At 43.3% G+C, this 144,179-nt stretch overlaps 1 protein-coding gene across 1 annotated transcript; it reads left to right on the top strand.

Moving 5' to 3' along the window:
• Window positions 1-24,346: 24,346 nt before the first annotated feature.
• On the top strand, window positions 24,347-94,906 carry JAG2 (jagged canonical Notch ligand 2). The gene is made up of 26 exons (XM_064659370.1): window positions 24,347-24,727; window positions 25,000-25,323; window positions 50,792-50,846; window positions 57,859-58,113; window positions 59,047-59,107; window positions 69,843-69,973; window positions 70,360-70,479; window positions 72,562-72,675; window positions 73,514-73,627; window positions 74,166-74,279; window positions 74,798-74,844; window positions 75,108-75,281; window positions 77,626-77,776; window positions 78,068-78,232; window positions 78,822-78,935; window positions 79,935-80,048; window positions 80,434-80,547; window positions 81,491-81,607; window positions 82,276-82,303; window positions 83,299-83,384; window positions 85,648-85,761; window positions 85,959-86,074; window positions 87,719-87,964; window positions 88,406-88,537; window positions 89,543-89,699; window positions 92,585-94,906. Exons 1-26 carry the CDS (start codon window positions 24,362-24,364, stop codon window positions 93,055-93,057), a joined length of 4,002 nt encoding a protein of 1,333 aa, XP_064515440.1. The 5' UTR covers window positions 24,347-24,361; the 3' UTR covers window positions 93,058-94,906.
• Window positions 94,907-144,179: the final 49,273 nt, after the last annotated feature.

Genomic DNA, 144,179 nt, shown 5'->3' with positions numbered 1-144,179 from the left:
TTGATTTCATGACATCCAATAAAAAGTTAAGCCATAGGACAAGGAAGAGTCCCTGCATGATGAAATAATTTTTTCTGTCTCTACAAAATGCTTCAATAAATGTTTGGCACAGTGCAAGAAGTCCTGATAAGAGATATTTTCAATAAATTCCCAGCTGCATTAGAATGTAAACATAAAAACCAAGAATTTCCAAAAAAAAAAAAGGAAAAAGAAAAAGAGCAACAATTTATGTTAAGACCATTCAAGATGAAAAAAAAGTGGTTGCTGTAAACAAAGCTAGAGGTTTGAATTATATCTGTAGTTTGGTTAGTCCACCTACTTCAATCTGGCTCGGGAACTGAAGGCAGAATCTGGCTTTTCCAGTGTACATCTACCATTTGATTATCAGGTCTATGAAAATGTGCTATCAAACTTAAATTGTTACTTCTCATCTGTTGCCTGAACCCAAACCCTTTGCACAAAGAAGTAAGACTATATGGCTACATTTTCCTTACAGTAAAACAAATGGGAACAAGGAGGGAATAAAAGCCACCAGCAAAACCCACTCCTTCTGTTTAAAATTATAGATGTAAGCAAAGAGCCCAGGGAGCAGCCCATATTAGGCAAAGTGCACTCTTTTCTTGTAAAAAGTTTGAAGAATTGAAGGTCTGCTCTCCCCACTTACGATCGTCAGCACGCTTGTGTACTGGGAATGAAAACAAGAGGAGATGTGAGGATACGGGAGCAAAGGGAGGGGCTTTCAGAGAGGAGGATGGGGAGATGAGACCTGCACAGAGGAAAATCAAAGGGCCACTCCAGCTTTGGCATGGTACCCATGGTATCACTGCTGTACCCGCCCTGCAACCAAGGGGGCACCTTTTGGCCAGGCTTCCCTGGAGAAGGGGCAGCTGCAGGGACAGCCCCATCCCAGGGGCTTGTCCAGGTTGCCCAGCTCCGTGCTGCAGGTAGCACTGATGGGCCATGCTCAGCCCCACGCCCAATGGGGCTCTGCTTGGTATCCCAGCAAAGAGCACCCTGAGCTCCCAAAGCACCATCACACGGACTGTGCACACCCAAGACACATCACCCTGCCTGTGATGACAAAATCAAAGCTTATTCTATCTCTGAGAGCCTCACCATGTGTGACAGCACTGGATAACCCAGTGAGGACATGGTGAGCAATCAAACCTGCTCGAAGCACCGTGTAATGCTACACCTGGGTCAGGATCCCAGGTATGATTTCTGCCAGGTCTGCAGCTGAAAATGTGCTTTCTGGTATCTGGTCTCTATCAAGCTTTAGGGCTCAGATTGGTTTATGAGCCTGCTTATATTAAGAGCAAACAATTTATCACTGCAGATTTTCTGTGGAGTTGCCTTGCTGTTGTTCCTCTGGTTCCACAACTACCTGCCCCCAAGAGCTCAAACCTCGACCAACAGGAGCTGTGCAGCCTGGGGTGACTCCATGGCTACCTCTCCCTCCTTCTGCCTCCAAAGCACATCTCAGACTGGCATTTTTAATCTTTTTTTTTTAATTTTCCTGTCATGCAAGGTGTTTTCAATCACAAACATCGCATAAAGGGTTCTGGTATGTAATATGAGTGAGAATGGTGCACTCTCTACCCTTTACACACAGTTTCCTTCTTCACATGCCATGGCTTTTGGGTTGGTTACACCATGATCAATAAGGTGTGGGGGTTTTTTCCAGATAGATTCCACATACCATGCAGTATGTTTAAAATTGCTGCATCAACAAATCAAAGTAAACAACCTTCTCTCCTCTCTGAGATGATGAAAAACATAAATTATGTAGTCTTTAAACAAATGGTAAAGAGTTTCCTTATTAGGCTTCAGGGTCCTGTGTGTGTATATGCCCATTGTAAAATCCTTGTCATTCCTGGGTCTGTAGGTCTGTATAATGTTCCTCACAGGTTCAATCGAGTGATCAGCATACCAGGCTTGGGCTGGGAGATTTGACATAGACACACACACGTATCCATGGAGATAGATAGATAGATAGATAGATAGATAGATAGATAGATAGATAGATAGATAGATAGATAGATAGATAGATGTATATGTTCATAAATTACAGTGAAAAAGTTAAAATCTCTGCTGATTCTTTTGCAACAATTTTCTTGAGAGTGAAAGCTTGCCTTGATTTCAGGAGATTTTCTCTTCCATTCCCCTTCTGTAGTATTTTATCCATGTCTTGCCTTGCATAGAATTACCTCCTATGTTCAATCTTTTGTTTTACCAGGTAAGAAAAATACATCATCCCTGGCTGGGAAAACAACCTTGTCCTTCCCATCCACATGAGCTCTACTCCACCTCAGTGTCCCTCAGATGATGGACCCAGTCACACCCTCACCCACCACCTTCTCCTGGCCACAGCCACCAAGGCACCTGGAAACCAGGGGAGACCTTGGTTGAAAACTGAAAAAAGACACAGAAAACACTGACTAAAATTGTAACAACACATTTGCTCAGTCTCTCTGTGGCAAGCTGGTCTGTGGCAGACATCTGGGTGAGCTTCCCAGGGGCAGCGGGTGAGAAGAGCCACGAGGCGCTGTGGTCACTGCCCCAGCCTGGCCATCACCTGTCCAAGAGTGCCTGTGACTGTGAGAGTCATGGCACAGCCATTCCCTTCATAAATAATTTTGCTTGAATAAATAGCACCTAGTTCGTTGTACTCGTTATGGGAATTATCTCGAATAAGGCAAATACTGAGGTTATCAGAGAGATATGTCTTATCTAAGGCAAGTGGCCATTTTTAGGGGGGTCATCACTGTTGGCTGATTAAACACGATCCTGATGGGATGTCTGGCATGTACTTATCCATAGAAATGCCTCACTTTTTCTGGATAGCCTTTGAGAACTAAAGCCCGAGCTGGTCTCTTGCCCAGCTTCTGTTTCCTATGCAATTACCTGTTATCTCAAAGCAAATGTACAAAAGAGAAGGAGAACCAACAAGAACTCTGCAAAAGGGGGTGCTGAACCACAGCTAGGCCTCCAAGTACTACAGCAACACAAGTAAGAAGTGTACATAGCCAAATGGACTCAATATCTCAACATCCTGGCCATTCTCCACCTCCTTTCTACAGAAGCTTTAACCCCACAGTGTTGTTGTGTCTCCTCTGAGATGTAGCTCACATTAAAGATAGAAAATCTTTCAAGTTACTTTAATTGAGTCAATGAACAACCATTTCAGGATGAAGCCATGAAACTGCAGCCTGAGGATGATCTTCCCAACCCCCCCCCCCCTTACTTCTCATGGGCTGGTAAGTTGCTGTTTATACATTTAAAACTATAAATAGGACCAGAAAACCAAGTACTGCACAGGTAAATCAGCAGCATTAAGGATGTCTTTAACTACATCATTACCTCAATTTTCATGCCTCATTCATAACAATTGCTCTTTGCAGTAGCTGAGCAGGCTGCCAGCATTGAGGAGTCAATCAGCATGACTCCCTGAGAGACCTGGTGGCATTACCTCTTTTGGAAACCTGGAAAAAGGGGAAATTAGGACATTAAGATCAAAATTGCTACTTTCCCTATTACTGAGAGTGCTCAGCTTGAGTTTTTTCTGAATGCTCCATGTTTTATAGCACCAAGCAGACTTTGTGGTTTGAACATAAAGACTTTGCACTGCCTGTGATCACTCAGCCATCTGGAAATCTTAAGTCAAGTATTGATGCAGTGCTTGTGCCCTTACATCCCTACTGAAACACAGCCAAGTCAATGGATATCTCCCCTCTTCCCTCTCTTCCCTCCCCAGGTGCATGTGTACGTGCCTGTTCAGCGGACTCACAAAGGGACAGGAGAGACATGAGAGAAAAAACATGACGATCAGTGATGTCCAGGGACTTCACCTTGGCTCTCCATGTGGCACTCAGGTGCTATAAAGTGTGGTGGCAATGTATCACAGTGAAATAAATGAGCGTCCCATGCTGGGCACAGAAAAAATGAGGAATACACTGAGAAAATTGCATGCGAGTAATTTGCCATGTACTTTGTACAACTTGGGAGGTGCAGGGAAGAACCAATTTCTCCAGCCTGGTTTTCAAACACCCTCCTCAGACCATCTGTTCTCCCTCATCTAACCCACCATCTGCTTTCTTCAGCAGTCAGTGGAAGAGCCCCCCAGATCCCTGTGCGCTCCCAGTGAGCCCCTCCTGGAGCAGAAAGACCAAGAGGCTGGTGGGAAGCAGCACAGAGCTCAGGAAGCGAGTCTCCCACCTTCTCTTACAACCTCCAGCCAGGTGGATGCACCTCATATCCAGGAGTAAAGCAGAAGGAAATCACTTCTGCCACTGCCACGGAGCAGGGTTTGCCCTTTGCACCCCGTTTGGCTGCCTATCCACAGGTTGTGGGAGAAACCAGGGAACACCAAGTTGTTCACGGTGTCATGGGTATACTGGCCATGTGGGAGACATCACAGCTGTGTGCTCAGCTTAGTTTTGGCCAGATGGCACAAAGTCTCGGTGGAAACCAGTCTATGAGTTTAGTTAAGGACATAGTTTTCAACTAAATGGGCATTTTCTAAGGTGATGAGTAATTTGAAGGTGATTTTTGGGTTTGATTTCTTAGACATACTGCAGTTGGCTCCTTGAAATCACTGCTCTTTAAGCACACCAAGGTAAGAATATACATAGTTTCTTCACTGCTTTTGGCACTATCAGTCTTTCATGGTGCCACATTATTTTTATCTGATTACTTCTAATCAGATGTCCCTGCCCATGGCAGGGGGATTGGAACTAGATGATCTTTAAGGTTCCTTCCAACCCAAACCATTCTGTGATTCTATGATTCTAATTTTACTTGTCCCCCTTTGTGAGAATCCCCTGAAGTATGAGCCCTCCCATCCACACCCTTGGCTCTGAAACAGAAAGGTTAATTATCCGGAAAAGTGAGCAAAAATTTATTTACTGGAAGAAAAAAAACCAACCAAACAAAACAGCTCATGCAAGGAAAGTGAGAGATTAGCATTGAAAAATCTTAAATACCTGACATTTTACCTGAGTTGAAATTTTTCTGCCATGGCTGATTCAATGCAGTTTAACATAACATTGGGGACCTGAATCCTGTTCCATTTATCTCACTGAAAAAAACCCCAGAATAAATCCATTCTATTCTGAGGAACTAAACCATTTTGAAAGGGACTGGAGGTCAGCAGTAGGCGTATGAAATCTAGGCAAATTTACATGATGTAGGAGTCCCCAGCTTTTCAGCCACAGTGTAGCTATTAAGTGCAGGATCAGAGGTTCATTATATTAATGTTGGCACATGGCACAAGGTAGCAGATGACTGGGTAACACACTTTAAGCAATCCCTGTGAGTCAGATTTAGCTTTCATTGAGGGCTGCTCACCATTATCTCCTGCAGAGACCTTTTCAGGCACCAGCGTCGGGGGGAACATGCACAGAAATGCTCTCTCCTCTTGGAGAGATGGAGAGAGAGATGGAGCAGGAGACTGATCCCTGCACACCCACACCCAGTGGGACCAGGCTGAGCTCTGTGGGATGCAGCCCCTCCATGGACCAGCAGGGTTTCAAAGCCCCATTGCAGCATCTCCTGCTCAGGGTGGAAAGTGCTGCCCATCCCTGCCCTCCCAGGACAGCCCCAAGAGCAGGACCAGTAAATAAATGATGTTCACATCTCCAAATGATGTTCACATCTCCATTTCCTCAGTCTAAATCTCTGGAGGGTTATGGGGTGTATTTTGCTTTCATGTGAAGTGTTCTTGAGATGCATCCCACATTTCCCGCTCTCAGTTTTGCCCATGCATGCACTGACTGTGTGGATACTGCCTTATCTTTATCCCAGCTAAGCTTTTTTATCTGGGCTCTGCCGTTTATTGCTTAATACATCCCCATATAGTCACTTGGCGGCTGAACACACGCCTTGTGAAAGGAAGAAAAGAAGTGGAAGGGCACTTAAAGCAGATTTAAAGACTTATTACAGTAACCAGCAGTTAGTTCGTGCCAGACACTGTATAGCTGCAACATTTAATACGATTTCAAAACCTACCAAAACCTAGAGATTTTTAGGCTGATTTTTCTGTTATTTCTCTATCCCCCATTACTGGCTCAAAATAGTGCTCTTCAGTGTATAGACCTCTACCAGTGCTACTTCTGCACGTGGGTTAAAAGAAAGACCCCAAGCACAAGCACACAGGTCTCCAGTGGAGATAAGAATTCACAGTTTTTGCTTCCAAGCAGGTCCCCGGCAGTGCTGGTGGCTGGATGAAATGCTCTCCTGAGCGCTCAGGGAGGAGGAGCAGCGCCCATGACCCAGCAATCTGCCACGGAGAAGAGCTGCTAATGGCATTTCTTATCTCCTGGCAAAAGCTGCTGATGACTGTAATTTCCATTTCCACCCATTCCCACCTCCTATTAGGCCATTTTGTCTCCTGCAGCAAAGCGGAATAAAATATTTGTTGTGCTGGTACACAGTCACCTCAGTGGCTGCTAAACCCAGCCCTGCAATGCAGCTTATTTAGGAAGTCATTGCCGTGATTTAGAGATATTCTGGTGTTTTCTTTGCTTCTCCCTCACTCCTCCTTCTTCACCCCTCTGTTTTTTGCCAGCAGGTCTGCTGTCTTAGTTTCTGGCTTCCACCACAGGCAGAAACACCTGCAGTGACCAGCTCTGCCTGGTGTCTGGCTCAGCCTGAGCCAATACCTACCCAGCTCCTGGAGAAACAACCCACTCCATCAGGTCACAGTGTTTCCTGCACAGTCATGGGAAGACTTGAAAATAACATAAATGCTGCTGTGTCCAGTATTCAGATCCAGGAATAGGGCTTTCAATCCCAAAGCAGGCACCTGACCTCTTCAAAGTGCTTTCTGAGCCATTCCAGTTTGCAGATCCTCCCTTCCCAAGGAGATCCCTGGAGGGAAGCCAAGGGTTTGCACTGCTTATGCTACAGATCCATGTCCATGTTGTTTGGTGGTGAAGTCAGTTGTGTCAGCTCAGTGGATGAATGGGATGGTGAGAGCGTTAGGGAAGCCTCTGGGGTCACGATGACTCATTATGGTCAACCCTTTATGTTGTCATTTCTTCTGCACTGGGTGAGTCCCAGATGTGAATCTGGCCATGTACCATGTCTTCTTTATCTTCCAAAAGGTGGATGCAAAGGACAGCTCTCCTGATGCAGCAGCACTGCTCCTTGCTTTTGTTTCCCTGGACAGAGGGCAGGCAGCCAGGGATCAGGCACTCCGAGGTGAGTCCTGCTGCAGAGCCAGGGCTTGGAGCCCCTCAGAGGGGAGCAGTGTTTGGATGTGGAAGCTTCATTCACTCTGCAGAGAAGGCAGAGCCTGTTTGCAAATCTGGATTTCACCAAGGCTCAAAAATCCCAAAGTAAAGACATCCTGTAATTTAAATAGGGCGTATCTGACTTAAACGTTCACTAGAGAAAGAGTTTAGCTTTTAATCCTTCCTTCTCAAGCCAGAAGGCAAGGATCAGTCCCCTCCATTTTCCTCCTATTGTTTAGCACTCTCTGAAAGATCATTAGACTCTTAGTGATGTTTAGATACACCGGTGACAGGCACATCATGAACTCCTTAGAAAAATAAATTTGCTCTGACTGTTTCAAGGTAATTGGGGATTTATTTTCTTTAAAGCCCAAAGCCCCACCTCTTCAGTGTCTGGGTTGGTTTGAATAGGACTGGGAGGCCCAGTGTTCAACCTGGGCTTTGAATAGGTTCCCACAAAGCATTTGCTTCGATCAGACCCTGAACATGATGGCAAGTGCCCAACAAGTGAGTCAGTGAGGTTCTGTGAATCTGTTTATCAGACAGCAACAATCATTTGTGGAAATGTCTTTTGTAGCAACAGAAGAGTCTATTTGATGGTAGCACTGACTAATGTAAATGAGGATTAATTAATGTTTTCCTGCAGTGATGTTGGCACTGATAGTGCCTTATTCATGTAATTTAATTTCTATTGACAGGCTGCTAATGGAAATGGATAGCAATGGGTGTCTCTTCCATCAGGCATGCTCTGCCACAAAAATAATTCTCCAAACTGGCAGTTGGGCTCATTCTTCACTGGAAACGTGAGGCAGTAAAAGAGGATGAGTCAGAAATGGGAAACAAAGGGACTTATTGTCTATTTCACATCAGTTGTCTCCCAGGTATTTGAACCAGGATAAATTGGGGGGGTTCAGGTCTGGTTTGGGCTTAGTTGCCCTTGAAGACCAGCTTCAATTCAGCCCCAAAGCATGGATGTGCAGCTTCACAGTGGGAAGGGGCATAGTTAAAGTAGGTGCATGTGCAGGCAGTCCCAAGCCTTGGGAGAGCAAAGGCTCAGCTCCTGACCTCTGTCTCCCTGGCAGCCCAGCCCAGCACAGGGAGGAAGGGTCCAGCAGGGTTAATGTGCACCAAGTCATGTCCTTCCCTCCCCACAGAGAAATCCAAAGCAGCCCGTGCTTTGAACAGGGCCCCAGGAAAGCCAATGCTGTTATTCTAAAGCAGGAATGAGAAACAACTGCTAGTGTGCAAGGACAGTTTGAGTCCAGCAAAAGACTCAGGTTGGGACCCCGCTATGAACTGAGAAAAACCGGCCAGTTTTCTTCTGGTGTTCAGCTGCACATTGTTCACAATTGCTCCCCTCAATGTTTTGAAGTGCAGTTGGGGAATTGCAGATCATTAGAAATCATGGAAGTGGAGAGCAGAAAGAAACACTCTGGAGAAAAAAAGTATATTCCCCCTTACCTAACTAATTCATGTACGAAATCCACATTATCCTGGGTTAAACTGCAACACACATGCAAACATTTTTTCCTGCTTTATGTAATTCATTTTGCACATTGTTTACTTCTGGGGCAAAGATACACTTTCTAAGTCTCCTTTTGTCCATGAAAACTCATGATGAATTTCTAAGGGACCACGATTTTATCCTGTTTGAGGAAGCCCCACACAAGGATGACTGAAAGGTCCCCCATGAGACTGGGGAATTGCCACCCCATCAGTGCCTGGTACATGCCAGCACCCCTCTCCTTGCAGAACTAAATGGCAGACAACCACCTTTCAACATCTCTGTACCTTCAAACTCCAGTAAATGTCTGACACCGAAGAAATTTTAGCTGTTGAAGGTCTTCCTCTGATCACTGTGAAATATTCAAGGCCGCATTTTGGGTCATACTGTTGCTTATAGGAGAGTCAGTAGAAAAATACCTTGAAATGTGGAATGTGCCTGGTCATAATAAGTGGTAAGGCTGGAACAAGAGCAACATACCAACCTGCCACAAGCAGCCTGGAAACAAGGCACAGCAGCACCTCTCTGAGAGCAGCTTCAAGAAGAGCCCCATGGCCCATAGCTGCCCCATAGTTCTGCTTGTCCCCACATGTAAGGGCCTGCAGCTCTCCCTCTAATCTGATCACCCATTTACCTGCTCAGCATTAGCATTTGCTTAATCCTCATACCTTCACTGAACTCCATCCCTGTCCTTTCAAAGGAGAGCAATAACCTCTCCCCTCCAGGCATGCTGCTGCTGCCCCCATTCTCTGTCCAAACTGGAGGCTCAGTTTGATGCTTCTGCTGTGCTCTGATTGCAGCAGGAATGAGGAGAGTCTGACATCTCAAAAAATGAAACCTATGCCATCTAAAGTCGAGCATCCAGAAGCAGAGGATACTGAAGTTGTGAGGAACTGTGATGTCCAAGTGAACCTCAAGATCTGGGTCTAGGTGAGATCAGCTGGGCTCAGAGCTGTGCCCTGGCTGGTGGCAGCAAAGCTGTGGTGGCCCAGACTGCACAAAGCCTTCCCAAGCCCTGGTAGCTGAAATCACTGCTGCAGTAACAATTTACTCCCCGCTGCCCTCTGGGGTCTCTCCTTCTTGCTGGGAGCAGGGAGGATCCAGCTGTGGGGACCAGGCTCCCTGGTTCCCACCACAGGCACACTCAGATGAGGAGCCAAACCCACTGAAAGTCCCCAGGAGGGCATCCACACCTGGCTGGGATGCAGCAGGGTTCTCCATCCCTCCTCCCATCAATGGTTAAACAAACATAATTGTACCAGGAGTTGGGGAGTGGAAACATGTCCCCAACCTCACGCTCAAGGCACCCCTAAGGAAAGCCCCATGCTTTTAAAATTGAACAGATGCTGAAAGAATTGGGGACACGGGTACAAGAGAACAGGGCTTTCCCCTCCCTGCCATTAAGCAAGATCAGGGTTGTATGGAGATATAGTGACCCTCATCAGACAAGCTCACACGGTTAGAGAAAACAGGCAGGTTTAAAGTTCTAAAATCCCATCTTTGGGTTTGAAAGAGAAGAAGCAGTTCCAGTCTGAGCACAAGTCACTGAGTTTAATTTTGTTCATTACTCTAGGTAAGTGAAAAGAAGGGTTAGCACCTGCAAAGAAGGGAGGACTATTAACAAGGTGATAAGGTTAGGGAAAAAAAGCAAAAATTACTGCCTAGGGAAGGGAGAAAGGTTAATTCAAGGTAGGACCTGAGGAAAAGTGTTAATAAAAGCCTGCAGAATTCTTGGGCTTTTGCAGTCAGCAGAGCTATGGAGGCTGCTTTCCAGGCTCACCCTTGTCACAGAGGTATTTATCCCCTTTGCCCTCCCTTCATGCAAGCCCCTGCCTGCACAGAGTCCTAAGCATGCCACCTGTGACTGAACACCTATTGTGCTCCCCAAAAGGCAAAGGGGATGGTGCTTGGACCTGTCCTTCTTACTGAAATGCTAAATTAGGTGATGGTATGGAAAATGACTTTGGTCCACCTCCTGTCCCCTCCCTGCCTGGGGCAGCAGCCCTGCCCCGTTTTAATGGGAATGCCAGCTGGGGGATATGCACTGTGACTTCTCTTTCCTCTTTCAGTGTTTTACAGCTGCCGACTGAGGCTGCTGTCTGGATCGGGCCCCTCACTGCCGACAACCTCCTAAATCTCAGTGGTGCTGAGGCAGCAGACAGGAAGGGGCAAGCAGGAATTCCCACCCAGATCGGAGACTTGTAAGGGAGGTGTGGAGCAGTGGTCAGTGTAATTCAGGTGCTGGACAGAAACTGCAGCTGTGTGCCACGGGATGCTTGATGTTCAGTGCTCAACACTCCCAGTCTGTGCTCTGGTCATGCCCACACGTGCTCCTTCTCCGTGGATTTGGCTGTGCTGGGGACTCACTGGCTGATTTTACAGGGCTGCCTCAAGGCTTTGCTGACAGGGTGCAGCAGGGGCAGTTGTACCCACTGCAGAGCACCCATGGGACAGACAGCACAGCTCACAGGTCTTATGTCAAGGCTGATCATCGACCTGCTCCCATCCATGCAGTGGTGGGTGCCCTGCAGCACCCCTGTGCAGTCTTTGAAAGACATTGCCCTGACAGAGGCACTGCTAAGGAGGTTGGGCAGCTCTGGGGTATGCCAAAGAGATTCAGCTGTGGTGCTGCCTCTTATTTTCAGCACCTGTGTCCTTTGCTGGACAGAGCTGACAGCAGACCCGCTCCAAGTTATGTCCCACTGGAAGAACAGGGTTGCTCAGAGGCTGGCTGATGCCACATTGTTGGTTGTGGCAATGGATGATGGGAGATGTTTTCTGTAAATCACTTTTGCACAGTAAGGTGATTCTGCATTTTGGGCACAGACAACCATCTTAAAAACCACTCCCATACATTTGACCCCTGAGAGGCTGAGCACTGAGCTTCTGTCCGCAAGGTTCAGTATTTTCTGCTGGGGTACCGATAATTTATTCCTTCCTCCCCTTCCCGCCCCGTGCATTTGCTGCTTCCTAAGTCCATGAACTGACCTCCGTGAATGCATCCATTTAGATCAAGGGGGTGTGACCAGAAGGACTCGCTTTCTGCTGGATCCATCGAGAGCACCTCGCAGCATCTGACGAACGTGCTCGCTGATCTTCTGATAATAATACCATGTCACCCTACATCTTCAACACTCCCACCCCACGCAGGCTTTCTGTATCTGTTTCACTTACGGAACACAGTAATTATCTGTTTCACACGTGAAGTTTCTAGTGGCAGCCCAGCATTGTTCAGCTGGCGGCGTTTCAGCGCAGGTTGTAGTCTGCTCTCGCAGCCCGAGAGGTAAACAAACAGCCTATTTAATGAGTACCAAATTCTGTCAACGCCGGTAGTTGCTATGGTGAGAATTCCCGGCGCGACGCCGCAGCCCTTGGTCACTCCGGGCAGACAAACGTGGGCGTTTCGGATCACAACACTCTGTTTACCAAGGTGGGTCCGAAATGCATCGGAGGGCAGGGGCGGAGGTTGCCTGGACGGGGAGCCTGCTAAGGAAACTGCCAGAAACAAACATGGATGGGAAGATTTCGGAATAATCAAAAAACCAGCTCAGGTCAGCAGCGCCGGATCCAGCGCTGGCCGAGAGCTGTTCTGTTGCTGTTGCATTGGTATTTTTCAGGGCAACCGTGAGGGTGCAGGGATCCAGAGCAAAAAAATCCCTGGGCGCTGCAGCCAGCAAAGGCACCAACCAGCAGCTGCAGATGGAGAAATATCTGCGCTTTCAGCCCTCGGGGAAGGCTGTGCAGAAGAGATGAGAGAGCTGATAGCACGTTGCTTGATCTGCCTGCTGCATCCTCGCTGCTCCAGGAAGATTGCAGGCTCCAGGGCTGTCAAACCGTCAACTTTCACTTGGTTTGACAACAAACTCACTTCACATATATGGTTACATTTAAAGAAAATAAGAGTAAGAAAAAAAGAAAGCTGTTGGAGCACGCGATGCCCACAGATGCTTCCTAGAAGTAGAACGTTATTTTGCGATCTGGCACCAACATTTTAGCAGCCTATAAAAGGTAAAGTTGGTACTACAGCCAGCCATTTGTACTGTACAAATAAGAGCTGTGAATATATTCTGGAAGTAATGTCAAAGAGGACCAGATGGGAAATGAGCAGCATTCATTCTAATTTAACAAAGACAGCTAACCCAGAATATGCATTAACATGTAGCATTTTTCATCTGCCTCCATTCAGAACAGATTCTCAGTATCATTTCCAAGGAAAGGAAATTGAAGGAATACTTGCTCCTTGGTGAATTACTATTCTCTCATAATTGGAAAAGTTTGGCATCTGAAGCTAGGTGTAATATGCTTTCCCTGGAAATGTATGCAAGGACACAATACACCCACAAACCCCTGCGTTTGGGCGTGCAGCCAGCTCTGTGTGTTTTGGTCCATGCTGGATGGATCCAGGGTTTCAGAGGCCTTGGGCACGTTGCTGGCCTGCAGAGAGAGATTTCATAAGGCAGGGCAGTGAGGGGAGGCTGTGCCAGCTGTACAAAGGGTCTGACGGTGGAGCTGAGGGGTCTCTCCCCAGCCCCAGGTCAGTTTGCACATTACAGTAACAGCAGGTCTGATTCCCTGTTTCTTTGCATGCTCTCATCACAGCTCGTGTGTGACACATGCTTTGGACACACACGCTTTGAGGGCTGAAACCAAATTTGGAAGCTACTAAATCCCAGACATACATTTTAAAAATGCAAACTCATTTTTGGCTCTTCCAGGATGCATCGAGTAGGGTGAACATGTTTGAGGGGAGGGATCCCAGGGTACAGCAAGCTGAAATATTTCTTCATGTGTTTAGTAGAACCTCTGATCCTATTTTGAAACAAACCACTATTTCCATTCCCTCTTTTTATTCTTTTCCCCTAAATATTTAGAAGGGATTAACTACAGAAAACAAGCCACATCCTGAACCTTTTTTTTTGCAGCATAAATTTAAAGTTGTTCATTACTGGAACCCCTCTCAACTTCCAAGCTCCTTTGTATAAAATTCCTTTTTTTGAAGTCCAAAACTGCTGCAGTTCTCCCAACCCCCCCATCCTGACACATCACAAAGCCAAAGTTTTATAGCATTCCGCTCTGCATTTAAAACATCCATTAATTTATGACAACAGTGCAACTTTGACACACAATGAATGAACAGGTATCAGCTCCATTCCAGAGCACTCTTCTGTTGTCTTGGAGAAATGGACAAACACAACCTGTGCTGGGTCCCAGAGCTTTCTGCTGCTCAGCAGTGTTTTTCCAATATTTTAGGCATCCCCTGGGCCAAATTCTGCCTTGTGAGTGGCCCATCCTGGGAGCCCTGGTGCAGAGCCTCTCTTTTAATAAAAGCAAACAGAGCAAAAGTCTGAAAACCAGTTGAGGTCAAACCAGATCACCACCAAGGTTCCGTCTGACCTTGAGAACCTGATCAAAATGCACAGCTCTGGCTGCAGGTTGACACTGTACACAAAATGCTTTTTGTACAACTGAAGTATCTGGTTAAATGGATGCCTTTGGTGCCTTAGCTTTCCCTATGGAGAATCCCATTTGGAGAGACTACATGTAACTCCAGACCAGTGACCTGTGTCTGCAGGGCACAATTCCTCTTCCTATCTCTCTCAATAATACCTGTGGTACATCCAGTTGGTATCTGAAGAAGCCACATTCAGAAGCAGAATAGGGTCTCAGACTTTCCAGGGTAAGGTTCTGCCCTCAATCCCAGGGACAGCTGTGCTGGCCTGGCTTGGTGAGAAACCCAGTGGACTGGGGCAGACCCAATCCAGGAGCAGCACCCGGCTAAGGTCTTCAGCCAGGTCCAGATCAGTCCCCACAGAATCACCCAAATCCCTGCTCCCGAAGCTCTGGGATTCTCCCTCTGCCCCCCCTCGTACAAGGTCACTGTGCTGACATGTGTGTGCCGTGTAATTTACTGTGAACAAGGCACAGAGGAGCCTGCTGGAAGTGGTGGCAGCCTGTTTCAGTACCTGCTTCATTGCTGCTTTCTGTGCTGAGCAGGTGCAAACCCGGTTATCGGTGAGTGAAGCGAGGCACACTCTTTGAGACTCACTTGTTCGTGGCTTTGAGAGTTTATAAAGCCACTGAACAATGTGAGACTGCTGCTGTGTGAGTATTCTGGGGCTCGTCACTGTCAGGAACAAAAGCACAGGCTGGAAAAAAATCCTAACCTGCAATTATGTGCAGTACAGTGTACCAAATCCTTTACGTCCCACAAACTTTTTTTCCCATGATTTCAGGCCCTGCAAAGCTAAGGTGCAGGTTGTCCCCTATTCATTAGGGCTGGCCTAATGACTTACAAAGGCTTCTGAAATCACTTTGCTGGCTAGGACAAGGGAGGCAGCATGAATCTTTACAGGCAAGAAAGACTAATAATCTCTCTCCCTTCTCCTTTCCTCTAAAATCCTCCATCACCCCTCCTCTCCCGGAACAAACACACTTTTTAAAAGGCTTTTAAATAATCTCATGTTCCTTAACAAAATTACAGCAGCAGTTTCCTCCTTTAATAGCACTCTTCTTTTTAGTAATCTTGTTTTAGCTACAGTTTTTGATGAAGAGTGCTTGTAGATGAATCATCTGTCGCCCCACTTGGTTATTTTGCCTGGCTCCAGGAAGAAGGAATTCTGTTTCAGAGCAAGGCCTCTTGTTCAGAAGAGGAAACTCTCATTTATGTCTGCTTTTAACTAGGAGTGATAAAAAATTTTATTTGAATGGTTAATCGGGGCGTAAACAGATGAATTGTGAACATGACTCTGATCCAGCACAGTGGATGGCATGGTCCTGGCTCCCAGTCACTTATCTCAAATGAATTGAGCTGTCTTCTGCAAGCTGGAGGTCTGTTCCTGCACAGTGCCTTCTGACAGAAAGTGCTGGAAGGCACTGGATGAAAGAAAAGTCAAAGACTGACCAAGATCCAAGTGTTAATAGAGGCAGGAGCACAAGTATTTTAGTTCAAGAGCTATGATGTGGACAATCACTTCTCTGACAACCTCAGCCATACAGAATCCCAGAGAGAGAACCTTTTAGAAAGATATCTGACTTTATTTATCAAAATATGGTGTCAGTGAGAAGGAAGAAAGATTGCATGAACAGGCACATCAGATCAAAATGTGCATCAAACAACAATTAAAATAAATGCATTAGTAACTGGAAAGAATCTATAGGAATGTTATCGCTATTGCCTTTTTTTTTTTTCCTTCTTTTAATCTGTGTCACTGTGTAAGTGCAATACCAGGTCTTTGCCCTGGAAGAGCTTTCTCTTGTGCCTCCTTGCTGCTGAGGCTGGACTGGTGTGATGCTCATGCTGGGACATCACCACGTTGTGTTCAGCAGTGCCAGGTACAGGTCTGCACTTCCTTAGGTCTGGCTGCTTTACAGCAAAGCACATCATGTTACAGCAGTCTCTGCATGACAGAGGAGCCTAACAAAAAGCAATCTCTACGCCTCCAATGCTGGGTATCAGAAACATATTTCCAGGTCATCAGAAATAATGGATAATATCAGCTGAGGATGCTGCTGTGCAAGAGTGTAATATCAGTGGGGAGTGCATGAACCCTACGCTGCTGACAGTGAGGAGGTTGCTTTCAAATAAAGAAGGTGGAATAATAATTTTAAATACCTCATATTTTGTCTTCTTTTTTTTCTACCACACTCTCCATCTTACTCCCATTTAAGTTTAAGAAGCTGTGATTTGGTCAAGGCCAGCCACATGGCTATCATGGTGAAAGGAGTGAAAAGTACCATTATATCTATGTGCATACACCTGATACCTCAATACATTGCACCACAGGAATTTATTGCATAGACAGATCTCTGCTTTCCTCCCTACTCATTGACTCCCTTTCCACAGACATGGATATTTTATTGCATTTTCCTGAATTCTGCCACCTCCACTTAGCAGGAAAAAAGTAGCTCCTGGTCAGCAACAGCTCCTGCTCTGCCAAGTGGTTCAGATGCAGGAGAGACATGTCAGGCCTCCCTCCTCTCACAGCAGATTATCAAAGATGTCAGTGGCTTAGTATGAATCTAGATTGGGTTTCAATTAGATAGAGTGCTAATTGCATCTTGGGTAATTTCCCTATGAATTTTCCATGGGAATTAGAGATCTGATGTGTTGGCATTTGGCTGGATTCAACATATTCTGAGTGGGTTTTTGTAGCATTGGTCAGGCCAACTGATGTATGAAAGGAGGAAGGGAAAATTCCTTCCATGAATAAAGCACTAGCTATTTTGGTCACGAGTGGCATCAGCTACTTATAACTCTGTTCCTGGAAATGAATGCAGGGCTGTGCAGGTGGTACCAACAGGAAGGTTTTGACTTGCTTGATCCTGGATGGACATTCCAAGAAAAAGAACCGGTGATCAAAGCTAGCATTCAACTTAAGACAGAAAGAGCATCTCTGTGCCCTGACCTGCTAAATTAATTTAATTAGGATCCACAAGGACTGATTTCAAAAGTGAACAGGTAAATACAAACATCAAATATTTGGGCAGAGATATTATAAATGAGGGGCAATACCATTACTCATTAGAAAATCACTGGAAGGATGCTGAAGAGGATAAGGCATCACCTCCTGAAATCATGGAAACAGTATAAGGAATAAATAAGAAGAAATTAAAACCTCTCTACATAACACAAATGAGAACTGAGTCTGACTCTAACTAAAGAGAAGGAATCACTTATAACACACAAGAGGCATGCAGCTTGGGTGAGAATGACCATGAAACAACAGAGTTCACATGTCATAGGAAAGGAACGAAGGAAAACAGCAAAATAAACACAATGGACTTCCAGAATCCATATTTCAAAGACCTCATAGAACTGATAATCCTGAGAAACAAGTCTCAGAGAAAATAGAATTCAGAAAAATTTGCAGCACATTAAAGAAACAATGGTAAGGACATCAATTCAAACAATCCCAGCAGAGCAGGGAAAACAACTGTCCTAAGAGACAGACTATTTGCATAAATCATGACCACTTCATTGACTTCTAACACTAGAAACAGTGTATTCAAAAAATGGAAAAGAGATTCACCTGCATGGGAATGTAAATGCATAGGCTGAAGATATAGGGACCAAGAAGGAAAAATCAAGATGCAAAAAGAAATATAACCAACAGGACCAACAGCGCATGAAGAAAGCATAAACTACATTATCAGTGACATAAAGGCCATGGAAGAACTATCCAACAGGGAAGAAAAACTAGCAATGAGTGATGTAAAGAGAGTGGAAGCACTTGCCTTCTTCACCACAGCTTTGAGTAAAGAGATCACTTGTACCCAAATGGTTAACACAATTAGTGCCACGGATGACAGGGAAAGACCTCAGTCTAGAAAGAAGAAAGAATAAGTAAAGAATACTTGCCTGGATTACATATAATGTGCTTAGACTGCTTGTTAAAGCAATCTCACGGCTGTTACCAGCTCTCTGGGATCCCACAGAGAACCAGCAAGGTGTCAGAATACTGGAGAAGTGAGACATAACTCCTTTTTGGGAAAGGGAGGAGCTGAAGAATAAAGCACAAGGCAATGTCACTGGAATTTATAGAGAAAATCAGAACGAATAAAGGAATGTTCTATAAACATCTGAAGTCAACAACATTATGCTGTTGCAAGAAAGAAAAGAGTAGGGAAAAAAATAAAAATATTTAAGCAAGCATCATGTTGTGTGCATAGCCAAGAGTGACTTCTGCCTGGTCTGTGATGTGTTTCTCTCATCCAGTGCTGCTAAGATCTCACTGGAACTCTGTGTCCAATTTGGGGCACCAGATTTTAATTGAGGAACAAGGGCAGAGGGACTACAGGAGGACCACACAAATGATAAAGGGTCTAGAAAATATGGTCTGTGATCACGTAAGACCAGAAAGATTTTTTTTTTCCCCCCAATGTAAAGAAAAGACATCAGAGGGAGGCAAACAGTAGTCTTCAAATACACAAAGGGTAGCAGCAGAGAGGAAGGGAATTTGCTGTGCTCCACATTCATGGCAAGCAGGTCAAGAAGCAGGATCAAAGTGCAGTAATGCAGTAGTGTACATGTTCTGATGGTTAATCACCAGCACAGGTTATTACAGCTAGGAAATTTCTATCTGGGGATATTTTTAAAAAGAGGTCGGATACTCACCTGTCATGAAGGAAGCAGGCACTGTTTGTCCTTCCTTGTGGAATGGGATAAACTAGACAATCTCTGGATCTGACCTTGTTTTCCGTGATTCATGCACCAGGGAGGTCATAGGCAGAGGTTTCTTTGAGGCTGACTGCAATGAACCTGAGGAGGAAAGGCTGGTTGTGGACAGCAGACACAGCATGGTTCAGTCAGTTTTGAGAAGGCTTTTCTGATGGGTTGTTTTTTGAAAACCCACAAAGAAGATAAGCCACTAGGAGAGCAAGAACTCCACTTTTAAGGAAGCAAATTGAGTCTCAGAAGTGAGATCAGTTGAGCTGGTTTCCTAATTTTTTTTTCCCCAAAGTGACCAGTTAACATTTCTACCCTCACCCCAAGTGTTCGCATTTTAGGCAGGGCTCAAACACAGGAGGTGATGAGTTGGGAGGAGCTCTCAAAGGCTGTGTTCAGTGGTTCTCCTTCACTTTATCAATATTGCTGGCCTTTAGTACCCAACTGTACAAACTGAGTCCAACTGTCTTCTCAGGCCAGACTCAACATATGCTTCTGCTGGCAGAAGACCAGGCCCCACAAGAAGAAAGCATGCCAGGCTGCAAAGCTGAAATGATAGGAAACCACCTTTTTTTTTTTTTTTTTTTTTGCTTTAAAGCCCACAGAGACTGGTGCCAGATCAGAGCTGGGCAACCACTGAAATAGGAAAGGGTAGTGCCAAGATCTTAGCTCCTTTCCTGGCACAGCTTCCATCAAGCATAACTTTACTTTCCTAGTAGTAGTTGGGAAGGAAGACAAATATATAAGCACTACCTTATGCTTTCTCCACCTGGTCTTCTCTTGGGCTGTACCAGTAGCTCAATCCTAACTAAGAGAGAACACTCCCCAGTCTTATACTGGAAGACATTTTAAAACAACATCTTTGCAGTTCAAGTCTGCTTTGCTGCCATGAAGAGCAAGCACATGCATGTACACACTTGTTAAAGACATTACACGAGCCATACAAATCCAACAGGACTTCAGTCAAAGTCAAGGGACAAGACATGTCTTTGTCCTGCCAAGTCCACAGCAAAGCTCAAAATACCTTGCTCCAGCCAAGTTCCACAAACAAGAGAGAAAGAAAAATCCTTCTCCTCTGGTTACCCTCTAGTTCTGTTCCTGAGCAGTATTCTCCATCCATACTCTTAGCCCTGACCCATAGGGCTTCTCCTGGAGGAGAAAGGAGAGAAATTAATTCCTCACAGCTGGGTCTGTCCTGAAATGCCTTGATCTCAGGACAGGCAGCTGTAGTCTTTCTGGCCAGAAAGGGAGGGTTAACTCCTACCCTGCCAAAGTTCACATGGACAACATCCAAAGTGATCTTCTTGCCTTTAGCTTTCCCAAGTGGACACATTCCAGCCTGGGTGAGATGTATATCCATATCCATATGTATACACATAAATGACATCCCTATACCTCTGCCTTCCCTAGGGCACATGGATGAACCCAGCCACTTCCTAGGTGCTATGATCCTCCAGGGATATTTTATGCAAATGGTTTAACGAGCATAATTGCAAAGGGTTTGCATACAGGCATAAACTTAGCGCAAGTGCACAGCCAGAGCTCAAAAGCAAAAAATCCTGGCCCAGAGGGCTGGGAATGAGGAGGTGTGGGATGCCGGCACTCCACCCTGCCTGAGACTGGCGGTGAGCGCATCCCTCCCCTGCCAGAGGGACCGATGTTCTCCAGTCGTGTCCCCTGTGCAGGATGAGTAACTGCTGGCTGCAAGCTCAAACCCCAGTTAAAGTCAAGCATGAGCTTTCTCAGCCCTATTTCCACCCCTCTTTCATGCACAGCCCCTGATTCCCACTTGCTACCATCAGCTGGGGTCGCCAGAGAAAGGAGAAGGAGCAGCAGCAGGAGGAAGCGAGGGAGCAGCAATGGGAAGATATTTACGTTTTTTTTTAATCTGGATCTCAACAGCTATTGTTTTGGTAGGGAGGGAGCAAAAGAGCAGCACCTCAAAGCTTGTGCTCGCATAGGGAAATTTATATCAACGCCCCCTGAGCAGCAGGCAGGTGCCTGCCCGCACGGGACTGCATGGACATCCCCGCGACCCGCAAAGGCACGGGGACCATTTTCTGGGGAAGGTGAGGGGAGGATGACCCTGCAGTGGGGAAGGAAAGGTCTTGGCCTCACCAGTGGAAAAAGGATGGCTGCTGGCGCAGGGTGCAGCCAGATGCAGGCCGGCCGGGAGAGGCGGCGGGTTGGGTGACAGCAGGCTGGGCTGCAGGTGTGGCTGTAAGAGGAGACACGTTACACTTGGCAGCCGGGGCCTCGAGCAGGCCTTGGAGCGTGCAGCTGATTGGGAATGAGTTATGGAGCCAGCCGCCTCCAGCGTGCTTGCTCAGAGTGGGGGAAGCCCAGTCCTGCGAGCTGTCCTGTGTCAGGGGTCCAGAGCCTGGGAAATGTTGCAGGAAGAAGGGAGCAAATCCTGCCACTGCACTCCTGGATGCAGAAGTTTGGCGTCCTGTTGGAAGTGACTGAGGCACCCAAAGGCTGCACAGGATATTTTGCTTTTCATCTTACCCAACTTCATCTCCCTCCAGATGCTAGAGGGAGGCAGCCCTAGTAGGAAGGGGAGGCTGTGACAGAGGCTGTGACTGTCCTCCTTCTGGGCTGATCTGATGCAGATTGTCCAAGCTGTGAGTGATGGCTCCTCTTAGCCTTGCTGGGCATTCACCTCCAGATCTGGCCACCAGGCTTTTTTAAAAGCTCAACAGTCATTTGTTAAGAAATACTTTTGCTGCATTACCTGAAAACCATTACTATATCTGTGCTTAACTGTAATGAAACAACTTTCCATACCCAAAGAAGAATAGAGTGAAATTCCACAGCACTTGAAAAATAATAACCACGGCGAGAGAACTAAGGAGTTCAGGCTGAAAATGGGGCTGCAGCACCGAGAAGAATAAAATGAAAATTTCCCCAAGCAGAGAGAATTCCTGGAAATAGCTGCACCTCCCCTCTCTGCTCCTGTGAAGTCAGGTTACAGCGAGAAAAGGCATTTTAAAATAGCACCAGAGTTTTTGAGTACTGTAGAATATTTACAAAGGCGAAACCAAAGCACAAAAAGAGCACGCACTGTGCTCAAGGTAACAAAGAAATTCTGTGATGCAGCAGGTAACCGAGCTTGGCTCTGTAGAGACCAAGCATATGCAGTAACTACTGGATCATCTTTCTTCTGTATTACATTTACTTAGCTTGGTGATAAAAATATATGTCTTCCTCCACAGGCATATTGACCGCATAATGCTGAAGGTAGATTGTGAGGTTTTATGTTTGTTTATGATGATACATGAAAACAAAATACCTGTCTTGCAAAATATTTTGGCTGCCATCCACCACAAAATAATCTTCAGGCAGAAAGCTTGTCTAAGAAACTCCTTCCCTTCAGCCACCAGAAAAAGCAGTTAAAAACTAAAGAGAATTTGTCTGTCCATTTAGAAGCCAGCAAGCAGCTCAAAGAGTATGGGCTCAGCAGAGTGTCTGATCAGCAAAAGGTAGCAGCTTCAAAATAACACCTCAACCCACTGTGACAGCCCTCCCTCAGCTCCCCCCTCTTTCCCTCTGCCGCCTTCTAAAGGTGGTTATCCCAGAGGTTATCTTAACCAAAAAAATGCTTGAGTGCAGTTATGTTGGGAGGCACAGTTTCAAAGAGAGGACACATAAAATAATTAAAAGCAATATTCACTGCTCCACTTCAGAGAGCTCCTGTTTGAGCTCCGGAGGGATGAGAGGGAAAGTAAGGGATGCTTCCTGGAGAGCAAGTAAGGTGAACCAGGACAGCAGAGGGGTAGGCTTAGGACAGTGGGGAGACAGGAAACTGGAGCAGATTGTGGCAAGTGGGAGACATGGTGGGGAAGGAGAAGCAGGTCTGTAGGTGGGGAAGCAGGAAAGCAAGGGGAGCGGGGCGGACAAGAGGATTTTGGAGAGCGGCTGGCCAGCTGGCACACATATAGCAGCTGCTGCTGTGTCAGCCTAGGAGAGTAGCTGCAGCTGCACGCTGGCCATGAATAGCAGAGGAGCAGCGTGCCGGCTGGCTGCTGGAGGGACGGGGGGCAGCCGGGGTGCTGAAAAGGCAGGGGGAGGCTCTGTGAAAGGTTTTCTGCGCAGGGGAACGTGACAGCCCTTTGATTTCTGAGCTGTTTGTTCTCCAATTGTCCCCTCCGGTGGATGATCAGTAGTAAGGAGTTAAATGGGGAAGGGGGGGAGGGAGAGAAACAGAAGGAAAACTTAGGTCCTAAATGCAGATCTGGGCTTTGATAGTGTATCCATAGTATGCAGTTGTCTGCATGTATAGCTTTCATAGTTGTCAGCAGGGATCAAAATCACAGGGTGCTTAAACTAAAGGAGAAATCTCTGCTCAGTTACTCTCATACTTGTTTGAGCCACCACTGGAGGAGGACATGATCCCACCACTTGGCCATCTGCTCTGTGCAGCACACATGTCACTGGGAGCACTCTAAAAGCCATCCTGTGTGAACTCTTCCCGCGCCGTGGGTTCACGCACCCTTTGTGCCTTTACATGAGTGTGGGTGTGCACACCCCGTGCACTGCTCCACAGCCGTGTGTGCACGCACCATGGGTGGTCCTACACAGCTGTGGGTGTGTGCACCCCACACGCTCCTCTGGGGCCGTGGGTGCTCCAACCCTCAGTGTTCCTCTACAATCACAGGTGCACCCACCCCATACGCTCCTCCACAGCTGCAAGACCATGCACTATGCATGCTCTTCCACTGCTGTGGATGATCCTATACCATGTTCTCTTCCACACCTACATCTGCACACACCATGCATCTACATGACTGCAGGCACAGCCAACCAGTGCAGTCCTCCATGACTGTGGGTGCATAGTGTTCCTCCACGGCTGTCGGCCATCCCATCCTGAGCACTCCTCCACAGCTGTAAGTAATCCCACCCTGAACACTCCACAGCTGTAAGTGACCGCACCCTGAGCACTCCTCTAGGTGATCCTATCTAAAGCGCTTCTTGACAGTTGTAGGTGATCCCACACTCTTCCACAGCTGTGCCAACTCCTGCATTGCCGGGGTGCTCCCACCCCAAGCATTCCTTGGTTGTGTGTACTCTTCCATGCCCATCTGTGCATACGCCCTGGGCAGTTCCACACGAGCGTGGGCGCACGCACCGCGTGCTCCCCTGCAACCAGAGGTACATCCACCCTACGCCCTCCTCCACGCCGCGGGCACACACCCCCATCCCAGGGCTATCCCTCTAACACCGTGGGTGCGCGCACCCCGCATCCACCGACACGCGGAGAGCGCGTACCCCTCCCGCAGGCATCCCGCATCCCTCATCATCCCCCTCCACCACCTGGGGCCGGCGGGGCAGGGCAGGGCGGAGCGAGGGCCGCCCGCCGCCCTTTAAGAGCCGCGGCGGGAGCGGCGCTGGCCCCACCCGCTCGGCCGCGGGGCCGGGCCGTCCCCCTCATTAATATGAAGGCGGCGGCCGCGGCGGCGAATGGGTAATGAAGCTGTCACTCCGGCACCTACTTGTTGGGTGTCCGCGGAGCCGAGGCGCACAGAGGGCGAGCGGAGCCCGCGGGAGGGGAGCGGCGGCGGTGGTGGAGCGCTCCGGGCGGCCCCGCCGGCAGCCCATGCCCTGCGCCCCCCGGCGCGCTGCGGGCGGCTCCCCCGCCGCCCATGCCGCGAGCGGCCGCCGGTCCGTGGCCGGTGGGCTCGGCGGGCTCCTCTGAGGCGGCGGCGCGGAGCGGCAGCGGCAGGAGAAGGAGGAGGAGGAGGAGGCATGCGGGGCGCCGGCCGGCCGAGCCGGGCCCCCCGCGCCGCCGCGCTCGGCCTGGCGCTGCTCCTCGCCTCCTGCGTGCAGGTAGGGACGGGGCGCGGGGGGCTCCGCTCCGGCCGCGGGGCGTCCGCGGGTCCCTTCTGCGTTCTCCCCGCTCCGTTTCCACCTTGCTCATTTCTTATTTATGTATATATAATATTATATCTATCCATCTATCTGTCTGTCTCTCTGTTGAGCCCGCAGCCGGCGAAAGTTATCGCGGGGAGCCGGGGACCCGCAAGCCCCGCGCTGCCGGCGCTGCACCCCCGGCCGCGGTAGTAACGAGGCTGTCTCTCCCCTTCGGCTTTTATTTTTAGGTGTCCCGCTCCACGGGCTATTTCGAGCTGCAGCTTAACTCGGTGCGGAATGTAAACGGCGAGTTGCTCAATGGGGAATGCTGCGATGGCATGAAAAGCCCCCAGAACCAGGACTGCTCCCGGGACGAGTGCGACACTTACGTGAAAGTCTGCCTCAAGGAATATCAGGCCAAGATCACGCCGGTCGGACCCTGCAACTACGGATTCGGATCTACCCCCGTTCTCGGTGGAAATATTTTCTATTTGAACAGCAACAAATACTCCCACCAAGGCAGAACCCCCGAGACGGGCAGGATTGTTATTCCCTTCCAGTTCGCGTGGCCGGTAGGTTGATGATCGCGCTGTCGCTATCACCCTTTTTTTTGTGTGTGTGTGGTTCCCCCCCCGCCCGCTCCCGTCGGTGCCGCTCCCGCGTTAAGAGAGCGGGGCGAGCCGCCGGTGCGCAGCCTGGGCGCGGCCGCCGCCTCCCGGGGCTGCGGGGCACGGCCGGCGGAGCGGGATGCGGGGGTGGGGGGGGTGCGCAGCCCTCGCCCCTCCGAGAGGGGTGCGCGGGAGGGGGGGGATGCTGTGCAGACGCTCCGGGTAGCGGCCCGGCGGGTTGGCGGCGTGAGGGGGCTGCCGCTGCCGGAACGCGAGAGGCTAAACGAAGGGAAATTATAATAACGAGGAGTGAAAATCACCCCACCCCCGGGGGGAGCGGTGGTGGCGCGCCCGGGCCCGCGGGTGCGCGCAGCGCGGGGCTGCCCCCGGCAGGGGGCGCTGCCGCCGGGCGGGTCGCGGCGCGTGCCGCGGCTCGCGGAGGGCGCGAGCGGCCCCGGGGCGCGGGCGGGGCCGCGCGTGGCGGCGGCGGGGGGGGGGGGGGGCGGGGAGGGGTCTGTGTGGGGAGGTGTCCCCGCACCTGAGGGACCCTCACACCTGAGCTGCGAGGGGACACTCCGCACCCAGGGGACACCCCGCGCCCGGGCGAGCCCGGCGCTCCCCGTCTCCCCAGGTGGCGCGGGTTGTGGGAGCGGGGGTTGCAGCAGCCGCCGCCTCCTCCCGAAGCGCAGCCCTGCTCAGACCCCGCAAACGCCGGCTCCGTGTGTGTGTGTGGAACCCCGCGGCTGCTCTGCCCTTCCCTGCCCTCCCCTCCGTGTCTCCCGGGGGGCTCTCGGGTGCGTTGCCTCAGCCCCCGCCGCCCCGTGCGCCGCCTGACCCGCGGGGCGCATGGAATGATTTGGGTTGGAAGGGACCGTGTAGATCGTCCGGGTCTGCCACTGCCCCCCTCCATGGTCAGGGACAGTTTTCGCTGCACCGCGTTGCTCAAAGCCCCGTCCAGCCTGGCTTTGAACGCTTCCAGGGATGGGGCATCCGCAGGGGCCAGCGCTGGTCCCCGTCCTTGCAGGCTGGCGTATCCCTCCTGCTGTTTGGGGGTGCTGGGTGTGGAGAGCGGAGGGAGGGAAGGCCGGGCTCCCTGCCCGGCTGCAGGCAGGTAGGATCCTGCAGGGAGTTTCACAGCTGTTGCCCTCGGCCCTTCCAAGTGGGCCACGGGGTGGGAGCTGGCAAGTTGCGAGGCGCTGAGGAATGGGGGTGGTGCGGTGCCCGAGCGCAGAGATGCGTATCGGGAGCCGCGGTACCTGCGGGCTGCGTTTGGCACCTGGTGACTAAACAGATGAAATGGCCCTTGCTGACCTCTCTGAAACACACGTAGCTCGCGGGATCTTTGCTACTTGGAAAACGCCAGCTAGGAGCGATCAGGGGCAAAAATGCTTCACTTGCATTTCGAGCTAAAGGAAACCCACTCCACGTAAATCAGTTAACTTTCTGTGCTGCTAGGGACCTGATGCTCGTGCCTTAAGAACTGACTGTTATTTGGAGATAGGGGTTTTGCAGCAGTTACATGGTTAAAAAAATTCAGTACAACCGATAATTTTTTCTGCGCAGAGGCACTTAAGCTCTGGTTGCCAGGTTGGGGTGTTTTGATGGCCTTTGTTGGTCCTGTGGCCTGTTGAACTTGGAAACGTTCCTATTAATGTGTATAATCAATACCGTAAAAACAGGGCATTTAGAACTGTGCTCTTAAGTTGTAAGATCAAAGGGAAAATTAATATTCTTTCTTCTCTTTATTGACCATTTAATAGAGGCTTGATGAAATCGTAGACTCTTCAGTAGGAGATTGCAGTAACATTAGCACCTCAAACTTTATATGTTTTCTGCCTGAGGAAGTAAAGGTAACTTAACTCACGCTTTTATTTTGCCAGTTTCTAGTATTGCTACTTGAAACACGAGGAGAGTTTGATAATCCTTGTGGTGCAGGTCCCTAAGCCCAGCCTTCTTTGGATTTTTCTCTGTTGGAATAAGCACATTCTTACCTTGCAGCTGCCGGATATTGTTGTTCTATGCTCACCTGGTCCTAAGTAAGGCCTGTTTGACCTGCCTCTTGCAGGTGAATTAAAGCAGTGTCTCCAGTACAGGGCCCTGTCTGCTGCTATTTCTTGAGTTGTTGCCTCCAGCATTTTAAGGGAATTGAAATACTCGGGGTTTTTTCCACCATTTTTTTCTTGCAGCTGTTGCAAAGCAGCCTGTAATTTATCTAAACAGTGCCACTGCAGTCTAGTGGGTGGCTAGCTGATTTTTGGAAGGTTTACTGAATACTCTTCCAGCCTACCCATGGTTCTAAAAATAGGTTTTGGAGTAGTTGTACTTCTTAAAACAGTCTGTGGATGCACCTATGGAAAAGAAGTCCCTCCTGTATATTGTAGTTAGATCTTAACTCTTGATGTTCAGTCTGTTGATGGGGAACACAGCATCTTTGTCAGAGCTGTACATAAGCTGTGTAGACTCTGCAAGGACAGGCTTAATTGTAATGCTAGTTTAACACAAGGGGCTTTTGAAGTAGATTGAGTTCCTGGGTTAGGTTTCAACTCCCTGGGGTAATTTCAAAATTATTCTCCAGTAATATTCTCTCTCTATTCAAGTTTGCAAACAAGAAACAACAAAATGGGCATAGCCTTTTCATATGATTTTTATTTTTGCTATACAACAGTAATGAAACTATTGCTTATATAAAATGCTGGGAAGGAGCAAAAGTAAAGAGAATTGGAAATTGTGTCCTTCTGAAACAAATTTGCTTTGGTGTTGGCAGGGAGAAAAGGACTTTTTTCAGTAGTTGTAGTTTGGATTTTTAAGACTAAAAAAAATCCAACCCTAATGAAAGCCAGCATTGGTATATGTTCACTTCTTACTGAACCTCATCTGAACAATAACTCCCTCATTTAGAGACTAATGTAGTAATGTTTAAATTGCTTGAGGGAGGTTTTCTTGAAGTCTGTTTGATATTGCCGTGTCCTGAGTTAGCAGTAGCTGTAAAGCAAGTAGTTTCATGAAAAGTGATTTGTTTTGGTTTACTGATTTTCTTTTTTAATTTTACAAGGTAAAATTTTATTCCAAAATTTGGACAAGTGTCTCCTCTGTAACTCTGCAGTACCAGAGTTCAGTGACTTCTGGTGTTTGTTACAGTGTCAGTTATCCAGTTTATTCCTATTTCCTGTCTCTCTTTTTTAATATCATTAGTCTGATCTCTGATTTGCAGGAGGGAGCTTGGGACATTGCCAAAAAGTTCTTAAAATTGCTACCTTGGGATACATCATCCCCAGAAATCTGGCAGTGGGAGAGACTGAGGAACGGCTAGAACAATACAGCTGTCTTCTTCACCCACCTACCTCACATTTATTTCTTTGCCTCCTGCTGTAAAACTTGAAGCTTAATGATTGTTTGAGATTGTTAACAAACAAATGATGCAATTAAAATTTATGTGCAACTTTAAAACAAAAAAGACAGAAGAATTCCAAGTAGCTTTGAAGAATGGATTCTAATCAGTTACACAGTTTAAGTTCATTAGTCTTAGTGTTTTTTTTTTCCTAGCACAAAGCTGTTTGTTCAGACACTGAAGCTTCAGAAATACCTGGCACAGCAATATTTATCAATAGCAATTAGGTTATTGGCAGACTTTTAGATTTGGGGTTAATTGAAGGTTAGTGCTGAAAATGATGCTCTGAACTATAGACATTCTGCTGGATGGGTGGAACCATTTTTTTGTACTCCTTTGCAAGATGGCATGAAATGGAGTTGTGTGTGTGGTTTTTCCCTCCACCCTGTTCTTTCCCTCAGGGGATTCACAGCTTTTCCTGTACCATAAATATTGGTATGGCATCCATTACTTCAGTTAATTAGTCATATAGAGGAATTGTTCTGACTAGTTGTGGATGTTGAAATCATGTATTACAGTATGCATCATTAGCTCCTCTCAGCCCCTCTGTTTTCAAGATCCTACTGTGATTGACAGTCAGTGGAGTGCACATATGAGTGCTGTGTACTCTGCACTCCCCAAGTGAACCTCAGAGTTCAGGGCTTTGGAGATAAGTAGCAGAAAGAAGCATTTTCATCTCTTTTTTCCCTTAGTACTTAGCCAGGACTCTGTGTACTTATCTGAAGGAGAGGTAGTAGAGGTTCAGGCAGCCCTCACAAATTGCTTGAGTAAAGGGTGCCTTCCCCGCTAGAATTGTGCAACTAATTATTTTTGTGAGCACTATACTAAGGCTTTTTCCTATTTAGAGTGTGATTGTAGCAACACTTTCTAAACTTCTGATGTACTGTTAACTTTCAGGTAGATTAAAAATGCTTATATTTTTCATATCCAGGCTCCGTGTGAGTTTCATCCATATTCAGTCCACATGAGAGTCTCATCCAAATGCCTGGAGGGGCTCAGTCTTGATCTAAAGCATATACAGGAGCATGAACCATCAAATATGTAAAACTGCTGAGAGGATAACTTGGCTGCAGCAGTAAGTGATAAAATTCTTAGAAAGCAACCCATCTCCTCCCCTGCCAAAACCTGAGCAGGAATACTTGACCTTACAGCTTTTATTGCTTAATGGGTACAGCTTTGTGTTTGGCACTTCCACGTGTTGTCTGCTTAAGTTTAGGATTCTTCATCAAGCTCTCTCAATCCTTCTAATTTGAAAAACGAAGGTGTTCAGGCCCTGGAAGGCATCTAGCCTTGAAGCTCACTATCTGGGATCCTTGGTGCCTGTAGGGAACTAGATATAGCCTGACTGTAGGAAATGCTCTTGTCTATTTTTGTTTGGCTGGTAGATCCACAGTTGGTCTACCTCCTGTCTCAACACAGCCATCACTGCTCTCTGATCAGGATCTTGAGGCTTTGTAATGAAAATATCCTGGATTAGATTACTCGCTGCTCCCTGATGGAGTAAACATGCATCCTGTCAGCTTGGATGACAACCCTTCGGCTTAAAAATTAGGCAGGTTAAAGTTTAGCACTGGAAAAGGTCCTTCTACACAGCTGTACCAGAGGAACAGTAGGTATGTTTTTTCATAAAAAGGATTACAATTAGACAAATGAAGCATCAAGTGAGACACAGCAAGCTTTACCTGTAATTAATTGTTCTTTGCTCCATTGATGCTCTCCTTTATTAAAGTGCATGCAAAAGCACAGTTCCAAGCAAGACCTTAGGGCGGGGAATAAGAAGGAATTAAGAGCAAGACCTTCTGCCAAAATGTGAAATTCACCTGGTGTGGTGATGGGTTATAATGTACACACATCACACCCCGTTAGCAGAGGAAATCAGCGTGGAAAAATATTGTAGTTAGTAGCTGTATATTGACTATTTAACATAAATGTTTAATGTCTTCTTCGCTAGCAGCCTAAGTTTTTTTCCCCCCAGGTGGAAGGCTTTGCTGACAGCACAGAGCTTCCTTTTTTTTACTTGACTGTTTATTTATTTTGTCTCCTCCCCTGAACTTGGTGCATGATTACTGACTGCCTGATGGACTTGTCAGCAGACTCTAGGACTCCCGTGGAACTGCCATGCCAAACTGTTTCATAGTTTGCCAAAACACCTGCAGTCCTTTTACTTGTAGAGCCCTTCCCTGCTTGTTGCAGTTTATGGACAAATATATTGTGGATCTGCTGGATCCATAACATGGATCTATGTTTCCTCAGTTCTGGGGAGCTATATTAGGGAATTTGTATGCTTCCATCTGCTCGGTACTGTTTTTGATCAGAAATGAGAGATTGAGGGAATGGTTTTATTATATAAACGATATCCCTTTGGTTTCAAGTTACATAAATGCAAAGAGTAGTTCTCAGGTTTTGTTATGCTCTTTCTTAAAAGAAGATAATCAGGTGATGTTTTAGAGAGCGACTTCAGCAGTGCTGGGTAGTGACAACTCCAGTTGATTTCAATAGCAGCTGCAGGTGTCACCTCTAAAAAAGAATCAAGGCCTTAATGGTAACCACTTCAGAACCACTCTTTGAAAAAGGGATTTATTATTGGCATGCTGTGTGTGCCAGCAACTATTTGCAGCTTGCCCAGAATAGAAAGTCTAAAGACTTAAGTTTCATGTAACTATAGGAAATCTGTCTTCTAATTTTAAGCAGAAATGCTCTTTGCACTCTTAATCTTTCATGCATTGATGTCACTAAATCTAGAATTTCTTATGTCTTTGAAATAAATATGCCTCAAAGGACAGTATTCTCCTAACTATTTAAACTTTATACCTCAAAGTTCTGGAGGGGTTTTTGAATGTCACAGAGATGGTCAGATAGTAAAGAACACTTCTATTTATACTCCTTGAAAGCTTCCTTAAATAAACACCTGCTTATTTATTGGAAACATTGAGGCTGAAGTTAAAACTTGCAGACAAACTCCCTCACCTCCCAGCCACTGAGAGTGGGTATTCTTGTATACCTCTAGTTGACTTTCTAATCTTTATTCCAGAAGGTGCTCCAGCCAGCCTATCTGTGAAATGCTACACTCCTAGCCACACAGCTGGTGTGGGCATTAAATCTTTGACTGAAAATGGAATAGGTATTAAAGTAGTCAGGATTACTCTTACAGTAGAGGATATGAGCTGGAGAAGAGGGTGAAGTAGAAGCAGAGCATGTTTGAGTCACTGCAGGGCAGCGGAGGCTTTATAGCACTTTCTCTGGACTGTTTGAAGATGTTTCAAATCCTGTTTTCTCAAAAAAAAAAGTTTGCATATGAAAGGTTTGCTGAAAACATGACTACTTGTAGCTTTAATCTTAAACTTTATCTAGAGCATAGTTGTTTGGGGTAAGACCGTAATTGGTTGTGTTATATCAGACTTGTGATATTTGGCCTAACTGGGCTGCATTCCCACTGTATTGTAGGCAGCCTGAGTGATCCTGTGAAGTTCAAGTGTTAGTGTAGATGTTGGGGAACTTTGTGTGGCCAAAGCTACATTCTGTGTTTGATGCTATTGCTTGTGTTCCTGGTAAAAGTCCAGCTCACTTTGAATTACTACTGGAGTTCATTGGATGTCAGCACAAAAGCTGCAAAAATTAAGCTTCTGCCAAACAGTAAATTATGGGAAACAAGTACGTTTTCTGGATGTAAAAAATGCCAAAACAGTGTAGTGAGTGAGTTTTTAATCTATTTGTTGTTAATCTGTACTGTTGCCACAAAATTTTTCTTGCATGAGATGGATTGTATTTGAGACAGATATGTAGGGTAAATTGTGATTTTGTTTTTTAACCTTTAAAGTTACTTTTGTGCTGTCCCTGTGGGCCAGTGACTGTCTGACCCCTCTGTTGAGCGATGCCATTGAGTCACTGTGTGTAAGTGAGATGAGTGGAATTCATCCTTTTTGTGTAGTCTGACTCCTCTTGTTTTTCCTCTAGGTGTTGATTTGTGTGAGTGTTGGCTCTGGAGTACATGCTATGAACATACTTTAAAAACTACTCTAAGTTCATAAAGCAGCTATGATCACACCGTATTCTTAGTCATCTGCAGACACTTTACGTTATTGTGTGCCAGAAAGCTTCCCTCCCCTCTCTTCTGAAAACAAGCCCAATGTTTTGTCAACTCTGTGTGGGTCCTGTTTGCATTGCCTGCTCTAGTTCAGAGCTGCTTAGCCTGCTGAGGAGACTAGAAAGTGACCCTCTCTTTTCTGCCAGCACACACATTTACTTTCCCTCCTTCCTTTCCAGTTCTAGCTACTAATAATCCTCTGATCTGGAAGGAGCTTGAGAGCATCAATTTGGAAGGAGAGGCTCTGCCTCAAGGAGTGAGGAATAAGGGTATAATGGCATTGCTTCTGGCTCCTTAATGCTTAGCCATTTGCTTACCTGAAGGATAGTTGCTACTGTTCCTTGGCAGTAACTCCAGCCCTCCCTTCCTCTTCTGCACTGTGATAAACCTTTGATGGTCATCCTCTGGTCTGGCTTCTGATTAGTGGGTGTCTAAAACAGGTCAGTCTTTGGTCAGAGGTGACTGTTGGCAGTGGTGTCTGCCAAGTTCATTCAGTGTTTCTGAGCTGCACATTCAGGTCTCACGTGAGAGCTGAACACCCACATCAGGTGGGGCCTGAACACCCCCACCCCACCACTGCCCCCAGGGGGTGGGAAGTGAACCAGTGTGGGTACCTAAGAGCATCTCTGCTAGTTCATGTTGGGCAGGACTGAACTTCTGCCTCCTGTGGGGTGAGGGGGCTCTGAGAGCTGCTCCTTCCCCTCTGTACACCCAGGAAGACCTGTTGGGATGGAGAGAGCTGAAGAGAGTGCTGTGATGGCTCTTGTGTAGAACCACCTTGTGTCAGGGAGGGGTGACCATCCTTGATTTAACCACAGACTTGTGGTGTCTTTGCTTACTGTACAAGAAAAAATACTGTATATAAAACTTAATGGTTAAAGGTGCTCTCTTAAGTGGAGACTCTGTCCATTGATAATACAGACAAGCAGTGATGTAGACTAGGACTAAACAGATGAGTTTATTTTTTTTAATTACTCCAATGCCTTGGGCTTTTTCTTCTGGTCTGATGGCCAGATTTTGCTTAAAGGTGTTTAAATTTAGAAATCTGATGTGTGCAACATGGTAGATACACTTCACCATCACCAAAGATTTAAATACCATCTGGCTCTGAGAGAAATGCTTGCTATTTACCTGAAATGTCTCTACTGCTGCTTTTGATATTAAGCATTTTTTTTTTGTAATCATATTTGTGGAATGTTTTACAGTTATAAAATCTTGTTTTTCAAGAGTTGAGCTATACCTTATGCTCATTTATTAAACTTTATTTTCAAGGGTTTTCTTTAGAGTCATAGTAGTTAGCCTTTAATTTGTATATAAGGGAGAAAAGTTAAATGTTTATTTTATTAGTTGCTGTTTCAGATGCTAAATAAAATGTATAAAGCATATTTAACATGAAGATCTTCTGATAACAAGAACTCTGAGCTGAAACACATAGCAAGCCTTGATTTTTATCTGTGGTTGAAATGACTGTTTGCTTCTCAAGAGCAGTTAGAATGCTATATTAGATGGAAGGGGCAAGGCATTTCAAGGCTAAATGACAATCTTAGTCTTACTTGATTAGAGCTTGCTGAGGTTGCTAAGAAACAGCCTAATAGTCCTTGAGTAAGCAATTATATGCCCCTTGGACAGATGCACAGGTGCTCATTCTCTGAAGTTGTTTTTTTTTTTTTTTTTTTTTTTTAAATCTGAGATAAGACTGGAGTATTAGTACATAAACTGCAATCTGTTTACATCCTGCTTCGGGCTTGAAAGTCCTGATTTTATATATTTGTTGTTCCCAGCAGGATGTGTTCTGGTGGGTTTTGTTTAGTATGTTACTAATTGATTATTATTATTATTATGCTTAAATTGTTCTTGCAATGCCTCATCTAGTTCCAGACAGTCCACTAGGTCTTTAGTCTCTCCAGTACTTTTCTAGTACTGTGAACACACCAGCTTAAGTAACTCTAGGCATCTAAAGTTCAGATTGGATAGTTTTTACATTTTTAAAACTTAGTGAGTAGGCAATAGTAATATTGATGCTGTAGAGCTGAAATGTCTACCTTAAAACCCAATCTATGTTTTTAATGTAAAAGGTCCTGGATTGCAGTTGAAAAACTTTAAGTTCTAATTAGGGAACTTCTTCATACTTGGAAGACTTGATTGACATGTGCTTTGAGCAGTAAGTTGAGAAATACTTAAATAGCTTAATTATTGATCTACTCCAGTCAAGACTGAAGTATAAGTCTTCTGGAGTGTTCAGTTTTTGGTACCACTTACTGTTCTTACTATTGATTGAGGACAATTCTAACAGCACTGCTTTGGTAACCTATGCTGCTGCTTAATAGGTTTTAGTGGCAGTTTCTTTCTCTTACACCATGTAGAAAAAAAAACACAACCAAAAAAACCCCCAAAAAACCCCAAACCAACCAACCAAAAATCCACAAACAAAAAACCAAAAAAAATTGTGCTTTTTATGGTTTTGATTCCCTTATGTTACAATAACATGATTTTCCTTGTATCACAACATGGAATTTTTACTGTAACTGGCTACATGCAATCTGCAAAGTCTAGAAGTCTGACCATGCTTACTTGAACTGTTAAGAGCAAGTATAGCTGTCTGTTGCCCCTCAGTAATGACTAGATTTTGTACACAACAATGACCTGATAGCACCCTTGTGTTGGTTATAAACTGTTGTTTAAATCATATGTTTATATATAGGCCCCAAATATTTTAGTATTGTATTTGGCCATTGGAGACCTTTGTAGAACAGAGTGTTGTTTCCGTGCTTCATCCCCACGTATTGGTGCTTTCTCCTACCAGAAAGTGAAGAAGGGAAGGAAGTAGGGAAACTGAAATGTTTAGACTTGGATGCACACCTAAGGTGTTGGTTGTCAAATATTTAGTGCTCCTGCAGTGCCTTCTGATGTTTGCTGTTAAGTAACCCTGATAACTTCAGGGCTGTATGGTTTATATCTTGTAGTCTCTTCACATCCCTCTTGTTCTGTAAGAGGTGAGGGGTAAGGTGGTTGCCCCTTGATTGTCACAGGGCTTAGACAGAAGTACAAACTGTTGCATATTAACTGATCTCAAGCTGTTCATATTTACTCCTAGATCACTGCAAACATGAGGTAAACAAGATAAGCTTTAGCTGGCATGAAGCAATAGTCTTGACTTGTGGTAGCTTGCTATCAGCAATAATGTCTGTCCCTGAGCCTTTAGGATGGATTTTCAAGATTTGGTAGCCTGTGAAACTTCAGCTTGACAAGGAGTCTGGAGAAGTCAGAACAGCAGAGTGAGTGGTAAATGAAGTACTGAAACTGTAAAATAGTCACTAGTACCTACTTTTGAGATACAAGTCCAGCTTTGGACTAGCAAAACTAGTCTCCAGGTTTTGCTAATATTAGCTTACTTTAGATGGCTTCCTTCTGTTCTCCATTGATACTCATCCTTATGAGGAAAGAGTGTAACATTGTTACCCACCAGAGGAGTAACTAGGGGTCAACAGTGAAATTAATTTGAAGACTTGGTGAGATAATATGCCTTTCATAGCTTCCAGATCCATGTCAATGGGAGGAGAAGGGTGGAAAGAAATAGAGAAGCATTCTGAATTTACATGCTTAGAGTAAATTTACAGGGCAAGTGCTTACTTTCAAAGGCTGTTTCATGTGCTTTGCTACACTTGTTACACTTTCCTTCCAAAGGTGTGTCCGTTTGTGAGGTTTGTCTGAGTTGTAGTAGTAAAAAGCTGTATCAGATTCCCCTCCAGCTTACGTGAATATGAAAGATATGATTGGTTATTAAAGTTCTGATGCTGCTTTGTTATGGTGGGATTGATCATGGCTGTTGTCATATATTCAAATAGATGCCGTGGAATTGTGGGCTACCTATGCTATTGCTGTAAGCAACTAATTTTTAAGAGTAATTAAATACAATGTAGTGGTTGGTGCTGCAAGCATGTGATAAAGATTTACTGTAGCCATAAAGTATTGTTCAGAAGATTCAGTCTTGCTGCTGGAATATGATACAAGATTTTGTTTCAGGAACATATTTATAGACTTATTTTTTCCCAACTAAACTTTGCCTCTACCATGTGTATTTAAATGTGTGCATAGTCCCTGTTTAATCCTTTATTCAAGTTTCTTGCATGAGTTGGATCTGCATGAAAGAACTTGCACCCACTCTTAGAGTGGTGACTCCTACTTTTCTGCTCAACTTCTTCCTGCAAATGTACAGAGAACTAAAATAAGGTGTTTTCTATCTGTTGACTTCTCTGCCAGCCTCTTTACCATTTGCAGAATTTGAAAACTGAGCTGGTGTTTCACTCAGGGCTGAAATGAAGGACAGATTATGTGTGTTATTCCTTTTCTCTGGATTAATGACACTCCTGTTACTAGCCACGAGCAGATCTACAATCTGTTTGATAAGTCTCTTGTGAAAATGTGAAGTTCAAATTGACTGAAGCTGTCGTGTGACTCAAGTAGCAATAAAACTGAGACACTTGTGTTGCTTTATGCTGAGAAGCTCTGTAATGATAGCTGTGCTCAGAGCCCAGCATTGGAATGTGTCTTGTTTGGATCTGTATGAATATTTGATCAGTCAGGGGTTGCTGTTAGTGTGGGCCAGTGGAGTCTTTATCTCATTTGTCCTCTTTCAGCTGTGACTGCTGCTGCCCAAGTAGCTCTAGAGGTGACTCAGTTGGGTAGGACTGATGAGAGAGTTGAAGAGGACTTAGAAAAACGATGCTGTAATCCCCACTCCCTTAGGAGCAGAGGTTGAGTGTGGGCCTCTCCTCTTCCTAAGGCAAGATATCTAGGCTCATTAGCTGGAATTGGTTTTGTGGGCATTTGCTTTTTCAAAAACAAAGGGAAAGATTGCAGTGCTATCAGCAGCTAACAATATTTAAAAGGGGTAAGATTAAAACACTACTCTCTGTTCCTGGGAACTTTGCATACACAGAACTTGGGGGCATATCTTTTTTTTTTAATGTATTTGCTTACCTTCTTAGTATGCATATTTCCAATACAAAAGAGTGCATGCAGGTGTTCTGTGTTTAGAACAATAATTAAAGTATGTTATTACATAGTTAGCTTAATTCCCTCTTGACTTCAAGTTGAAATTATAATGATGCATGGCTTGAAGTGCCCAGAGGACACTAATACCCATGCCACATGGAGCACAGAGGGGAGGGGAAGAGCAGTATTAATTACTAGTTCATCTTTGAATTCTAAATATTAGCATAAAACAAGTCTTGCACTAACCGTTAATGGGTCTTCATGGTTGTTACACACACTTCAAAAGAGACAATCTAGCTACACTTTCATTAATGCAACAAGAAAGTGTATGTATAGTGGGCTCAATTTATCTTGGACTTCTTCCAAAACTTTAGGAAAAGAGTAGGACGTGGATATTTGGTTAATATCAAGTTTGTCTGAAGCAGTTCAAAGGTGGTAGCAGGGCTGAAAGCTTCTGCTGAAATCTAATAGAAGGAAGCTGAGATGGTACCCAACTGTCTGCCTGGTGTTGTACATGTCTCTTTATAAAAGGCCTTTTTCTCTGTTCTCTAATTTCATCAATACTTTCTTCTGTTCTTTGCTATTGGATTAGCTCAGTGGATTTCTGGAAAATGCTAGTGCTAGCTCCAGCTGTGCAGGAGAGGACTGTGTTATATTAGCTGGGAAGTCATGAAAGTATCTGAAGATGTAGCTTGTTTATTTCCTTTTATGTAATGATCAGGCAAAGTGTCTGTTTACACTTAATCCTATGACCCTCCATCTAAATCAGTGTTTTGGTTTTTTTGCTTGGTTGTTTTTTTTTGTTTGTTTGGTTAGTTGGTTTTCTGTTGTTGTCCAGTAAAACTGGATACTAACAAAAAAATCATCTACTGGAATTGCTACTCTGCTCTCTTGTGTATAATTTATGATTTAATCTCAATTTCTGATCTCAATTAAAAATCAGTACCTGGGGTTCTTCCTGTTCAGGATGGAAGAGAAGGCTGTTATTTAAGGTTCTAGCATGTTTGCAGGATTGATGCATGTGGGGATAATTTCATTTTCCTTCCTGCTGCTTCTGCTCTAGAAACTCCAGAAATGTAACCTGGAGGTGTTACACTAGGCTCTCCTGTTTGAAAGAGTTATAATACAGAGTGTGATACTTGTTTGACTGCTCTCAGGTAAGATAGTAGGATGCTGTCTCTTCCTCTTGTATGGTTGTAGTGTACCATACCAAATTCTATTGCTTTGGTTGGTAGCTGTTATATTTAAAATAGTTTTGGTGGTTGGCTGGCTTCTCTACTAATTTCTTCTAAGGTGTAGAAGGAAAGCTTGCTGATACTATTTTGTATCCCACTATGCATTCCAGAACCTCATTGGAACAGGCACATTAACACCCGTATCAAAGGCTAGCTAAACATTTGTTAGCTTTTAATCAGACTACATAAAGGTTTAGTGCACAGAGATGTGCTGGGTAAATTAACCAGCAGAGGGGAGCTGTGGCAGTAGGAAGGATGACTAATGGTTCTTCTGAGTACTGGTATTTGCTGGTCACACTGACTCTTCTGTATTCTGTGGTCATCATTAGCTCTCATCTCATTTTGTAACAAAGCAAAGTGATGATCAGGGTGGCTTGTTAAGACTGCTTCCAGGTGCATTTGACTTTGTGCACATATCATCTTTCTTTATAGTGTCAATTGTTCTTTCACAGTGCTCATGTGTGAACAGAGCTCTGGCAGCTGGGAGGACCTGTCCTTTTTGAGGCCTGTTTTCCACATGCCTAAAGCTTTTTATGGGATGCTAGGCCTCTGGCCAGTAAATCTAAGTATCACCTCCAAGATGCATCTGCTGTGTTCTTTGTTGCAGATTGGAATAGGCAGGGTGAGGTGGGATTCCTTTATGTGGAAAAAAAGCAGTTTCACTGAGGTGTTAAATGGTATTGAGTTTCTGCAAGTCTTTTCATATGACTTGTTAGAGACCTGAAGGACAAGGTCTTCTGTGCTTATTGACCAAAACTTTTAAGGCGTTTTTTCTTTCCCTACTGGACAGTGTGCAAAAGTTCAAATGAACAAGGTTACCTGAAATGGGTTTACCTCTATAGGTATGGATCCAGAAGGCTTATTGTGTCTTAATTCCTGCTTCCTTACCCCTGTTTATTCTGGTCTAAACTGTGTTTCCTGAGGTCAGTAAGGATTCTGATCTCTGCTCAAATTCTGAAGCTGTGTTGCCTGAGCCCTGGACTGAAACTGTAGCAACTGTCAAGTACACAGGTACTGAGGTATCTGAAGGGCTAAGCAGATACATCTACCACTTCCCTTTATCAGGAGCACTCTAGGTATCCATGCAGTGTATCTAGAAGCATCTTTTGGAAATCCAGACAATTAATCTGGTTTGCTCTGAAGAGTCTGCTTCTTCCTGTAGTTTGTCTGGGATCTTGAGTAATGGCAATACTCCCTTTCAGTATTTGAAAATAGGTTTTACGGATAGCAGTGTTGCCTTGAGGGTAGTTCAGTCAAGTTAGAGGAAGTTCTGCAGCAAGTCTATGACTGTTTTTTGCTTTTTAATCCCTTTCAGCTCTAAAGTTCTAACACTTTTTTTAGCTGGTATTTCCAGACTGTCACAGATGCTGTTGCCTTCACAGCTTTTGTGCCAGTCATGCTAACTTAATTTTCACCCTTTCTATTCTATTCTTGCCCTAATTCTCCTTGGAGTATATGAGTGGCGTTTTGAAAGCTGTTTTGTTCCTTCTTAGACTGTGTCCTGAGTTACTGAAAGTCCCAGCTTTTAATGGGGGAGGTATTTCTTGCTTGCTTTTCAGCTAATGTGGAAGAACATATCTGGCTAGTGTGAACTTGGCTCAGTGACCCACACAGACAGTGCAGAATCACTTTATTAGTGGAGGAGGCTTAATTAGGAATAGCACCAGCCTTCATCTATGCTATGTAGAACCCAATAGGGATTGATTTGGACTAATGTAAATAGAGTAGCTGAAGTTTGGAGATGAATTGCCAAATTATTTCAGTTACCTTTTTGGGTAAACCTTGGTTTAGTCTCTCCAAGACAAGTACCAGTTTTCTTATACTTAAACCGGGTTTTTTGTCACAAATGCGCTGATGAATTTTTGTGTGAAAAATTGGTAAGCTTAGTATTTCACTTGACACTTGTCACTCTTCCTCTAGTTAAAGGATAAATGCTTGGTGTATTCAAGCATTTCTGTTACCTTGCCTTGGATGACAGAATATTCTGCTTTGTGTCACCTGACTTAATCACTATTAAAGACTGTCTGGATTACCATTTCCTCAGGGGAAGTTTCAGAAGCCTACAATCCTCCTTTATTCCAAATAGTAAGGTCTCCAATTAGTAGCTTTAGCTCAGCTTGTCCTTTTTTTTTTTTTTCCTGAATAGCATATGTTGTGTTTACTGCAACAGGTACCTGACTGAATTTCATACAAGGGTTGGTGATTTTTGCATTTGTTTTATTTCATGTGACATTTCAGTATTGCAGAAAGGAGAATCTAATTAGATTTTTCAGTTATGGCTTCTTCTGTCATGGTTTTCAAAGAGGAGTTCTGAAATATAATTATAAACCTGATTTAGAACTGTGCTTTGTTTATCCTGGGTCCTTTTTTTTTTTTTTTCCTCAAACACTCCTTGGGCACAATTTTGATTACCCTGGGATAAGTGGTGATGGCTCAGGCAGGCATGCAAGATTCTACAGTGTAATCGTTTTATTTATTTTAGTACTGTCTTGTTTTAGAATCATAGAATAGAATCGATTGGGTTGGAAAAGACCTCTGAGATCATCGAGTCCATGTCAGTCATTAGAAAAAGCAAAATACTTGCTTCGGAACTGCACCTATACTGAAGTCAGAGTTCAGGGAATGTACGCAAATGTTGATGAGAGGCTAAGGGCAAGAATATAGAAAACTGTTCTGTGTTCTTTCAAGCTTTGTTTTCAACCTGGGACCTTCCTGAGCTAACTGTGATTGGTCTCTCTGAAGTATTTCTGCCACACTGTCCTTGGACCCACAAAACTCTTAAAACCACTTTGCACTTAGGCAACCTATGTATTGTTTTGCAAATTTCTGCCTAAAGTGCCATCTTTTCTTCATTTCTTCTGACCATGGATCCTATTAGCTTACTTTCATGCCTTTTGTGTCAAGAACATGAAAACAGATGATCTACTCCTAACCATCCCCAGGGTCTCTTTCTGAAGCATTGTAGGCTTCTGTTGCATATTCCCCTTGTGTCTCTTCTAGGCTATGGAGGTTTGACCAACTCTTGCATTTCTCTTGTGGAAATAATTTGACTCTTTGTTCCTTCTTGCGTTTCTCTGGACCTTTGATTTCTGACATCCTCCTCTTGGGGATTGTTCATCCCATCTCATGGGAGAGGGAGAACAGGGGAACCACACTGCTTCCCTCCACCTTCACTTACAGAATCGCACAGTGTCATAGCACTGGATATCTTTTTTCCTTGTTGTTTGCCCTGTTCTCTAGCTTCCCTTTCTCTCCAGGATGCTCTTTCCAACAGACATCTGAATATTAAATAGTCAAGACATGGGTGAGAGTGGGAGGCAGATCTCTTAATGTAATCTGATCAAAGAACTTGTGTTGAGTTTGTGAAGGGAACTCGCTTAGCTAGGAGCAAGATGGCTTTGGTGGGTTGAAGGAGTAACTGGTTGTGGAACCGGCAAGTTGCAAGATGTATTTTGGGAAACCTTATCAATACAGATTTGCACAGAAGAACAAGGTCACAGGTGTCATTAACTCAGGGTTATGTGAGGCTCTCTGAAAATTAGTTTACATTCAACAAGGCTGGAAGTTAAAATAATGAGATATGCAGCACTGTACTCCCATTATGACAGTTGGTACAGAGAATGCTGAAAGGTACTGTGGAAAGAGAAATGATAAGATTAAGTAGTTTAAAGACTGCCTAGAATGTCACTATTCTAGTAACTAGAACAAAATTGTAGTTACTGGTCATTCATCTAAGATGCAATTGCTTACTTTTTTCATGAATATTAAGCTTGCTTATCCAGTTGGGGAAAAGATTTTTCTATGTCTCCCTTGATGTATTGATTAGTTTTATAAACCAGTACTTTTGCTGAGACTTGTCTCAGAGGAGGTGCCTAGAGATGACATAGGCAGGAGGCATTTGCAGTAAAATAGAAGTGTTTCAAGAAAACTGACAAATTTGATAACATGAACTGGTATTAAACATTGATATTCTTGTTTCTTGCTGAAAAATCTTGACAAAGGCAAGTGATTGTGGGAGTCCTTGTACCTGAATAGCAGAATTTTCACTGATGCTTTTTTTTGTTTAGTTCTGAAAGTATAAGGAAAACAAATGACTTGGAAGTCAATCCTTCAGTGTTTGTTCAAATTTAAGTGGCCACAGTTGGCAGCTTGGACTTCATAGCTGGAACTTAATCTCCCTGAGTACAGAGATGTGTACATGCTGGAATCAGGGGAGGGGGGATGGAGTAGGGTGGGGATGAATAGCAGACAGCTATAAAAAGCAGAGGCAAGTATTACTTCTGTTCCACTGGACTAGCATTACTGCTATGTGTGTAATGGTGAAAGGCACTGCTTTAAAATAGGGATGGGCTCTTCTAGAACCTTTAGTGTCCCGTGAGCTGAGAGTAGATAGCAGATGAACTTTTCTTCAGATGAAATCCTCACATGACTACTGCCTGGTCAGATATCCTTCAGGTTTTCTAAATAAGAAACTAATGACTTGTTTCTGGCCTTGTGAAAACTATTGGTGAGGTGCATGCTTCGTTTTTTTCTCAGGGGTGCTGCTGCCCTGGCTGCAGCAGCTGTCTGACAGAGAGGGCTGTCAAAGGTCGGTGTATCACTGAGGTATCTTGAGCAAATACATCTCTAAGACTTGTCATTTGTCACAAGGTTGACTTGGCTGAGATTTGCTTTGAGTTTCTGTCTAGTTACAAGAAGCTTGTGGAGTCCTTCCAACAGTTTAGCTTCTCATATGTAGTTGGATCTCCAGAGGGCTTTCTCTTTGCTTTTATGTGGCCCGAGGTGACCGTATTAATATTCTGCCTTGAGGATCTCTAGTCAGTCATGGCATTTTGGCCTTTTGTGAAAATGGGTCACTGTTTTACAGGCATTAGCTAAAGCTTATATGTGACTTCAGATGATTTTGAGAACTCCTCAGCTAAAATGCTTCCTGTCTTGTGATATATCAAAACCCTTTCATGTTGAGAAACTCCTGCTGCATTCTGCCACTGCAGCAGGATCAGAGTGTCTTCAACCTTCACTTGAAGATCTTCCTACAGGTATATCATCTAGTAAGGTGTGCCATGATCCTAGTAGTTTGATCACCCTGGAGAGAAGCACACTATGCTCCTGTTTCACAAAACACTAGGTACTGCCAAATAGGTGTTGTAATACCCCTTTGAGTCCCTCCTTGAAGTTGTTTTATCTTTCAGATACATGCAGCTGGTTGTTGGTAGGATTCTTCCACCTAGTTGCTGGGTAATTTTACTGGAATGAGTCTCTACTTGGGTGTTAAATTTGGTATATTAACTCCAAGACTGACTCCTGTTCACCTGTTGTTTTTATTTGTGCTCTTTTTGCAATGAAATGACTCTTAGTAGTCTAGACATCTAGATTTCCCTCTGCCACCCCCATATGCATACACACACACACACCCCTCCAGTTTAGATTTTGCTTAGTTTGGGGGAGGAGTGGAATGAGTGTTCAGACTCATGTAGGTGGAGATATCAGCCTGTTGACTGTTAATCATGGCAAAAAATAGCCCCTCTCCCCACTCCCTGGTGTTACAGACTTCCTAAAGATTGTCAGGTGGGGCTAATTCATAAAGAGTTCCCCTCAAACAGCATTAGGGCTCCAGAGTTTGTAAACATGGTTCTGCTTTTGTGACTGGGCCAAGAGGAGTATAACTGCAGTAATTGCTTTCAAATAGAAAGCTTCAACTTGTTCAACTGCTTTCTGCTGTCTGCTGCTGATGTTTGCAGTACTCTAACCTGACCTTCCACTCCTAACAAAATGGGGCTGTTTGGCCCTGATTTCCAAAGGGAAGCACTATGCTTGCTGCTTAAATGAAAAATGAGGGTTTAGAGGATAGGTATCTTTATGATTTTGTGTGGTGAATGGCCTCTGAGACCAGCAGACAAGTTCTTGCATGCAAGTGGCTGGAATATTGTTCAAGTTTCAAAAAAAACCAAACAACTCCCAACCCCCCGCCCCCAATGGGGATCATTTACTCCTTCAGCAAAGGTCTCCATTGTGACTCTGTAATGTCTCTTTCTAAAAGATAAACCTGCAGACCTGTTTCATTTGTCTGCCCTTAAACCTGTATTGAAGATGAGTCCTGGATCTTCTCAGAATCTTTCTTTATTTCTTCCTTATTCCCTTTGCACCTCTGGGTTATTCATGAGGAAGTTGTAAGAACTCGCTGCAGGGTTCCTGGGGAAGGAAATGAAATATGCTTGCCTTGAAGTCAGCTTTTTCCATGGCAAGCAGGCTGCTTGGGGGGGGGGGGAAAGGTGCTGAAACAAAAAAAAGGGGGGGCAAGCCCTCAGATCTGTGTTTGCCTCACTTGTCTCAGAGTTCCTTAGGAAAGCAAGCAGGAGAGGTGACTGTGCTGGTCAAGACTTAATGGACTTGCAAGACATATTGGTGATGGTTTATTCCAGAAATTACAAAAATTAGACTAGCAGTAAGAAGAGTACTATGCTGTTGTTGTTCAGCCTGTTTTGACAGTCGAAATGTTTGACTACAAATTCTGCCTATGCTTGATTGAGGTTTGAAAAGTGGTATTTACTGGTGATGAGACCCTACATTTACTGTGTGGCTGTGGAACAGGAAGATAAGGTGGGCTCAGGGTTTGTTTAGGAGCCAAACTTTTTCTTTTTTACTTCATAGCTCATTCTTATGAGGTTTTTCCTCGTAGAAACTTCAGTCAGTCCTTTTAATGTGAAATTGATAATTTTGTCTGTTAGAAGTTTTAATACGCAATAGCATGTAATTGATGCAGAAAACTTCAAGTATTGATTTCAACTCAACCTTCACCTCTTGCATTTTTCAGACTATGAGTTGGAGAATATATGAGTTCTATGACTGACTTTGAGTGTTCTATGACTATATATGAGTTCTATGCCTGACAAAGTGCTGTCAGCAGATTGATCATCTTTCTTGGGATGAAAAATCTGACATGTCTGGTTTGCCAGAAAACCCATACCTTTTGAATGTTGATTTGCAGGTATCAAGGTAATAGTAACAGTTCATGAAAGTGGACAAAACCAATCTTACAGGTCTTGTTTCCCCTCTCCTCATAAAGGAGGTCGCTGGGATAGTATGGGGAGTGTTTTGTTTAGTGCAAACAGTGGAATAATGCTTTGAAGTTGCTTATGTCAACACGAATCCTGAGAAAAAAACACAACTGAAGCAGCATCACCATGATAAACAGACTTAATTTGTATCTTTCCAAGCTGCTTGGCATATCTGTTCAGTTAACTCCTACGAAGTAGTTCTTGCATAAGCTGTGCTCTTCTGCAGAAGTGCGCTGATGCTCTCCTGATTCGTAGCCTTTAACATCTTCCAGTTTTTCATTTGATGAGCACAAATGCTGTTGTGTGTTTTATTTCCTTCCAGAAAATAAACCCAGACACTAAAGTTAGCAGAATAAAGTGTATTTTCAGTATATTAGCCCCTATCCCCTCACCCTCCAATCTGTGCCATGGTCACTTTAAAAATATTTTCTCAGTGTTTTGCTAGTACTGGTTGAAATGAACAACAGGTACTACTTCACAAAGCTTTTCTTATATGTAAGAATAGACTGGAGTGTGCATGTCCTGCTGTTATGGTTATATCAGCCTACAGCAAGAGTTGTGTGCAAGTTAAAGAAGAAGCAGGTGAGGTGGGGTGTGTGTATTATGCATAAGACTCATGATTTTGGGGCATTTTTAGGATACTTTTATAGAGATTTCTGGTAGATTTATGCCTGAACTTGAACACACATTCATATCAACAGTCTATGGAGAACGTTCTGTCTTCAATAACTTTTATGCTGGCCTGTTCATATCAAAGGTACATCAAAGAGCCAAGACACTGCTGGATGATGTGAGGGGGCTAAAGATTTGCAGTATGAGTAGACCTTAGATTCTGGACAAGAGCTAAATTAGTGCAAATTTTGAAGCTGTTTGCTGCAAGCACCATTTGAGAAAAATGTCTGGTGTCAATGTCTGTGCAATAGAAGGGTTACTTGCAGCTGGTGTTAGTAGATGGTGTGCTGGGTAGTCTGTCTTAGACTTTCTGTTGAAGAGTACAGGTGTGACTAATGCATAAAATGAGTATGGCCATTATGTGAGCTAAAGATATCCTTCAAAGTTTATATCCATTAGTATTATTCAGCTTTATAGCTCCTACTCTGGTTATTGGGCAGGGTTACAGTGTGGGTGGGTGTATGAATATTAAAAATTCCACTAGTAAATCATTTTGATAGTCAAACATGTTTCTGATAATTGAGCCATAACTGGGAAGCTCTCAGTGCAGCATACTATAGACATACTTGGTAACACAGATGCTTTTTTTTTTTGTAAGTTTTCAGCTGTTGTTTTAAATTAAAGTGCAAAATTCAAATGAGCTTAAGCAGATCTAGTGCAAGACTTCCTACATGTGATAGTGGGCAAGACTGGTTTTTTTTGAACCAGTATGTTAAGGACCAGCTTTCTCTTTTGAGGTGTAGTAATTATAATATGACAATCTATTGCACTACCACAGAGAGGAATTCCTCTTTCAAGTTACTGAGTAGCTGAAAGTGAGGAAGGGAAGACAAATTGGGCTGGTAGCCTTAGCTGTCTTCTCTAGTGGTAAAATAGCCATAAAAATCAGTTTTATGGTTGCATTCTTGCTGTGTCTAAGGGTTTTGAAGGTGTAATTCAGTAGAAAGCAGGAAGCGGCACAACTGAGAGCTGTCCCAGCTGAAACTGATCTTCCAGTAAATATGTATTTGTCTATCAATACTGTTTAATGCCATCTGATTAACATCTCTAATCTCCTGCAAGTGTGACTACAAGCCTTCCTAAAATGTTACATTCCATATGCTTGCTTACATACGAACAACCAAGGGATAACCTATTAGCCCATACGTAAACACAGGGAAACTGAGGCTATGGGATGCCAGTAAGTGAAAGAATTTAATAGTCTGGGTCTTGTCTTTGTTTTGTAGGGGTTTTAAGCTTTTTATAAATGGGCTTATGGTGCTTGATGGTCATTAGTGGGACAATGGTAAAAGCAAATGCTGGAGACCAGGCTTGTGGAACCTGGGGCTTGCAAAGCCATGAGGAGGCAGCACGAGCTGTGTGGGCAGCAAAGGTCAGGGTTTGGGACAGAATTTCAGTTCTTCCACATTTTGAAAAAGTTGTTGAGAACCAGAGTCATAGTTGCTTCTAAGGTACTATTGAGTCTCTATAAGACAGTAGAGGAATATTTTCAACTCCAGAGACTATGACAACTTAGATTGTGAGATTTGCTGCCAGAGCTATTGGATTCCTTGTTTAAAACATCTTAAAATTGGTAGAAGGCCTCTTTATCCCCATTCACACTATCCAGCATGAGCATGCTGGAGCAGTGTATTGTGTGGAGTTGTCTTAACCCACAAAAATTCCTTAGCATCCTGAGCAAAGATACAAATCTGCTTTCAAATGGTATGATGGGAAAGCATAGTTGACTGATCTGTTTCCTAAGGCAGCAAGTCCAGCTTGAATTTTTTTTTCTGCCTTGGCTTGTGTGGGAAGTCGGATGCAGAAGTCAATTTGCAGTAGGAAAGACCAGCACTTACATAAGATAAGCAAGTGGACATCTGGAAGCACTTGGGCTCTAGTTTATACCTCTAATACAGATCAGTGGAACACAGGAAAACTGGGGATATGTTAGAAGACAAGTAGTTAAAAGTAGAAGAGGTGGATAACATCTTTGGATCTTGCACCGATTTGCAGAATTCTGCCTGGATTAGTTCATAATTTTTCAAAATAAGGATAACTCACCATTGCCAGAAGAAGATAATGTTAGGGCAGTGCTACATAGTACTTATTTTCTCAACTATTTAAGGTATTTTTTTTTTTCAGGTTGCAGTTAGAAAGAAGGGTGGCAGGCAGTGTTTTGAGAGTACAGTAGAATCTCTAAATACTGAGATATTGGTGGTTGGGGGCATGGGAGAGCGGGGAGTTGGAGGGTGAATCTACTAAAATGCTTCACTAACACTTGTCTTCAAAAAAACTGGGTGGAGTTGTGAGTTGTGCTATGATATCATACCTCAGAAGCAGAGACCTTTACTTTCTCAGCTGACCTCGATCAGTTGTCCTTATTCAAAGGCAGTCCAAACTCCAGTATGCCTCTGTCCAGTGTAGCCACTCCTGAGCTCCCTTTCCCCCTCCTTCCTTGTGTAATCTAAATATTTACTTTTTCTGTTTCAATGATGGAAAATCATCTTCCCCAGTATATGTCTGAAGCTGAAAGTACAGCAAAAAGATGTTTTTCAAAGACTGAGCTGTTGTTTGTGTGTTAATATAAGTAAACAGTGGAAAAATATGCACTCAGTTAAGTGTGCTTCTGAGTAGACTCTGCTGTGGTAGTGAAAGACCTCCAGGCAAAGAGCCTTTCTGCTTAGGGTGCTGCACTGATCTCTGTTCTTGTTGCTGCTGTTCTAAAATGGGGAGATTTCAGTGTTATGATCACTTGGTGGGAAGTTGAGGGGCATAAAAAGCACTTATGAGCTATCTCAAAGTGAAAACATACATCTCTTGATATAACAGTACAATAGTTTTAGCCATGCTGTGAAAGATGGCTGAATTCTTACATAATCCTCTTCCTAAGAGTGCGGAAATTTCTTGGCCGAATGTCCCCATATCCACGTGAGTTCATAGATCATTAGCCTGTGAATTCTGCACACATCAGGGCTTGGCTCTGCTGTACTTAATGAACCCCAGGTTTTGGTGTGGCTTACCTCTGAGCACAAAGATGTGTACAGCGGGGTTTTAGGACAGTGATGCAATAACTCCTGTTCTTGGTGGGTTTTTTTTTCCTTGGTTTTGAATGTATGTGAGGATCTCAGTGTTACTTGGAACCATTGGAGACTGTCAAAGCTGAAGGGTTTGAAGCTATTCTTGTTAAACACAAAACAGGTAAACATTACCTCTGTGCATAAGGTAACTTTTTTCTAAATAAGCTTAGTATTTGAATATCAACATGTGTCCTATGTATTTGATCATAAACATGAGAAAGATGCCTGAAGCCTTGCTTTAGTGTGAAGTAAAGCCTTCATGTTTTTTCCAAATAATTTTAAAACTGTCTGAAATCATGGTTTTTCTCTTTCCTCTGGGGAAAATACAGCGCCAGGTGTGCTTGCTGTAATAATTACGTTTCTGCCGTGTCTTTTGCAGGTGTGTTTTTCACGCTGTCCCTTCCATGAGAAAGAAGTCTAAATTTTTGATAGATGCAGGGTGAATTCTGTGTTTCTTCTTTAGATATGTTTTTCTGTAGAACAGATCTGGTACAGACTTACCTCATTTTATTCCTTTTTCGGGGGAGCGGTTCAGTTGTTTAAGTCTTAAATATCCTAGCTGTTTCCCAAGGTTGAGAACTTCATTTCATTTAAACCTTTTAGGACTGTGTCTAAAAAGGATTTCTGTGGCTAGGCAGAGCTGAGAATTAGATGCAGTGGGAGGAGAATAATAATAATAATTCAGTCCTCTATGTGTGGGGGGGATGTTTTTGTTTTGCTGTTAGCATGGTTTGCACCACAATTTTTAATGCTGTTATATTTCATGCTTTTGAGAAGATGCCTTCAAGGGCTTTCACATGACAACAGAGAAGTGAAATTTTTAACTGCTTTCATTTGGCTTTCTTGTAGCAAGAATATCTGCTTATTTCAAATCACAGTTTGTCTGGTGTGCAACCAGTAGCTTTTTATTACTGTCTAATTGGTGTCTTGTTTCTTTTCAGAGATCGTTCACATTAATATTAGAAGCATGGGATTGGGATAACGATACAAAAGCTGGTGAGTATTTGTGTAAAACTTGGAGTTTTTACTAACTTCTGTGCTGTTTGTATGCAAATTGGGTAGGAGGGAAATGGTGTACTGCTGCAACTAGCCATCCCTCCCAATCAACCTGAATGCAAACCTGCTGTCTAAGTAAAAGGCTTGTACATGCCCAAACAGTGACTATTGGGTTAGGAACCATGAAAAATTATTGCTGTATAGGAAAAATAATGGACAATAGTAACTGAAGATTGTAACGCAGCTCCTGATAACTAGCTTTAAAAAATGTTAGAAAACCATTGTAGCTTTTTTTGTTTTTATTATTTAAAGGAAGGACAATAGTCTGTGCTGTAGAGTTGCACTTTAAATTCTCCTCAGTTTGCATTTAACCATGCTGTGCAGTACTTCTCATGATCAAGTAAACAACTAAGCATTCTTGCTTCCCATAAAGAAACCAGGCTTTGTTTTTGTGTTCTAAATCATGGTATGATTGCTTCTCTGTTTCTCCTCAAGTCCAAGTACCTTCTATTTTCAGTCTGTAAATGTTAATGTTCAGTATCAGCAGAGCTATTAATCTGAAAGAAAAGCAAGATTATGGTATAAAAACTTGAAAATCATAAAGGGTGCTGATTGCTATATTGTTGCTAAAGTGGGACTCCAGCTTGAACCTACTCTTCGGTAATGGTTTACAAATCTGTCTTAAAATAACGCTTCTGGCTACAAGTGCTAAGTGAACCTCAGACTTGCATTGTGGTTATTGGTGGACTATTTCATTTTGTTTGGGATCAACGTAGAGGAAGACATTAAGATAGCAAAGGGATTATGTCCCAAATCATCATCAGTTTCAAATTATCAATTGCATCCTCCCCTGCTTCACTGACCATTCTTATCAAAATGCATCAAGCATAACAAGTTGGCAGAGCTGAATTAATATTAATGCCATGTCAGAGTTTCAAGGTCCTTTTTCTTGAAGATGGGGATCAGTCTCACTTGAATTTTCCTAACTGAGAGATTTTTTTAGCATACTGTATCTCCAATGGTAGACAAAGTAATGATGAGTGTTTAATTTGTTCCTGAACCCTTCTTCTGTTAGAATTAAACTTTTGTTGTGTTTAACAACTTCTTCAAATTTTATTAGCCATGTTTTCTTTAAATCTCTGATATTTATGCTGCTGCAACTCTTCAGCTGAGTTTGTCCACATCCTTCTAGAATGACACTTCCCAAAGCTGGATGTGGTATTCAAAATGAGATCTTGTGTGCTGAGCAGAGTAAGCTTGATTCATGAATAAGTTTAGATATCGTACAAAGCAACAGATTGGAGGAATCCTATTGAATGCTTTGCTCAAAAAGTACTACATTAAGCTAATTCCTTTAAATACTTTCCATCTTGGGAATAATTTACCTAGGGACAACTAATACAGCAAATATTGGAGTGAAATTCCCTAGTTCTAGGTGGCAGGTCAGCTCATGAGATGGTGTTGTAGGAGTGGGTGAACATGAAGAGCCTACCCTGTAAGTCATCTGTATGCATTTAAGTGTTGTATTTTGTTTATTAGAAAGCTTCTTGGTAAGTAATGGTCTCATAACTTTGCATATTTCTTAGGATTTGCAGAATCTTCTTAGAAACCTGTAGCTTTAAACCCCCAGTATTTCTTTTAAATACATTTGATAAGAGGACGATCGCTTCAGGCCTGGGTTAAGTCTTTGTTGTGCTTTTTAGTTTAACATGCTCTAACAAATCTCTTTACTTGCATTCATGTCACACTTCTTTTTGTGAACTTGAGGCCAACAGGATATAGAGTGCCTTCTGGAGGCCCAGTGTGCCATCTCCTTAATTTAAGTTTCTGTGAACTGCAGGAGTCTATATAAGTGTCAGATTACGGTTTAGCTCTCATGAGAAACTGCTAATGGGAAGTGAACTTCCCTTTAATTTAGGCTGCTGAAGAGGTACTGCTAAGTCATACTGCATCTGAAACTAGAAGGCTTGTCATGTCAGTTCGGGAAGACTTTCTTGTCCTGTAGTTTTGCAGAATGCTATCAAAGTGCTTGTTTTGGTTAAGTGTTTCTGTAATCTGTTTACCAATTTCGTGACAGATCTGTTGCTTTGCCATGCTGCAATTTACACTTGCATGTAAGATTCCTATGAAGAATTCCTTGTTGCTGAAGGGTTTTTTTTTTTGGGGGGGGGGGAGGGAGTTTGATCTTTGCAGTGAGTCCTCCAGTAGGTTTTGCCTTGTGAATCCGTCAACATGCAAAGATGCTTCACTTGTATTTTTACAAGTGCTGAACTGCCACACAGGGGCACATCAGTAAAAAATCGTGTGTAAGGGAATAGGAAAAGGAATATGGCAACTTCTCCAGAAAAAAGACAAACTGTATCTGCATCCTGGAGGGGTGAAGTGAGTATCTGTGGAAAGCTTAACTCCCTATCAATCCTGAACACTGAGCTGGTCTGTGGATCAGGTTACATGTATCTTCTGTTGCTACTGTAAGAAAGATTAATCAAAGTAATTGCCAGCATCTGTTTATAAGCTGATTAATTAGTTCCAGAGTCAGGTTTTGCTTTCCTTTAATGAGGATGAGTAAGGCTGAAAGTTAAATGTAGATTCTGTGTTTCAGCTTGGACTCTCAAGTGGGTAACAAACAAAACAAAACAGCCCCAAAACCCCATCCAAAACAAAACAACTCCCCTACAAAATAAAACTGAAACAACAACAAAAACAAACAACAAAACCCAAACCAAACAACAAGCAAACAAAAGAAACCCTAAAACCTAGAAAGTGGGGTTTCTAGTGAACAACTTGAAGGTTCTAGAACACTTGTCATTCTTCCCTCCCTCTGTGCCCTTGTATCCTGTGTTCTTCCTTGCACTCATCGAAAGCAAGGCAAGGGGGCTCAGAGCAGATCTGTGAAGTACCATCTCAAGAACAAGTCTGCCAGGGCAAATGTTTCCCCTGTACTTACCTCAAACTATGAACTCTTAAGAGTGTCTTTCAGACCCGGATTCCTGACCTATTCCTGTGTTTTCCTCCTCCTCTGTGCCCCAGGGTTGGCCCAGAGGTAAGCTTGTGGCAGTGTAGTTGTTACCACTTGTTTGCTTTGGAAGAGGGGGAGAGGAAACTGGCTTAGATACTAAGTCACTGTAAAGGGCCTGCTCGCTGTCATCTGTCACAGCAACCCCTGCTGCTTTCCAGGTAAGTCATTTGACTTGGCAAACTTCAAGCTGTGTAGCAGAGATCTGACCCAGCCCTGCCATTACAAAGCAAGCTGGCATCCTCACATGTGAAGTAACTTTCCATTTGACTACAAGTCCGCTGCAGGGATGCAGTGGTTGCCTTCCTCTTTCCCATGAAATCTGTAGGAGACTAGTCTGTCCTTTATGGCATTTTGAAATGCATGCTTGAAAACAGCTGAAGAGAATGTGCTTCCTGAAAAGGGCACCTCCTGTTCCTTTGGAAGTGAACGTCACGTGGTACCGTGTGTGTGTTCCCTTGCAAACAGGCACCAGCATCACCTTTTGCATGGCCCTGTGAGTGGCTGGTTGGGAATGTCTGACCTCTGCTAAAAGTTAGGGTGTTGATGAGCAGTGTTCTTATTTGTGTTTTGTGGCTCCCAATTGCACAGTTAAATACTCTCCAGATAAGACTTTCTCTTCCAAAAATCAGATGCTCTGGAAACATTAATTAAAGAACTACCTTTTGTCCATCGTCTCCTTTTGTGCAAACATCTGTACTACTATCTGCTTTTCTAGACAGGCTTGTAAAAAGCTGCTTATTAATCAAGGAAAAGAAGCCTAATTGCTTGTTGGGGGGTGTGAAAGTTTGAGTAATGAATGCTACTTTTTTGACCAATAACCAGACAAATTCAGTCATACAGCCCATTGCCTTTACTGAGAGCTAAAAGAAATGAGTCTGAGTCTCTAAGGTAAACTTCCATGGCAAAGACAGATGCAGGGAGCAAACTTGTCTCATCAAAACAGTTAGGTGAGAGAAACTGGAACAGCTTCAGAAGCACTTTGATATTGTGGGGGAGGAAGGAGGAACCCTGACAAACACGTTCCTCCCTGTGATTACAGATCTCTTTGGAAGATGCACCTTCTAGTTGGGATCAGTTTTAAATTAGAAGTAAAGCAGAATTCTAATACTCTGGTACTTGAGAATTAAGTGTTAGAAACTAAATGGCTTGGAGCTGATTTTCTGATGCCTTCTGTGGTTCAGGGTAAATTATTTGGCTTGCTTATTTAGGCTGTTAAGCCCTACTTGTGCTGATATAAACTTAAGGAAAAACTCTTAAGACTCTGAATACATTCTTTTTCAGAGGAGCTCGTGAAGATAAAGTTTGAGTGTTCAAAAAAAAAAAAAGCACTCTTGGGTTATTTCCCCTGTTCTCGAGCCCCGGTATCAAGAGGTCTGTTCTGCATAGGTATATTTGCAGTAGCTGTAATGCTTGTTCCAGTTGTTTAACTGGGTCTGATGAATCTCCATTAGCCTGAAGATGCCTGATAAGGTTTTTATTATATAAGCCACTGCTTTAATCTCAGGACTTGTTCTTCAGTCCATCTGATGCACTTTGAGGAAACACTTTTATAGCAGTGGCTGGTGCAGCTGTTTTTAAGGAGCCACTGTTGCTTTTAGCTGAAAAATAGCTCTGTAGTGCATATCTGCTATTTGTTCAAATTTCCTTGACCATCCAGTGGTTTAGCATGTTTTCCTTTATAGTTTTTTAGATCAGTAGTCATTGGAGAAGAATAAGATTATACAAAATGATGTTGAAATCTGCCCGGGGAAGTGGTGGAGCCACCACCCCTGGAGGGATTTAAAAGATGTGTAGATGTGACTCTTGTAGACATGGTTTAGTGGTGGCCTTGGCAGTACTGGATTAATGGTTGGACTCAATGACCTTAAAGGTCTTTTCCAACCTAAACAGTTCTATGATTCTATCTAATAGTGAATCTTTTAGTGGTGACTGGTACCATAAATATTCCGTTAAGTCAAAAATAAAATGCAGGCTACCTTTCCACTCTTGCATGTTTCTTGTCCACTCTGATACCTCTGTCATCCATGTACTGCTGGATGTCAGAGGAGTTAGTGTATAGGAATGAGAGAGTTAAAGAACAGGGGTAGACATCAGTGTGTCTCAGCTAGCCAAGAAATGTTTTATGCAGACTAGTCCAGGCAAGCATGACTTGTAGCCTATACATGGCAATACCACTTTTAATATTAAAGTAGAGAGATACTATAATTTCTTAGTAACTGAAGTACTTTCAATGCTTAATTAAAAAGGTTGGGTTTTTTTAAGTTCAGTACTGTTTAATATTAAGAGGAAACATTTTTATAGAAACAAACTTGAAAAAAGATATCAAGAGAACAAAATGCTTTGCAGACCTGGCTACTTCTGTAGCTTTCCTTTTTCTTTAATGTTGGAGTGACTGAAAATTGCCATTTGAGTCCTTTTACATGCTGAGGGGAAAATGCTGCTTTGGTAAGAGAAGACAGGATGCTTCTATGCTGTCAATAACTTTCTAGTTGAGAAAAAGTCACTCCTTTGTTTTTGTTTTCTAAACAGATTAGGTTAATGAGTTCTAGAAAGTAAGTAGGTAAAATACATTTGCTGAAAGTAGTAAGGTAATATTGCTTGCTACCAGCTTGGTATGTTTTATATTATTAATTATTTGAACTTTAGGCTTTCTCTTACTACCATTTCAGCCTTTTGCTGTGTGCAAGTTTTTGGTTCTTTATTTCTCTTAACAGGCATTTTAAATAAACTTTATTTAAACAAAATGGATGCTGAAGCTCTTAGGTGGCATTATTATAGTAATTTCATAGATGGGTGTGAAATTAATGTGTACCAGTGAAGCTTCTGTACCTTCTTGTCCTTAACTAGTGTTCGGTGTTGCAGTTGCAGCTTGCAGTAGAATGGTACCAGATTTGAATAGTGAAACCATTAGAAAACTCCTGTCACTGGAATTACTCACTGTCTGCCCTTATCCCTTACTGTGCTTTGCTTATTCTCGATGTTTGCTGGAGACATTGTATAATTTCATTGTACTGACTATAATTGTGTCTCTTCTCCTCGTATTGAAGCTTCTATACCAAGAATTACATGAATGAAAGTACAAAATGGATATTCATAAAAGTGAAAATACTTTGTGTTGGCAGTTTCCACAACCTTATATCCTAGAATCCTCTTGTCCCCTGTGACAGATAATACTTTGTGCACATTTGGTCTCATTTAATGGAACCTGGCAGTAGGAGTGCTGCTGCTTTCCACAGGGACAAGGCAGGATGCTTACAAACTGTATTGCAACAGAGATCACAGTTATCAGTAGTTTCACTAGGGATAAGGATAAGCTGGATACAGAGTTGAGAATGGCCCTTGACAATCCTGGGTTCACTTCTTTATATCTTCTCAAAATGTGAAATATTAGCTGCACGGTGTTCTCTGAAATGCTTCTTAAAGGTATTTTGCTTTTATTGTAGAGAGAATGATAAAATGCACCAAGCCAGTTTATGTACAATAATGCAAGCCCATCAGAGCATTTACTTTTGCTCAGTAACTTCATAGCATATTGAATATATTGTGTTTTGTTTTATATTTAAAATTAAACTCACACCAGAGAACTTTAATGTCTCAGCTACTAGATTATGCAGATTGTGCAATTTTATAAGAACAAAAAGGAGGCAAAAAGAGCCTCAAATCAAGATAAAGCTGCTAGTTGTCAGCGTGTGGGTGTGGTATGTTTGGCTGCCTTGAAAAATAAGCTATTTCCTATGGATTATGTTCCAGGGTTTTTTAATATTTCCTTTGGGACACTTTTTTAAATTGGCCTTCCTGTAATGAACTTTGCAAGGCAAAGGAAAATTCAGTTACACAGTAGATCTTTATCATCTTAACATTTTCTTCACTAGGTTTTATCTTAACTAGTTGAATACTTTCAATTGGATTCCATATGTTCTTGTGTGCTATTGAACTTACCACCTGTTGAATTTACCTTTTTTTTGTTTGTTTGCTTTTCCAAAAAAAAAAAAGGTGAAGACTTGTTAATAGAGCGAGTGGCACATGCTGGCATGATCAACCCAGAAGATCGATGGAAGACACTACAAATCAATGGTCCTGTTGCCCATTTTGAAGTACAGATAAGGGTGAAGTGTGACGAAAATTACTACAGTGCCCTGTGCAATAAATTCTGCGGCCCCCGAGATGACTTTGTTGGTCACTACACCTGCGATCAGAATGGAAACAAAGCTTGCATGGAGGGTTGGATGGGCGAAGAATGTAAACAAGGTAGTATGTTTCCTTTGTTTTGATTAGCCCTGGTGTATATATAATAAACTGCAGTAGGTACTTCTGTGGTGTCAGTCCTATGGCATATTAATTTTAGCACGTACAGACTTCGTCTTTTAAATACAAATCTTTGAAGTAAAACATCCTCTGTGAAAAGTGGAGCACAGTGTTGCTTCTGATGTTTTCTATGGACACTTAAATTTAGGATTCAAAACAGTGAGACATCTTTTTACGTGTTACATTCATTCAGTGGTAGTGTTCCTTCAAAGCAAAATGATGTATTACATCCCCTAATGTAAGATTTTATTGAAGTGATATCATCAGTAATACCATAGACTTTAGTCCTGGAGAAATGCCCTGGTTTTGCAAATGAAAAATTTTAAGTGTATAGTATGCAAGGCTGAAAGCTTTTTGATAGCTCTTAATGTGAACAGAAATTCAGGTGTAGTCATCTCTTCTAATGTACCACTCAATCAAATCTCTTTGCCTTTTGTCTTCAGTAGGTAATTAGCACTAAAATTATTTGATAAACTCTTCTGCTGAGGGCTTCTTTGTTTTGTTTTTTGTTCCTTTTCAGTAAAAAGCTTTTTAATGATGGGGAGGGCCATTTTTAGGGCTTACTCAAGGTCATGTGTAGCATTTGAAGTTTGGGGGTTCCAGCGTAACACCAGGTTTTAAAAATAACTTTATTTGAGAAATGTTTCAGTGCTGACACTCTTGCTGCAAACCTTTTTGTTGGTAATGGAGTTGTGTTTTGTGAAATAGCTAGCTGGAAGAGCAACAACTATTGGAACATGGCAAAAGACAGTCTGCTTTGCACAAACAACAGACAGGCTAAATGACAGAAGCCATACCTGAACAGCTCCAGATTGCTGCTGCACTAATGGACACCTGGCTGCCCACACTGATGCCTAAATCTTTTTGTATTTACAGCTGTGTGTAAACAAGGATGTAATTTGCTCCATGGCGGTTGCAGTGTACCTGGGGAATGCAAGTAAGTCTGCATGCTTGAGTATCTTCTGTTTAGGAGTACTGATCTCTAGTGTTTTCTGTGTATGGTGCTGCTTTTAAAAAGTCTACATTAAAATGGAAAAATTCTGTGTAAGAACATGGATGGAAAGAGATCTGAAGTAGATGTCTCATGTAAGAATTGCATATACTTTATACTGTTTTGTGATGCTGTTCTATTTTTCACACATATAGGACTGAACAGATTTGCTTCATGTAATTCAGAACTATGCCTCTTTCAAATGAGAAAAATATTTTGGTTATTATTTTCAAAATCCTTAGTTTTGATCTCTATGTACTACTTGTTCTTCTCAAATAAAAAGGGCAGCTTGTTCTTTGGACTGTTAGGATCAGGGAATGCTCACAGTCCTAGGAAACTCAATATATATATTTTGGTCACCAGACTTTGTTCCAAGAAAAAAAAGAGTTTTGCTAGTAATGGAGATACAGTAGCAAGCCCAACCAAAACTTTCTACCCCAGGTAAACTTTTTTGGTCCCTGAATATGAGAGAACAGAGTCTGAAATGTTCCCTTTAACTTCATGATGCAACTTAAGTAGACTTTGATAGCAAGGGCAGTTGATTGTTTTCCTGTGAAGGTTCAGGCATTCGACATAGTAGGTCAAGGGGAAATGGGTGTTATTTTTACACTGGCTGTTGAAGAAATGGGACAGGTCTGCTTGCAAGTTTAGGATTCTGTGTAAGTTCTGAGTTTATTTGTGGTCAGAGTGGAATGCATCACCAAGAGTAGATTTATGCAGTGGTTCCTTAGTAAGCTGCGTTGAACCTGCTTGATTGGAATGATGTGAAACTGCACTGGCTGCCAGAACCCCTGAGAGCTGACAAATACCACTTGTGGCAAGCTGTGACAGTTTAAGGCAATTTTGCTTCATCCTTCTACTACTAATTACTGCAACCGTCACAGAAGTGGCAGAAATAGGATGCAGAGAATTTAGTTTAACTGGGCTTAGAGCTAAGCTGGGGTTGAGGTGCCAGTCTGTGAGCTGTGGTAGGTGGCATGCGGACAAGTCCCATCCTGCTGCAAAGCCTGAAGCTTCTGTCAGTGGGGCATGGCAGATAACAAAGTAAGCCTTAAATCATTGCACCACAGAGTGGTTTCTTGCTGCCCTGGAACTTCCATCAGATGCAGCTGACTTGTTGAAGGTTTGGTGTGTTGTAGCTCTCGGATCTGACTGAAAACTGTAAATTTGAAATTTGCTGCGCTTCGGGGTGTGTGTGTGTGTGTAGTTTCACTTCTCAAGAGCTATAAAATATCCCTTAAAGGATTTTTTTTCAAGGCAGATATTTAAGCAGTGGCTTTTTAATCTTTCCATATCACTAAATATTTTCCTTGTGATTTCAAGTATTGTGTGCCCCTACTGCTGTTGGTGATTTTTTTTTAGGTTACAAGTAAAGATTATGGTTGAGAGCTGGGCCAGTGTCACTTCTGCCTGAGGAAGAAGCTCTCCTTCCTCTGAGCCTTCCAGGAACACATTTTTCCCCTTGAGAACCTACTTTAATGAATTTTGATTCATGTAAGGGTTTCTGGAGACCTGTAGGTTTCAAAGGAACATCCTAGGAGCCTGTGAATATTTGCTTTTTGAATGCAAGAAGTCTTTTGACTAAAGGTGTAAAAGAAACAGGTTTAAGCAAACAGAAAGCAATACCTTTTTTTGTTGGGGAGTGAGAGGGATTGGTGCAGTTTCCTTTTTAACTTACAACTGGTCTCACAGAGAAATGAATCTGAAGGCAGAAGTTGGAGAGGAGGAGGAGGGTTTAAAGAAGGGACTACAAAACCTTTGAAGATGGGGGGCTGAGTGGCTGTTTACTTTTTTTAAGGTGCCTGTCAATATGTAGTCTTATACAAGCAAAGCCTTTCCTTGCAACCTGGTCCTGATGTGAAGAAGCATCTAGTATTGAACTCCAGGTGTTCCCTTGCTAAACTAAGCTCCCAAAAATAACGCTGAGTCTATTTAAGGCCTCTGTCCAGGTATCTCACTATTTGTTAGGTCAATTCTGTCATCTGAAAGTACTGAGAGAAGGAAAAATGGATTGTATGCCTTGTTTTTTAGTGCCTGTCTGCTGAAGTGATAGATCTGTGATCAGCAAGTCTGAGAACAGTGGCCACTCTGCAAAACTGCAGAAAGTTGTCAACTATGTCTTGAATAGTGATTTGGTAGCCTGAGCGTGTTCACACAGCTGTCTTTAACTTTTATTCTGTAATAGTTATTAGACTATATTAGAAACGTTGCTCTTAACAGAAATGGATAATACTTTCTGTAGAAAAATGATGCTGAACTAAAAATAAACAAGGCTTACAGATATGACCTTTATCTTCAGCAGTACAAAGGAAGCTGTTATTTAAAAGAAACTGCTATGTTTGGTGCTATTGAATTTTAATCTAGATTGCTTCATCCTGCTTTTTGGACAGTTGCCACTGTCATTTTAACAGGTGAAAACAATGTCCTTTTTTAATTCAGAAAGAAAATAAAAATGTGAGAAAAATATGGGTGTGAGATGCATGGAAATCTACTGCTGCCAATAGCTACTTGATTGCCAGAATTTGCAGTGGTGTTTTTAAATAGAAAAGTTGGAAAACAGTTTCTTTCTTCAACTTGCATGAGCATGCAGGTAAATTAGGCACTGTGTCTCTCAGGCTTCAGCCTAGCTCTCATAGAAAGTATCTACCCTCCATTCATGATGTTCCAATGTAATATGGAGCTGTTCTTGGATTAAAAGTTATAATGAAACCAGATCTTAGAAATAACTGAATGACCTTAGGCTGTTAATAAAGGATGTGCCATTATTTCTAGTTGTACATCATCTGTCAGGCAAGTTCATATACCCATTGTTTTGAGAAAGTTAGTGTTGAAATATTTTTCCATTCCTTTTGTTGAGTTTTCATCAAAGTGGAAAAAAAAATAGGGATGCCCTGATGTAGGAAATGATTTTATGGTATGGCTAGGTCTAGGTAATAGTTTTTTGTCATTGTGGAGGCAATTCAGAAAAAATAAAAAATTTTCTGCATAATGAGGAAAAAAATACATCCTTGAGGAAAGCAAAAGCAACTTAGCTTAGTCTTGCAAGAATGGGAAATTGCCGGCTTCTTAAAATAAAAAGAAAACAAACCAATCTTTATCCATAGTGGATAGAGAAAGTCAATAAACATTGGTCTGCAGCAGCAGACCAGATGCTCTTGTTTATTGACTTCGCCAGGCCAAAGTAGTAGGAAGGATTATCAAAGAAGCAACATTGCTGAGCCATGATGTTGGTGCTTTTTGTATGTTTTTACATCACTCAAAGTACTTTGTTAAATTCCATTAAGCTGTCTAGAGGAGAATGAAGTTTCATCTAATGGCTCATATCTGGCTTAGGTTCAACCGCCTTATGCAATTAGCAAAGTTGAATATAGAGAAACCACAAGTGACAGTCTCCTTCCTTGATTAAAACTGCTGACCTGACTATGTTTGGTACCACTCATAAACTGTCACTAGGCTTAACAGCTTAATCTTTCACTTCCTTGTTATCCAGAGTGGTATGGCTTTGGTTGAGGTCCAGATATGCCTCATATCTGGCCTACATTGTCATATTCCTGCCAGGATGATGGTATTTTCAGAAGTCTTTTGACTTTTCCTGTTGCCTTTGAATGTTTAAGTTTCTCATCTAAAGCAAAATAAAAGGAGTCAAATCCTTAACACTACTCAGGTTGTGTTCAGCTTCTGGAGCTATGGTAGGACCTGGGAAATGCCAGTCTTACTCTGATACAAAATTTCTTTAGAATGTGTAGACTAACTGAAATGAATTAGAAATGGGATTGTTAATAGAGCTGTAATGTGAATTTTGTGGAAAGTGAACAAAGCAAGTGTACTTGCAGCAAAAACTTGTAAGTTGAGGTTGATGTGCTTTCAACTGACTTTATTCTAGAATTAATTTTGAAATATGTGTGACAAAAGATTTGTTTTACAGTGTTGGTGTGTTTTTGTTTAATCATATCCTTTTTTTGTCCCATTGAAACAGATTTCTCAAATTTTCTGTCCAGTGCCGTGCCTTCTGTAGTCCTTGTGTTCCACTTCTGGAACTTCCCTGCTCACAAAGCTGATTTTGTGTTTCCAGCAGAGTCTGCAAGGGCTCTAGCCATCTCCCTAGTGATGGGAGAACTTTAAGGGCCCAAACTTGCTCAACTATTATTCATGTTGAGCAAGTACTGAGTACTTTCTTTGCAGAGATGCAGGCTCAAAAGCTTGAGTTGCAAAATGAGCTCGCAACTACCTGGAATACTGAGAGTGTAATAGTGTTCTAGAGATTCTTTGTTAAATCTTAGACTTGCATAGTCTTCCTGTCTTTTTCAGTAGGAGGCCTACCAATAACACTGATCTCTCATTTGTGTTTCTATGGCAGTTGGGTAGATAACATGGTTAACATCAGCACTGGGGAACTCTGCCTAAACTTCAAAAAGAAACACCCAACAAAGCAAATAAACAAACAAAACAATAAAAAAGGGCACCTGGAGTCTTGTAAACTCATCCTTATATTCAAGGTGATCCAACGAGGCTTCTCAAAACAGGTTGTTATTGAAAGACTGTAGAGGACTAACAAAAGGTCACAAAGAGCTGAAAAAAAGGAAATGCTATTCCTGCTTCTAAAAGTGTGGGGGGGAAGTAAGAGGTGGGGAGCTTCCACAGTTGTTCCAGAGCAGAATTATGAGAAATCTCATAAACTACTCTGAGCAGTAAACTAGAAACAGTCTTGTTTGAGCAGTGTGCTAGCTGCTTCGGCATCTGACCGCTTCAATTCCTGCAACGTTGGACTGCCTATGGTCCCTAAAGAGCTTAAGGCTGTTGTTTTGGCCCTGCAGGATTGCACTTGGTACCCGTTCATCATCTCCTGTCACCTCTTTGGTGTAAGATATTGTATCACAGCTTTGGGTTTCAAAGATCTTGTAAAATTACTACAATTACTATGCCTTTCATCGTATTTAGTATTCTTCCCTGTTGTTACAGCCAGTATGCTTTTATTACTGTTTTTTATGGCCTAGTGGTAAGCCCTTTGGGAATGCTGGCAAGTATTTCACAAGTAGACACATTAAGTTACACAAAGAGTCCCATGTTTTGTTTCTTTATTGGTCAATGAACTGAGGCACACTCTGCTTTCACTTGCTTGGATGGTTAGTGGGTAGGAAGGCATAGAATGTATTCTAAAGGTGGGTGCTGCTTCCAGGAGAACGTGAGCAGGTGTACAGGAAATAAAAACATGTAATGCTTTAACTTGTGTCTGTAATAGTGTAGGTAGTGCAGCTGAACTAGAACAGTAGATCAAAGCAGCCTTGAGAACCCACTATCTATACTCAAAACACTTCAGGTTTTTAAATTTTAGACTAGCTCTAGTCTGTTCTTGTGGACTGAGTGCCTGTTTGCAGGTGGAACACATTAGATGTGCTCCTGGCATATGTTGTCATATGTTACCTTAGCTTAACCTAAAAGGAATCCAATTCCTTTGTTCCAAAACAGCTCTGTGAGGTGAACCAATGCACCAGCAACAGGAATGATCAGGCAGTTCACTTAAACAGCATGTTCCAGGTGTGAACTAATGCAAATACAGGCACACCCTTAGAGCCACTTACTGTGAGTTAACTGAGCAGTGTTCTGGCTAAAAAATGTTGAACCATCCCCCCTATCGACTCTGTCAAAACTCTGAGTAGTACTGGGGAGAGACTGTTAGCTTTCAATAACTTCCTTTATTAGAGGAGAAAAAAGCTTGTAGGGAAGGGTTTGTATCTTTTGGTGTGATAAGAATGCTGGGGGTGAGAGGAAAAGATAACAAGCTTTCAGGTAATTAAACTATTTGAGTTCATTAACAAGCATATTTTCCTTTCCTATTCACAAAATTGTCTTGCCTAATTCAGAGGTAGGAAAGTAGACAAAGTGTTTCTGTGACAAGTCTTAGTGAATGAGTACTGTACTACCTATTAACATTGAATTCAGATGCTCAGCATTGAAGGATCTAAGAGCTAGACAATATTGCTGCCTGCTGTGCAACAAGTAATCTCTTAAAAGTTTAAACAGACTTTCTTATAGTTATTTTAAGTAAATAACTAATATAAAGCTATTGTTCTGGCCTATGCAACACCATCCTGTTCACGTCATTAGAAAATTTAGTGGTTTTCTATTTAAGAGGGTTATTTCTCCCCCACCCCTGAATGATGCATTTTGCTTCTGCTCTTAATGTCACTGTTCTTCTTCATTTTCCTGTGTTGAGTGTTTTGGCCCCAGCTTCCACTTGAAACATGATTGGGAGAAGCTCTCTCCAAAAGAATATGCTTAAAAAATATGTGTAAGTATGTCATAATTATCCTCACTTCAGCCTTTGTAGAAAGAGCAATATACCAGTAAAGTGTAACCTGTGGCATTTAAAGGCTTATACCACATTGCCTACATCCTCCCTGAGATTTTTTTTAATTTATTTTTAGGTCCCATATTCTGACCTAGATTGCAGAAATAGTCTTGACTTTCTTCACATTAGTGGTTTAGGTGTATTTATGCATGAAGTGCTGACACAGATCTGCAGATAGGTGTAGAACAGAATTTATTTAGGTATCCTCTTATTCTTTTCTATTACAAAGCTTTTTTCTTAAGGTTTACCAGAGTAGATCCGTGATTGGATGAGATGTGAGACGAAGTTTCTCAGCTGACCTTTCTGCACAGAAGATTCAGGACTCTCAAATAACTAGAAGTGATTAAACCAGGAGAATAAACCATGTATGAAGATAGTACAAAACATTTGAGTTAGGGTGCTTTCAATGGTCAACTTTAACTTTTTTGTTGTGTTAGCAGATAGGCATCCTCCTTTGGGATAAGGAGGAGTTAATCATGCAAGGTGCTGAGAGACCATGGTTTACAGACCATCAGGATCTCTTTACTGTTCCACATCACTTCCATAACTGCCATTGTAGAATTTATCATAAAATAAGAGTCTGAACAAAACTTCCAGGATCATCAAGTCTCTCCTCCTTGCCTGAGGAGGTCTAGTTAGACCAGGTTGCTCAGGGCCTTTTCCTCCCAGTAATGTATCTTTTTACATACAGCAGCATTGGATCTTGTTCCATCTGATTTGGAAATGCTCAATTTCAACCTAGATTTCACTAAATAATTATAACACAAACATCCTCAGAGAAAAGCAAAGACTGCTGTCAACTTTTCCCTTAATTATAACTGTTTCAAAAGAATGTAGGGAAAGCATAGTTCCGTAGAAAAATCTGTTCTTTTGGACTTGATGAGTTTAGCTCTTTAATGACCCTGGGAAAAAAAAACCAAAAATGCAAATCTTCTATTTCTTTTTCCTTTCCCCACTTCCTCCTGCTCCTGCCTCTGAGGACATATGTACCTTTGAACTGTGTGTAGTGATGAGTGCTTCTGTAGGTTTCCCTGATGCTAAATTTACTACTTTAAACACACTGAGTTTTACTGTAGAAAGTGGTTTTTTTCTTATCCTGGAATTCAGCTGTTTGAAGCCCCATTGTCATATTATGGCTATTATGGCCAAGTATACACTGAGCTGAATTACTGTGACTTTATCTACTTGTCAATAACAACAGTATATTTTTTGCACAGTTGCAGTTTTTTTTTTTTTAATCTGAAGACTGAAATGTTATCTAGAATTTTTGCTAATGTTAACTCCTGCCACCTCCCCTTCCTCCAGGCTTTTATTTGAATTCTCATTTTCTTTTGCCACCAGACTCTCATCTAAGAAAAATGGAAGCCGTGAAGTGTGCCTGTAGAATTACCAGGTCTCTTCTGCAAGTTCTTGGTTTCAAGATAACTAGCAATTGTTCTTCTCTCCCTATTACACTGTGTTAATTCTGACCCAAAGGGATGCTTTGGTCTGGGAGCAGATGCCTGTACTTCAACCTCCAGTCAGGAAGTTACTAAACTGTAACAATCTATTTATGGTAGCTTCTTTGTACTGCTAATAACCCAGCAAAGGCTAAGATTAAGCCAGGCCTGATTTTTGTTTTGCATGTGCTGGGTTGTAAAGACACGTTAGAGCTGATGAAGTCAGCAGAGGGGAAGGACAAAGGAAGTAGAATCTTGATTCCAATAAGAATTTTCTTTGTCCGTTGAACAATGAGAATCCTTATGGATTCTCTATATTTGGCTTTCTTATTTAGTCAGATGTGAAAAATTTAGAACTGCAATTTAGTTGATTCTTTACTGGGTGGGGGGGTGCAGGGAAGAAGTAACTTTAGCCCACTGTTTGCTGCACTAGCAGTTTCCCTTTGGCTTTTACACAAGTGGTTGGTACTCGAAAAGGAACTCTGGTTTGTTTTTTTTCTTGATGATGTTGCTTTTGTGTGTGTACCTTTTGGACTTCTTATAGTGGCTCATTAACCTTTTTCATCCTTGTGTTTTGGCTTGATATTTTTCTCAGAAATGACAACATGCCCATTTCTGAATTGGTTTCTCTTTATTGAACACATCTTGCTCTCAGGGTGAGCCAAAATCCATGCAAACATTATCTTTTTAGAAGGAAGTGAAATTAATGCTGCTCTAGCACCTGCTAATATAGGATGCGACCAGACTTCCTGTTCAAGAGGAAATCCTAATTTACTCTTCCTTGTAAACTGAGGGCTGATCAGCTTACCACATAGTAACCTTTTGACTTGTAAACAGTGTGTTCCTTTGGACTGCTTTTAGCCTCTAGAAATTATTTCCCTCAGGCTTGGTGGCAACTTTAACAGTAAACTTTGACTGTGTTGAATATCATGAAAAAGCAGCAACCTTTTTTTATTTCTGAATTCATTTTAATGCCATCAAGCACACCTACAAACTCAAGTGGGTGCTTAAGACGCCTTCAAATTCTAGAAGGTGTCAGTATTTTTCCTTGTACTCTTAAGTACCAGTGCAATGTTTAACAAAGAATCTTGTTATCCATTGGCTATGGAAAACAAATTGAGATATTGTGATTATTTGCTTTGTGATGCAGACTTTCAGCTCTTGAAAATTCTTGTTGTATGTGGGTGGGGAGTTGACTCTGGCTGGGATAGTCATGGTGAATCACTGGCACTAGTGCCAGGTTTGGCATAGATGAAGATTTGGGTTGGGGCCAGTAAAGTGCTTTTTTTATTGTTTATTACCAGCCTCTGAAAAGATTTTTCTGTCCTTGAGGAGGAAGGAAGAGATCAAATTTAGCAGGAGCAGTATTTGTTTCCTCTTACTGGTAATACAGCGAAAGAAAACTGCATCTAAAATATGTGTGTTCTCCAGGCTTCTGACAGCCTTGCTCAGATGAGCAATTGAGGCCTCTGGGCTGGGAACACAGCTGAGGTTCTCCTTAGGGATCCCACAGCTGTGAGGTTCTCAATGAGGAGCAGGTACTGGGACTAAGAGCTCAAAGTAGTTCTAGAACTTTATATGGAAAAAAATGGTCTTGCAAAGATCTGTACCTAGATTCTTTCTGCCGATGTACATAGTAGAAATTTAAATACTATGCTGCCAGCACAACTTGTTCTGTTGCTCTGGGGATTGATCCAGCTCACTGGAACAGTGGAAGGGGATTGAATCACAAGGAACCAAGACTTCTCATTTATATATCTCTTCCTTATCTTTTCTCACTGCACCCCAAAGACCTAATTTATTTTCTGTTCTTTTATACTGTTCAAAAAGTGGATAATAGAATGGTAGTGTTAAATCTAAAAAATGTACAGTTGCATTTCTAATGCTTTTCTTCCCCTAGGCATTAGGGCAGCAGTGGCATGCATGTGCCCAACTCCCATTCAGTGTTTTTATGCATCTCTTTGTTGCTAGTATGTCTCTTAAATTCTGTATAACAAATACTCTTTAACAGGCAGAACACTTCTTTTGTTGGCTCAAAAGAGCAAGCTTACTATTTCTTCTTACTTAAAATGTGTGAAATATATATTAAGAAAAAACATTAGTTTAGGCCCTTTTTTTTTTTTCTTGTAAGTTCAGACTTTAACACTTTTCTATAGCCTAAACAGTTGCTTCTGTTACAGATTAACATAAAGATACTGGTCTCTGAAGAAATCTTGGGGGGGAAAAATTCAACTCTAAGCCAAATGAATTATTAATAGCTTTTGTTTCTGTTCTTGCTCCTCCTTTCTCCAAAGAGTACTTTTTCCATAGTGTCAGTAGAGAACACTGAGGCTATAACAGAGTAAATCTATAAGAAGGGTTCTCTTGAGAAATTAGGCCTTGAGAAAATTGGCAAGACTGCTACCTCTCTGGCTGCCCTGGTCCTTTAAGGCTGTAGCACTCTAGAGCAAAGTAGCTATTATCTTGAAATTTCTCTTCATAGAAAAACCCTGTGGTGCTCAGTGCAGTAAGCCAGCAGCCTCCTTTTAAAAAGCAATTTCAACTTTTTTTTTTATATCAATCACAATTTTTATCCTAGTGTGAGATGATTATGTGAAGATGGGACTTCTTGTGAAAGAACAGCTAATTCAATGTACAGTTCTCATAACACATAGTGCTTGGTGGTGTTTGTTGCCAGGGTATGTAATATGTTTGAGCAGAATGAGTTCCAGTAAGGATGTTCAACAAGACTAGTATGTCCCTTCTAAACAGGATAAATAAAGTTTTGTTATCTGTTGCACATTGAGCAGTTGACCTTGTTCTTGAGAATGGTAAGTGTGGTGTTCTAAATACATGTACTGCTGATAATTAAGCATCATGTTGCTAACTTTTAACATGTGAACTTACATCTTAGGTGTCATTATGGTTGGCAAGGACAGTTCTGTGATGAGTGTGTCCGCTACCCAGGCTGTGCTCATGGGAGCTGTAATGAACCATGGCAGTGTAATTGTGAAACCAACTGGGGTGGCCTGCTCTGTAACAAAGGTACTTAACATTAATGTACAGGAAAAATAAGTTTAAGTTGCATGATTAACTGATAACTCATTAACCCCTTTTTTTTCTGCTAGTGTGCAACTACCTGAGTGTTTCTGTGCCTTAATTCTTTTATGGCAGATGGTGCCTAAGCATCATAAGTATAAGAAGTTTTAAGAAAAAAGGCTTGAATGGTCCTGACTCTTCTAACTCATGCAGTTGTCTCTTGTTCATTCTTCCTTGTTCTGTGGATAGTTACCAGATGACAGGCTAGCTCACGGAATATGGGGATGATGTGGGTGAATGGTGTTCAAGGCAGAAAGGCATCTGTGTATCTGACCAGGGATTGAAATGGTGAGATTTGTGTTCCCTGTTGATTGACACTTTTCTCTGTCCAGATCTGAATTACTGTGGAAATCACCATCCCTGCCTGAACGGTGGAACCTGTATGAACACTGAGCCGGATGAATATCGCTGTGCCTGCCCAGATGGCTACTCTGGAAAGAACTGCGAAATTGGTACTTGTGGATATCACATCTGTCTTTGGAAATCTGAAACTGTCTTAGGCATTCTTATAGGCTCAGTGGGGATATGCCAGCTCTGTCTCTCCTATCTAGTGCCTTATGCTGGCTCTTCAAAAAAATCATTGAGGGCAACAGAAATGCTGCAGCAATTTCCTTTGGATTTAGATGAGACTGGGAATATTTCTTCCCTTAGAGTTCTTCACTTCCTTAATCCTCACATGCAACTGGGCTGTAGTCTCATGGAAGAAATAGGTTACACATGCACCTTTTCCTGTTACCTTTCTCCCCACTACCTGTTTTCTTGTCTGCTGGCTTGCTGACAAACATGCATTTTATGCAAGATGGGGGTCTAAGGAAGGTGGCGGTGATGGACACTGTAGTTTTAACTGTGATGTGGGGTTTTGGCCCAATTTTTAGTTGGCTGAATGTGTTAGCTATCCTTTTTAATCAACTGAAACTTAAATCTTTTAATATGGGACTTCTAATACTTTTGGATTAATAATGCAGATGTTGAGTACTATGGAAATGTGCTCAAACTGTCTTACAGAGTCACCTTGAGCAGTCTGAACAAAAAGTGTCTTCCCTGTTCCCATTACCAAAATGGAGGAAAGCATTTAAACCACATTTGTGATGAAGTATGGCTTTGTGACTTGAGTCTAACAGATCTGTGTCTTTCCAACATGAAAAACTGCTTCCTATCTCAACCACAGTACGAAGATAGCATGTTGATTTTTTTCTGTTTGTTTGTGTGTGTTACACAAAGACCAAAATGTTCATATTCTGGGGACAATTTTGGTATTTGCAGACTTTTCATGATTATTCTCACTTTGGAGGTAAATGGACAAGTGTGCAGTTTTCTAGTTTTTTCCTATTTTGCTTTAAAGTTTTGATGTTTGAAGAAAAATTAGAGCTTTTGATTTAAGTTTCTCACATGTAGTATTTAGTTGGATGTTCTGTCATGATGGATTGTTAAATCCTTTTTTTTTTACATGTGATATTCCCAGTCTTCTCACTATGAATTTTGCTATTCCTTGATAGTTAAAAGTTCAGATGGGAAGTATCCATTTTTCTCTCTCACTTAACTGCTTGGCCTTAAGTTGACTAAAGTATTACAGAAAGTTTTCAGAGTTAATCAGGATGTAGATCTTTGAACTTCCATGAAGTGCTGTTGTATTAAAGATACTATCAAAACTTGAATTTTGCTTCTACTGGTAGAATATGATGTAAAGTTTAGGCTGAAGTGGATGAAATCTTGTCTTAGCTTGTCCTGAAAGCTGTGGGGAAGCACCTTGGCTCTTCAGGTGAGGAGGCAGTGAAAAAGGAGCCATACAATTGTTCAGAGCTATTGTGATTATTAACAGTAGGTTGGTGTGTGAGCTGCTTTAGGTACTAGTACGAAGAGTCATAGACGATGTAAATTCAGTTTTCGAAATGGATAACATCCCTGAAAGAAAGATTCCAACTGAGAAGGGAAGACACCACGAGTGATGGCATAGAGCTTGTCCCTCCTCAACCTGATTCTTGCTTAGTGCAGCTTCTGCCAGTGTTACACCCTACATGGAGTGACAACGAGCAGCACTGTCCAGAACTGCCAGCACCTCTGTTCTTTGCTGTTTCCAAGGAACAGTATTAGAATGAAGCTAAACAGAACTTTGATACTTAAACTACTGCTGCTGTTCAGACCTCTGAACACAGCATATCTGTTTTGTCTCACTGAATTTAAAAGAAGTGCTGCAGCACTCTGGAGGTGGAAGTGTATGGCTGGAAGCAGAATGTTAATGGGAAACTTTTCTAGTATGTGGGATATTGAAATAGAGTGACCTGTCTCTGTTTAGGCTTTGTAGTCATTAGATAGGAAGGATGATGCACCTTCAGCAAAATCCTGCTTTAGTTTTCTACTGGGAATCTTAACTCTCTGCAGCTGGGAGAGGGAGGCTCCAATCTCATGTACTGGCACCTCTCCACTGCCCCTGCTCTTGGTCACTTTTAATCGATGCAATTTTTAACCACAAGTTCTCCTTCCGTTGGATACTGGAAGAGTATTTAGCAAGAATGTCTTTCTCTCTCTCTTCCCAGCGGAGCATGCTTGTGTCTCTAATCCCTGTGCTAATGGTGGAATTTGTCATGAAATTTCGTCAGGCTTCAAGTGTCACTGCCCATCGGGCTGGAGTGGACCAACATGTGCTATTGGTGGGTATGCATTTACTGGTGACTAACCTGTTAGGATGGAAGGGCTGATGCAGCTAACTTGGTAACATCATGCTCTGTGGGTATGGAATTTGGTGGTAGTCTTTTACTTTACCTGACTTTTTAACAGCTAAGCATTGGTGGACTGAAAAGAGGAGTGGTACTATGCAGCCAGCAGCACTGATTTGATGCAGCTGAGTTCTAAAGGTTATCAAAAGCATAGTTGGACCATATCCAAAGAAATGCCCTGTTGGCAAAGGTTGTTTGACAATTCCTGACTCCTTAAACAGTCTAAAGGAAAATACAGAATGGTTTCATCTTAAGAAATATAAATGTGAGGATGAAGGGTTCTCCCCTTTCTTAAATGGTTGAAGAGTAGATTTGTGCACTTAAATACTTAATGTCTGAATTGGAAGACAGGCAAGTGGTTGAAATGTATTGTGGATCTCTGTAATTGGTTTTCCTGTGATTTGGAATACAGGTGGCTTATCTATCTTTAAACAGCAACTGTTCCCAAAAAAGACCAAAAAAGCCCCAACCAACCACAAAACCAAAACTGGCTAAACTTATGTCATGATCTAGGAACATGACTTTCAATCTGCAAATTGCTGGCAGATTAACTGAGTCTTCTTGCTGCTTGCAAATAGAAATTTTCAGAATTTCCCTCTCCCCTATCTTAGATGTGAGAAAAGCCTAAGTAAAAGTTAGGTTTGAAATGTTGGTTTGTTCCTAAGCTTGTTTGTTTGTACATTCTCCCCCTTCATCTCAAAATAACTTTAAACCAAAACCTCCTAAGCCCATCCTTAAGCCGTGTAACGGAAGGTGCTCTCTGACTTTGCAGATATCGACGAATGCGCCTCTAACCCCTGTGCTCAAGGAGGGACCTGCATTGATGGTGTTAATGCATTTGAGTGCATATGTCCACAACAGTGGATTGGAGCAACTTGTCAGCTTGGTAAGTGCCTTCCAAAGTTTTGATGACCACTGGAGATTGTTCCTAAGTGATGAATAACAGTGTGTGTTTCTGGCATGATGTTTATTGAAGAAAACGTGGAACGTGTTGTGTTATTGTTATCTTAGCTCCTCTTTAGTATGTCTTAAAGCCAGAAGTTTCAGGTGAATCTAACTATTTGAGCACCAACTTAAGCTTACTTATAATGCCCCATAACTTTTCTGTTGTAAAATGCAGCATTGGTGATGGTTCTTCATGGTGGCAGAAGAGTAACTTAAGCTTATGGGGGCAAGAAAGGATTTGCCCTGACTAACATATTATCTTGTTGAGTTTTGGGAAAGGGAAGAGTAAGATAACATGCATGTGCTACTGTAGGCAAGTGTGCCTTAAAAACCTGTGATATATAAGTGGTTTTAGTGCCCTACCAATGTATAATATGAGCTGCTGATGCTTTGACTGCATGGACACTTTGCTTGGTGCTGTGGTAATCTGTTTCTGGGTTTGTTCTTTATTCTATTCTTTATTTTCTCTTCTTTCACAGATGCTAATGAGTGTGAGGGGAAACCCTGTGTTAATGCTTACTCTTGCAAAAATCTCATTGGTGGATATTACTGTGACTGCATTCCAGGATGGACAGGAGTAAATTGTCATATCAGTTAGTATTTCTTTAGTATGTATGATGACAGTAGGATGTTTTGTTCTTTAAAAAAGATTTTCTGATAAGTGATAGTGCACATACTTGTACAAGAAAAAATATCTGTTGTCAGGATTTTTGGAATTTTTAGCATGAAAATTGAAAATACTGTTTGAAAACTTATTTTAAAAGTTAATAGGTATTAAAATAAACTCAAGTATACACTCTTCTTTCCTATTTCTGAATGATATCATGTACTGATTCAATTTAAAATATTTTAATGCTAAAATGTTAGATACAAAATTTTTTGATATTTGACTCATTTTTAGTATGTTGTAATAGAAATATAGAATATAAGTTTTTATTAGATATTTCTAAAAATGAGAATCTCTCAAGATATCAGGCATCCTTGCTTTCTGTTGAAACATATAGAAAAGTCCTTTCTGAAAATCATTTGTTCTCCCTTCTTGTACCAAACCTATACTTCACAGCTTAGTCTTCCAGTATAAATTCTAACACTTTGCATATTTTATCTTTAGATATTAATGACTGTCATGGACAATGTCAGCATGGAGGGACTTGTAAGGTAACTCTTACTTATTACATTCCATATTGAAAATTAATCTTTTTCTGCCTGTAGTTTGGATTTACAGGTTGTTTAAATGAGTTTAAATATTAAAAGCATAGTATTACACTTGCAGACTCTTGCACTCGTTTCACAAAATAACTTTATGTGGTACTACCACTGTTCCCAAATACAGAATATAGAAATAACTTAAATTTTTGTGTGCAAGTTTTATCAATAAACAAATCTTTCTACTTTTGCTTCTTTTCTTCCTGCCTTTGAAGGATGAAGTGAATGGTTACCACTGCTTGTGCCCTCGTGGTTTCACAGGAAAAAACTGTGAGGTAGAAACAAATGAGTGTGAGAGCAATCCCTGCCAAAATGGAGGCCGGTGCAAGGACCTGGTGAATGGATTCAGTTGCCTGTGTTCACAGGGATTCTCGGGAGTCTTTTGCGAGGTGAGGGCAGTGGAGACATTACTGCAATACTTCTCATGGATTGAATTCTTGAAAGAAATATATCTCTGGGTTTAAATGGGAGTGACCAAAGGCTGAAGCATTACTGACTGTCGTAGCTGTTACCTGATACTCTGAATAAGCAAATTTGTTGTGCAGTGCTGTCATAGTAGCTCTAAGACTTGAATTTGCAGCCTGATAAACTACAAGTTGTTGCATGTAGGTGTTGGCCTTCCTAAGTGTTTTAAGGCTGCAAGTATTCCTTAAGCTTGAAACATTTTCCTTTGCAATTGTCAGGACCTTCATCCTTTTGTTACACTAGAATGCTTTAAGTTCTCATCCTGATAACTCTGAAGTAATCCTACTGCTGTTGCTAGGAGTATATTAATTATTTATCAATTATCTATATTACATATAATGTAGATAATTAATATAATTATTAAAGGCAGGCAGATGTGCAATTATTAGTTCTCAGAACTTTGTTTGAGATCATTTTAGGAACATGTAGTTCTAGTGCTTAAGGATTCAGATATAAAATATTGAAGTCCTAATGATAATTCCTGAAGTACTTCTTGATAATGAAGATATTCCTCTTTCTAGGGATAATGTTAGACTTCTCAATGTAAAATTATTTTGCATTAAGTATGCACTTTCTGGCTTTTGCTGATAGTCAAATCCATGTGAGTGTTATGCTTAGCAAGACAGCATCAGCTGGAGGCATTAGGTTAGAGTTTTGTTGGATTTGCTCCAGAATTTTTTGTGGAGGACAGTGGAGTGATCTGTCTTAATGATGTGAATGAGTGAAGCAATTTTACTCTATTATTTGCATCGTTAAAGAAGCAGTGCCCTTCTTTTATTCAAAATTAAAAAGGGCTGCAGATACCAACCAGTTTAATAAAACTGGTGCAGCACCTAATAGCTCATGAACCATTTCTGCATAAGGATCATAACCCGAGTGCCCTACTCTGGGCTGATTCATACAGCACTGTGTAACTAAAGTTTTAGCAAATGTGCTTGAATAATAGGGGAGAGTTGGCTGCTTGCCTTGTGTGTTGCAGGAAATATCTACCATTGATTCCAGATGCTAAAGTACCAGCTACTGAACTTGCATTGGGAAGGGGAAATTTACACTAATGGAAGGAAACAAATGGAGACATCTGATAGAGGAGATCTGAGAATCTTTCTCAGCCCTTAGCTATTTTTTTTATAGTTTGCTTTGAATGTTCCATATGAAAGCACGAAATGGCTTGCTGGAATTGTATGTGCTCCTCTGAATTAAATACTTAACACCATTTGTGTTGCTTCTGCTTTGGCTAGTTTTGCATTTTTCTCCTATTTAACTACTGAACTGCTAAAAATAGGGATGAAAAACCGCTATTGGGCTTAATTTTATGTCTGTAAAGTTGAAAGCTGTCTTTCTCCCAAGAGAGATGTGAAGAAGGAAAAACTGACTTGGGGGGAGAAAAGCAATCCTTAAGAATAACAATTTGGAGGAAAGATACTGTGATGTAAAAATATCCCTTTTGAGGCTGCTTTGTGGATTTTGAGACCAATTTAGGGCATCACAAATCACTGATCCTGTGTGTCAGTCTAAAGCAGAAAGCAGCAGAATTGTTTTGCCACAGCAATGTCTATGTTAAAGGTTATATTGTGAAAGCTGGGTTTAAATTTTGCTCTCTGAATCAGATGGTAAGAGTTCAAAATGTACCTCATGTATCTGTGTGTAAATTGGCACGGTGACAGTATCTGTAAGAATAAGGCCCTGAGCAGCTGGGTCTAACCAGACCTACTTTGAGCTGGAGGTGGGGAGTAGCTGACCTCTAGAGGTCCGTTCCAAGCTGTGTGGTTTTGTTATAAATTCTCTGTGTTAATTGAGATGGGAAGAGAAGTTGCTCTAGAGGATGGGATTTTGTTCAGGTTCTGTGTATTTTAAATCTCTTGCACACACAAAGCCGACAAGTGCGCTGGTATTTAACTTGCATTATAGCACTTAGTCCATGAATGTGAAGGACAGAGAAGTGACTTAAAGTGATCCACAACAGTCACAATGAGATGTCTCTGAATGGCTTAAGTAACTCTTTGATAAGTTGTTGCAAATGTGCTGATTCAGCTTCCTGCAAAGGAGTATCATCTTAGCAGTGGCACAAATGCTTTGCGTTAGGATGGACTAAAGTAAGCTGAAGTTTCTGTGTCTTGCAGGATGGAATGCAATATGTATGATTCATAAACCTTCTTAAACCTTGAGGTTCCTTGTACATTAGCTTCATCTGTGTCTTTGGCAAAGCAGATAATGCTGCCTGCTCCTGGGAAATGAAGCAGCTGCTGCTAACTGTGGTCTCTCTTACAGATGGATATTGATTTCTGTGAACCTAACCCTTGCCAGAATGGGGCTAAATGTTATGATCTGGGAGGAGATTATTACTGTGCCTGCCCTGATGACTATGATGGAAAAAATTGCTCTCATCTCAAGGACCACTGCAAGAACAATTCTTGTAAAGGTACCTGCTGTTGTCCAGAAATCTGTCATGATATAGTGGTGGTACATTGTAAAAAAAGTAGTTATTGTTGGGAATAGAATAATGCAGAAATGTTATTGTACTCACTTAGACTTTGTAAAATAGTGAAGCAGTGAGAAGAAATGCTCCTTATAGACCATCTACCTATAGAGGTAGATGGTAACTTATAGGTAACGTAATATTGTGATTTAGTTTTAATTTTTGTATAATGTTTATAAAATTAAAAACTGATGATGCAGATCATTACTCTGATGATACACTTCTCATTCTTAGTAATAGACAGCTGTACAATAGAAGTCTTCACTAATGCTACCCAAGAAGGAATCCGTTTCATTTCATCTAATGTTTGTGGGCCTCATGGACGGTGTATTAGTCAGCCAGGAGGGAACTTCACCTGTGCATGTGACAGAGGTTTTACTGGAACATACTGTCATGAAAGTAAGTAGGAGTTGTTTGTAAATTATTTTTCTCTAAAAACTTTAGTTTTTGTTATGAAGCTTTAACAACATAGAACAGAACATTTGGATTTAAATAAAATTGCACAGAGCATTGTTTTGCATGTACTGCCTGAAATTCAGTTTCTTCCGGTAGCAGTTGTCTTTGTAGTGGTTCACACTTCCTCTGTGAAAGAAAACTGGCTTTAGTCCAACTTCAATGTGAATGTGTTAGTGCCCACTACCTTTATGTACAGTCATAGAAACCATGGGTTTCTCCAGCATGAGAGTGATAAAGAAGGGACTGACAAATTGACAGCACAGCTTAGTAGCACATGTATTCTGGTCTAGGTGTTTTTTAAACACCTGGATATTTTTGCCAGGTAAACTTAATGCTCTGGTTTGACTTGCTGCATGAGGGACAATAAAGCTAGGAACCTTACCAGGCTTGAGAAGAGGTGTTTGAGCCTTTCTTTTGCATGTATGAATGAAGTAATAACTTTGTGCTGCTTTTCCTAGAGGCACAAGTCTACATCACTCCTCTAAGTAGGGGAGAAGAACCCTGTGCGATAATTGTTGACTTTTTGTTGTAGATATCAATGATTGTCTTGGGAAACCTTGCAAGAATGGTGGGACATGCATCGATGAAGTTGATTCATTTAGATGTTTCTGTTCAAGTGGCTGGGAAGGAGAATTGTGTGACACAAGTGAGTACTGCTAAGTGTTGCAGGGTCAAATATTACAGCTTTGTTGTAACAGTTAGAGGTGGTATGTAGTTAATAATGGGGTAGTTTCTCTGTTCTGTAATTACAGGCTTGTTTGCAGAAGTGTTTTCAGGAAGATATTCTGGGTAGCTGCTCTAGAAGTCTGTTCCTTTAATAGGAGCAGAATCTGATTCTTTGGTATAGGAGGAGAGAACTTTCTCCTGGGAATAGGCAAAAATGTTGTCCAAGAAGTGTACTAGGCCAGTTCATGGTTAAGTCACCTCAGAGGAAACTCTGGTTGTTTCTTTTTCTGCTCTGAATGAAGCCCCTTCTAAAACATGATGGCAAGGACTTGCTGAGACTTATTACAGGACATGCATGAATTCAGATGTGAAATAGAGACTGAGAAGCTTTTGGCAGCTGTTGCTGTCGAAAGAGCCTTTTGTGTGGTCTAAATGAAGTTTGTTCTGGAATAATTATGTTCCACCTATTAAAATGTTTGTCTCAAGTGAAAAGAATTTTCTCTAAAATTTGTTTGTGTATATATGTTTAATGTGTGTATACTTACACATACACGTGTATATATGGTTAAACCACCTAATGGCTTTAACTCTGTTTTGAAACATAAAGCAGAAGAAGGGGGCCTTAACTGCCTCATGTGGATGTCCTGTGTTGGGGCTCCTTTTCAGGACACTGTGGTCCCTACTAGAAAGCTTTTTCTGAAGTTCAGAACACAGCTGTTTGTAAAAACTAAGTTACTTTGGTGCTCTACTTAGAAACCATACTGAATGGTCCTTCTAAGCTGTCAGAAAATCTTTCCTAATTCATATTCTGTATTGTATCAGAGTTTTTTCCTTGCTTATATAAAGATAACCTTGTAATAATTAGGACTGCCATCTTCCTAAATAGTACAAAATTTATTTTCTTTATAGAGAAGCATTTTGTATTTTCTCATGGCCTTGGCTGGGCTAGATCATCTAAGTTGAATAACTGTTTTTCTAGATTTCAATGACTGTTCTCCTAACCCATGTCACAACGGTGGCCGATGCATTGATTTGGTAAATGACTTCTATTGTGAGTGTAAGAATGACTGGAAAGGCAAAACTTGTCATTCACGTAAGTGTTCTTTGCTTTGATCTTTAGATTACCCAAAGATTTGTTTTCTTTCTTCTCAAGGGACTAGAGTTCCTGAAATTTAAAATAAAACAATTGCAGTGAAAAAATAGGCACGTTTTCATTACCTCTTCCATTTTCCCAGTCACAAAATGGAACACTTAAGAAACTTATTCCTTCATGTAGTGAAACAGTTTTGTAAGAGATGTCCTTAGATTCCATTCTTTGGGTTGCTTACTGTAATACAACAAATGGAACTGCGTGTTTCTGGTGCTGTTGCATTTAAATATTTAAGTCTCTTTTAAAGTACTTTGGTGATTAAGAAGTACATCTTCTTTAAACTCAGCAAGAGGAATGGAAACTAAAGTTGCTTTGTTGTGATGTATAGGTGAATACCAGTGTGATGCAAACACTTGCAGCAATGGTGGAACGTGCTATGATGATGGAGATACATTCCGCTGCTCATGCCCTCCAGAATGGATAGGAAGCACTTGCAACACTGGTAAGCTTTCTGAATTATCTACAGGTGAACCCAGAAGAAGTAGAGGAGTGTTTAAATAATAAAAAAAATTGTTTAGTAAATAGGCAAACTCTTCTGGCTAGTTCAGAGCTGTTCCAGTTGGGTGGTGACTGAAGTTTAAAGTAACTTTTTTTGCTCACCTGACATGATACTGATTTTTAGGAAGCTGTTTTCCTCTGACTGCATTTCTGGTCTCTTCAATAGCTTCTCCTAAACAGTTTTAGAACACTTGGGCTTGTCTTAATTTGTCTGTTAGTCTTCAGAGGCCCTGTGTAAGGGTTTTCCTGGGAACTTAGTTCCCCACTTGGCTTGTGGAGTCATAATGTGAATAAGTTTGTGATCGAGAGGTGTCTGAGCAGGCATACTCAGGGAGAATGGAATGAAGTGCTTCTTCCTGGGGGTTTTGCAGGGTTACTGCCTGCTGTAGGGAACTACTCTTGTTTTTTTGGAAATTCAGTGTAGTATCTGTGGTGCATCTTTCTGAAAATGAAACTTCCATTAGGACCAGGAAGCTGAATGAAATTCATTCAGTACAGTTTTTCTACTTTTTAGATACATTTGCAGCTTTTTATCACAACCTGAACTTCAAATACTAGTACTTTGTCATGAAGAACACCTCATGATCTGGGTAACTTGCTGCCAAAGCAATAATTTAGCAATATATGAAGAATGCTTTCACAGATGGGGAAGAAAATAAGTAATTCTTCTTAAATAAAATTTCATGGTTCTATTAAACAATTGAATTGGGAGGATGGTGAAGGTAGGTGAGAGATTATCATGCGATGTGACTATTTTTGGAGCCTTTTGATCTTGTGAGTCTTGAACTGTTGATTAAAATATTGTTTAGGATTGTGATATTGGCATACCCAGATGATACATACTCTTTGCTTCCTGTGCTAAATACAGACCTTTTCTGTTTTCAAAGCTAAAAACAGCAGCTGTATTCTAAACCCTTGCATGAATGGTGGAACATGTGTTGGCAGTGGAGATTCCTTTTCATGCATCTGCAAAGAAGGATGGGAAGGACGTACATGCACACAGAGTAAGGCTTTTCTCCTTTCTTCCCCTGCATTCCCCTGGGATATTGGGAGTGTCTGGCAGAGAGTTGTTAACTGAAACAAAGCAAGTTTATAGGGTTCGTGTGCCAAAATATCTGAATCATTCGGAGTGGGAGGTAGGTAAAGAAGACGATGCTCGAGTAATGAATGAAGAGTTTGTCATGCTTCTTTTGGTATCTGGTCTCTGCCAAAATAAGACACTCAGCCTTCTGTAAAAATATAGCTTTTGGAAACATGTGCAGAGCAGAAAAATCCTCACAGAACTACTAATTTTAATAATGAAAACTATACAGAAAGGCGAGCAGTAGCGTATAAGCCATTTTCTCTGAGGATAGCAGTAACTACTTTGACATACCAATACAATGAATTGCTTAGGTGGAGTAAAGCCTGCAACTTTGGTTTGTTTATTTTTTTCCCCTAAGGCATAACACTGGGGGAGGGGAAAATCTAAATTTCAGCTCTGTTTTTACTTTAAGCCTACTGGTGATATGATAATTGAACTTTCTTTACAAGTGTGGAAGAAAACATTCAATTCTGTATTATTTTTCTTTACTTTCCTTGTCAGATATGTTGTTTTCTAAACTGTAGTATTATGTATTAGAAAATAAATTGTGCCACTAGTTACACTAGTCTGTATTGTTCTTTTTTATAGACACCAATGACTGCAACCCTCATCCGTGGTAAGTATGTGAACTCCAGTTCTGTACCTATTGTGAAAACAAAAGTGAGCACAGTAATATAGATTTCCATTTCAGATTAGAACCAATTCTACTCTAAAATAATTGAAGCCAGTCTCTCTAAAATATCTTAAAGCCATTTTTTTTGCCATGCCATATCTATTCCTTGACAGCAACAAAGACCACAAAACAATCCTGAGTTGATTCTGTGTGAACAGATAAAAGTATTTTAGTGTACTTTTCGTGCTAGAGCTGAATAGTAAATTACAGTGATATGAAGTGAATCAGACTTGATAACATTTGAAGCCTTTGCAACTGAGCAGAATAAAAAAGAAAAATTGAAACCTGTTCATTTGCAATAAATAAATTTAAATGTCCTGTTAAATGAATTACTATGTCTAAATGTGTTTTAAAAACAAAATTAAATTTTTGGAAGATACGATGGGAATATTTTGAATATAGAAGTTGATATTTATGGTCGAAAGTGAAAAACAGTGTGTGGATGAAGCAAACAATCTGCCTTATCTTTCTCTGTGTTTCATGTATTAAAAAAGAAACAAACTTGCAAAAGTTTGGGCTTTCTTTATGTTCACTTGGAATTGTTGTTCCATCTCCTTGAGTTCTGTGGATATACTTCCTCATGCATTTGTAGGATGTTGCTGTTTTAACAGGTGACTTACTAAGCAATATTGTTTGTCTAGCACTATACTTTCTCTGTTGATAGCAATAAATTGTCCCCTTAAACAGCAACAGATGCTTTAATTAACAGAGTTTTTTAACTGGAGACCAATGAAATAATGCAGATGGCTTTTTTAAGTAGACTTGTATTATGAATTAATAGGGACCTTTTAATTCTGCATTGTTGAATAGTGAGGGGAAAAAAAGAGAATAGAGGCAATGGAAATTTGCATTTGAACATGCTGCCTAAGACTCATCTGTAGACTAGTGAGTCTACCCTGAGAATGCTTGGTGTAATGACAGGTTTATTATTTTTACAGTTACAATGGAGGCATCTGTGTTGATGGGGTGAACTGGTTTCGATGTGAATGTGCACCTGGGTTTGCTGGTCCTGACTGCAGAATTAGTAAGTACCTGCGTGGGTAAAGGCCTGAAAGGTTGAACCATTCCAATGCACAAACTCCTGGTGACCCTTTTTGTGTTAGGTTAGCTGACTTCCAAATAATGAAGCAGAAGCCACCTGTTAAGCCAGGTACTGATACCTTGTGAATATTGCCAAGTTATATGCCTTTATTAATTTCATGAAATGGAGCTGAAATGACTTGGCCTAAATTACATTGAAAAATTTGGTTTCTGGGTTTCACTGGACAATTCTGAAAGTTCTGGGGTGCTGGTTTCATAGAAGCTTAAGTTTTAAATATTTTTCTTGACAAACAACTTGTTGGTAAAGATGATGTGTATCGACAGGTGTTCCACTTAACATAAGAAACCAAAATCCCCTGAGACTTCACAAATGAAAACAAAAACATCAGGAGTGCAGTGCTGGCACGTGAATAACAAAAGTATGATAAAGGTCTTTCAAAGCTAGAAAACAAACCTGTTGCACTGCAATTATTCTAAGGATAGAGGCTGAAAAGAAGGGAGAGCAACAGACCCTAAAACTGTGTTGAAGAGTTGTGGAAGAATCTGGTGGTGGGGTTTTATTGTTTGGTTGGGTTTGGGCATTGTTCTGGGGGGGGGGTTTGATGGAATGTTGCCATTTTGACTTGCATGGATAGATACCTTATTTTTACCTTATTTCTACTTTGGAAGATCAGACTTTGAGTCTTCTGTAGCCTTGAGGCTTTTGGGCTTGGTCCTTCCACTCCATCAGTATGGTGAATGTGCCTTCAAGTTAAGACATCATCCTCATTCTGGCTCATAGAAAATAAACCACCACCTCTAGTTGGAGGGCAGCTACAGCACTTGTAGAAGCATCCACTTAGTGATCTCTGGATACAGAACCAGGGATAGCAGATCATCCTGTATCTGGGTCCAGACACCCAGAAAGGGGTATCAAATTCTGCTTGGGTGCTCCTTCCCCTTAAGGGTAGGATGTCACAAATACAAATACTGTGCTTTAATGGAACAGCAGACATTTTTTACTTGTTTAGACTGGTATAAACAGAAGGAGTAACTCTGACAAAAATGCCTCTTATGGATGATACAGAAACAGAGTTTAGTCACTTTTTTCAGCATACAGAGACTGGAGAATCTTAAACCTACAGAGCTTGAAGAGAGAAGGAAAGAGTAGTTAAACCCCACTGATGTTTAGATACCCACGTGTTTGCGTAAAACTTCATCTTAGTGCACTTTTGAAGGAAGCTACAATAGAACCAAAAGCCCTTCCATATCCATTTGATTATTTTCTATTGCTTACATGTGTAGCAGTCTCACTGCTGCCATTTATTGTGTTCGCTTTCAAAGTTCAGTCCTTTAAAGACAGAAAATGAGCTGATACTGTGTGTTGGACAAGAACTGGTATTTAAACAGGTTTTTTGAGGGGTTGGGATTGAATATGAATGCCATTTGTATTCAGTGGATGGAAACCTTTCAAAAGATGCTTTGGAAGAGAAAGGTTAAGGTTGAAAATGAAGCAGTTGGTGCCTGTAGCTTCTGAATTTGGACTCTTTTGCCTTTTGTATACTGTTGCATAAATTAGTATTGGTCACTTCCCCGGGATAACACATGACACCTTGCCATGCATCTGAATGCACTATGCTTCCCTGCCTTTTTCCATAGATTTCTACAGCTAAGCCTCTGAATCTTGGAAGGTGGGGTTTTTTTTAAGAGGCTTTCGTGCTAAGTATGTATGCACTAAATTAATCTGCTCACTTATTTCAAGGTTATTGATGTTCATCAAATGTGTTACAAACCAAACTGTTATTCTTCTGCCTCATGGTGACTTGTATTGCACTCAGTCACTTTTTTGAGCATTGTTGAGCAAATTAATTGTTCAGCTTTTGCACTGTGGTAACTTCATGAAAGCATGTGCTTTTCTAGGAAACCTAAATGTCTGAGTTTAGCACTAGAACAGGATGTGGGACTTGTTCTATAGCTGAATGTGGAGAAGGCATTAGCACCTTCAGCTCTCCAACACCTCTGCTCTGTGAGATGAGTCAGCCTATGACTGCTGTTTTAATTACCAGAACTTCAATTAGGGTGCAATTATGAGAAATCTGTTACAGGTTACTGCTGAAATGATAGAACTGTTTAATTAGGAGATGAATTCTGAGGAGAAACCGTCCTTTGCGTTTAGAAAAGGAGGTATTGTCAAATTACATCTCAGTAAATTATTAATTACAATGTTCTGTGTCTTCATCACTGAGTTTTACCTATTTTCTCTCTAGATATTGATGAATGCCAGTCTTCCCCTTGTGGATATGGTGCCACCTGTATAGATGAGATAAATGGATACCGATGCACTTGTCCCCCTGGAAGAATTGGTCCAAGATGCCAAGAAGGTATTCCTATATCTGCTATCAACCTCTACCCAAAAATCAGTAAGGCATAATGTAGCCCGTATAGAGTTTATATACAGTAGTCTGATGTGTAAGGAACAGTAGCTAGTATTTTTTTATTTAAATTTGTATAGTTTTAACTTTGAAGAGATGAAGTGTCTGAGTGTGGTTTTGTTGATTTTTTTTTTTTTTTTCTTTAGTGATTGGAATTGGAAAGCCTTGCTGGCTTAAAGGAATGACTTTTCCCCATGGGAGCCGGTGGGAACAAGAATGCAACAGCTGCCACTGTTTGGATGGCCGTATTGACTGCACCAAGGTAGGCATTTTGAGCTATTTTTTTAAATTCTTCTGGCTGAAATTTGCTGTTCTTCATGCACAAGTTTGTATTTGTCTCTCCTAAATTTCCTTTGTTTAAAAAAAAAGTTACTTCCTGTAAAAGTACTTATGGATTGTCTTTATAATCCTAAGTACTGTCCTGCTCTCTACCTGCTAGAACAGGCTCTCTAGAGCTCTTGTTACAGAAAATGAAATATTAACTGGAATAATGATCCTTGAAAGGATAAATAAATTACTCTGTTAAAACTTTCCAAACACAATTTTAGAGCTCTTAATTTTGTGTAACATTAGTTCCAAGGTGAAGGACATGTTGGAAGAAGTTTTTTCAGAGGGTATTAATTGCCTTTTTGTATTGTCCTTTAGTGGCTTTATGAATTGACAGATTTCAACCTTTATTTATTATGGACTATATCCTGGTGGTTGTGACTTAGAAAAAGTAAAACTAACCTAAATGCAGATTGGACATGTGTGTTAGTATATGTACTCCAAGCCTTTCTGCCTTCCTGAGATAGCATTTCTCAGTGGATTTGTGGTACCTGTGCAACTTTATATCACAGCTGGAGAGAGAGAAGGAAGGTTGGTGCTGCTTGACAAGTTGTAGGGCTAAGTGGGTGGCTCCAGCTGAGCACTAATAGCACTTAGAACATTGCCTAACATGGCAGTCTCCCATCTTTCACTGGGAGCACCAGTTAAAAAACCTCCAGGTTTTATCTATCCAGCATCTTTTTTTATTTTTAGCTAAGTGCACACTGTAGGCAAAGAAGTAGCTAAATCTTGCACTTAGTAATTTAGAAATGCTCTTTTAGACCCTTTATGGTGGTGTGATTGTGAGTTTGAGATGTCTTCAGAAGATAACAGTATGTGAAGGTAACTAGAATCTCAAATGATGGGTGCTGTAAATGCAAGTTATCAGTGTGTGGTATTTGGTTCTTTCCTACATAACAGAACAAATTCCCTTTCTCACTGACAGTTGTGCTTTAAGAATCTGTAAGTTTCTACACTAATAGCTGTGGAGTATTATGTAGAATCTTAAAGGCTACATGGAGTCACAGAATATCCTGAGTTGGAAGGGATCCACAAGGATCCTTGGAGTCCGACTCCTGGAAAGGAGCTTTGTTTGGAAACTCCCTGCACCTCAGTAATTTGTGGGTACCAGCATACTGTTTTCTTTTGGGAGTGTGGTTGAAGTGGCAGTGCTTATCACCAGTGTACATCAGATCTTAACATATTCAGCATTTTCTGTCAAGGGTCTCAGCACAAATATTGAAGAAATTAATCTTTGTGGAGATATTTCTCTTTCTAGATTATAGAAACCTGGATGACTAGATTAAAATAAATACTTAAATTTCTGTATAGCTCAGTTATGTGGGACAAATCCATAAACTTCTAAAGAGATATGCCCAGTCAGTGGTTTCTTGGGTTATTTTTGCCTAGTTTTTTACTCTTCTGTCCGTACAAAATGTCCTCATTTTGTGGAAGAGCAGTTCCATCTGCTACTAGACTACAGCAGTATCAAAATACGGATATTTTGCAGTCAGCAGTAGATGATGACCATCTTACATGAATTCCTTATTTTGATTTGAGCAATTATCTGTAACAGTACTTTGTTCTTTTTAATTTCTAGGTGTGGTGTGGAAAAAAACCTTGTCTGTTACACAAATACTGGGATAGTTCAAATAACCAGTGTCCCATGGGTCAAGAATGCCAGGAGAAGTACATGAAATGCTTTCAGCCACCATGCACAGACTGGGGAGAATGCAGTGCCTCTGAACCTCTGCCTATCAATATCAAGTGTCTGCCTAATTCTGGGTACTTGGACAATGACTGTGCTAGAATTACTTTAATTTTTAACGGAGACAAAGTCCCCCAGGTAAGAATAGAATTCATAATGAAGTATGGTAATATATGTAGAGATCTATTCTATGTCACAGCATGGAAGATTAAGGTTTCTAGTATGACCTCTTGCTATTATAAACTTGCAAAATCCATTACTAGACTCCTCTGTTGCTGTGAATTGTGCTTTGTCTAAAGGGTGAGGCAAAATTAGGGTTTGTACAGAATATTTTATTTTCTTTCTTTAGTCTTGAACTATTTACATTTCAAGATGGGCTCAGGCTGTACTAGGATAGTCATGCAAGCTCAGTTTTTCACCCTTCATTCCAAAACCCTGTTCTTCACTTTTCTACCCTTTCTTGCTGCTGTGTTTGCTACCTTCATTGGCTTTTAGTAACTGCAAGAACTCAAGGTGTTTATTTTTCCATGCCATTTTTCACTTGAGCTAAAAACATACCATCTCCCTTGCTTCTAACAGGGCACTACAACAGAAAATATCTGTTCTGAAATCCGGTATTTACCAGCTACTAGGACTGTTTCTAGGGACAGGACTCTGATAATATTATGTGATCTGTCTTACTCTACAGAGAATGCAGTGGAAGTCGCTATTGTAAGTATGAGACTGGTATTAATGTATATACGAAAATGTTTTCTTATTAGTTTTTGCTGGGGAAGAGGTCATTTAAGCTTGTTCCACTTGAATGCAGGTGGTGAAATCTGTGGCTTAGTCTTGACTGCAAAGCAATTTTGTGATCTCACAATTTCCTGTAGTGGCAGATAGCTGAAATTGTAGGTCTCATTAATGACAGAAGGCTACTACAACCTTCTGATAAATTAGTCTTTAGAGTAATTCAGCCCAAATTAGAGAACAGGTGCCTACTTTTTCTGTCAGAAATCTTGGGCTATTGACCTTCTCAGTAAGGAGATATGGTTGCAGGTGGCTGGATTAGATCTTGTGAAGGGGTTTCTGCTGTGTATTTAGAGCATGGCTGCTTCAGGGTGTTCATTAAACACAAGGTACTAAGTGAGAAGTGGAAGAAGGTGCAAGATGAGTAGATGAAAGTAACTGTTGCCCTAATGAGCTCAAGACTTGTTTTAGAGGCACTTACAGCTCAATCACTTGATGCCAGTGTCTAGCTTTGATTTCAAGAAAGGGTTAATTTTCATAGTAAATGTTTATCCAGGCAGAAGCTGGACTGTCTGTCTCTTCTAGTACTGTAAAGAACATGCTGAGCCATGATGCAGGGAGCAAAGTGTATGGTATAAATAGAGCAGACTGTTATTAGTCCAAGCTTCTATCTAGATAATCCACATATTGAACTGCTCCAAACTATGACTAAGTTTAGCTCATCAGTTTAAGTAACATGGAAGTCACTGCCTTTCCTTTGAAGTATGCTAGATTAGCAAGTAGGCACGTTACCCACCAAGTCTGACACTGCATCTGCAGTTTGGGCAGAGCCAGCCATGCTATTGCTATGGTAAACTTCTAGAGTACTATTTGTAGCTACTGTCAGGCAAATTCAACCTAGTGAACTCAATTAAGGTCTAGCTGTAATACATTTCCATGGTTAGGTGATTGCAATAACTTCTTGGTTTTCCCCTTCACTCCCTTTAGTCCTTTGTCCCGCACCGAGATGAACAAGATAATAGCCTCATACAGAATGCTGCTAACACAATAGTGAATGCCATCACTAAGCGACAGAACAGCACTGTTATGTTGGCAGTAACTGAAGTCAAAGTAGAGACCATCGTTGTTGGGAATTCATCATCAGGTAAGTCTCCCAGTGCATACCTCCTATATGTGTGTGTGTTTTCTGTTCCCCTGCTGTCAGTCTTCTCTTGTCGTTCTTTACATGTTGGAGAAAATGACAGGTCAGGTTGTGTCTTTAATTGGTATTACTAACTGAAGAGAAAGTGGCTTTAAAATCAAGATTTTTGTGCTTGTGTGCTAGTTTAAACTTAACCTCATCCCTAATGTGATATCCCCAGATACTCTTGCTGCAGTTTTGGATCTAACTTCCATTGCAGTTCCCCAGTCTAAGCATACCTTTCACAAGATCAGGAGTTGCTCTTGTGTGTGGTTCCAGTCCTTTTCAAATCTCCTACATTAACCTTAGGCCAATGTCAGCCCTTGATGTTGCAGCACTGAGGCTGTGAGGAATTAAAAATATGGGGAGGGGGAAGACAGTGTGGTACCAATATCTTCTGAAGTGCTTATGTATTATTTACTTCAATAATTAAATATGTATTGTTTTTTCCAATACTTTGCCATGATAATGTAAAACTTTGCTCCCCTCTTCATCATGTGTTTCTGACTAGTGCACAGCTGGCTTAAAATGTAATGTTCATTCCTCTTACAGAGGATATAGTGAGATTGGAGACCTTTATCTCTGAATATTGGCTCTCCCAGAGCTGTGCCAAAATAAGCGGTTGAAGATTTTGCATGCCTTTGTTCCTGCCTGGGGGAGGCAGGAGATGGTCTTGTGCAAGACCACTGGTAGGCTCAGGTTCAACTAAGCCCCAGAGTGAAAAATCTTACAATGGTAGGAGACTCTCCCAACTTTTTCCTAGACCTCCCGAACATAATCTTTTGGAAGATCTTCCACCCATAGTCCAAACAATTAGTAGATTGCCTGGTTCTACTTTCCTTGCATTTCCCTTCTAGGAAATGCCTTTCATCTGTTAAAGTCTTGGCAAATGTATTATTTCCTTAGCTCTCCTCAAGGAGTGTACCCTCTTTGTTCTTGTCTTGAACAGCAGTTTTGTAGATGATAAAGAATCGAGCTGAGATTCTGACGTACGTACTTCAGCCTCTGTTTTCCTGATTGCATGTTAAATGCTAGGGAAAAAGGGATGTGGATTACTTCACCTCCTACCTCCAATAAGATTTAAAGATTCTCCAAAATTAGTGGATGAACTGATTCTCTTGCAGAATGATTTCCAGACTCCACATTTTAGTATGGATGCTATATTGGCCCCTAGTTCTTTAAGCAGAGTTGTTCTGAAGTAAACTTGTAACCTGGACACTCATGTTGTTTGATTTGATTTGGTTTATTGTTACCCCTTAATTGGGTAAGGTAGGTGGAAACCTATCACAAAATGTGGTGTCAAGCCTATGTGTGTGTTGAGAATCTCATTTCTATGGGATACTCAAGTGTCTAGGTGGAGATGATCATTTTGACACTTCATTGATTTTCTCTGTCTTAAAAAGTAGTCTGAATTTGGAATCTGTAGGCATGCAATTTTGTATAAGAACCTGTTATTAAGTAAACTTGGATCCCTGGTACTGTGACAAAATAACATGTGATAGCGGTAAGAATGCAAACTTTGTATTCTAATACTGGAGAAGCTGTTATGAAGAGCTCCTTTTTCCTTGAAGTATTTCCTCCATTCATGGATTAGTGTTAAATTGCTTACGAAAAATAAGGATAGAATAGCAGTTACTCCTTCAAGTACAATACTTCCCCAGACTGTTAAAATGCAATTTTTAGATCCCTTGAGGCCAACCATGTTGGCAGTTTACTCACCCCCCTTTACCAAAAGGAAGTGTTTGAGGATGTGTCACATTCCACATAGGAATATACTCAGAAGACACTTGAACGTTAGAGTGAATGACTGTGGTGTCGAAACACTGTTTGGTTTTGTACAGTCTTTTGCAGGTTATTCTGTAAGCAGATGTCTTGAAACTGCTGAGGGAATTTGTTTGGATCAGACATTAGAGTGATGAGTTGACAGCATTTGCCTGCAGAGCTGTTGAATGATCCCATGCTTTCTACAAAAAACCAAAGCACCTCATGTCTCGTTGCCTCTTACCACATGGGGATTTTTGCTTATTAAGAAGAATAGAAAAAGTTGTTATCCTGTCCTAACTGTAAAGCCCTTGAGAAAGGAGGGGGAAAGTCCAAACAGACATACATTTTCAGGAATGTTTTTCTATAGAAATAATCTAGGTTCTGTGGCTGGGAGAACACCAGAGTGAGCTTTGGATTGGGAATGTGGAGAAAGCAATTGCCTCAACTCCTTTTGTTTGTTCATTGAGTAGTGAAGACTGTTGTCTCTAGTGACAATATTCTGATGTTTCATTCTGAAGGAAAAATGGAACATCCTAGAGAGTGCATGATCAATTTGATTACTTGGCTCTAACCTGAGTGTTTCTGGAGATTGTTGATACATAAATGTCTGTAGATCTGATGTTAAAGGACAGATAGTAAATGCAGGACATATTTGTGATGCAAGTGTCAGTACTTCTAGAGCAACTTACAAGCTCTACTCTATAGCCTGCCTCCTGCTGGGACAGGCTCTTAGGAGTCATTACTGAGGTTTTCTGGGCCAGCTTCCATGTAGGTGCTTGAGAAAGATGCTACTTACATAACCAGTTTGTCTTTGGAGGGGAAAAAACATCTCAAATGGAACGTTCCTCACTCATCATTAATCACAGGAAGCTCTTAACTTTAAACTAGTAAAGAGCACTTCCAGATGGACTGGTGCATTTAGGCAGTTATGATTGTGCTGTAAAGACATCTTACTTCCTTTGCCCCAAAAATATCTTTCAATGAGTAACCTGTAGCTAAGTATGGATGCTTTTCTTGCAGATATCCGGTGCTATGTATCTCGTTCTGTTAACTCAAGACTTTATTTCTTTTCGTTTGCCCTCTAGATTATTTGGTTCCAATTCTTTGTGCGGTATTTAGCATTGTGTGGCTGACTTGTATAATCATCTGCGTGTGGTGGACTCGGAAGAGAAGAAAAGAGAGAGAGAGAAGCCGTCCTCCCAGAGAAGAGGGTGCCAATAACCAGTGGGCGCCTTTGAATCCCATCAGAAATCCTATAGACAGATCTTATAGTAACAAAGACATTCGTTATGAATGCAAAAACTTCATATCTCCTCAAAAAAGAACTTGTGATGCTGTAGAGGAGTACGTAGAGTATGAGGAAGAGGAGGATGAAGAGGAGGAAAGAGATGAGGAAATGGACAAATTCCTCTCTCACAAACTCACAAAGCCTTTGCCGACAAAGGTATCTGACACATCAGAGAGCAGTCCAGTAAAGAAATCCCATCAAATAGGCAAAATGGACAACAGATCTGTAAAAAATGTGAATGCATCAAACTTTGAAGGCAGTAGAGTCTAACCTGTATTTGGGACGTAGGCAGACTGCGCCTGCGCTTACTGGGGAGGGGAAAAATTGACATCTCCACTTTGCATCAAGGACTAAAAGTATCTGGAGTCAAATGTTCATAGTTTCTTTATTTTGCGTAAAAAAAATAAATAAAAATAATAAATAAAATTTATTTTGTTTCTTTAGCCTTGTATAAATTATTCAATGACTGTCAGATGAAAAAAAAATGAGTAATCTTTGATAGTTGCTATTTTTGTAAAGTTTACTTATAATACACTCGCTGTGTGGCAGAGGAGAGGTTGTATTTTCAATATGTGTAAAGTTTATTACAAAAGACTGTACACTGTTTACAGAATGTATTTCTTTTTATTACTTGCTCTAATTTAATGGTGGCTTTAAAACCTCCTGGTTGAGGAAATTGTGTGAACTTTAAACTGCTTTCTTGACTTTGAATCTCTATTAATGGCAGCTCACTGCACTTGTTACGTTAGTAGCTTCTGTAAGATTTTTTCCAAATTTGCCTTACACACTTTGTAATAGGAACAAAAAAAATAGTTATAGAGATCTTTCAACTGTGGTTTAAAAGTGGCCTTTTTATTTCTGTTTAATTACTTTAGAATTGCAGTATTGAAGCATGTGACAAGTGCCTTGAGATTAAACTTTTTCTATAGCAACTGTCAAAGACTGCCATATCAATATAGTAAAATTGTGAGAACTCTAGGTTCCCCAACTGACACAGTTTATTTTCTAATAGTGAAAGTGCTTTTTTGTAAATATGTACATATTAAATGAATCACTCTGTATATTTGATTTAATAAGTTAAATATTTTGGTCTTTTTTTTTTTTTTTTACATGTCATTCCTTTTAATTTATGTTGCAGAAAAGGAGGTTCTATGGCAGTTTATAAGACTTTTTTTGGTATAATGTCCAGATTAGAAAATGATGTTAATACAATCAATGTTAGGAAATCTGTTGGTCATTTGTATTTACATAGGAACATAACCACTCTATGTGTAAATAGATCCAGAAATGTTTGTTTATCCCCATGTTCAGCCCATCTCAAGAACACTAACGGGTGCATCTACTGTACAGTACCAACATAGCGAGGCATTGTTTTTTCTTTTGTGAATATGTTAATTACATGTGGTATTACTTTTTTTTTTTTGCGTTTAAATACAGGCCTAATGAAGGGAACAATATTTTCCTCAATCTTGTTTCTGTTGTGCTTTATTCATCTTTCGCTCTAAAGGAAAAAAGGCTGGCAAGCTCAGAGGATGGGAGTATCTCATTAGAAATGGTTATATGTTATGGAAGGCTTATGCTTTTTTTTTTTTAAGGCTTTTATTATTGCTGTTAACTGGGCAAACTGTAAGTTGTTTTGTTTTTTTTTTAATTACTGAAGAAGCATAACACTACATACACCTAGTTACCCTGCCACTGAGAGGAACGGACATCTGAGAGTGTAAACTCTGGCCCATGAACAATGTAAAAGTGAATGTTTTTAAACCAGTTATTTTATACAGGAATGCAGGATTTGCTTTGCAGGATCATCTGTATTAGTACATTTTTTTGACATGTTCTTGGAAAAAAAAAAACTTTCAGAAAAGAAACTATTTATTAAAGCATTTTATAATGATGTTTGTTGTAACTTTTTTACTTGTGCTAAATATTCAAAACTTATTTTGATAACCTGGTTAGGAGTTAGTTTAGAAAAGGGTACTATCCTTCTCATGTTCCCCGGTATAATCCTGAGTATTTAAACCAAAAACACTTTTTTTCTGCTACTCTTGTAACTTTTTGTACTGTAATGCTGCTGTCTTCCATAATCTAATAAAATGATTCCCTCATTGTGTGTAAGATACTTCAGGTTGTGTTTGCTTTCTAAGTGCTTTGGAGTTCGGATGTGACAAGGCTAAACAGAGGAGGAGTGAAAGTCCTGACTTAATTCCCGGTACTTCCTGTAACCTGAGCGTTCAGCCTGCACCGAGCGCCGACACTTCCTGAGCCTGCTTGGCAGCCTTGTCCTGTGCCCACGCTGCTGACAGTCTGTGGAGGAGGTGGTGTCCCATGTGTGCTTTAGAGACAGGGACACCTCCAGTTCCTAAACTGAGGCTCTCCCTGTGCTGCCCCTCTGCAAAGCACAAGGGCTGTGTTTTAGCTGCCAGGAGTTGGACTTGGATGATCCTTGTGGGTCCCATCCAGCTCAGGATATTCTGTGGTTGTGTGTACGATCTGCCTCTTTTGCAGTGGTTCTTCTCCTGGCTGCTGAGTGAAGGCTTGTCTGAGCAACAGCGTTTTGATTCCTCGGGTGAGAAGAGCGTGCAGAGGCCTGAGGTGATATCCTTGCCAAATTGAGTTGGATTTTAAAATAATACCTTCCTCCTCTATTCTGCAGCTGTTCGTGTCATGCTCCAATTTCAGTTCACTAGGTCTATGCCTGTTTCTTACAGTGGCTTTGTATGGAATACTTTTTGCAGTAAAAGGTGAATTCTTGTGTAAGGTAATATGGAATATAAAAGTTGGATTTTTCCTAATAGCTATCAACCTCCAAAGAAGAATTGTAGATCCTAGCAGAGCTTTTACTTGTCATCATACAGCTACTTTGTTACTGCTTTCCTTGAAGTATTTGCTTGTCTTTGTCATGATAAGCGAGAGTTTGTTTCTAAGTCAGTTCTCAAAATCAAGTTCTGTTACCTTTCTCAAAAGGAGAAATAGATTTATATACATACAGACTTAAGACTCTTGCTGTTCTGTCGTGCATCTGTCAGCTGGCTCACTGCTCCCAAAGGTGCTGATTCTGCTTCTTCACAGTACTGAAATAGCATATAAAGTAATGGGGGCATAAGAATGGTCATCACCTGCTATTCTAAACAAAGTGTCTGATACTGTGTTCAGGACTGTGGATTCACTAAACCACCATAGATAAGTGTTTAGCTTTGTAGTGCTCTTTGCCTTCCAAAACCAAGAATTATTTCGTACCTCCTTTATGTGATGGGCAAGTTATGTATGCTGAGATACATGGAACGAGATGAATAGAGTAGGAGGTTGAACAAAAAGTGAGCTTTTTAACTTGCACAAATTAACCTTAATCTACTTTATGCAGATTTTATTTTTATGCTGCTCTTAAATTACTTGTATGTTTTCTCCACATACCCGAAATCACCTCATTCAGTAGTTTTGTTTCCTTTTGATTTTTACAAGTGCTGAACCCTTACATCTCAACTAAGCATGAGGGTACTACCAGAATCATATGTGGCAAGAGCTGTATAATGAGGAAAACTAATAAATGGACTCTTCCTCAAGATTTTTCTACATAATGAGTAGTTTTATGCTAATTTTTCTTCTCTAATGCTCTTTTCAAGATCTGATGTTACCCTGAATCACCTGGTGGGCCTGATTCTTCTGGCCATTTGCTGTGGTCTGGTTTGTTCTCCAGCAGGCCATGTAATTGCTCCTCTTGAGATCAGACTGCTCAGCTATAAAGTTAGTTCATACAGCAAAATAACTTGCTCATACCTTTTCAAGAATAACCTAAGTGTTGAAAGGCATTTTGGTCACTGCCTCGAAAGCTGCAGAGGACACTAGTTGCCAAGCTAATTGTGAGGTAGCTTGGACAACAGGGATTGAGGTGACATGAAATTAACTTGCAGAGGAATTTCTATTAGAGTTATGATATGTGTGCCAGAATTGAACTCTCTCATTATTCTTGAGTGTTGGTGGGCTATTTTATTCCTTTGGATGCACCAGAGAAAGAATGAGCCTGAAGAAGAGCTCAAATAGCTTGTGAGCTGTCCTGGGGAGGTTGCATCTCTTCTGTTGGACAGTCTAGCTGTGAACTTTAGGGGGTTTATTTTGTGTGAAGGGGTGTGGTAGAGGTTGGCTTTACTCTTCCTCAGTGGTAAAGTGAGTGTTTGAGTCACTTTCAGTTGGAATCTTGCTCTTGCTTTGAAAAAACTGAACGATGCTCAGACTTGCTGTGTTCAGTGCTACAAAGCAGTCCCTAACTAGCCTTGTGTCATTATTTCATCCAAGGTGGTGGAATAAAGAATGGGCTTATAAAACAGTAAAGGAACAAAAGGTCCTCTTGAGAATGAGAGATGACTGAATCCTTCCCAAGATCATCCTTGTTACGGCACCCATTCTCGTGAAAGTGTTTCTGTACGAATATGTGGAACTTTTTGCTTTTGCTCTGTATACATTATGCTCTGTATATTTTGTTAGTGTGATGGGGACTTAGACTAAGTGCAAAAATATCTCTTCTTCGACCATTTGATTGTAAACATGTGCTTGCAATCAAATGTTTATAAGTGAATGTCATACATAATATTCTGAAGAAGGAAGTCTTTTCTTTTTCTACAAGAATCATTAAGTTTCTGCATGGTTTATATGAATCTCCTTTTTACATTGTATATACTAATTCTAGAGCAAGAACAAACAGACAATGTACAGGGCAGTGTACATTACAAATGAGCTGAACAGAGACCCACCTGTCCTGCTTCAAAGTTAACAATCCAGTTTTTTGCAGACAATCAGCATGATTTCATAGAGTCAGGGAATGGTTTGGCTTGGAAGGGACCTTAAGAATTATCTAGTTCCAATGTCCCTACCGTGAGCAGGAAAACCTTCCACTAGAAAAGGTTGCTCAAAACCCCATCCAACTTGGCCTTGAACACTTCCAGGGATTGGGCATCCATAAGTTCTCCTGACAACCTGTTCCAATGCCTCACCACCCTCAAAGTGAAGAATTTCTCCCTAATATCTAATCTAAATCTTCAGTTTAAAGCCTTTCCCCTTTGTCCTGCCAGTACATGCCTTTAGGAACTGGAAGGTGCTATAAGATCTCCATTCATCAGGCATGTAATTTTCCACAGACTGAATACTGTCATCTTCATGATTTTTGCAGCCAATAACAAGTCCCATAGTTCATACCTGTAACCCATTCCTACAATTGTGTGGGACATCCTTCTCAAAGGATACTTTGCAATACCTTTATGAAAGGAGTGTGGAAATCAACTAGCTTGAGGGACAAATGACCCACTCTTTAGAAGCTCAGGGGAGGAACTTTAGTTAATTTTTTCCCTAGCACCAAAGCTGCTTCAGTTTTTTCTGGATGGGCAAAAACAAACAAACAAAAAAAATCACAGAAACCTTAAGCAGCATTTAGGAGATGCTGTGGTTTTGCTCAGAGTAATATACTCCATCCGTATTACTCTTAAGAGACACAAGGAACGTGTGCTTTTCTGAAACCCAAACTAAGATTTCTTTTTTTTTTTTTTTCCAGTGGTGGATAACACAGAGGGACCACTTTCCAGGTGTAAATGGGACTAGGGAGGCACAATGTTTTCTGACCCTTGGGTTCCCAAGAACACTTTCCAGTGTTCTGCAAAAAAAAAAAAAAAAAAAAAAAAAAAAAACAACAAAAACAAACCAAAAAAACCCAAAACAATGAAATGCAAATCCTTCAGCTCTGTTTGGTAGGGAGAGTCTTGTTAACTTGTAGATCTTTCTCAGCTGCTAGCCTATCTTCTCTCCCACCCATCTGAAGGAGGCTTGGGTTGGAGGGGACTTCTTTGGCAGATTTGCTGCACTGATAGACTATGGATGGAAGAAGGTTGAGCAGGGAGCTGTGGAGCAGGTTTGGAAACTGCTGTGGCAGCGGCATACAGAAGGCCCTTTGAAGGCTTGGCCATCTGCCTGGAGGCATAACTCTGGGCATAACCCCACCTATTAATTAACGAAGCCCTACCTGTGGGTGGAAGTTGGTTCAGCCAACAGCTGTACTGGTGCAGATCAAAGGTCCACACAGTCTGGTATCCTCTGTCCTGCAGTGGCCAGAGGAAGATGCTTACAGAAAGTGCAAGAGAGCAGTAAATTGCAGCATAAGCCCTTCTCACACCCATCCAGCTTCTGTTGCTCAGTGGTTTATGGGGTTCCTGAGCCAGATGTATTTGATAGGTATCGCTCCTCCATGGCATCATATCATCCTTTTTATGCTTTAGGCCTTCACAACATCATGTGACAATGAGTTCCACAGGCCAGCACTGTTCTATACTTTCTTCAGATCCTTTCTGGTGGACTAGTTGCTTTTTAGCCCATGCTGACTACAAGACTTATGAGGAAGCAAAGATGGTTATTTCAAGCCTTGGCTCTGTGTGTGCCTGGTTCTTGTTAGAGCAAGGGTGCAAAGCTGTCTGAACCTTGCTGGTTTGAGTGCTGGAGTCCCTGGAGAAGCTCACTCTGCCCTGACTGTCTGCAAGGAGCAGCGCTGAGGTGTGGGGGTCCGCACTGAGGTGTGGGTGAGTGTTGTGATTCTGTTTGGGCGGAGTGGGAATGGGGGGGATATGCCAATGCCCAGGACTTGTGCACACAAGGCAGTAGAGGAACTAACTCTGCAGCCTTCCCAGCAGGGAGGAGTCTGAAAAGGATGTGGGCATCAGTGAGTGTGGAAGAGGACTGTGTTTTGGGGAGCACTACATCAGCAAGATCTTGAGGTGACGGTTAGGTAGGTACCACATTGGATCTGTTGATCCCTTCTAGATTTCCCTGCTGCTGAAGAGCTGTGCAACAAGTCACAGCTGGCACAGTCTTTCTCAAAAGTGGTGCATCCACAGCCCTGCACTCTCCAAGGTGAGGCCAAAATGGCCACATTCATGCTGCAGCACCAGCATTTGTGGTTTGCTGTTGGAGACACAAAAGGAAGAAGAAAGAAGGGGTGGGTACCTGGTGACTGTTGTCCTGTGCCCAGCCCTGGGCAGACATGCGGTTGCTCAAGTTTGAGGGGAGCAGCCCAGGAGGCTTCTTCCCACCATTACCTATCAGAGAGCATCAGCTCTGGTTCATCATGGGGATGCCACTTATGAAAAGCTTACCTGTGTCCAAGATCTGCTTCGGACAGTTTGTTGTTTTAGGAGCAAAGGAAATGCTCTGACAGGGCTTTTTTAGGTCCTGGTACCTGCCAGTGCCAGGAAAAGCAGCAACATAACTTCATTCAGAAACAGCTCAAAATTAGTTTTGCGTATCCAGGAGTCATAGTTTCATATAAACTTTTGTGGCATCATTTCAAAATAGTGTATGGTAGCTGTCAGGGAATGAAGGGTTGTCCCTCCTGTTGTACCCCTGTTAGATGTGGTCCCAGGACCTGACTGCTCTATGGATTAGAAATCCAGGGACAGTTTGTATCTGCTTCTCCTTTTGCCACGTGGCTTATCTGGTGCTTCCCTCTTTGGTGGTCTCTTCACTGATGTATGTCTACATGACTGGGCTATGCTCCAAAATCCTCCATGTGTTACTTACAAGGAGGTGTAAAGGGGAGGGAGAACAGACTGTTCAGTGCAGAATCCCCAAGGCAGCCTACACAGGAGATGTGCCAACCAGCCCTTGCTCTGCCCAAGGTGATATCCTTGACATGGACTGCCTTCCATGGTGCTAAAATTCCCCCAGGCAGGGCACCGAAGGCTCAAACTGCTGCAGCATTTTCTTATCTCTGCTTCTGAGAAGAAAATAGGAATGGTGAGTGCAGCAGCTTCTCAACGGGAAGGAAAATTGCTGGAGTTGAACTTTTGGGCAAGTTAAAAGGTGAGCATGGATCAGCAGGCTGTCCTTTCTATTTCTCTTACCCCTCTTTCTTCTTTTTAAAATAAAATTATAGCCCCCCCCCCAAAAAAAAAAAAAAATTGGCAGCAGAGAGTTCTGCTCTCTTGAGACATTCTTGAAGCTGCTTTGGCTCTGGGACCCTGGTGGGCTGCCAGGGGTGCCTGATGCAAACCTGGGCCTGGTGAGGGTCCCCAGCATGGTGGCACAGGGACAACCCTCATGCAGGTTCCTGAGGCACCACGGACGTGGGGGGTCTGCAGGGAGGTGTTCTGACAGTCCGCTGACATCACTTTCAGTACAGATAAACCAGTGAGGTTATCTCAAGTGCAGCAATATCCTCTAGAAAAGTGAGGAGGAGAACCCTCTTTGCACTGTGTCACCATGGATAAAAGCCTGTTAATGAGCAGTGGTGGTGGGAGCAGAGACCCAGCACCTTCTAGGGGCATTGTGCAGCAGCAGCCTGGGTGTGCAGGACCCGCAGCACCAGGCAGTGGAGGGAGTACATGGCCGACATTTTCCAGCCTGGGTGTTTAAATTTTGCTCTATATTTAGTGCCCTAAATGAGTGCTTTGATTCGCAGTGTTTCCAAGCACCTGCTGCTTCCATTGACTCTGGTGGTCTATATGGGTCCCAGCAATCCTCGGGGTTAAGCTGCTCTATCTCCATGCCTAAATTTGGGTACTTGGGTTGGGAGCTGCGGGTGCTATATTCTGCTGGGGTTTGTGTTTCTCCTGGTGTGGGGTATGGTGCTAAACTGGGGTTTGTGGGCAACGTGTTTTCAAAACAAAGGGTGGCTTTGATTTGCCAGTTTCTGGTTCGGCTCATCTGAGCGATTAATCATTTATCAGAGGAGAGAGAGATTAAAACTTGTAGAAATAAAAACTGAACATAGGCTGACTGCTTCTTCCCAGCAGCAGATGCCTGATGCACATGCAGCGCGGCCGCTGCGGGACATCCCTCTTCCAGCCGGAGCGTTTTCCATGGCCTGTCCCCTGCAGACCCGGTGGAAAGGCTGAACTCTAATGCTGAATATGACCACCCTGCTGTCAAAACATCCAGCTGACTGTGACAGCTCAGCAGGGCACTGCTACAAGCAAAGCCAGTGCTGGCCTTTTAAGGATCCCTGGTCTGGAACTGGGCATAAACACTCTCCCCTTTCATGCTCATTTCCAGGGCAGGTAATTTATGTATCTTGGTAAGCACTGGCAACCATGTCCATGCTTCTGTCCCTTTGTAATATCCTGTTGTTGCTTTCCAGAGAAAAATACCAGCAGACATTCAAGGTTACTTCCTTGGCATGCTCTGCATGTTTTCAGCCTGATTGTATCTGCACTGCGTAGACATTTCCTGACGTGCTGTATCTCCCCTGCTCTTGCATCACAGGCTGAGCAATAACTGTGCATGCTTTGCTGCAGCAGACCTTTCCTTTCTGACCACAGCCCCAGCTATCTTTCAGAGGCTTGCTTCCAGCCACGTTCCCTTCTTTGTCTGACTCCCAGATTGCTCCTCAGACACTTTATGGTGCTCACTAGCCCTCGGATGCTGAGGCAGATGAGTGAACATGGCACGGATCAGATGCCCACACGGGTGCTGGAAGGGTCCTCACCTCTCTTACTTCAAGGCAAATGACATCTCTCAAAGGTGGTTTTAAAAGGTGACCCTCATTGCAGTCTGACTGCTCTGAGCCTGCCTCCAGACACTGCTCTGGTTTTCTGCAGCACCTGGATGAGGAGAAAACCCATGATCCTGGTGTGTCCCTGGTTCACCGATCCGGCGCTGTTCCCTTTGCCCATCCAGACCTTGGGAAGTGAGAGGCCAGGTTTGTTGCTCCTCCTTGCTCCAGGATGCCTTGAAATTCATTGAGGAGATCAGAACCTGTTCCCATCTCCCCTGGCAGGCCCAGGCTGTGGTGGCACAGTCCAGCCCCCAGCACAGAGCCTGTATCGCGCGTGATGCTGCAGATGAAAGCTGTTGTTTGTTTACAAGCCTTCCTCAATTAGAACTCATTTGCTGCTCACACACTATATTTAAAAGCTCATGTTTAAATCAGCACTGGTGATTTAGGAGTGCCTGTTTTGTTTTCTTTCCTAGATACATACGATAATTCCTCCACCTGTTAAAAATCTGTTGCTAATATTTACTGTCAAGTTTCTACTTTATTTTTTTTTCCCCTGCCAGGATAGCCAAAGGCCTGCAAGTGTTTATTTAACTCTAGCTGTTTATTTCTCATAAATTTTCCTGCCTGCAAATCCATTTGGGATCAGGCAGGAAAAAAAGCTTTGTGATCATGCTGGATTTGATCAAAATAGAAAGTTTCAGTCTGGGATTTTTGGCAGCTCTGAATCTCTTCAGAGCCACTCTCTCAATGAGACTTTCCAATGCACAGCCCCAGCGGTATGAAGAGGATAAGGTCATCTCCTGGTGTCACTTTGTATCCCAGTGTCCTGGCCACTGGAAGTGCCCCAGGCAGTGGGGCAGCAGCAGGATCTCTGCCTATGGGATGCTTCCCTGAGGTCCCTCCATCCTCAGGGGACTGTTCCAAGCAGAGCCACTGCACCCTCCCGCTGGGGTTTATGTGACCTTTTAGCCTTAATTGTTGCAGGTCAGCTAAGTGGAGAAAAATTGGATTTGTTAAATTGTTTCTCAAGGTTATTGTTTTTACGACTTTCCTGTCATTTTCTTTCTATTCTGTTTATTCTTCATTCATTTTGTTAATTCATTGCAAACTTATCACCTGATGTCTACATATATGTTTTTCAAAATATCAAATCAATCAGATGAGATTTACCCATGGGAGGATGGCTTTAGTCTTTCAAGGAAAGTTTTGTTGAGATTGCAAAACTCTTACTATAAAAATTTTCTTGTGTTTATGTGCACTTTTTTCACTTCACCTTTCCATGAATGAAATAGGTGAGAGCTTCTGAGCCAAATTCCAGTGTAAACTTCGGAAACTCAGGGTAAGCCCAGGATGAGAAGACAAACTTCCTCACCATACAGATGAACTGCTCCAGCAGGCTTCAAAGGAATGGGAGCACACCCAAGATTTGAAACCTATGGCTTTAGATTTCATCAGTCATTTCTTTCAACTAAACCTGTCCTGTCCATTTTGATATTTTGCTGTCCACCTACTGAATTTTTATGAAACTGAAGTTTTCAGAGACCAAGATGGATTTTCCGATGAGCTATGCACTGGGATGCTGACAGAAATGTTCCAACGTATTTATCTGATTGGGACACATAATTTTCTTCCTCCATGCCGCTGGGCCTTCCCTATATTTCATGCTTTAGCCAAGGGCCAAGTGCCAACCCCCATTTCCTGCTTCCACACCATGGAAGTCAGCTGAATCATTCTGGATTCTCTGCAATGTGCATGAAAAAAATTCTTTTGTTGCTTTCCTAATTTTTAAAACAACTTGAACGACTTCAGGGATTCAGTCAGGAAACATAATCTTGAATAAGAAAGAAACAAGAAAGTCGAGTCCTTGTTGTATCTTCCATGCTATTTCCATCTCCAATGTATTTCCTCCCTCAAATTGCTTCTCTCCAGAGTCACACTCTGCCAGAGATAACTAGGTGGCGGTGAGTGAAGAAAGGAACAGTGTTGTCTACAGCTTTGAACCATGAATAGCCCTTGGAAAAACAGCAGCAGAAAGAGATACAAGTTCACGTTGATAAAGTGGGATGCCAAGTGACTGAAAACTTGATCCTGTTTCACTGAAGTTGGTGGTGAACTCCCACAGACATCACTTTTATCGCTGCTCCCAGCCCATCTTGGGTGCCATCCACCACCAGCCCGGGCAGAGCGTGGCTGTGAGTAGCTCTGCAGGGATGGGGCTGGCTTTGCTGGTAGATCCTCCTTCTGCTGCAGCTGCTGGGGCCAGGGTAACACGCACCCATGTGAAGCAATGTGGGTCAGCTGAGGTTCAGCATCGTGTTGATGTTGTGCAGTTGGCTTTGAGTTGTTGATGGAGTGAGCCCAGAGGCATACACATAGATACATCATATTTACGTGTGTCAGGGCCTCATTAGCCACCATTTTGTAAGCAAAAGCTCCAGCAAAAGCTGGAGCAAAAGCTTCATAAGTCCCACTGATGAAGACTGATGCCCTGGGCTCTGCATTGGTATTGCAACTCATCCATCAGCAAAAGCTACCTGGCTGTATTGGTCCAAACCCTGGTACGCTCCTCAGATGGCACAACAGGCTGATCCCACGAGAAAGGGTCACCTCCTTGACCTCTTACCAGACCCACCACTGTGCCTTCACCAGGTGATGGAAGAAAGTGAAGCAATTTCAGGCCATTTTGATAGCTGCCTGCTTCCCTACTAGCCTTTTGTGCCCGCTCAGTGCACACAACATGAAACATGGGGCAGCCCTGCAGCACAGTCACCCACCACCGTCACTGAGACACGTCGTCAAAACCCTGCATAGTGTCAGTCAGCAAAGGGAAACCACTTTATTTCAGATCCTCCAAGGAGGATAGATGAGTAGCTGATCTGCAGGAGCCTAATGGCCTTCGGAGGCGGGGGAAGCAGGACGGGACATGCAACAGTTTGCTGGGAGGCGAGCGGGGAAATGTTGTTGCAGCGACGAGGAGCGGGAGACAGAGTAACAATGGCTCCGGTTTACATTGTGCTGCACCGTCGCTGTGATCTGCTGCCAAGATCAACCCTGGAGAGAGGAACTTGAAAATAACACGAATAGTGTGGCAAGAGAGATACCCTATAGCATATCCTGCTCCCTCGGACTTCGCCTTTGAATCAGGAGTGAAATATTGGAGCTATTGTGGTGAAGTGAGACTTAAAAATAGAAGGAAAAATTACTGGGGTTTGTTTTTTGGGGTTTTTTTTCCTCTCCAAGGGGACTTTAATTGTTTTTAAGTTGTGCTACTTCTAGTTTGAGTCAAGGAGGAAAACACTTCAAGGCATTGAAAGGGCTAGAAACCATGTCACTCATCAGCTGTGGTGTGAGGGCTGCCCCTTATCTCCACTGCTATAGTGATGCTGCTGCTCTGATTACTCTCCCCAGTGAGTTTCAAACCACTCCTGCATTACCTTTCATGCTCGAGATCCTTTCACAGGAGGTCTGGTTAATACCATGGCTCTTACAAAAAAATAGTGCCCAGGTTCAGGTGGGTTAGCAGTGTTTCTGGCTTCACATGTGTGTGCCCTGCAAGGGGACAGAGGGCTGGTGCCAGGGGTTCCTATGTGGGAGATGAAGCTGTCTTCCAGACCAAAGCTGGAAATCCTCCTCTGTCTTGCAGGAGCAACAACCTGGAACCAAAGTGGGTTTGGGGAGTTACGAAGCCTATATTTCTTGCAGGGATATATTTCTTGCATTTGGATTTTTTAGTTATTGCAGGGATTTGTGGGCAAATGAGGTTGGCTGGCAAAGCTTAGGTGTTCACAGAATTGTATTTACATGAATACAGGATGAAGCAGAGCAACATCAGATCTGATCACAGCAATGTGGATGCTGTTTATCTACATTCTTCAGAAACATCACTCCCCTCTGTGTTGGGCTCCTGGGTATTGCAGGATGCTTCCAGCACTGGACGCCTTTCTGGGAGCAGAGAACCCTCCCTCTCTGCCTCCGAGCTTCCTTGGGAGTGTAGAAGTGAGTCTGGGATGCCAGCACCACCAGTACGTCCAGACAGCAGTGGATGGCTTCCAGCCACCCTCCCAGGGGGTGTCCCCTCACCCCAGACTTGCTCCCACCCTTTGATGAGTGACTGCTGCCACGCAGGGACAGGACTGCTCCCCTACAAGGAGAGTGTTGCACTGCTTTGTATAAATATAGCACATGACACTTATGTCTAAGTTTACCAAATCCGGCCCTTTCCCACTGGTAAACTGTGAGAACCAGCAGGGTCATAGTGTTTATGGCCAGGAGGAATTGCTAAATCTGGATTTACACAGATCACTGAGCTCAATCACTCAAACTCAGTAGCTTGTTTCACTGAAGTCCAAGTCGCTCTGAAGGCACTGGGAGCTCTTCTTTCTCTTTGTCTCAGTAACTGGTCACCATCATAGCTCAGTTATGTGCTTTCCTTCTGGTTCAAATATGCTTGTCCTTATCTGTTAATCCACCAATGCCTTTGGTAATGTTGCAGACCTCAGCAGCACTGAATATTTTCACCCCTTCAGAGCATGTGTATCAGGCTGTCTCTCAGTCCTCTTTGCTAAAATTATGTAGAGACTCGGCTTCTTAAGAGCCTGCCTCCAAGGTCTGCCCTCCTCCTCTGCCTCTTACATCCATGGTGGGTAACACACACCCCTGGCAATCAGCATCAGAAACCTGGTTTATCACAAACTGTTTCCAAAACTCAGGATGTTTCATTTTTCCTCAGGCTCTGACCAAAGCAGGTACTTTGGGATAAGATTTACTGAAGACCCTCCTATGACTGAGATCCTACCAGCAGCAGGTCGTGGGCAAGCATCTCCATGGGAGGTGGCCACCCTGAATGAGGAGCTGATGGTTTCTGTGGGAGGGTGCCCAAGTGCAGGGCTCCTCCAGGAGCTCAGAGGAGCCACAATGCAACGGCTCATTTCTGCAGCAGATTAAATCAGCAGAAGGAAGTGAATAAAGAACAAACAGTGGGTTTTGAAAGATGGAAGGAAAAGATGACCTCTTATCTATGTGGAACCTGACAAAATACCCATGTGCTCTTCGGAGATGACACGACTTGATAAACGTGATGAAAGTACAACATGGGGGCAGAGAAACAACTCAGGGCCTGGTACTGCACTGGACATGGGGGTTGGCATCCCAGATGTTATCCCAGACCAGCCAGTACAGGTTTGATGATAGTACTGTGGGGAGCAATTGGCTGTGTTTTGAGTCCATCACGTGCTCAAGGAGGGGTATTGACTCAAACACTGAAGGAGGAGCAGGCTCTAAGCACTAGTGTAGGGGCTTTTCAAATGCCCTTAAAAAAGAAAGGGAGAAGAATACCAAAAGGACTCAAATTCCGGAGGGACAGCGAGTTGCAATCTAGAATCTGGTCCACTCGTACCTGGTTATGACAGTGCTTTTATTGCCTAAATCTCTGAGAGAAGGTTGGGGTGAGGAAGTTCAGGATGTAGGACCTTGACAGCAAGAGCTGATCACTGGAAAAAGAGGTTTCCTTTCCACATATTTTTTAGCTCAATATCCAAAGGAAGCCCCCTTCATTCTGTGTTTAACTTGCTGTGCAGAATGGAGAGACATCTTCCTCCCTCCATCCCAAGGCAAAGCCCAAGACCTGTGTTCACCTTCCCTGTGCCTTTGGCTTCACCAGGATGGAGAAGATCCAGGAACACTGATGGATTGCACCAGGGACAGGGAAAAAAACCTGTTTGCTCCCTGGCCAGCTGGTGTCTGGCCTGGTACCTACTGTGACAGAATAACTAGATGTTAAAGGGGTCCTGGAATTCAGCCTGATTTCAAATTTTGGAAACACATGATCTCACTTCCAGTTTTGGAGGTTAGAAATCAGGCAGAGAGCACATTGGATCTTTATTGTGGGCCACACTTCTGGAGTTGTCCTTCTGTCCACAAGAGTCACTTTCCATCTGCAGCTCTTCCTTGAACTGGATTTAGTTGATCACAGAACAGAAGTGTACCCCAGAGGCCAATATCCCATTAAGACCTACTTGATATTGCCTTGTTGGGCTTTGCTCCCTTCATGAAACAGTGACAGCTTATTGTCCTGGAGCAATGACACAAAAACATCCTGAAGCAATGACATGCTAGTGTCTTGGAGCAATGACCTGCTAGTGTCCTGGAGCTAGCTGTAACCAAATCCTGACTTGAGCCTTGGCAATACTTATTTTACCAGAGGACCATCAAACTCATGGCTTCTCAGTTTTGGCACAGTGTGACTTCATATAAACACACAGAACTGCCTGAGAAACTAAGCTCATTGCATTATTATGACTATTTTATTATTTTTCTCTTTTTATTCTTTCACATGAGCCTCAAGGAGCTCAGTTCATCCCCCACTTCTAATTACCTGGGCACAATTATTAATCCCCACTGAATTGTCCTTCCTGCTGTAGAAAGTCCACTCTGAATGCAGATCCTTTGCAGAGTTTTATTTGGTTCATTTGGGCACACAATCATATGCCACAGCTTACATTTCCCATCAGAATGCACCTGAAATTCTGACAATAAGCAAAAAAAAAAAATAAGGCCCAACAAAACTCCCCACCGACTCTGCCAAGAAAAACCCAAGTCTATAGTCAGTAATTCCAAGGAATCACAGGGACCTCACTCACATTCACCAAACAAATTCCTTCCTGGGAATTATTAGCTTGGTTTGAAGTGTTTGCTTGCCCTCTGTGCAGTGTTGTGTCTCAGGTGACAACTTAGGAACCATCTGCCCACAGCTGGCTGACTCCAGCCATGAATTTTTCACCATTTCATTCACCAATCCACACAATAATGTCACTGAAACGGAGCATCGCGTGGTGACTGCTTGGTTATCAAATCATTTCTCCTTTAAAATATAAAGTCCTAGCAAAGGAATACTCACACCTTTCTACTACCCTCATGTGAATCTTTCAGTTTTCAGAAGAAGGAACATTTCCTGTTTGTCGCTTTTAATCTGGACAGGAGACCCAGATGCTTTCTCCTGTAAAATTAATTGGATGCCACAGAGCAGCCCAAAGCTTACAAACACAAGAAATCCATCTTCCTTATGACTAAAATAAATAATAAAAATTACCCATCTCAGGCAGAGGAGAGAGGTGATTCTGCAAATGCTCAAGCAGTGGCCTGGGTAGTATTAATCACCTCTTCTGTCAGAGATGATGTCTGTGGTTATCTCACAAACCAAGGTCACGGCAGCAGCTCCTGCACACCTCTGAATCAGACACAGCTTTGAAACCTGCAGGTGCCAGGTTTCCTAAGTGACCTCAAGGCGGTTTCCCAAATGGGTAGTCAAGTGCAGAGGATTTGGAGCCAACACATCTGCAATGGGACTGGGACACCACCCAGCTGTTGAGTAAGCCAGCTAACGGGAGTCACAGGAGAGGAAAATGTGCTGAAAACTTACTGCATGAGGCCAGCTTTTAGTGCAGCTTCTTTCTTTAGCCTTTCTGCTGTGCATCCAGAGGCTGAGTTACCTGATGGATAGTTAATGAGACCTTCTGAGGGCATCTGCTTAGCTCCTGCCCATACATTCCCAGGCTTGCTCCCTTGGTCTGGGCTCGTGTTTGGTCTGTAGCCAGCTGTAGAGGAGGGATACTCAGCCTGCCTTTGACCTCAGCACATGCCCAGCAGGCCAGCTCAGCACTGCTGGTGTGGGACCAGCCCCTGGCATAGGCATCACTTCCCATAAACATTATGGTGTGCAGTCACTATGTCCACAAAGCCCTCAAATTTTGGTGGTGCAGATGAGAGAACCTGTTTGGCAAGGATTCCACTGCCCACGAATTTGGGTCCCCTCTAATCTGATATCTCCTGTGTGCCTCCACTGGTCCTTCAGCTATTATCCTCTCTGCAGAGAGTCTCCTTCCTTCCAACTTGTCACCGTGATGGACAGCCTGCAGTAGGGCTTCCCAAAGCTCCTTTGGCATCTCGGAGTGGAGTCACACCAACAGCAGCTGAAAAAAAAGCGCCTCTGAATATTCCCCTTTTCAGCAGTTTTTTATCCCCACCACATTGTGTCATGAAACTGGATATCCCGTGGGCCCCCTTACTGCTTCCATTTCTGCCTGCACCTCCACAGGGACTGTAGGTTGACAGGTTATATCTCCTGTCAAAGGTCAGCAAGTAGTAGGGTTAATGCAGTCACAGTTCTGTGGCACAGCTCTCCTGAGCCAGAGCCCAGGCCACAATCAGCTTGGGACATTATTTGGACAAAACTTGGAGAAGGTGTTGCCTGCAGCATCCCTCTCACCAGGTGATGCTCACAGGGTCACTGCACCTTACTGCCTTCCACATTCCTCACACATCTTCCCCAAGGAATTCTCTCTTCAATCATGTTGATGATATTGATGTATTTACACCAGGAGCAAAATCCCCAGTGCTCTCTGGATACCCGTGGCTTTTGAAAAGAAGAAGATCTATGTTTGGGGGTGGTTGATGTTTGTTTTTTTCTCGCAGGCTTTCCCATTCCCCACAGCCCATAAGTGGCTTTCTGCCAGCTCTGCAGCTCCTCATCCCTCCTCCTGGCAGAGGCACTGGCAATGGCACATTCCACAGGTCTGAGGGAGAAATGAGTAAAGCTACATGGGATGAGAATTTCCTTCAGTGGGTGGCAGGGAATTTACGTGATTTTGAATCTGAGTTTGAAATATTGGTTCAAACCCAGAATGTAATAAAAAAAAAAAAAAAGAAATTTGAAATCCTCTTCCAAAGGTACAAGTGGAACTTCAGGTGTCAAATCAACATTCTCCATCAATACGATCAATGCTTCTTGTTCCAGGCTCAGTCTTTTCAGAAGTGCACTGGTGTTTGTAATAGAATATGCATTAAAAATTAATGAAAAGTTGTTTCAAAAACAAAACAAACAAACAACAAAAAAAAAACAAACAAACAAACAAAAAAAAAAAAAAAAAAAAAAAAAAAAGAAAAGAAGAAAAAAGCTCTTAGAAAAGGCTGAGAGAATATCCTGACCTTTGCAGGAAAGTGCCAGTGTAACTTCTTGCAAAGTCACTTTCATTTGAAAGTTCCATGTTCCCACAGAAAGTTTCAATTTATTTAAGAAATGGTACTTCTTTTCCTTTCCATTTTTTTCCTTTTTTTTTTTCCCCTGACAGAAAAGGACTCAACCTGATTATTTGCAGGCAGCTGTCTAAATAAGCTATGACAAAAATGTCTTCTTGTGACACAGAAGAATGAGCAAAAGTATTTTTGGTCACTGAAGTGGACATACTTAATATCACACATTTTCCCTCTACACTTTTCCCAGAGTATTTCCCAAAGCTTCTGGGCAGCACATTTTTCTGCTCAGGAATTTCATCTATGGGTTTCATCTATGGGGGTTTTCTCCCTGCCTTGGGCCCACCTGAGCATCCTGCCATTTTGTCCCATTCCCATTTCTTTGTCTGTCCCAACCTGAACCATTTACTTCTTCCCTGTCTTTTGTCATTCTTTTCAGGATCACAGACATTTGTTCACAAAGTGTGCATTGGTGCCCACAGGCAAATTTTAAGTCCCTAAATCTCCTCTTAGATGCCTCAGTGGTGCATTAAATGTGGCTCAATAGCCTCTTAAGCAACAGACCCTCCATAAGAGCCAGGGGACCGTCACATCCCTTTTTTTCTGCTGCAGTTTGTCCCCCAGGATGAACAGGAGCATCCCATCTTGCAGCTGATTATTTTTTTTAACAGTTGGAGACATCTGCCTGGGAAAGTATCTGCCTCCCTGGGATCCACACGTGTTTGTGTGTCAGACGTAAGTAAATGGAGGGCAATTTTCCAGAAAAGTTCCTGGGCATGTGTGTGACAGCTAGAAACTGCAGGGAGGCCCTGATGGACTGGGGAGACAGGCTGTGTCCTGTAAATGACCTTTCCCAAAGGAGGAAGAGGGGGAGGGCAGCAAGGAAGATGGGGGGTGGAAGCCAGTGCAGCCACGGTGCCCTTTCTCCTTCTGCAGAGAGGAGAGGCAAATGCCACTCTCAAACGAAGATGCGAGCGTGGGGAAATCCTGCATTCATTCCCAAAAATATGGCAGATCCAGCGGCTGAGTGACGCAAGCCCCACAGTTTTCTCCCCATCCCTGTGCAAACAGCTTGTCCCTTGTTCTCTGCGTCCCCCTGTGGATCAGCCACAGTGTCAGGGCTCCAAGTGGCTTTCCCTGCCTGCACGGCTTGTGCTCGCACACAATGCGACAAAGGAACCTTGTAAATCCGGGAGCGGGGACGGTGTTGGGCCTTCCAACCCCTGACCCTCCAACAATTTAGTTAATGATTCTGGCTATCAGATACACTGGCTCAGCAGTGCATCCATCACTGGGCTGACAGGGATTCAATCCTATAAGGGGAGGGAATGTGCAAACACATTCAATCCCGGCCCCGCCAGCCCCCAGCGTGCCTCACCTCCTAAATCCAAGAACAAACAGAGAGTTTCCATCAGGGGAAGATCTGCTGTGATTTATTGTAAAATAATAGACAAGAAGGGCCTGTAGATGCTGGTTATGCCTCAGATGCAGGACAACTCATCAGATGCTACTTAGCTGCTGGTGCTCCTGGCAGCATACAGGAAAGCAAGCAAAGAAAAGATGATGTTTTCCTTTCCACAACAGTCTTTGCCCATTCCTCTGCAATATTTTACTTTCACTGTTTTCAATCCTACAGCCCAAGCCTGAAGCCAGCAGCTTGCTTTGCTGAACCTTAGGCTTACACCTTGCATCTGTACTGTTTCAATGTCCCAGCTCTGCACTAAAGACTCTTGTCCCATTTGCTTTCAGTCCCTGCCTGGGACACCATGATCCCCGCTACCTGTCCTGACCAGTTCCTTCACCCCCTTTCAGTAGATTATTCTGTAATAAATCACAGCAGTCTTCACATGATGGGAAACTCTGTTCTTGGATTTGGGGGAATTCTGCCAAGGTGCTGACAGCCACAGCAGCCCCAGCTGTATCAAAGGGAGAAAGACACTTTGATAGCAACAGTCCAGTCACTTTGCCCACACTTGGACCCAATCCAAGGCTTCCCAAAGCTTGCAACTGCTGGCTTACCCCTGTATTTTTGAATATCACAGTATTTTCATGGTGAGCAAGGTCTGAGGCAAAATGCTGAAATACATCTGCTAGGCTCACTAGCTTTTATTTTAAACAGACCTAGAAAAATCTGGAGACACTTCCTCTGAAGAGGGAGGGCAGAAATGAGCCCGAAGCCGGAGTTTTGAAAGACCAGCCTCTCCTGCTCAAATGCCACCAGAAATTCACGCTCCTGTTTTATTTTCTTGCCTCATCACGTTATGCATGCATGGAGCTGGTGGCAGAGAGGCACAGGACATCTCTCAGCGTGGGAGTTTTCACCCTCACAGGTCCTCTGTATGGAAAAGGAGAGATCCAGAGGAACCACCATCAAACCTTGGCTGTCCAGGAGCACCAGGAGGCAACTGACCATGGAGTGGGGTGTGCATTAACCAGTGTAGGGTGCATCTGTTTTGTGTAGCAATTATTTCAAATTAGGCCAGGGTTAATTAGCTGCTCCTGGTTACCTCTGCCTGAGACAGGCCACCCTCTGTGTCAAGGGCTGCAGTAGAGAGCAGACCTGGCACCTGCCTCTGCTCCTGATCAAAAACTGGGCAGGCAGCACCAGGCAGGATTTGGAGGGGTGGCAAACACTGTGGTGAACTTTGTGTCTTGTTTTGGACCCCTCAAGCAGTGCAAAACTTAGGCTCAGCTTTCTCAAAGCTCACCCATAAGCAGATGACATGAGCATAGGAAGGCTGGCTGTAGCAGGAGTAAGGCAGCACAGGCACCTCCTGGCTGATGGATGCTCTCTAAAGTGTCCAGTGCCAAACTACTCTTCCTGGAGGTCCTGATGCTCCCTGGTCAGGCTCGTGGGTAGTCAAAACCCCCGTCCCTGGGGTTTATGTCACGACCAGGTGCAGCATCTGTATGCAGCACTGCTTGCAAGAGAGCAGCTGACCCCAGCCTTGGAGCTGCAATGAATGCACAGGTTTTCCCCAGCACTTCTTCCTTCCCTCCATGCTTTCCTGGCATCCCCAAGAAAGCAGAACATGGCCATCAGTGCAGGGAGGATAGCCTGATCCATTTTTGGGTAACGATGCTGCACCAGAATCTGTGGTCCCACACCAGCAGCCTTTGCACTGGCCAGGTTTTGGAGAGACTGCTGGGTTAGGGAAGCCTCACTGCAGCACTGCGTGATAAGAGCAGATAAGAGAGTTCCTGCTCTGATTCCGGCATGACTAAACAAGTTTCCTGATCCCTTACCTACGCCAGCCGCTCCTTGAGACAATACTGTTATCCCAGGTGGGAATGTGCAGGCAAGCAGGAGCAAACCAGAGCCACAAGCCCTGATGCCCTGTGGCAAATAAACAGCACTGCGTACCCTCATCCTGTGCAGGGCGCAGGCTCAGGGACTCGAGGCATGGAGATTTCCCAAGGAAATGTCCTGGCAGGACACCAGGCTTGGAAAACACAGAGAGAGTGGAGTTCAGAGTTACAATGAAAAGAGAACAGGATGTGAACCAATGCTGAAAATATGACAAAAAGCAACTAAGAGTGCAGAGAAACAGTTTCTCTTTGCCTAGCGGCAGTTTGCAGTTGGGTCCTGCAGGGGAGACGAGGCTTATAGCAGTGCAAATGTTCTTCACTCCACCAGCTATCCCCAGCTCCACCGTGGATGCCATGACTGTCCCAGTGTGTGGCCCAGCACGCCCCAAGTAGCCTCAAGTCGCCACGGCCTGACCGCCTTGTCCAGAAGAAACGGGCATGGAGAAACTCTCTGCAGATGGGCATGTGCAGTCAGGGCTTTGTTGCCTTGGCTGGAAGAGACTGGCAGGCTGGCTCAAGCCTTGTCATTGCTGTCTCAGGACAAGAAAGGTTGTTTTCTCATGGATCTGTTCACTCACATGGGCACTGAGCTGGGAAAATGCTCATACTCATGTCATTGCCAGGCTGGTCTCGGTATTTTAGGGTAAACCATGTGCTGATCCATGGGGGAAGACTTTGATGAACTGGAACCTCACCCACAGGGTTCTGCCTACCTGATTTCCCTTGAGCTATTAAGGGTTTATAACTCTCCTTTCAAGTGATATAAGGGTTTTCTGACACTTTATAGTGTTCTTAGCTGCTGTCCCAGCAGCAGATCAAAGTATACAGCTCCAGATCTACTCAGGACTGTGCCTCTCCGGTCTCTTCCATACAGTTACTTGACAGAAACACACCTGATTTTAGAAGTAGACCTGTTGCACCACTATTGTATATTCAAGCCCTTCTATAAGTTCACAGACACTTACCATGGGATTCTTACCCTGTTCATATGGCAGTGAAGTCATCAGGGCTATGTCAGTGGGAAACTTGGAGCACAAGTCTGATGAGGAGTGGCTGAGGAAACTGGGCTTGTTCAGCCTCGAGAAAATGAGGCTCAGTGGGGACCTCATTGCTCTCTACAACTAACTTAAAGGAGGTTGTTGACGGTGGGGGTCGGTCTCTTCTGCCAGGTAACAAGTGATAGGATGAGAGGACACAGACTCAAGTTGCACCAGCGGAGGTTTAGACTGGATATTAGGGAAAATTTCTTCTCTGAAAGGATGGTCAAGCATTGGAACGGGCTGCCCAGGGAAGTGGTGGAGTCACTGTCCCTGAAGGAATTTAAAAGATGAGTACATGTGGCAGCTGGGGACATGGTTTAGTGATGGGCTTGGCAGTGCTGGGCTAACAGTGGGACTCGATGGTTTTAGAGGTTTTTCCCAACCTTAAAGATTCCATGATTCTATGAAACAAGGGCAAATGCAGCCCAAGCAAGACCCATACCTGTGTGACTCGGTGTACAGCTGAAAGTGGTTTATGAACCTGTTGTTTTTGCAGGCTCAGTGTGTCTGTGCTCATTTAATTTCTATGCCCGACCTGCAGTCTGGACAAACAGCATCAGGTCATGCCAGGGTGTGCATTCAGCACCTACTTTCAGAACAAAGGAGCAAATAACGGCCCGTTAGACCACGGTATTTAGCAGATCCCACAAGAAAGAGCTTTCCAGCTATCTCAGAGGGTTAATATGCATTCAGAGAGCCAGTTTGCTTCTCCGAACACTTCCTGGCCTGTCTGAACAGTGCCATCCCAACGGCTCCCAAGGAACATATTAATAGGCACCACTGAGTAAAACTTTGTAGCTGCAAATCAGAAAGGTGACCAGAAAAAATATTCCAAAGTTATTTTTTCTCACGTTAAGATTTAATTTGCATAAATACAGAGGGATCACCAGGGGGTTCTGCTGTTCTTCAAGCTAGTTTCTGCAAAGGACTCAAGAGGCTGAGACAATCTCTTCCCCTGGCAAGCAGTGGAAGTGTTCTGGTAAATAACTCTGCAGGGGTTCCTGATGTGCAATGGTTGAGCACAGGCTTTTTCATGAATCTTCATGGGATGCTTAGCCCTGTGAGGACCTGCTGGGTGAGCTACTTCCTTTCATCCTGAGAGCTGGGCCAATGATTGTGGCAGACCTTCTCCTGATGTTTTGTCTCTTGGGAACTGCACCTAGGCGATGGGCTGGGAGGTCAGGAGAGAAGAAAATCGTGTGTGTCATTTGGCCAGCTCAGAACCAGGCCATGAAAAGGCGTGTGGAAATAAAACACATTAAGGATAGACTCAGGTGGTGGAAGTGATTTCCACTTTACTAAGGAACCACCTACCGAGTCTGCTGATCTCTACCATTGCTCGGCAGACAGGCGGCTCTAGGGTCAGGAGCACAGCAGGGGTAATTTATCACGTTTGAAGGTGCAATAGGTCTCTCTAGATGTAATTAAGTGCTCTCTAAAAGGAAGGGACTATTGCTAAGCCTTGCAGGCATGTTTACTTGACCACAGAGGGCCCTCATCAGAACATCCAGTACTAATATATTATCACTAATGATGACAACCAAGAGTTTCTTCTCTGCATGAATTACAATTACACATTCTCACTTGGCTGGAGAGTCCAATTATCCACGAGGAAAATTTTTCACTTGTACAGGACAAGAAATATTAGCAATATCTACAGGTTGTTCTTTCCTACCTTCTTTATTATTATTATTTTTATTTTTTTTTACTCTCATTTTTCCACCTCTAATTTGTTTCAAACTATTCCCAGCATTATTAGATTGGTATGAATGATCACCTACCACTTCTCTCTTTCACCAGCCCCATGTGTCTTGAGATTCTCCACATTTTTACAGTTAACCCAAAGGTAGTATTTGATCTCTCAAACCAGCCATCACAAGAGAGTTTACCAATCTTTATTTCATCATCAAACACTTTTTCAGTATGGCATTTGACATCTGAGCTGTGTGTTCTTCTCACCTCAAGTTCACCTTTGCAAATGTTCCTTCTCTAACAAGCATATTTTCAGGACCACTGCTCTGCTGCCCCATGCTACCTCCTACGCTTAACACAACAAATTGCTCCATAAAGATCGTAGAAGGCTGAAGCAGTTTGAAGGAAGACTGCTTATCTCAGTGCAATCCAGTGGGCTGGAGTAGGCTGCTATCCATGTGTAGGAGTGCTACTATGACAGAGTCTTCAACAGCACAGCACCTTAGGAGGCTCTGTGAAGCAAAGGTAACAGCATCAGTTCTTACCACTGTTGGAGGTGAAATGTGTTAAGGGACTAGTGTGAAGGGAACCTCAGAAGTGTTCTGGCTAGACCCCAAAGCAGGTGAAATAACAAAAGAAGGAGGCACTAGGAAAGCCTGAAACTGTCTGAAGATGAAAGTCATGGCAAGCTCAGCAGCCTCTGACAGCCAGCACTGATGTCCTGAGCTGTTGGGAGGGAGGTGGAAGTATTACCGGGGCTGAAACCACTTCCTCAGCTCTGAGGAAGCAGCACCCCTGTGAACCTTATCCCAAAGTACACAGACCAGAGGTCAGCAGTGCCTGCTGCTGCATCCCTCTGGCTGGATGGCTGGACTGCTCCTGCAAGAGGACAGAGGGCTGGTACCACCTGGGGAAAGCACATCAACACCCAGCATGGCAGCCAGCACCTAGTCCAACCTCACTGTCCTTGATAATGAAATTCCTTCTGAACAGCATTTGTCTCCCTGCATCTGCAAGGCAATCACCAGGCATATCACTGGGGAACTACTCCACCACTCATCTGTCCCCTGACAGATGAAGACACAAGTCCCTCTTCCTGTGACAAACTTGTTTTCTGCTGCGATGCAGAGCCCGCATCTCAGGTTCATTCTCAGAATCAAACCTGCTCTCAGGTTTTGTGTGGATGCTCATTCTAGGCCTCTTCTAGTAAACCTCTTCTTTTATTTCTGTATTCCTCAGCATCCCCAAATCGTTACATGACCAAAAATCAAAATAATAAATAAATAAAAGTGTCAGTGAGTTGGCTAATGAGAGCCATCCAGGCCCCCAAGGTGCACACCAGAGAGACCATGAGGTGCTGGCAGTAGCCAAGGTACTTGTCAGTGGGCCCTGAAACCTTATTGTGTCCCTTGTATAATATACTGCCTCCTGCCCAGAAGGCCCAGCAATGAGCTGCCCACTGTGGGCAGCCTCTTCTTTGTGGGGCAGGAGGAGATTGAATTTGGTTCCTCTGTCTTGTCAGGCTGCGGGATTGTGCCTCGGGACTGCACATGTACACTCACCACTCAATCACAGAGCAAGCTGCTGCCTAGACAGAGGCCAGGGGCTGCATCTCTCAGACTCAGGTGTCTGTCCTGCGGAGGAACTGGAGGGGAGCCAGCACCAGACCCATGGCTTGTTTTACCCCACATGCTGTTTTGATGTATCACAGAGAGCTCAGACTCAGCTCTGAGGGCAGAATAAGTTTATGAGCCCCCAACACCCCCAAGTCACAGCTCCAGTCCTGGCTCCAATGGCAGCCCGGTGTTAGACCTCTTCACTCTGATGATTTTGCTGCATCCTGCTAAGTACCTGCCTATCTAACACTTCCTTGATCAACAAACCTCTACAACAACTTCCTAGTGTCATTCCCAGTCATTTTATTCCACTGCTGGTAGTGGAATAAAGCTGGCAGCTTGTCACCAATTTCAGCCAGGCAGCTGGATCTGACCCTCAGAAAGCAGGGCATTGCAGTCAGTGGGGTTTGTTGCCTACAAAACAGACGTGAATGTCACCCACATTCTTCTTGGAGTCTTCACTCAGCTCAAAGGTCCTGCTCCAGCCCGTCCTGGAGCCTGTCCTGCACAGTGGTCCCCTCCTTCCCACTGGGACCAGACACGGAGCGCTGGAATCTCATTCATGCATCTGCTGTTGCACCACTGCTGCCAATCCAGCCTGGGCTCTAGGAGAGAAGAACATGATCACTTCACAGGACTCTGGTGGAGTCACTGCACAAGCGGAGAAGACCATCTAATCCTTGCATTCCTGCAGGAAAGAAAGCCCCCAGTGAGCTAAACATAAATGGCCAATGGTGTGTGTTATTTTTAAGTCCAAAAGCCTGAAGGCAAGGTTTAAAGGCGAGTCTCATGGCATTTTTTTTCATGAGCTGCTTTAAGTCCCCTTGTCTCTTGCCCGGATTGCGTCAGCCAGCAGTGACATATTTTGGTGCAGGATCAGCCTCTGTCCCTGTTCCGAAGGCGCTTTAAGCCTCTGTACATGGCTGGCGTGGGCAAACTGAGACACGGAGCAAATGCTGGCTTCCATCTACAAGTCTTGTCATCTAGGATTGACAGAGACCACAAAGTGGCCTCATAAAGGGATAAAGTCAAATGATATGCCTGCCTGATGTTCCATGTTATACCCTTCCCTCCTCCCTGGAGCCGAGGGGAGGCTCGCCATGCCCCACAGTGATGTCCCTGGCCACCAGCTGTCCCTCACTTAACAGAGTCACTGAAACACCAAAGCAGACCCACTGCCACGCCACCTCCTCCCTGCCACCTCGGGATGTGAAATCCCAGCACGTATCACAGAATCATACAATTGTTAAGTTTGGAAAAGACCTCTAAGATGACCGAGTCCAACTGTTTATCCAGCACTACCAGGTCCACCACTAAACCATGTCCCTAAGAACAACATTTACAGATTTTTTGAATGCTTCTAGGGATGGTAGCTCCCATCACTTCCCTGGGCATCCTGTTCCAATGTTTGTCGAACCTTTCAGAAAAAATTTTTTTCTAATGTCCAAACTGAACCTCCCCTGGCACAGCTTGAGGCCATTTCCTCTTGTCCTGTTGTCTTGTCCTCTCCATCTGGTACAACCTCCTTTCAGGTAGTCGTACAGAGTGATAAGGTCCCCCTTGAGCCTTCTTTTCTCCAGGCTAAACACCCCTAGTTCCCTCATCTGATCCTCATAAGACTTATATCATCCTTCTCTTCGCAGCTCTGCTGGACATGGAGCACTGGGGCTGCACCACCCCTCTCAGGTTTTGGGAGCATCTCAGCTCCCTCTCCCACATGCTCAGCTCCCAGAGCACTGTACATCTCCCAACCAAGACAAAAATCAGTGACTTCTTACTATGGATGTGTCTAAGTCTCATATTTAGCTGCTTGTCACCGTATGGGGCAGCATCAGGAGATGAAATGAGGGTTGCAAATGAAGAAGGAGGAACCTTATGGGGGGCAGCCCCTGTCTCAGCACCAGCTGAGGGCATTCACCCAGTGTGCCAAGACACCAACCAGCTCTCATTGTGTTCACTCAGCCACAGCTGAGCACCTGGGGTAGACACTGGTACTGCACTGCATCAAGTACTGGGTTCCTGTTCAACCCTTTCTCCACTGGAAGCAACTGCAAAAGCAGTTGAATGGTCCCCGAAACTTCACACTGTCCTCTGCACTGATGTTTCCATGTCCCAGCAATCCATTTCTGACAGAAACACCATTTTTGTGGGACTGCTTCAGCCACCTGACATAACTGTAAAATATAACCAGCTTTGGCTTTTGCAATGTTTCCTACATGAAAATGATGATGAATATTTTTATTACTGGGCAGACGGCTGTTTCTGAAACAAGTAGCTATTTAATCTGGGATGAAATTTGGAAGGTAGGTGAGATTTTGGGGTGTTTGGAAGAAAAGATGACTCCTGTAGACAAAGAAGCCCAGGTCTTTCCCCATATAGAAAGGACTGGGGCTGGAGTCAGAAACCATCATGCCACAATGTTGATGAATGTGAGAGGTGATGGGAGGCAGACTCAGGGGGAAGAATGGGTGTGGTTTCAACCCATGTTTCAGGATGTCTTCACCTGTGCACATTCCAGCATGGACTGTCACTTGATCCTGAAACCCCCAAATCCCTGGCCTGTGCACCCTGCTGCTCCCATCCATGTTTCTCAGTATAAAGAAACAAAGATATATGACGCAGAAAACCACCACTGGTGCTTTGTTTTCAGAACGCAAACCTGACAGATGAGCTGTCTTTTTTGTTCTTTTATAGCTTTGGCTGTGACACTCTCTCTGTTGCTCCTCTTTTCAGTGACCTCATGTGCATTTTTGCTTTTCCTAATCCAGGTTTTTCTGTCTTATCTTCTATAACCTGAAGACCCTAGCTCTCCCAGACAACACAGATTAGGGAAGTAAGATACACATTGCTCTACCACCAGACCAGCTTGCAATATTCCCTTTTCTCCTCTACTGCACCAGTCTGGCACCTGTGGGGCATCTGGCACAAAAGGGATTGATCTGAAAGCAGTGTCCTCTGTATGGATAGGGGAGAGGCCTGATCATATGGGCAGTCCCTACATCTCTGGAAGTGGGTATCTGGAAGCAGCAGTGACTCAGGGGTGGCAGAAGCACTTGATCTTGTAATCATGGCCTCCTCCCTAGTGGGTGAGGGAGTCTGGGCAGACCCCAGTGTCTGGACATCTTCTTCAGAATCCCTTGGAACAGAGGGATTCTGCTGCTGATGTGGTGCAGAGAAAACAAAGGAGAGGAAACACAAGCATCAGTTTGAGGATGGAGATGAGGAGACCTTGTTTTTATTTTTTTTTGTCTGAATTTGAATTTTTTAATTAGTTGGGTCATGAGAGTGAAAAAAAAGTCAGTTTAAAGAAACCAAACTGATTTAATTAGCACTGTTTCCCAGGCAGAGGAAAGGGTCTCATCTTCAACAGTTTCATTAAAATGACTCATACCCTCTCTTCCTCTCCCCCACCCTCACCATGGGTCCTCTCTCTCCCATGCCTGTGACTGTGGTGGGATATGCCCCCGATAATCTTCTGCTATCCTGGGGGCCTGGGAGGCAGGAGGGCCATGGAAAGAATCCCAGCGTTTCCATCTGTCGAATTCCCGAGCGGCAGAAACCTGACCCTGCACGGAGCGGGGACGCGCTGCATTATTGCTGCTGTGGCAGAGCAAGCAGCCTGTGCTCCTTGTCATGCATTATTAAGTGATCTCAGGGAGGGAAAGGCACCGACAAGAGAGAGAGTGAGTGAACCTGAAAAGTGGAAAAGCCAAAACTATCCCTGTAATAAAAAGGAATTTAAAAATAAATCCAACCCTGAGCAGCCTCAGTAGCCGATGCAGCAGCTGCTCCCATGGGCAGAGCGGGCCAGGCACAGAGACATGACAGCCATGCTGATGGTTTGCTGCAGCAGCGTGGGGGTTTTCCATGATTTTAGTGACTTTGTGAAAAATGAGGCAGTAAATGTTAAAGCCTGCAATACACTTGTTTCTGTCCTAATTAGCTCAGTGCTGAGGGAGTGGAAACACTTCGCCATTGGATGAGCTGTCCCAGAGCCAAACCCCACAGACGTGATGCAGTCCCATACAGGGATGTATGGGCTGTGAGCCTGGCTGGGTGCTCCTGGGGTGGCACTGCTGTCACCTGAGGCTGGAGGATACCCTGGCTGGTGCAAAGCAGCTCAGCTCTAGCTCTGTTGTCAGCACATCCCCTCGGTCCTGAAGCACATATGGGAGTGGTGGCAGGGCCTCCTGCCCTGTGCAGAGACCTGCCAAGGCCACAGCACTGCTAAACCATCAGCTGATATCCCCTGGGACCCACATTTAGCTGTGCAGCCATGGTCCCAGTCAAATTGGAGAACCATGAAACTGCATGGCATGACACAGAGGGGAAGAGTGTGGGTGCCAGGTTTGTCCTCTGGGACTCCATCACCCATAGAGGCGGATGTGATTTGATGTGGGGGAAAGGGAGACTCCAGAATTCACCTGCCTCTGCAGGACTGATCACCATTACAGCAACAGCAGGAGGGTTTGAACCCGCAACCAACTTTGAGCCCACTTGAGGGGGAAGGCCACCCACCAGGGTGAGATGGACCAGGGATGTACACTCGTCCAGGTATGTGATTTCTTCCCCGAGACTGTTTAGTGATGCTTTTATGGATGCTTTTGCCAATTTTCCACCCCACTGGCAACTATTCCTTATATGGGAAAACAAGAGCACAGAGGAACTTAATGTGTTTCTAGCTGCTTTTAATGAAATTTAATAACTTTGGCAAGGAAGCAGAATCAGCCCAAACAATTCTTTGTGAACCAGAGCCTGTAACTGGAAAGCCTGACTCAAGCAGGGCAAAAATGGCCACTCTTGTTATTTGCAAAAGAGGCAACATTGCAAAGGGCCAAGTATTGCAAAACCCCAGGCTCTACAGAAGGTGATTTATAGTTACCTGCAAAGATGTGACTAAGAAGCTCAGGAATCCCAAGCTGAACAACAGCCCATTGATAAGCCCCAAGACACTGCAGGCCAAACTCTTGGCTACCCCCCAGCTGACCCTTGGCAGTGTCCTGCACTCTCCAGAAAGGCAAAGGTGTGCGGGAGAGAGGCAGTGGGGAGCACAGGAGGGCACTGCTGCAGGCCAGGGGCTCCACACGCCGGGGCTGGTTTGCTTTTGTCAGCAGAGGATGGACCAAATCCATTGCTGGAGGCAAGTGGCTACATCCCTGTCAAGGGGCCGAGGGTCAGACCTCTGCTAATAGTGTTGTGGTTTTTTTCAGGGATGTTTTCTTTCCACTTGTGCTCCCGGAAATGCAGAGGCACACAAATAGAAAAGGACAAATCAATAAGCATTTATGAGCCATGAAAAAGCGTTCTTCTCGCTCAGGTAAAATCTTAGTTGTGCTCTTTATGTGGCTGGGATGATTCATTATGCTTCCCTCTCCCCCACAGGCAAGCAGAAATAAACAGGAACGCTTTCCAAATTCAGGAAGGGCTCCCTCCCTCCCTGTCTCCCTCTCGTCTTTTCTCCCTCCCTCTTTTTCCCAGTATATTTTTCTCCCGACAGCTTAAATGGTTCTCTCTGAAAACTTGTAAATTCCTGAACCTGCTTGGTTTGCTGCAGCACAGCCTGGAATACAGGTGGATGGTCTTCCTGGCGATGGATATGTCTCCGATCAACAGCTCATTTCCCTGTGTGCCAAAACACCCCTCCAGTCCCCTGAGCTCCACTTTTGCTGTCACTGGGGTCAGAGGCAAAACTTCCCCTGGCTCCAGCGGGAGCAGGAGCAGGTTTCGTCCGGCAAATCCACCCGTATCGCCATATGTTGCTTTCTCTCCCTGTTCTGTTTTCCTTTCGGCCCTATCTGCTTCATCAAAGCCAGGAGCTGATGGCGGTGGCCGCGCGGGGTGTTTGCACAAAGGCGGTAATTCAAGCCCCGGCGTGAGCTGTTTTGGCAGCGTAGCCAAGGCACCGCTTGTTGCTCCAGCTGACCTCTCCGGCGGCGCCTGCCCCGGCCTCCTGGATGGATGCAGGTGGCTCTCACGCCAGCTTTCCCCCCGCTGTGCTTTTAAAAACCATTTTCCTGTGAATCGCTTGTGGATGGAGGACCTCCTGCCCTGCCCTGCTTCGTGGGACTCCCGAAGGTGCTCCCACTGGACATGTTTGCATCCTGAATTACTTTTAAAACCCTGCGGGGCCAAGAGGTGCTGGGCAAAGGCAGCAAACTGGTAACAGCACTAAGAGCAGATCCTGACAGGGATTTGACTAGTGTAGGTCTTTGCCTGGGTAGGAGAGCCACACGCTGCTCTCCATCATTCTGCACATATCATGCTTGCAGGACCCAGCTATCACTGCCTCATGCTGAGAACAGGCATTGCAATTCAAAGGAAAGCATGACTTCTTTCATGTATGTCCCCATTGTAGGTGCATCCTCGCATGGAGGGAGGTACCAAGCCCTCCTGCTCCTCCTTGGCAGTGGTCTGGAGCAGTGCTCTCTCTGGCCCTTCTTTTGCAGAGGCTTTGTTTCGAACCTGTTGCCACCCTCCAAGGCCTCTGCAACGAGTTTGCTGCTCCCGACAGGTTTGCAGAAAGTGCAGGGTGAAATTCCCTTTAGCTGCACATCTCAGTTCAATTTCTCCCTGCTGCGAGAAATTCCAGGATGGAGAGCAGTCAGATCAAAGAGAGACAATCCCAGCTGAAACATGCACGATTTGCATATTCCATTAAAAAAAAATCAAAGGGGAGGGTGTGTAAAATATTTGTGCCCTGGAGCATATACAATGTATGCCCCAACAAGATGCTCCGTGTAGGGCTTATACTTATTTACTCTGATGCCTAATAACGAAAAAACAAAAAGAAAGAAAAAGAAGCTGTTTAAATTTTTCACATCTGTAATTTTAACAGATTTGGTTCATCTGATACAAACTGGCCATCTCCTTGAAAGAAGCACAGATAGCCCTAAAAACCTGGGGCTGAATTTGGCAAAATGCTTACTTTTGAAGGTCAAACTAAATACATTCCTTGTGCAGTGGGAGGTCCCCATTGATAGAAATCTTTATTGCTCTGGTTCTGCTGTTTCATTTAACATTTGATAGACCCCAAACACAGGGGAGGTGAGCGGAGGATACACGGATCTTTGCCAAATTTTGGAATGACACTGAGAAAAGCCAAACTGGCAAAGCTGAGTCTGTTTTAGGCTGAGAAAAGCAAGGGCTGAGAATTTAATTCTGCTGCTGGCTCTTCGGGCAGCCAGATGCATGGCAGTGACAAGGTCACCGCTCTGTGACACTGTTTCTCCATCTACAAAAAAAAGTTATTGATCCCTTTTTGTAGTATTTTGAGACCATTATTGCTAGCATTAATATTCTTGCTGCCTCTTGTTACCCCAGTGGTGGCTGTTAAGCCAGCCCATGTTGCTCCACCCAGCTGTCTGAGCACCATGTGGGTGATACAGTTTAGTATGGGGAGAGGTGACCTGTGCTGCTTATCCAGAGTCTAATGACCGTGTTCTTTCTACCATCTCCAGCTTCAAAGTCTGCACTGAGCTGTGCTGCCTTCCAGCAGGAGACAAAAAGTAAAAGACCAACTGCTCTGTGCTCCCCCTGGAGGGGTGGGTCACAGGGCTGCTCTGCTGACTCCCACCTCCAAAGCCTTCCTTTGCAGCAGTGGGTCCCATTTGCACATCAGCAGGCCCTGAGGGATGCAGGGAAGGCTGCAGGGCAGCACACAGAGAGGAGAGGCAGGGGGAGATGATGAGTGCACGCCCAGGTGGGAAAACACCACTGGCAAGAGCAGAGCATCTCCTCCCGCCTGTGACTGCCACAGCCCTGCCACAGCCAGGGGCACAGCCCTTGGCTGTCCCGTGCAGAGCTATGGGCTGAAGGAGACGCGCTTCTCCTCTTCTCTGCAGGGGTTTTCTCATGGGTAAAGCCCTCCTGTGCCAGCGCCCCAACCTGCCATGAGCCTCATCCCGCAGTCCCGCGGCTGCCATGCCTCACTCCATCCATCCTCCCCCTTGAAGGGACCAGGCACTGCAGCCTTGCATGGACACGCCCTGAGAAAGATGCTGGCTTCCTCCCATTGAGTATTCCTGGCTGTTGGCACACCACGGCAGCGCTGTATTGATTCTCTTAAAGGCGGTGGCCGAGTCCCTCATAATTTATTGAGAACCAGCCGTGTGGTTTTTGCTGACTCCCACGCCTTCTGTGGCTCACATTAACAGAGATCGGGTGCCAGCATCAAGCAGTTTTTGAGAATACAATTCCTCTCACAGAGCATCTTCCAAGAAATAAGTAATACTCAGGAAGAATGCACCTCGAGACATCAAGCGTTTCAGCGTTGGTTTGTTTGCCTTTTCCCAACAGCCTGCCTCTAAGGTACATCATTTCTGGCATCAGGTTTCCTCACGTAGAGACCATTTAAGTACTTAAGGTGCTCTCTATGTACTCAGCCAAATGTTTTGCCAAGAAACCTAGAATTTCTTTGCTTTAGAGGCATAAAGTCTTCCATCTGAGTCTTAATTATAGGGTTGAATACACAATGAAGCGGCTGCTAAGCCCCTACATGTATGGAATGTAACACCACTTCACTGCGCCTCACCTGAAAGACAACTTGTAAAAAAGCCACAGATGAGCAATAAACTGGAAGGACACTAATAAGAAAAGAGAAAAGATTTAAGCAAAAAACCCTCCATCCAGTAAATAATTAGCTTTTTTTTTTTCTGATTGCGCTCCTCCCGATAAAAGACAAAAAGCTCTGTCAGGAAGTGACTCCCTCTGAGTACCTACTTCCAGAAAATGTGGTTTTTCAGTCGTCTAGACCATCTGCTCGTGGCCAGGGGAAGGGTGGGTCTGAACCCGTCTGCATTCGAACCCCTCTGACGTGGGTGACAAAGCTCTCCTGAATTGTGCTCCTGGGCTGGGTGTCCCAGGGGAGGCAGTAGGAGTAAAGGAGTCGTAGATTTCCCCTAGAAGAAGGAAGCCCAAAAACCATTACTGCTGGGACATGTCCTTGGTGCTATTAATGATCTGCAGTGCTGGAGTCAACAGGAAATTTGCCTGGGTTTCTTTGGGCCGGAGGTCAAACCGACCTGCAAGGTTCATTTTTCATCTGGGCAGGGGCTGAGGTAGCTCCGAGGACGTGGCAAACAAACTGCTCCTTCGAAGCTGCCCTGAGGCTCTCCAGAGCACAGAGAAGCTGTGGGCAGTGGTCTCATGGCCATGCTTGGGCCAGCCCAGACCAGGCAGCACTGTGCCCACCCGACTCAGGCTCCCCACCACATAATTTCTGTTGCAGGGTTTTGGTGTGATAAAAAGTGTGGATAAAAGGGATTGCCCAGCTCCAGGGAATAGGAAGAGGTGTAGGGGGTCTCCTTCCTGGGAAGGAGAGAGCACAGGCTGAGCCAGAGGGGTGCGTGGGGTGGGAAGCCCTGGAGAGGCAAGTCTGTTCTCTGTGCCACAGCAGCTGGCTTTGACTCGTCGCACAAAGAGCTGAACAGGAGAGTGAAGCCCCCTGGATAAATCCCTGGCATGGCTGGGTCATCTGCTCAGGGTCAGAGGCAGGAGGATGACAAAGAGCAAGATGAAGTCAGTGCTGCCATTGCTTTGACAGAGACACACACTGCATTTCTTAGCAGGGGAAGAAGCCTCATCAAAGCATACCTGAAAGGAGGGACCATGCTTCACCCAGAGCACACAATCCTCATTTTCAAACTGTAATTTATTTTTTTCCATAGAAAGATCAAATTAGCTGCTTTAGCTGCTTTAGCTCCATCCCTAATTAAATGTTTTTCCTTTTTCCAAATGGCAAATTCCTGCAAATTCAAACAAGTTGTATCACCTGGCAGAATTAATTTTTAGTCAGGACATGCCTGTCATTCCAAACAAATTAGATATCCGAAGGGGTGGGTCTAGCCGCATTTCTGTGCACTAACCAAACCAAGTGGTTATGATCCACACGGGGCCAAAAACGATATTCTTCAGGCGACAGTAACCCCTATGCATACCAGCACCTCGCTGAATCAAAGAGTAAACACCCATTGTACCCGGGCATATGCTGCTGTGGGTCTCTGAACCGATGTTTAATGACCTTGTCAGGGAATGTGTGTGCTGTACTCTTACATTTTTAAGAAAGCATAATGGTGCTTTTGTCTTCTGTTTTTTCCTGTGTGGCAAGTTGCAGCTAGTCTTCGAACTTAGCTTAAAAACTTCACTTATTACTTCTGGGCAGTACTCTTGCCAGTTCTGTGCTTTTTATTTTTTTTTTTCCTTAATTTTTTTTCCCACTTCGTCTGTGTGTCTCAGCAGATATCGAACTCTCTTTTTCAGTGCTGTAATTGATAGTTTGCAAACCAGTTGTGTGTCTGTGCATGTGTGTATCTGCAGACTCACAGTCTCCAGTCCACTGGACAACCATACAGCAAGAGCATAACTTCAGCCCCTAAGACCTAAAATAAACACTAATACTCTATTCAAAGAGCCCTAGTCTTTAGTGTCTCCTTATTCAGGAGGGAGACTCACTACATGGCTGTCTTTTGACATGTACCAAAGTCTCCCACTAAATTAAAGACCCTAGAAGTTTTTATAGACACTGGGAAGACTGAAAACTCACGACTCAGAACCAAAGTGAAAAAGACTTTCAGAAGAAATTAGGATATAAAGTGTTTTAGGACAAGGGGATGTCCTTAAGCTGAAAAAATGGCAGGTTTAGCTTAGATATTAGGAAGAAATTCCTCCCTGTGAGGGTGGTGAGGCACTGACACCAAGTGCCCAGAGAAGCCATGGATACCTCATCCCTGGAAGTGTTCAAGCGCAGTTTGGATGGTGCTTTGAGCAACCTGGTCTAGTGGAAGGTGTCCCTGCCCATGATGGGGGTTTGGAATGAGATGGTCTTTAAGGTCTCTTACAACCAAAAACATTCTATGACTCCACGATTCTCTTTTTGCCCTGTTTGCCCTGGTGTGGACATGGGTGGGCAAAGCACATGTACAGCTCATCAGCCTGCCCTAAATTCACAGCTACAGACCTGGAAAGCTGCTGCTTCAGGCATCCAAACCTGCAGTTCAGCCACTGAAAGGGACACTTCATTGTAGATAAGATAACAAACTGTGGGCAAACACACAGAAAGCTGATACAGAACCTTCATAAAAATTTCTTGGGACCTGTCACTGGGATTGGGAGGTTCAAGATAATTTTGGAGATTAGGAGCTAATAGGAACTCTTCATCCGGAGTAATAAGAAAGAAGTCAAGGCTTTTGATGACTTTGATCAATGCAGCTGTGAATTTGTTATAAATCCTAACATTCTTTTTAACCAACTTTAGTTACTGGAGAAAAACAGTTGTGGCACAAGATTCATCTCACTGTGATTTAGATGTTTACAGCATTGCTGTCTTATCAGAGCTCCCTTCACAGTCCTGCAACATGTTCTAGAGAAGGATGGATGTAATTAATTTTGGGCACCCATTTTAGCATGAGATAAATCCTGCTTGAAGCCAAAGACAGCAGCAGGTTAGATGGTAATGAGCTAGATGGAGGCATCTACAACTAGGGACATGAATTTCACACAAAGTACAATTTCAGTGTTGAACAGGTCTACAAACCAACTGCTTTTGCTGCAAAATTTGTAGGAAAATTAGTCAGAGAGCTGGAGGAATCTGGCTCTAGGCAAGGAACATTATCATCTCCTGGCAGGAAGAAAAGACACTGGGAAGTGAACAATTAGGAAAGTGTGTGAATAATAAAATCCTAATGGCTCCTGAGGTGCCTGTTAACTTTGCTAATACCTGAATGCAAAGGAAGATACACAATGGGCCTTCCTAAAGAAGATGAGTATGAGGATAAAGGGAGCTTTTTGATCAGCTGATTTTTCTTAGTGCCCTCTAATGCCTCTTGGAAACCAGCTTCCCACTGGAGGGCTGAAGAGAAGAGACCCAGAGCTCTTTGTCTCAGCCATGGAGGGTTGCTCTTCCAAAACCACCTGAGAGCATCCTCAAGCATGCTGAATGAAGGCATGGGGGGGGGGGGGGGGGGAATGCTGAGGAATCTCCTAAAAGGTTATGAGATTTGCTGCAATGATGTCTCAAGGAGTCCTGCTCAGCTGATTTGCCAGGAGGCTTTTTTTCTCATTGCCTGGAGGAAAGCTGTGTCAGAGGCAGGGAGGAATCAGAAAAGTGGGCTGAAGGAGCCCTTTCTCTCCTCATTGCTTCACCATAGAATATCCCGAGTTAGAAGGGACCCATGAGGGTCATTGAGTCCAACTCCACCACACACCACAAACATGGGTATGGAACACAACCAGCTCTGCAGGACGTAAACTGGCAGGAGACGAGGGGAAGGATGGCAAGACACAAAGAGGAGAGTGGGAGCAAGGCCCTGAGAAGGTGGTTTATCCTATGACATGCTGCGAAGGGGGTGGTATTTCATCACTCACACCTCAGCTGAGTGCTTCACTCCCAAAACCCTTACTTTTCACTCTGGATTAGGGGCTGCTGACTCCACATGCTGCAGCCCTACGCTGCCCCACGCTGCAAGCCTCCCAAGAGCCTCCCCAGGAGCACCATACCTTGCTCTGGGGATGGACACACAGCTGAGCCCCATGATAGGCAGGAGATGTTACTGTGGACAGGATGTCTCCCTTCCCCCAGCTGGGGTGCAGGTGGTTCAGCAGCCCCCACATCCAGCTCCATGCCTGCTGGTCCCACCCCAACACTTCCCACCTACCAGGGTTCATGAAATGCCACACCACGCAGTCTGAACATACGTGTGAGCACACACTTTTGTATGTATTACAGGCTTTACTGCTATAGGAGACCATTACATAAAATGTCAGAGCTTTAAGGCCCTGCACAAGTGCCCCACATGAAGATAACTCTTTGCATCTCAAAGTGCTTACAATCGAAACATAAGAGCAGAGGCAACAGGTGGACATGGACAGCAAGGCTGGAGGGAAGCATACAGCAAAAAAGGAAACCCAGAAATGCAGGCAGTGCTGATGAAGCTGCACATCCCTTTATTAAGATTGGTTTTGCCCATTTCATTGCACAAAAAAATTTCACATGCTGCATTCTGGGTTGTACAGATAATGCTGGAGACAAAAATGGATCAGCCATAACCATGTGCTCTAATGTGGTCGAACATTGGCAACTCCTAAAGGCTTGTGTCCTGTACAGGAGATCCCAAATTAGCTATTTTTGTTTAAATGACACTTCTGCCCTTACAGCTTTTCTCACCAGCTGTCCTACGGAGGACTGTGTTCTATATCCGTTTGTTTACCTACTCTGCTGTAGGAACCGTTCCTATGACAGCTCCTATTAGAGGGAACACCTGCAAGTCTGAAACCTTGTGCTCCTTGGGCTGGAAATTAATTGTTCATCTTGATGAGCTGAAGCCTAAATCATTTAAAAAAGGGGAAGAGTGAGAATTTCCAAAGAGTATTTAGAACTGTGTATGGGGAGCTGCATCTAGAAGATGGCAGCTTCAGATAATGAGTTCCAGAATTACCCTCTGCCAGCATGTTACATGAGGGACTTGAGATGGAAGTCTGCCATTGCAGTCTACCTGTCTGATGATAAGTCTTCAGGATCCCTGAGTTTGCCCCAGCAGGCACTCTGCACACATAGAGAAAGGACATAGCCCAGAGTTTACAGGATGGGCTTTTCTTTCTATTCTGCTGATTAATCTTTTCCTTTTCAAATTCTGCTCCTGAATCAGAACTGTGAAAAGGTTACTTGTTGCTTTATACAGATCAGGATCAAAGGGCAAGGCCAAATCCAGAAAAACAAATCTTCCACTCAGGCCCTCTTTCTGCATCGCTGAAATTAAACTGAGGTCCAGCACAAAGTTCAAATTCTGGCAGTGTTAGATGACAAACATCCAAGAGCAGACATTGTAAAAGCAATCAAAGATTGCTGCACCAGCAAACACTCCAGTAGTGACATCTCATACTGCTGTAACCTTCTTTGGCCAACAGAAAAATGCCCATTTACTCTACCAAGGAGGCCAACCTGGGCTATAGCATCTAGACTGGAAATGTGCTGTTGAGCCCTTCCCTATCTGGCAGTGGACTGATCTTGGGCAATGCTTGCTAGAAGATTGGGCTTGATGTTAGCAATGTTGTTCCTGTCACTTCCCCAAAAGACATTCCCATAATTTCCTAGAACACAAAACCAGGAAAAGATTTTTTTAATGGTTTTTTTTTGCCTCATCTGTGGGTTTTTCCACAAAGCAGGATGAAGCATGACTGCTGTGCATGTTAGAACACTGATAGCAGTTCTCTAGCAAGGGCTCCATGACATGAGCTTTGTCAAGCACAGGTAACAGAAGAACAGGTCCCTGCTGGGGACCTGAGTGACAGTCAGGTAAAAGCAGGGTCATGATGATTTCAGGGCTCTGCTCATCCTGCTACTTAGACAAAGACAACGAGCATTCTACAGTGACTGCCTTGCTCTGCAGCCTCACTCAGGCTCTCTTGGATGGTAACTCTTTCTTACTGGGGGCTTTCTGTGCTCCCAGATTTGAAGGCTCTCTTCCACTGCCTTGTCACTCCCCATGGCTCACAAGCCCCGTTAGGGAGTGAAGAAAAATGCTACTAATTTAAAATTCTGATTTTGGCTCTCACCTGGCAGAGTTCATGACACAGTTCCTTAGGGCTGTGTCTGTAGTGTATAGGGCTGACCTTATACACTTCATACTGGGGGGTGACAGCAAGCTGAATAGCACATGAAACCTCTGCAAACAAACTCTTCTCTCTTAGAAGCACAAATCTAGGCATGTTATTTTACCATTTTGACTCTTGAATGACACCTCTGAGACTCAGAAGGATGAAACACCTTGAGCGGGGCTTGTCCCAGATCCCAGATTTCAAGACTGACCCAAGAGGTCCCTTCAGCTCTACTCCCCCCTACAAAAGCCAGCTTGGGAAAACGAGACTCAGTCAGAACCATGTATCTGGATGCATATGGTGGCCCAGCAAGCTGCTAAAGCAAACACTGGCAGCACTACCCCTTGACTTGCCCTGTAACACAATACAGAGCAGCTCCCAGGACTGATGCTTTGCAGTGCTGTCACCCGAGGAACCACTGGACTCTGCTGGTAAACTAATCCTTGAGGTGAGGCCAGGGGGCAAAGGGGAGAGGGGCACACTAGGGAGGATAATCCCCATCTCCTTTAAAAATTAAACACTGTGTTCTACTGCTCCAACACTGGGTAGCACTTTGCTCTGTGAAACACTGAGAAAAGCCAGGAAATTCTAGGTGTGCAAGCTGCCCAGCTCTCAGCTGAGTGCCAGACAAAGGGGCTTGCCCAGACCCCTCTGCAGAGGCAGAGAGCAGGCACCATGGAGGACCACACAATCCGTAGTCCCAAGTCCATGGCCTCAAAGAGGGGAAAACCCCATCCCAGAGATACCAAAACGTGGAGAGGCACCCTAAATCATACCTCCTGCACATGGGCAGTAAGAGCCTGCTTTGCTTGGACAGATCTGTATTTTTAATTTCCAGCATTTTATTGGCACCTACGCCTTGAGTGGCACTTCCTCATCAGGTCTGTGATTCCGAAGCCTGTGCTACAAGCAGTGCTGGAGATCCTGCAGTCCCGGGAAGACAGCCAGGGCTCAGATGGGACCAGAGCTGTATGTATGTCCTGGGTAGCTGCCCCTCTCCAGCCTTTCACAGGCTGCCACCTCACTGAGGTTATATTTAGCAAGGCATCTGCGGTGACAGTCATTTTTCCAGTATTTAGGAAATGCTAGTGCTGTCTTCTGGTTGGCTGCCAGGTGCTACTGGGAAACATGTGTTGGGATTATTTTCAGCGCTCCCACCACCACAGTGCCCATCAATCACCCCGCTGGGGCTGCTTCAAGTCTGTCTGGACCACAGCAGCCTCACAAAGTCCTCCTGCCTCCCCAGGGTGGGGGGAGCACAAGCATGAGGGGGCTCAAGGGGGCATGCAGATCATTTTTTAAGGAATTCCTGTCACTCCAGGATTGGCTGAGCCCTCTCAAGCCCGCTGCAAAGCCTGGGGTGGCGTTTAAAAAGAATGGAACTGGACTGGGGGCACGCTCTGCCTTCGTAAGGAAGGCTTCCTCCAAAATGGTTTCCAGGAGGAAAAACTGAGGAAACGCTCTTCTTCCTTGATGTGCTGGCTCACAGCAAGGGTTTCAGCAAATGGGATGTTGCTTTTCTCCCAAGAAGCAGCTCTGAGTTTGCTTTTTTCAGGGGACATCCTGCTATTTAGAAAGCAAAATGCACCAAGTAATTGCTCTTAACTAAGTGAGGCATCAGGGGCCAGCAGATGGTTTTATAAGTATTGTTATTATATAATTGATATGCTCTGTTAAGCCCTTTATTTTCTTTTAAACAGGATTTTTCTTTTCAACGTACTTTGGCCACAGGAGCATCAAAGAAGCATAACTTGAACAAAGACTTTTGCCAGGTCTTGATTGCACTTTCCCCTGGATTGCAAAAGCCTTTCCCCACCATTTGCAGGAGAAGGACCTGCCTCCACACCTCGGTACCCACCACTTACCACTGGGGCTTTTCCTTCGGGCTCGTGATGCCCATGGATTTTCCATCTCAGCCTCTCCCCTTCTTCACAGCTATGCTTCCCTTCCCTGCCTGCTCTCCCACACACATTTCCTTGCTGTGGGCCAACCATATGCTGAGGTCAGCCCAGGAATGAACCTCGGGGAGGGCTTTTGCTGCTCTCAGCCCTGAGCAAGGTCTGGCTTTCCTGTGGGTTCAGCACTGCTGACAAGTCCCTGCAGGCTGGGATGAGGATGGCACTCCATCCCAGACCAGGGCACCTCATCAGCTTAGCAACAGCGGCTGTCTCACCAGTACTGCTCCATGGGCTCCTGCCTTCCGTGCAAACCCCTGGGAAAACACATTGCAGTCACAGTGTTTCAGGAAAATCCACACCCAGGAAAACGGAGAAGGTTTCCCAGCTGGCTGAAAACAGCAAAGCCTGTTTTCCAGCTCAGAATCCCCAGCAGGGACCACAGTCACGGCCCCAAGCCTTTGCTCCAAAATGTCCACTGAGATTTCTTTCTCCCACCAAAAGTTTCTTCCACCTCTGTTGTGCCTCAATAGTCTTAAAACAACATTTTAATCTTCATGCTTTGCTTGGCTGCTCAATTTTTTTTTTTCACTGGAATATATACATACATCAAGCTGCTGGTAACTGTAAAAATGTCTTGTAAATAATGTCATTAGCAGTCACAAAGTGATGGCTGTGAATTAAAAATGATTTACAGAGGAAATCTGGACACTGTTTAGAACAACTGATAAGGTACAGAGTTTTGCAATAGGTGTGTGAGACAGAAAAAGACATAAAATTTCCCAAATATATTGCTGGCGATGGATGGATTTGTCACTGTGCTGTATCTTTTGTTCCAGATTCTCCTGTATGTAGGCTCAGAGAAGCATCTTTTTATGAAATTGCTTATAAAAGTGTTTAGGTCTCCCTGACGGGAGTGCTGATCTGCATCACATATTATGGCAAAAGCAGATAGGAGGGATGGATTGTTTGGTTGCTGGGGGTGGGGAGGTCCTGTCTGTGCCAAGAAAGACATTAGATGCAAATCCCCTGCAGCTGATGTTTTTACGATTCTAGTGGGTATGCGGAGGTCCCTTTAGCTATGTGGGGTGTATGCCAATGTCACAAGCCAAACACAGAGTGCTACTCCTGGCAGACATCACTGAACCACCCAGTTGCTCTTTTAAAGCATCCACACAAGCATTGAAGCAGTGTCCACATCACCTTTCCACACCTAACACTGACTCCCACATCTCCCTTTTACTTTGTTCTTGAGAACAAGTGTCACCAGCCATCAGCTCTTCATGAAAGGCTCTTACAGTGGCCAGGCAGGCAGAGGCACACTGAACAGTCGGGGACAGAAAGATCAGTAAAAGGGTGAATTTTCTATCTGTTTGCCAAATCAGAGCAGCATGAATTTTCATCCCTCAGCTTGCAGGTCAAAGCAGTGGTTCAAAGTAGAAGATACCACCCAACGCAGGATGGGAAGGCATTTGGGACCATCCAGTCCAGCCCCCCTCAATCCTGTGAGCATCACTCTCCACTGCTGGCCCTGCATGTCCCCACCATGCAGTGCAGGATCAAGGCTGTCCTCAACACACATTTCCAGTGAAAGGCCAGAAACCCCAATGTGCCAGAGGAAGGAAGCAAGAGGAAACAAATTGTCACCTCTGTCCTGGGCCCAGACAATGGGAGGGCTTTAACAGGTGGAAAGTCCCAGCTGAGCCATAACCCACTGCCAAACCGCAGACAACGCAAGCCCCTCCCTAGTTATCATTCCTCCTGGGATTTTTGCTGAACTGTCAGGAAAACAGTTTCTTATCAGTTTCTTGCCTCCCCTCCCCAAATGCAGAGTTTTGCCAATAGCCAGGTTTCTTCCAAAGTTTCCAGGAATATGGTCTCTATAGTTCATGTGCACTTTCTCATAGGGTCCTGCAGTGTGCCGACAGCATCCCCAGATTCCACAGCCAGATTACACCTGCCCCCAGCACTGGTTGCAGCAGGCATTCTGTGAAAATCAGATTCAAGCAAAAGAATCTGTGTCTTGAGGATTTTTAGGAGGTGACAGCCTTTTCTCCCAAGATTGCCTAGCTCCTCCAGAGAGGGCTGCCTGCAGTCAGGGTGTGTTGCTGGTGTGTAGCTCGTTCACTGGCAAATTCAGTTCTTGGAAAAACTCATGGGTTGAAACTAAGAACGGAGATGCTCTTGCCCAGAATGGGAAGTATTTTTGGTTTATTTTATTTTTAGGTTTTGGATGTTTCTCAAGAAACCTTTAAAGTTGACATATCTTTTAGGAAGTGAGCATGATTGACTTTTTTTTGGAGTAATAGAAACTGAAACATGGAAATTAAACAAAATATTTTGTCTTACAGGAACTGAAAGGTTGTGTTTAAGGCAAAGTGTTCAGAGAGTCTTCAGAAGTCCTTCCTCAGCCAGGCACCCAGCTTACTCATGCAGTCCTTGGGGGAGGAAGGAGGGACACAGGGACATGACAGCCTCCAAATCCCCTTCTCCCAGCCATGGGGAGAGCATCAGTCTTTTCATCATCCCTGTGCAATACATACATGGGGCTTTTCAGCTCTCATCTTGAGCTGAAAATCTGCATCACAAATTTTCCCCTGAGCAGGTTTTCATATGTCACTAACAGATCCCTGGGCATATAGTCCATAATTGAAAATGTTCAGCAAAAATATTGAGTATCAGGGAGGATTTTCTCTGCTTTCCAGTGTGTAATGTCTTCTGAATCATGGCTTCTCTGTACAGACAAAACTTGTGGAGCTGCACAGGTTTCCCAGCTCAGGGAAATCTCCCCATAGACATCAGAGGAATTTTCACATGGGTCAAAGTCCAGAATACATCCATGATGGTGAAAGAGGTGATCTTTGTGCTTAGTTGTCCAGGTTTTGTAAGTGAAAGGGGAAATCAAAACCTGGTTTTTTTCACATTAAATGTTTATTATGTGAGATCTAATGAGATAATTTCAGGGAAAACTCTGTGTGTGTATGTGTGTGTGTGTACACTGTGTGTAACCCTGGTGAGTGACTGCCCTGGAGCCTTTACATATGAAGACTTCAATCAAGATTAGTTAAAATGTAATAAATCTAAGTAGGCAGACGTGGTCTGCCCCGACTATTAATAGCTGGAGTGGGGAACTCAACAACTGCTGGTTGCTCAAAGGGCTTAAATGGATAAAATGAAACAGAAGGTATATGTTTTATTATAGAGTGTCACAGTGTTATCAGATGCGTGGAAATCATCCTTGCAATGCTACTGCACCACTAAATCTTGCATGCAGGCTGAATGAAGAGGATTATTTCCAATATCCTTTTGCTCATGCTGCTGTCACAGCTTTTCCATATTTGACTTTGGGAAAAGAAGAGAAGAGTTTGCAATATGAAGAGTCATGGCAACGCTGTGTGTTAGCACCAAATCAAATCAGTCATGGCTGATCTCATCGGTACATCAGAAGTTCCAAAGCTGGCAGAAATGGCTAAAGATCCTCTGCAGGGATCCACTGGTATTTGGGTTTATATCCATTTCAAAGGGAAGAAGATACGGATAAAGCACTTTATGGCAGACTGACGTAAAGCAGTAATGAATGTAAGAGAGTAGGCAACTTCGTCCAGTATGCCAGAGGAAAAGTGCATTTAGAACTGGATTTTATTCTCAATTCTAAAGAGTCTGACTCTGGTTTGGACACTTCTTCTTAATCCTTGCCCTCCTTTACACTCTCTTGGACACTGGGGCTTCCAGTGGTGTAGCACAAGCACCATGTCTCATCATACACTTATTCAAGAACTACCCCAATGTGCCCAATCTTAGCATCTGTAGGAGGCATCATAATGCTAATAAATCCTGGGGGTTGGCTTGAAATATTTTTAGATATGCTTCTAATATGGGTCTCTGTGTGGGTGTGCAGCTGGGATTATCAGGTTTTCTGCAGATACTACTAGAACTGCTAGAAATGAACAATGGAAAATAAAACCTAATTTCCATCATATATTCTTGTCTCTTCCAGAAAAATGACAAAATATATTAGAATGTTGGAAGTAGGACACATTTTTTTGACTACGACAATACTACTTCCCGTAATAGCTAATAGTGACTTCCAAAGTTCCCTGCTTTTCTTTCAGCTTCCAAATTCATAGTACTGTCAAGGAAGGCAAGTCATAACGCTGATAGGGAATTTTTGTTTTTGTTGGCACAACCTGAAGTCATGTCCCACTTGCTCACATCCCCCATATGGGCCTAGGAGTCTGCTTTGTACTTAGTCTTCAAGACTTGAATATAGACCTACAAGTTGAACCTTTCATCCAGTGACCCTTTAAAATGGTGCAACTTCCTGAAAATCTGCCACAACCTTCGGAAAACCAAGAATGGGAACCAATGAAAATGTGATTACAACGATAGCAGCCTTCCAGTACCTAAAGGGGGCTACAAGAAGGCTGGAGAGGGAGTTTTTACAAGGGTGTATCATGATAGAACAAGAGGCAATGACTTCAAACTGACATAGAGCAGGTTTAGATTAGACTTTAGGAAGAAATTCTTTGCTGTGAGAGTGGTAAGGCACTGGAACAGGTTGCTCAGAGAAGTTACAGATGCTCCATCCCTAAAAGTGTTCAAGGCCAGGTTGGATGGGGCTTGGAGCAACCTGATCTAGTGGAAGGTGTCCCTGCCCATGGCAGAGGGGTTGGAACAAGATGATCTTCAAGGTTCCTTCCAACCCAGGCCATTCTATGATTTCTATGAAAACTCATAAAGGTTACCTTTGAAAATGGAGGTTGGTCTTGAAAGGCTGTTCACTTGAAGGGCTCTATTAGATGTGCTTGACACATTCAGTGTCCCATGACAGAAAACTCCTGGGCTTCTAAGGTACCACTCAAAAAGAGAAGATGCAGGTAAGCAACTGCTGCCCAGATGGACCACAGAGTACCAGTGGTACAAGCACTTATCTGTCTTGTGTTGCGGGACAACCCTTCCTGGGGCTGCTCCATTCCCATCTATCCCAGAGCCTCACTGCTTGGATCAGACAGAGTTTTCACGTGAATTCTTTGTTGCTCTCCCTCCAGCTCCAACCACTGTCCAGACCTGACCCATATGCAAGGTCATGCAGGGATTAGCAGTTCTCCCTTAAGACTCCCATCACACAAGAAGCTTAACAAAATAGTATATTGGGTTGGACCATAAGTGCATGGGCAGAGACTAACACAAGGTGCTCCTTCCCAAAGGGAAGCTCAGGACTGGCCCAAATACACTGCTACCTAAAACAAGACAGAGGGCCTTTCTGTGGCACCAACTTACACAAATTGACTGTGTCCGTGCTCCATAGTATTTAGAACTGCATCCTCGTTAGGCCCCATGTAATGACCCTCCAACATGAATATTTTTTACCTATTTTTCCATCTCAAAGTCTCTGCAGTAGCACTGAGGTCATCCTGTTACCAGTCAGAACATTTGAAGTGGAGGTTGTGAATTGCATGCCCAAGAGGGAAGCTCTGGGAAGATTGAAGCACATGGGGCCATGCTCCATGCTGCAAGGATAGGGGATGGCAGGAATAAGCAGCTGAACAGGCTTATCCATATAATTGCTAGTATAAGGTCCAGTGCATCAGTTACACCATCAGCTATCATAGTCAGGAAACCTGTAACAGGATGATCCCAGAAAGGGGAAAATGAATTGTCTCTCCCAGAGACTGATGGGGCTATTCTGTAGTGCCTGCACTCTGTTGGCTGACTGTCTTCTCTCTGGCCATCTGGAACCAGGGAAAGCAGCACATAACGTGTGTGAAGGCAGATGATAACAGCCGAAGCTGGAAAAGAGAAGCAGAGAAAGAGAGAGGAAGTTGTTTGTGCTGCCAGAATCTATTCTTCTAGATACAGGGGTTTCATTTATTTTGCAACGTATATCAGAGGTTGGGAAAAAAAACCTAGAAGTGAATCCTAAAATGAAGAATTTAGACCTACGAGAAATCATGAGTTTTGTACTGAAAAAAAATCAATAATTTAAACTATTGATATTGATCTATTAAAATGCTTGAAATTGCAGTTCTCTTACTTATTTTCTCCTTTTTACTCTTCATTCCAAGTCCCTTTGTTCCTCACTTGTCACTCAATGTCACATAGATTTTATGATAATCTGCATTTTCTCTCCAGCTTTCTTACAATCATCTGCTCGCCCGTGTCTCATTTCTCTCCCCGTCACTCTGGGTGCAAATCATCTGACGCAATTTTAGCCATTTGAGAGGGAGCTGCTCACTCGAGCTGGGCTTCTGGGCTCATTTTACAGCGGGCAGAGAGAGACCCAGCTGGCAGTTTATCCCACGCTCTCTAGGAAGGGGCAAAAGGCTTAGCTTAGCTTTCATAGACATCTACACTAAGGCAGCAGAGAAAGAGGGTGACGAGCCCTGTCATCTGTGACTTTCCAATAACTGCATAATACTGGACTTAAAAGGACAAAAGGGAGGATAAAGCAAAGACATGCTGTTATTTGAAAGGAAAAAAAGCGGAAAACCAAAAGTCTCCACTTGTTAGAAACGGAGATATTTTTCTTTTTTAGAAATATATTTAGGAAAATCCAACATGAATTCCAAATTTAGGATGAAAAGGGATTTTTAAGCAAAAAAATACAAACCAGATTTAGTAAAATTATAGCCATTATTTCTCTAAGCTTTCCCAGGATGTAGTTGGATACTTTAGGAAAGGTGAGAGAATGTTTTAAGCAAGAACAATCTCTAAGCATCTATGAGCAGATCTGTCATTGACCAGGGAGCAGATGTGTTCTGTGTTGGGGCAGATGTTGTAATGACAACAGGGGAACCCGACACATGGAACAGAAACACATTTTATCTGGAAACCTGTTGTATTGTCTACAAAAAACCAATAAAGCCAAACCAGGTATTAAATTTATCAGAAAATTATCTACAACTTGAAGGAAGTTCTAATATTTTCTTTTTTTTTTCTGAAGAAAAGCAAATCTGTATAACTTCATATGATATTTAAGTGCCTCTATCTCTACTTCCCTGTCAGCCCCACATCATCACTTGACATCTCTTCATTTCTCCCTATTTGTCTCAATTAAAAGATCAAATTTAATTTTCCACCTGATTTTCCTTCCTGAAGTTTTTAATTCCATTTTTCCAGCATCCTATTAAATGTCAATCTATCCACACATGCATAAATTACTTAATAAAGTTGGGGGCAGGGAGGGGAGGGAAGAAAAAGACAACATTAGATTAAAAAATCCAAATAATTCACAGATGATGGCTAAGGAATAAATGCTACAGATGCCATGTGGATTTTGATTCCGTGGGGCTGCTCTGCTACCTAAAGCCTGTCCAGTCGCTCTGCCCCTTCCAAGGGCCTGGCTCCCTCAGGTGTGTGCAGAGCTGTTTTCATGTGCCACTGCAGGGAGGTGATCCTGCTGCAGGGTGCTCCCACGGTCCTGAGGTGTGGGCTGTAAGTGGTTTGATAAGGTGCTCAAGCTCAGAGTTTGGAGCACGGTCCCCTGGAGTAGTGCTCTGTATGACAGCATCTCCCAGAGATCCTGGCTCGCCAGCTGAGCCCCAGCCTTCGTGGGCGATTGCAATGAGTGGGAGAAACCTTATTTCTTCTCATTTTAGTAGTAATTCATTAAGTTGGAAATTACCCCAGCTGTGAAATTAATATGTCCCCACCTTATAGGGGCAAATGAATGCACAGCCCCTTCTGCAAAGAGAGGTTTAATTTACTTCCCAATTGCTGTGAACTGCTGTGATATTAACTGCACCAGTGTCCCATGTAATCATGGCTGAGGTCAGGCTTTAATGTTTGCGAGCTCCTGTCCAACAAACAGGTCTTTTGACAGTGAATTTGTTGGTAAGGCTGTAAAAAAGAAGCACTTTCTTCTTCTAAAAGCACAATTCTTGTGAAGTAGATGGGCCACGATTACTGAAGGCTTGTTCTTCCCCCTTGTGAGCATTCACTGAGATGCTCAGACAGACCTGTGAAAAGAGGGATTCTGCGGGTGGGGAGACAGAGGCACGGAGTGACAGCGTAGCCCAAGCCAAAGCCAAGGAGGATTTTCCCCCTGGTTGTGTTGCCCTGACATCAGGGTTTGCTAGAACTGGCAGTCAAGCAGTGATTATGACTCCCAGGCCATGCTTTCATGATCATTTCTTCCCCAAAATATTTCCCTTGGTGTTGATGTCGGAGTTCAGGATTGCCTACTGGTGACCAGCAGATCCAGGCAGCAGTTTTGTGAAGCATGTCGGATCCTCCATGACTTTCCCGGTATTCTCAGCTGCCTCCAGCCACTGTCTCCCTCCCTGCTATCTACATCCAGGTCTTTTTCCTCTCCTCTAAGCTGGTAACTCGATATCTTTCTGTCTCCAAGTGCCTCTGTGTTAAATTCATGTTCATAAACTTGCAAAGGCAACTATAAAAGTGCAAAAGAAATGCATATATGTTAATGTATTCTGTGATCATAAAACCAGAAAAAGGAGAAAAGAAAACAGTGATTTTATCTCTGTAGAAAGAATAAATTTAAGAAACATTACCAAACATAGCTATAGGACATGGCTAATGACTCTATTTCAGGTCTTAACCTCCATAGCGACCCGCCCATAAATGAGGTATTTTTTCAACCTCGTGTACTTCCCAAGCTGCAAATAATCCACAGCATCAGTGATTCCAGTCTCATTTATTTGCACCAGCGTGCCTTTATTTTTCAAATAAAAAGCACAGTGCCACACATTTTGCCTACAGCTGGAATAACACGAGAGTTGTTAGGTGTTAAATT

Source organism: Pseudopipra pipra, chromosome 6, assembly GCF_036250125.1.
Source record: "Pseudopipra pipra isolate bDixPip1 chromosome 6, bDixPip1.hap1, whole genome shotgun sequence".
Lineage (NCBI taxonomy): Eukaryota > Metazoa > Chordata > Aves > Passeriformes > Pipridae > Pseudopipra > Pseudopipra pipra.
This window is presented reverse-complemented; position numbering and strand designations above follow the sequence as displayed.

What these genes read in the sequence shown, in the direction of transcription:
- JAG2 (XM_064659370.1), top strand. Translation starts at nt 24,362, where the DNA reads ATGGGTAATGAAGCTGTCACTCCGGCACCTACTTGTTGGGTGTCCGCG. An exon ending in ACGGAGACAAAGTCCCCCAG is followed by an intron (nt 87,965 to 88,405) that starts GTAAGAATAGAA and finishes TGCTTCTAACAG; the next exon opens with GGCACTACAACAGAAAATAT. An exon ending in TGTTGGGAATTCATCATCAG is followed by an intron (nt 89,700 to 92,584) that starts GTAAGTCTCCCA and finishes TTTGCCCTCTAG; the next exon opens with ATTATTTGGTTCCAATTCTT.